Here is a 143,745-nt window from a genome sequence, read left to right as displayed (position 1 = left end):
AGCTCAGGTCATGATCTCACAGTTGATTGGTTGGTTTAAGTCCTGCGTTGGGCTCTGCACTGACAGTGCGGAGCCTGCTTGGGATTCTCTTTCTCTTCCTCCCCTGCTGTCTCTCTCTCTCTCTCTCTCTCTCTCTCTCTCTCTCTCTCCCCACCCCATCAAAATAAATAAATAAAGATTTAAATAATTATTTCAAAAAACCCTTCAGGCTTCCCCTTGCTTTTAGGATACAGACCAACATTCTTCCCATGGCCCACAAGCCCGCACAGCCTGACTCCCAATCTCATCTTGTGCCAGGAATAATAATACCAATAATAATAATAATAATAATAATAATAATGATAGCAAACACATAAACAACAGCACTGAACATGTGCCAGGCTCTTTCAATCCTCAGGACAACCCTGGGCAGGAAGTACTGTTATCCTCGCTTTACAGGGGAGGAAAGGAAGGCACAGAGAAGTCAAGTCACTTGTCCAAGAGCACACAGCAAGAGCTGGGAAGACTAGGACTGGGACTCAAACCCAGGCAGCCAGCCCCTTGGAGCTGCTGTTCTTAACCACAGTACTTCCTCTCTTGCACCCTAGTCTCATGGTTCCCTCCCAGCACAGGCTTTTATGGGCGCTCTTGCCCCCACCTAGCTTGCTTTCCTGCCCTTTCCCCAACCTTCTTCACCACTGGATTTCCCCTCATCCTTCATTTCCAGCTCCGATGCCACTTCCCCAGGCTGGTTCTTTGTGTCTGAGCCCCCGGAGATCAGAGCTTTGGCTCCTTTCCTCTTGAGCAATGCTCTCCGACAGAAGACTCCGTGAATTCAGATGAAAACGCTCCATGTATGTGCGGACCAGTCGGGTAGCCACTGGCCGCATTGGTTGTTGGGCACTTGGCTCGCGTGACTGAAGAACTGAATCGTTCCTTTTGTTCAATTAATTTGTCTTAATTAGGTCAAAGTGGGAGTTCAATACGCCCTCGCTCCTGTTGGTTCGATCGGTTTCTGTCTCAGTCACAGACCCTAAGCTCCACCAGGGTAGACACGATGTCGTTTCCTTCCCATTGCTTCCCTGACCCCGGGGTCGGTGCCCCGCACGTCCCAGATGCTGGCTGCACCGACAGACTGTAGAGCTTTCGTCTGTACCGGAGAATAATGTGGGCAGAGGGGCAGTGGGACGCCCCAGGGTGGGTGGTGACATTGCTAACCATGGACTTGGGGTGGGGGCAGAGCTGCATTTGAACCCAGCCTCCAAAGCTTATGGGCTCCGTGAACCTTGGTTCTCTCACTGGGGACGTGGACATAGTCTCTAAGAGGATTGTTGTGAGGAATAAAGGAGTAATGGTTGATAAAAATAGCTAAGATTTATTGCCAGCTTACCATCCTTCCAAGAGCCTTCCACATATGATTTCATTTTTTCCTCTCAGGGAACTGAGGCACAGATGGGCTAGGTGACACGGGACACGTAGGCGGCACTGTGGTGTGGCTGTTTGAGCTCACCTGTTTCCCTCCCCAGCGCCTGCGCGTTACCATCCTGTAATGAGTCTGTGGCAGAAATCCCTAGCGCATGGAACAGTTGCCCACTCCCGCATGTCCCTCCTCCCCTTGCCAGCTCTTCCCTGGTCCAGATGCAGCAGTGAACCCCCCTGTCGCCGTGAGCCCCTTCTGGGGGTAGCTGTGGGCAGCCAGGTGCTGTGAGGCCCAGGTGGCTGAGCCCACCAGAGCAGGGGGACTCTGCCCTCAGAATAGGCCTGAGGCCCTAAGGCTTGAGGACAGGCAGGGGCCAGGCCTTCATGAATGGGCTGGTGACCCGTTCAATATCTTGGGTGACCCTGCTGCTGCCCCTGACCTTGTGTGGCTCAACTGGTCACCGTGAGCCCAGTCCAGCTGTGGGAGGTTGGCCTCTCTACCCTCAGGCAGGGAATCTTCCATTTAAGACTCCTCAGAAACTCTTCTTGGAGGGATTCAGACTCAGAGTGGGGGGCTGGGGGTGGGGAGTGGGGAGGAATGGAGAGGAGGAACGGGGAGAAAGGGGAGAAGTGAACGGAACTTTTGGGTGAGAGGTAGGCTCTGTCCAGAAACAGGGCATGTGGGGGTTTGTAACCTCTCGGGCAGCACTTTGTAACAAGGCCCATGCTGATAATGACAGCAATTATCACACCTTACACGTGCCAGGCCTTGTTCCCATTGCTATTACTGAACCCCATTTGACAGATGAGGAAACCAAGGAACAGAGGTTAAGTAACTTGTCCAAGGTCACCCAGTAAGTGGTTGAGCCTGAATTCCAATCCAAGCAGTTGGACTTTAGAACCTAAGTCTGCATGAAATAAACTCAGATTATCTCATTGCCTAAGTGCTTGTCGGGAATGCCAAAGCTTACCTATCTAGAATGCCCTGTTTATTTCATAGCTGGCACGTTAGAAGTCTTGAGAAGAGTGTTGAGGATTTGCTCAGAGATGTGCCGTACTCGTGACCGGAAATGAAGCTGTGTAAGAACCTGGTCCCCGACTTCGACTTCACTCACACAGTAAAGAAAAATCAAGACTCCAATTACGCGAAAACAACCAGAATTCCACCTCTTCTCTGGCTTCTGACAGAGACTCCAATGAAGCATTTCCAGAAGCACGTCCTATGAGACACTCTGAAAGAAGCGTCTGGAGGCAGGTGAGGTCTGGACAGTGCCTCGTGAGCTCATGGTGTGTATTTGCTCACCAAAGGAGAACTTTCTACATCATGGAGTTTGGGTAAATGTTTGAGCTGGTGGAACTTAAGGAGAGAGAACTAACTATGGCTCAATTTGGGGAAAAGGGGATAGAAATCAGACAAAATTGGGAGGGCATACAGTTATGGGGAAAGGTCACAGGTTTCAAGTTGGGCAGACTTGGAGCCTTACCTTACTGTCTGCTGATTCTGGGTGAATCCTTAGAGACCGCCACCTCATATGGACAACGGCCCTCATGTACATGTGAGTGGAGACGAAGTCATTGAAATACCTAACCTGGAGGAGTCAACTTGACCAGTGATAGCTATTAATACTTTTAAAATAATGACCACCAGTTCCAAATGTGTGTTAAGAAAACGCAGGTTCTTTGGGAATTAATACGTATTACTTGTCAAAAGTTTCTGTGGCCAAATAAGTTTAAGAAACGCTTAGTTAAGCAAGAGAGATCAATTTCTCTCTGCAGGACTTCTCAGTGCCTTTAACTGGGGTCTTGTCCAACTCCATTTCTGTTCATGTTTCTTAGGTTTACTAATTCTGATTCCTTTTTAAGGGAAAACTTTACTTTTCCATTTATTTTTTGGGAACTATTTCCCCTTTGTGTCCTCTAAATCTTAAAGTACCTGGAATCTTTTGTGGTTAACCAGCAAGGTTTCCTGAGCTAAAGGGTTGATTGATAAGTGTGCCACAGGAAGAGTTGTGTGGGATAAAACTGGAATTTATTGAGTGAGCACTAACAATGTGCTAGTTACTTTACACACATAATCTTATTTCTTTCTCACAAAGGTCATGTATACGCTTATTATCCTCATTTTATAGATTGGGAAACAGAGGCTCGGAGAGCTCAAATATTCAAGGCTACCCAGGTACTTTATGGTCCTGCTGGGCTTAAAATCCAAGTTCAGGCTGACTCCAAAGTTTATGCTCTTGGAGTGGTGGGTAGAAGTTGGATTTTAGGGATGTTGGAAAGTGAAAAGTAATCGAATAGAGGAATGAGTGGCTCCTTGAATATAAACAGAAGAGCCCAGGGGAACAAGTGAGTTGCTGGACCACCTGCTTTCCTCTGGAGTGCTGGAGATGGGGACACACCTGAATAAATGAACGGGGTCAAATTTCTTAAAGGGTGACCAGCCAATAAAATGACAGTCTTCATTTAAATTAGGGGATAGAAGATGTGGGTAATTGAAAGAAACTGGCTATTTCGGCCTCCTTTGGCTCAGCCCTGGACCTTACCTGTGTTTAGTTTGGATCGACTGTGATATTCCTGCCTTGTTCTAACCTTCGTTTTGTTTTGTTTTCTTTCTTTCTTTTTTCCTTCTAATTTCAGAAAAATGACTTGGGAATTGGTTTCTGAGAAGTGACTTTTTCATTTTACATGGGATTGCTTTAATAACTTAATATTATTGTCATTTGCAATAATCCCTTGAAAATTGGAAATAAAATCTTTAGGGCACAAAACAAGCTTGCTTTCTCGCTTATTTGGGACTGCTGATTCTCCTTAGCAGAATGAAATGGCACTGGGGAAAATTGAGCGTAGGGAGGGAAAAATGGAAAGTGGGCTTGAAGCCAAAGCATTTGGGTTCTCGTCCCAGCAGAGCTAAGACAGACTTGGGACTTGGCTGTGTCACCTTGGGCAAGTCCCTTGACTTCCCTGGGTGTCAGTGTCTTCATTTGTCAAAGAGAGGGTTGAACTACATTATCTCTAAGCTGTCTCCTGACTCTAATACTCCACAACCATGAACTTATCGTGTGTGTAGGGATTCACAAACACACAAGAAAACCTCAGGACCACTGGCAAGATCAGGCTTGAGGTGCTGGGTCCGGGGATTACCGGGGGCGGGGGGGGTCTCTTTCACGACAGCAACCCCGGGGAATCAGTGCTTGCTGCGGCTCCTATGTCCTACCCTGCAAAGACCATGTGGCATAGTGGTCACACGAAGGTTCGAGCCTCAGCCTGTCCACTCTGCTAGCTGAGCGGCCGGATGACATCACGTACTTTTAAAAAGTATTATCCCAGAGTTTGTGATACATAGTTAGTTCCGGAAATCCCTGGTGCCGATCAACTCTCAGGTGTTTCCCACCTGTACGGTGATTTCATACCAGTTACCTTTTTAAAAAAATCTTTAAAGTTTATTTATTTTGAGGGAGAGAGAATGCATGAGTAGGGGAGGAGCAGTAAGAGAAAGAGAGGGAGAGAGAATCCCAAGCAGGCTCCGAGCCGCCAGCATGGAGCCGGATGCAGGGCTTGATCCCGTGATCTCACGGGGCCCTGAGATCATGACCTGGGCCAAAACCAGGAGGCTAATACATAATATTAACTATTTTCTTTTTGCTCAATTGAGAGATGTTTGCCGAGGCCCAGGCTGGGCAAGGCACTATATAAACTGTTAGACGCTTAGCTTGTGTCCGTTTTTGTAAGAGTATACATCGTCCTGGGGTGAACACTATTACACATAACAGGCTTTTTTTCTAAATTTGAGATTATCTCTTAGGCTAGGTTCCCGGAAGTTGAAGGCAGCTGACTATGGCTATCTCCCCAAGTGGCCTCCCTTGGTGCCCAGTATCTCCCCTGTGAGGCAGATTCCTCTGGCCTAGAGAAGGGCTCTGGCTGGAGGCCTGGACTTATTATCGGAAAGTGGACTTTGAATTCTGCCTCTGTCCTCACAGATCCTGGAAAGGAGCTTCTCCGAATCAAGTCTCCTCTGCCGGGAGGAGCCAAAGCGCCCTTTCTCTTGACGTTGTGAGAATCCAAAGGCACGTGTGAAGGTGGTCCCTGTGCAGGTGGTGCCAGTGGGGTCTAAAGAGGTTTGGCCACTGAATTCCTTCACCTCCCACTCTCCTCTGCTCAGGCCCACAGCCCTCTGCTCAGGTCTAGCTGATGTTCGCCCTGGGGGGCTCTTCTCCAGTCCTGCCAGATCTTCAGATTTTTGAAGGAGAAGCCAAAACATTTGGATTTTAAAGCGATCTCCCAAGTTTGAAATGTTAGCAAACGCTTACTTTCCCTTTAAGACTTCCTCCAGCTATCCCCCCTCCTGGGGAGTTACCCCTCACCCCCCAAACCTGCTGCTTCTCTCCATCCCTCATCACCTTGCATAACCTCTTAGGAGCTGCTTACCTGTCTGATTCTCACATTCGTCCCTGAGTTATTGGGGGGGGGGATGGATTACCTGGCCTGACCCATTCACCTTCCTGGAACCTAGCACAGGGCCAGGTACATAGAGATGCTCAATAGACATCTAGAATGAACCGATGGATCGGTGACCAACGATGAGCTAAAGCAGGAAGACGATATGTTATGATGTAGAGCTTGCAGATTTAACGTCCAGGCTGATAAAAACGACACCAAAAATCCTTGAGACTGTCTGCACTTGAGACCACAGAGCCCAGAATGCTTGTAATGAGAGCAATCAGATTTCTGCCCTTTCATGTATGTTAAGCAAACTGCCCAATGAACCCCTCCGTCCTCTCCCCTGTCCCCCCACCCCGCCCCGGGGCTGCTACTCTGCCATCCTTGCATACCCCTAAGTGGACACAGATCATACATGACACTCTGTAAAATAGCGATGCCCATGCATAAAGACAAGTAACACACACACACACGATACCAGGATATAAATGACATCACTTGTGAGGGTAGCCAGGATACTGGTGGAGTTATTTTTTTAAAGTATATTTATTTATTTTAAGAGAGAGAGAGTGGGGGGGGGAGTGTAGAGAGAGAAGGAGAGAGAGGATCCCAAGCAGGCTCCGTGCTGCCAGTGTGGAGCCTGATGCGGGGCTTGAACCCACGAACGGGTGAGCTCATGACCTGAGCCGAAACCAAGAGTCTGACACTCAACCGGCTGAACCACCCAGGCACCCCTAGTGAAGTCCTTTACATGCAACATTATTATGGTTATAATAGATAATTCGTGTAGTTAGACGTAATTTTGACAGTGAACCATACAGAAAGGTACAAAGAATATTAGAACAAACGTCCATGTACCTATCACCTTGGATTACTCTTAACATTTTATCTTATTTGCTTTAAATATTTTTATGTGAATAAAAATTTAAAAAATTACAGATAAAGTTGAGATTCTCTTCTCCCTTCTTTCCCAATCCACTTCCCTCTTCCTCCTTCTCCCCACATTTCCCGCCTCGTGCATTGCAGGTGCTGGTATCATGCGTCTAGATGGGGCCTCCTCCCCATCTTTCTTTTATACTTGGCAACGTTGTTTTGAATGATAAAAATGAGAAAAAACTTTACCTTTCTTTACCCAATCCCTATTCTGTTAGATACTAGAACGAGAGACTGAAGGTCTCAGTTTTGAGGTCTAGAATATTCTAGCAAGCGCCTCTAGGAAGTGCATGGTCCCTAGACCCAGGAGGTGCTTTACAGAGCAGTGTTATTTGTTTACTGGGATTATGCACCTTTGGAACAACTAGAGAAACAGTGCAGTGTTCAAAGTTTACAATATGGTGGGTATTTTATTTTTTTAAAAAAATTTAATGTTTATTTATTTTTGAGAAAGGGAGGGAAAGCTCGAATGGGGGAGGGACAGAGAGAGAGAGAGAGAGAGAGAGAGTCCAAAGCAGGCTCCAGTCTCCAATCTGTCAGCACAGAGCCCGGCGCGGGGCTTGAACTCACGAACCATGAGGTCACCACCTGAGCTGAAGTTGGACACTTAACCGACTGAGCCACTCAGGAGCCCCAACATGGTGCGTACTTTAAATACCAACCTCATTTAGTCTTTCCAGGAGCCTGTGAGGAAAGTATTTCATCCCCATTTTACAGCTGAAGACACCAGGGCTTAGAGAGGTGATGATATATCCCAGGCTACTCAGCTAACAACAGGCACAGCTGGATTCGAACCCAGGTCTGTCTGACTTCAACGCTCATGCAGGTGAGAGACAGCTGATTAACAGAGGCGGCAAACAGATTCAGGCCTGCTAAGCAAGGTTCTTGTTCTCATTAAATAGGGCTTCTCTTTGGTGCTGTTTTTTTTTCACTCACTCATAATTTTTTTGAAAACTTCTCTCCTTAGGGCAACATTTTCCATCACAAAAGGTGATTTGCTTTGGAAAAGTTTGAGTAAAAACAGCTCTATATTTCTTGCTTTCCAGAGAATGGAAAAACACATGCTCTTTAGTTGTGTTTTTAATAGCTACTCTAAGAAACAGCACACAGACACTCACATAAATTATTTCTTCTTTGTTAATCACCCCAAATGCCATCCACAGTGTTTCCAAAGAACAGCTGGGAACGTGAGTTAAGAAATTGAGTAATTTCTTAACATTTATTTTCCTTGTGAAATCTGCATCCTCTGCTTTAGAAAAAGAAATGTGTTTGCGATTTCTCAACTTGGAGTTATTTAACATTTTCCAAGGGCCAGCAGACTTCCAAGTGCTTTGGGGGGCATTTAAGTAGACATGGTTCCTATCTCAGATCTAATCCCATGAAGCAGACAAAGATATAGGCAGATCTATGAATGAATAATGGCTAGGATCTGTACAGTGCTTTGCAGGTCAAAAGTATATTCGCATATGGTATTTTATCCAGAAGCCCTGAGGGGAGGGGAGGGGAGGGCACATTGGGAAGAACCAGCATCCCCATAAGCAGAGGGAAGGAGAGGAATCGGCGAGCTGAGGGGAAACCCAAAGGAACGGATGTCTTAGATTGGGCTCACTGAGTCGCTTAGGCAAAAAGGGGATTCAGTGGGAGGATCCTAGGGTGTCTCAGGAATAGCAAATATGTGCTCCTTCTCTCCTCCTTCTTTACTTCTCCCCAACCCCCACTTCTCTGGCAGTGGCTTCTCATCTCTGCTTCCTACTCTGCTCCTCTGTTTTCTTCTTTCCCTCTGTCCACGGGCTCTCTGTGCGTCTCTGGGTACAGGACACAGAATGACCGCCTCAGCTCTTACCCGTCATCTTGACTCAAGCACCAACAGAGAACCAGAATTTCTTGTACCTGTTACAAATTTTAGATGGACAAAACCCAGCTGGCCCAGCTCGGGTCAGGGTTCTTGGAGAGGGGCCGTGGGGGCATGGGTCAAGGGGCCAACAAGCGTTTAACGGGCCTTTAAGTACCAGGCAGTGTGCTTATTGTCGAGACCTGACTGAATTTTTTAAACTGTTGTCCAGTGTTTCTAGAAGTGAGGCACGGTGCCTTGATTCATGATTTCATCTCATCCTTACAGCAATCCTTTCAGGGAGGCATTACTGCCCCCATTTTTTTTTTTTTTAACATAGGAGGAAACTGAGGCTCGGAAGATTACATTATTTGCCCAAGACACATAGGTAATAAGAGCCACAGCCAGTATTCACACTCAGGCCCGTGAGGCATATATTGCTTCTCTGAATGTTAAGGATTGGGTGATGCAACCACCATTATTTGAAAGATGTGTGAGAACAGGGGAAGGTCATGTTTCCTTCCCAAGTTTCCATGGAGGCTGGTACGCTCTTGTTTACACAGAGATCCTCCCTGGGTCCTGGTTTAGAGTATGTTTTGAGCCTGTCTTGGTACTTCGTCCGTTGGCTCTCCGACTCCTTCCTACTTCAATCCCAGCCCTAACGCAAATAACAGCTAGACATCTCCCCCCACTCCCGCCACCAAAGGTACCCTGGCCTCCAGGCTGCACTGATTTCCAACTTGTTTCTTTGCACCCCTCAACACAAGATAACTGGCAAAATAAGGCTGTATCCAAACAAAGCTGTGCCTTTGTCAGACCCTTCTATGCTGTGACGTCTTGGAGGTGGGGAGAGATGTGTGCTTACTGACCACAGGGCGATCGAAGGTGGCCTTGATGTTCATGGTTTCAGCCACCGAACTGTTTCCAGTACTGTTATCTTTGCTTGAGGCAGTGGAGGCAAGTAGTAAAAACCTTGGAGGCAGCCGTGTCTTTACAGCTGATAGGAGAATTCCATTTGGGGAGAGAACTTTATTGGCGAAAACACTGATGAAACTGGTTGGGGTGTGGCCCTTGGAGTGCACCCCGAGAGTATTAGGAGATCCCCCAAATCCAGGGTGATTTCCTTATCTAGACTGGGCACAACTTTTTAATTCTTTAAACTAAGCAACAGAGCAGAAGCTTCTGGACACAAGGAGATGTTGGGACCACTCGAAGACTGTTCTCCTGACCTTTTGTATCAACTTGGAACAACATTTGGCTATTGCCACACCACTCTCAGTCCTCAGCTTGGGACATGACTTTGTTTTCGATCTGTCTGGAGAGATCTCCCAGCTTGGGTTGGGGCAGAAGAGATTCATCCACACACGGATATCTGCTTTGAAGGGGGAGGTGGTATTTTTTTTAAGTATGCTTATTTATTTATTTATTTAATTAATTGATTTATATTTTATTTTAGAAGTGGGGGCAGAGAGGGAGAGGGAGAGAGATAATCCCAAGTAGGCTCCGTGCTCAATGTGGAGCCTGACATGGAGCTCGATCCCACGACCCTGGGATCATGACATGAGGCAAAACCAAGGATGCTCACCTGACTGAGCCACCCAGGCGCCCCTGGGGAGGTGGCATTTTTATGAAGTGCCCTGGGGAAACTACTATTAGAGGGATAACAGTAGCTCAAAACTCCAAAAGTTCAGTTGAGGTGGCTTTAACAGGTCTCTCTTAGCAATTGAAAATTAATGTTAAACAACAAGGATGGCCCAGTAATTGAATGACTATTATTTATAGTAATATTCCAAGTATTCTATGTTCCATTTGTGTTAACAACACAAAATACATATTCCTGAAAAACATGTGCACAGATATCAGTGTGACTCACTAGAGGCATAGAGAGATAGTCAAATATATTTTCATCTTTTTCCTGAAAAGTAGAGGTGAAAAAATCTTAAAATGTTCATTGAGGTTGAAGATGCTCAGTCAGGAAATAAAAAACACACTAGGTATTTCTTTTTCTTTCTTTTTTAAAAAAATGTTTATTTTTGAGAGAGAGAGAGAGAGAGAGAGAGAGCGCATGAGCAGGGGAGGGGGCAGAGAGAGAGGGAGACACAGAATCTGAAGCAGCTTCCAGGCTCTGAACTGTCAGCACAAAGCTTGATGTGGGGCTCGAACTCACGAACCATGAGATCATGACCTGAGCCAAAGTTGGAGGCTCAACCAATTGAGTCACCCAGGTGCCCCTCACACTAGGTATTTCTAACAGAGGGAATTTAACTCAGGGTTTTGTTATAAAGATGTTAAAAGGGCTGGAAAAACAAAAAGGAGAAGGAGGAGGAGGGCAGGAAGAACAATAGGGAAGATGCTCGGGCACCACAGCCTCTGGTGTGCCCGACAGGAGCTGCTGCCCTGCTGGGGGTGTCGTTGCAGTGAGGTCTAGCTCAGTTGAAGAGGTGCCTTCTCAGCCTTGGCTGCTGAAACGAAGCTGCTTCTGTCAGGGTGGCTGGTGTCCAGAGTCACCCAGCTGCTCTCACTGTAGTGAGCCCCAGCCATCCCACCAGTCAGAATGCCAGAGGAGGAAACTTCTCACTTCCTCCCACCCGCCTGCTCATCTCCAACCAACAACATTTTCCATTGGTGGAAAGAACCAGGAAGCCAGTAGGCAAGGGAGCCTGGGAAATGTAGTTCGCACATACGTAGCCCCAGGTGTACAGACCAGAGCACAGAAAGGCAGCTGCAGAGATGAGCATCAGTAAGTAAATTATGAGCCCAGTCTATCAATGGGGGATTTGAACAAAGGTTTCCTGGATCACCAGGGCATCAAAGAGAGTGGTGGAGCTTGAAAGAGAGCTGGGTGTGGAGGCTATTGGGGAGAGCCATGGGGGCTGTGGTTTGGGGTCAGGAAATGGTCATGCAGGAGAGCTGTGACCCTTCCCCCTACCTCTCCTAGTTAAACATTCTACTTACTTATTTAGAAAACTGGTGAAGGGCTTAAATCCAGTTTGATACCAGGAAGGGCCAGACAGCTTATGAAGGCCCAGAACTCTGGAGGCAGAGATAGGAGACCATGGATGAATGAGTCCCTGAGAATGTGCCCACACGTTGGATAGAATTGTTCTTAACTGTGACTCTGTCTCCTAACAGCGTCCTGTGTAGATCTCAGGGGTTGGGGGGTCCAAAATGATATCTGGGTTACAAATAGGACCTTTGTTTGGAATTAGAAGACCTAGTTTGTACCTTTGCTCTGCCCCTTACTAGTCATGGGACCTTTGACAAGAAACCTGTCGAGGTTACTTAATCTCTCTACTTAGCTCAAATTCCTCCTCTGCGAAATCGAGATAGGAGTGGCTGCTTTGCAGGGTTGTTCTGAAGAGGAAATGAGAGAATGGGTGTAGAGCTCCTTGTACACTACCCATAGAACAAACTTTGGGAATGTCTTCTCTGCCCTTCCAGGACCAGCTCCTGTGTCACCTCTTCCTGGAAGCTTCCCCAGCTCTCAGGCAGGATCAGATTGGATTTATTTTCTACTCTCAAAATCCCATATGCTTTCCTTTCTTGGAGACCTCCTAGCAAGTTTCTAGGTGGAGTGTTTGTTGTTATGTCTGCCCCCTTCCCCCCTGACCAAGTTTACTTGACCTCCTTGAAGGGATTCACTTCATTTTACTCACAGTCTTATTCCTCTTTAGTAGCAGAATTTTTACCTGGGCACGTGGCTGTCCAGCATGAAGACTCCATTTCCCAGCGTTCCTTGCAGCTAATGTGGCCATGTGATCAAGTTGTGACCAATGGGATATGACTAGAGGTGAGGGAGGAGGTCTGTCTGCCTTCTCCCTTTTCTTTCTCCTTGGGCTGGAGTGCAGACCATATGGATGAAAGCAACATCTTCATATTAGTTTCCTGAGGGCTTCCATGACAAAGTACTGCAGACTTAGTGGCTTGAACAACAGGATTTATTGTCTCACAGTTCTGGAGGCCAAAGACCCAACGTCAGGGTATTGGCAGAGTTAGTCTCTTCTGAGACTGTGAGGCAGAAGCTGTTCTATGTCTCTCCCCTGGCTGCTGGTGGTTTGCTGGCAATCTTTGTCGTTCCTTGGCTTGTGGAAGGATCACCCCAATCTTTGTTCTTCACTGAGTACTCCCTGTGTGCATTTCCTGTGTCTAAATTTCCCCTTTTTGATTTTTTTTAAGTTTATTTATTTATTTTGAGAAAGAGTGTGAGCTGGAGAGGGACAGAGAGGGAGGGAGAGAGAATCCCAAGCAGGCTCCTCACTGTCAGTGCACAGCCTGACGTGGGACTTGAACCCATGAAACCGTGAGATCATGACCTGAACCACAACCGAGTCAGACGCTTAACCAACTGAGCCATCCAGGAACCCCTAAATTTCCCCTTTTTGTAAAGACAGCTGCCATGTTGGATTGGGGGGGATCCACCCTACTCCAGTATTACCTCATTTAAACTTAACTAATTACATCTGCAACAACTCTATTTCCAAATCAGTTTACATTCTGAGGTACTGGGGGTTAGAACTTCAACATACGGATTTTTTTTTGGGGGGGGGTGGAGCACAATTCAACATGTAACAGTCTCATAGTGGGTGCTGTGATGTGCTGCTCAGATTACCTTTCAGGAGCGAAGGATTCATTCCCACAGCTGCCCACCCTCAGCTATCAGCCAATGCTGAGAATCGCCCTCAGCTGAAGAGAGTCTTCTGGACCAAGGTCATACCCCCTCCCACGGGCAGCCAGTATCCAATGACTAGTCCTTGTGTGTGTGTATAAAGGCTTGGCTCCCTCGTCTCAGTATGAAAAACCTGAAAGGTTATCACAGCCTCAGTGGTCTCCAAGGGGTCGGCTGAAGCCTTGGCCGTGCCCGTATCACAGCCCGACTCCTCCCTCTGCTCAATCCAGCCGGTACCCCTTTCCACAGGTGTGGATCCTACACGCTGACCTCCAGCTTGGAGTCTGCTTCCTGCCGTGCCCAAATGTCAGTAGACCCTACAAATTCAAGCAGAAGAGTCCTGTGTCCCCAAGCCTAAGGAGCTGCCCTATCAGCCCTGGAGTGTTATGTGAGAACGATGCTGCTCCTTCATTCAAGCTGTGACTACTGGTGGTCTCTGTCACTGCGTCACCATCCGTGTCCTCAGCGGTTGTGGACGCCACAGAGAGACAACTTGCGCTGGGCAGGTGAGTGTCCTCCTGGAGCTCTGATGGTCCTTCTAAGCCTGCAGTTTCCAGGATTCCCAGATTCTGTGCAGATGGCATGGTGGGCAGTGGTCCCCAAATCTGTGCATCACTAGGAAAAATGAAAAATACAGGTTTGGGGTAACCTCCAAGACCTCTAGCATCATTGTGGTGCAGCCAGCTGGACAGCCGTCTGCCGGGGGCACGTGGGATGCACTGGCATGGGGGAGCTCATCGAACTTTGCTCAGGAGACTTTGTTAAAGCTCTGAGTATCCCTCTTTCCACCTCTGTTACGTTTTTGGGCTTCAGAGTCCCCATGTCTAACACAGGACTAAGTTACTTGAAAGTCCCTTGCTTCACCTACTTCAGAGAGTCGTACGGGGCCAAACTGAGCCCGGATGAAGGGCTTTACAGGGTCCAGGACCACTGTCTAAAGACACAGGATGTGATGATCGCGATTGGTATTGACACTGAAAGGCTGTTCTGGTCACAGGTTGTGGGAGTGATGCTTGACAGATGGTGTTCCCTGAATGCTCCCAGGGGCCTTGTTACTGGGGGATTTTCCACTGAATGCAGTTCTCTTTCAAAGCTTTGTTTTGAAACTGGAGCGTCAGCGAGGAGCCTTGGTTCATCCTGGACGCGGGCTGAGCAACTCAGCTCGCTGAGCGTGGGACAGTCCTTTTATCTAGGCCTGGACCTTTGGTTGACCTGGGAAGAGAAGCTCTTTCAGTCCCTAAGACAGTTGGCCAAATACAAGCTGTAGGTTCATTGCAGTTCCCAGAAGTCTCTGGACTGAGTTGACCCAAACTCTGCCTTTCTCTTGGATTCGATCTTTGGGACTGGGGTGTGTGTGTCTGTGTGTGAGGGAAAGGGAGTGAGGAAGGGGGTGGAAGAGGGAAGGGCAGGGGACATCACAGCATATTGGAGCTGGAGGAGGCTTTAGATCCACCCAGTCCGAAGCTCTTCACGTTACCAGCCGTGTCACAAGGCTCAGAGAGGTTTAGAATTTTGCCTAACATCACACAGCAGATTAGGAGCCGGCTAGGCGCAGAACATAGGAGTTTTAAACTTCTGGGCTTGGGTCTGTTTACCACCCACAGGGTCTGTCCACTGCAGCTACCTCAGAGGTTCCTCAGGGCTGGGGAGTAGAGCAGAGGGCTGGACTCATTTACTTTAACCCAATTTTACATCTCAATAACCGGTTCCTCCCTCTGGTGCTGCTAGATCCTTGTTAGATTAGCTTCTCCTCTGAGGTAGCCATGGGCAGTGACCTGGCTGACCTGGGTTGGCCCTGCTTTGAAATGCAATAGAAAGTTGGTTCTGTTCTGGCGGAGGGCAGCAAGGGAAGCGTGACACCCTCCGTTTCTCAACAGACTGCCCTGACCACTGCCTGAAATGCTGCCATGAAAGGCCTTCTTTAGGGTTGCCTTTCTAGAACTCCTCTATTTGAAACGTTAATAAATACTTTTCCATCTGACCTGCTATTGTTGCCTGAGAGTGTCTCAGATCTCAGGGCAGGTCCTGAGAGACGATTGAATGGAGCTCTTGTAGGGGTGGGGGTGGGGCAACGGGGAGAATAAGGAAGTCAGGACCTGGTTTGTGGGACACACATTTTTCTCACTGCCTGGAAAGTCCAGGGTCTCCTCCCACAGATGGAAAGCAGGGGGCTGGGGAGGCTTCAACACCTGAGTGGGGAGGCTACTGGGGGACAGGGGTCCAGGCAGAGGACTAGCTGACACTTCTGGTCATTTCAGAGGCATGGAAGGGCTCTTAAGAGCCTTTCCTAATCTCAAGGCCTCAAGGTAGCCTTGGTGAGAAAGCAGAGGTGGGCTCAGAGCAGAGGTGGGCCGTAGGAGGGCTTGCGAAGAAGGTGGGGGTCTTTGCAAAGGCAGGGGAGTCCTCTCCCACCAGTATATTTGCAGGGGAAACAAGAACTCTGCCCCCTCAATATATTTGCAGCTGCCTCCCCCACCATTGGCTCTGCCTTCTCACCCATGGATCAGCATTTCTTTGAAAACAGAGAGAACACACAAAATTTTAGAGTCATGAATATCATAGAAAATCCAGAAACGCATTAATAAAAAACAAAAACAATCACTTATAATCCTGTTGCCCAGAGAAAACCACTGTGAGCATCTGGGCTGTGTTCTCCTGGTATTTGAGGGTGTGTGTGCATGCGTGCATGTGCACATATATGTGTGTGCACGTACACATGCGAGTACATGGGTTTGCACACATGTGTGTATGTGCACACATGTACACGTGTGTACATATGTATACACATGTGCACATGTCCACGTGCATGTGCACTGTGTGTGCATACGTGTGTGTGTATGTGTCTGTATATGCATGTGTTTGTCCATGTGTTTATAGGATCCAGCAGACACAGCCCCCTTCCCCATCCGCTCTCTGAACATTTTGAGAGAGTCTGCAGAGCTGGCAGGGAAGATCTAAATGAAGAGGAGGGAACATCACAGAGGCGTGGGTAGAGTGAAGGAACAAATATGCAGTGGTGTGGCGCTTCGAGGCCAGCAACGGCTGAAGGACGTGCATGCCCTAAGGATGCCAGGAAGGCAGAGGGATTCCATTTGGAGAGGCTGTAGCCTTGAAGCGGGCTACAGAGCAGGGTGCATGGCCACAGGAGGATGTGGAAACTGCCAGCAATCGGGCACCCTTTGGCCCTTGCTGGTCCTTCCATTGGCTGTGTCCTCTGAAAGCCAGAGGTCAAGGCTGCCCTGTGGTGTAGGCCACAGCGGGCAGCACCACTGGGGCTCTTTCCCAGAGAAAGAACACAATGGATTGGTGGTGGTGAGAGGTGCGAAGGAACAGACAACTGAGACTTCCTTGCCAGGGGAGGGGTGGGTGAGAGCTGGAGGAGGCTGATGTTGATGGTCAGCTACTTTACAAGTAAGTAAAAGTCAGGGATGGAGCAAAAGCCTCTCCTTTGCTTTCACCCAACTCCTTATCTGTCCGTCTGTCCGTCCATCCATCCATCCATCCATCCATCCATCCATCCATGTATCTAGCATGTATATCTGTCTCTAAATTCCTGTAGGAGAATACTGTAGGCAGTGCGAGGCAGCAGCTAAGTGCAGGCTTTGGATCCAGTGCCCATGAGCCGGGATCGTGTCTGGACCACTTCACAGTGGTGGGAGTCTGTCTGAGTTGGTGATCTGACTTCTCGGAGGCTCAGTTTCTCCATGTCTCAATGGGCCCAGTGGTGGTTGGGAGGCTTAGGTGAGTGAATCTGTGTAAGATGTTTGGAACAGTGCCTGGCACATAGTAGATGCTCAGTTTGTAGAATTGTATTAAGAACAAGGGAGTAGTTGGGTCATATCACTTTGTGGAAAAAAAATAAAAAGAGCCAGTCACCGGGTTATGGGGTGGGGGCTGCTGTCAGCTTGCCCCCCCCCCCCCCCCCGTTTCTCTGGTTGGCTCACCCCAGGTTAGATTGCACTTTCCCAGTCATATCTCCAGGGGTGACTCTCCAAAGGGTCTTTCTGGGCACTTTTCTTCTAGTTTATGCCTTTGAAAATGAAAATCCTCCTGGGAAGGGAGCCGTTCTCACTGAGGTGCTAAGAATTTATCAGATCTTGGCTGGCAGGCAGGAGACATTTAGTGGCTCAGGATCAGAAAGGAGAGACCGGGGAAAGGAAGGAAGTAAGAGGAAGGGGGGAGTGTGACAGAGGAGCACAGGGAATGTGTGAGACACACAGCCCTCCCAGGGCCAGATGGGCACTGCTCCTTGCCTTCCCATAGGCCTCCACTGCCAGAAATGCAGGGCGGCTCAGTGAGGTCAGCCAGGCCCCCTCTCACATTCCTCCCTGCCACTTTGTAGGTCATGGGTCTTGCAGAGAGCCTGCTTTCTCACCTGGAAAATGGGAACGATATTCCCAAATTCGCTTGTAGTGAGGTTACACACAATAACGCACCTGTGGAGCTTGCGACGGTGCCTGGCACAAAACATACGGTCACGAGAGCAGCACATGGTCACGAAAGACAAAGCCAGGGGCCCCGGGTAGACATTTCTCCAAAGAAGATATACAAATGGCCGATGAGCACATGAGAAGACGCTCAACATCACTGATGGTGAGGAAAATGCACATCAAAACCACGGTGAGCTATCACCTCCTCCCCAGTAGTGGGATGACTTATTTAAAAAATACCTAAAAACTAAGTGTTGGTGAAGACATGGAGAAAACGGAACCCTTATGCACTGCTGATGGGAATGTGGAGCCATGCACTCACGCGGTTCCTCAAAAAGTTAAACATGGAGATTCCATGTGATCCGGCCATCCCATTTCTGGTACGTGCCCCAGAGAAATGAAAGCAGAGCCACAAGGAGGTATTCGCACGCTCAGACGCAGAGTAGCGTTACCTGCAGTAGCCCAAAGTGAAAGCAAGCAGATGTCCCCTGATGGACACACGGATGAACCCCATGAGGTAGACACATACGCTGGAGTCTTATTCAGCCTTGAAAAGGAGGGAAACTCTGCAAGAGCAACAACGTGGCTGAGCCTTGAAGACGTTACGCTAAGTGAAATAAGCCCGTCACAAAGGGACACATATCGGTTGGCTCCCCTTCTGTGAGGTAGCTAGAGGGGTCAAATTCCGACCGACAGAAAGTAGAATGAGGGTTGCCAGGGGCTGAGGGAGGACACAGGAACAGGGAATCCGCGTTTGAGGGGAACACGGTTTAGATCATGATCTCACGGTTTTGTGAGTTCGAGCCCCCACGTTGGACTCTGCACACGGACGATAGGGCCTGCATGGTATTCTCGCTCTCTCCCTCTCTCTCTGCCCCTCCCCTACTCGTGCTCTCTCTGTCTCTCTCAAATAAATAAACTTAAAAACAGTGATTAGAATGGTAAATTTTATGTTATGTATATTTTGTTACAAAAAGTGTACAAAACCAAACTGAGGAAATTATAATGATTATTAACGGCAATCACTATTATCTTTCCGAAAGTATATCCTTTTTTATTTTGTAAACACTCTTGTCTTCCCTAGTCAGCGCAATGCGGGGCTCTCCATACGTGAAAGCTTCCAACAAAACAAACCAAAACCGCTAAGCGAAGAAATAAAAGCCATGGCAGTTATAAGATCTTCTCTCCCCCCGGGGGCGCCTGCGTGGCTCAGTCGGTTAAGCATCTGACTCTTGATTTTGGCTGGGGTCATGATCTCACGGTTCATGAGTTTGAGCCCCGCATTGGACTCTGCACTTACAGTGTGGAGCCTGCTTGGGATTCTCTCTCTCCCATTCTCTCTCTGCCCCACCGCCCCCCCCCCCTCAAAAAATAAATAAACTAAAAAAAAAAAAAAAAAAAGATCTTCTTGTCTGTCTTCCTTCTCCATCTCCTTCTTTCTGGAAGGCAGGTCCTCTGTCTTTGCACTGTTCTATTTCCAGAGCCTACCAAAGTGCCAGCATACTAGAATTTTTTTCAATGAATGAACAACAAAGGCTATTCCTAGGAAAGGCTTGTCTCTGCCCTGCTACTTACACTCCTAGACATGCGTCTTCAGGCAGCTGGCAGGTTACACAAAAGCAGCAGAGCAATTAAGAAGCTAATAAAAAAGACAGCCCCTCCCTCCCAGAGGAGGCAGAGCTATCTGAGTTTATTGAGATAGAGCCCACTAGGTGAAAATTCAAAACCTTTCGGGGCAGAGGAGCCAAGACTTTGCAAGAAAACAGCAAAATTCTCATCCCTTTCTACAAATGCTGAGTCCTTCATCACTAACCAGAAAAACAAGTGTCCTCTCCAAGATCCAAGTCACTTTCAGAGGGACTGGCCTCATTCCCTTTGAATTACATAAGAGGCTTTCCTGGCACTTTATTTTATTCATTGAACATTCCTTTGAGATGCTCTAATTCTGGGATACACAATAATCACTTCTTGGTAGAGCAGGATTTATCGTAGGGTTTGAGAGCTAGTGCATTAAAATCCTTGGAGGCGGGAATGGAAGACCCGTTTGCCTGTTTGGTTTCTCTGCACAGAGCGTTTGGAACCATTGTGGCCCTTTCTCATCTTGCAGACCACGTGACTATATTTGGCGGGAGAGAAGAACGGAAGGGGCAGAAGTGGGTAGGGCTTACAGCTGCTGGCTCATGCATCAGTGGTCGGCTCCAAGATGGCCTGGTGCTGACTAGTCTAAAATGGCACCAACTGGGTTGGCTCATGTCTGCTCCATGTGGCCTCCCATCCTCCAACAGGCTGGTCCGGGCTTGTTCCTGTGGCCCAAGGCCTCAAGAGAATGAAAGCGGACAAGGCCCCTTGAGGTCCAAGCTTAGAACTATCTGGACATCACTTCCACTGCGGTTTATTGGCCAAAGAAAATCTTAAAGTCGGCACAGATTCAAGGAGGAAAATATGATTGCATGATTGCAGGCCTTCCCCCCCCCCCCCAATAATCTACCTTTCTAACTGTACAAGTTTGCTATCATCTGGGATATCATGTGACTGGGAGGAATAATGAGATAGCACTCAGCATAGCGCTTGCCATTAGTCATGCTCAGGAAATGTTGGATAAATACATAAAAGCATCTTGTTAGGCAGAGAATATCATGGTAAAAATAAGGTATCATTCTTGTCCTCAAGAACTTAGAGCCAGGAGGGTAGACAGACTCATAAATGGGTCATTCTAACACAGTGTAGTCAGTGTGGTGATGGTAGTTTGTGGGGGATATTGCAAACATATCCATATTGCAGTAAGATGAGGGCTTCCCTCAGCCAGCCTGGAAGCAGGGTGGGATGTAGAAAAGCTAGAGGCAGTAATGTGGAGTGGTTAAGATCATGGTTTCCAGCCATTTTGTCCAAGTTGAAATCCAGTGCTGATATAGCTGTGTGACCTTGGGTAAGTCGTTTGACATCTCTGAGTCTCAGTTCCCTCATGTTTAACATGCGGATGTTAAAAGTAGTGCCTACCTCATAGCGTTTGCATGAGTTTTAAATGAACTCATGTTTGAAAAGCTCTTCTCACAGTGACCAGCACATAATAAGCGTTATATGAGTGTAAACTAGGATTATTATTTTTCATAATTAGTAGATGTTAGTCAGATGGGGGCCTGGGAGAAGTCACAGCACTCTTGGGGTTGGGGGCTTGGTGAGACCTTACTCACTTCTCCCCTTCATGTTGTGCACTGAGAAATGAACACGGCAGTCAGATAGAGGCCTGATCAGTTTCATACTGAGCTAGAACTAGAGACCTCAGCTTGGGCTTGAGGCTGGTGTGGTGTTCCTGCTCCTTTTGCCCCTCTAATAGACTGGCTTACTCACCCCCTTTCAGGGGCTAAGTCCTGCCCTGGTGAGTTTATCACAGGGCAGGAGGAGAGGAGAAAATTGACTTGGGTAGTATGCAGGCAGACAGGTTCCCTGGGAGAGACCCCACATGGGACGGTCCCCCTCTTCCCGCCTCCCCATTCAGACAGCTAGGGATTATGGAGGGAGGAAGTGAATTTTCAATACTCTTCTTTCCCAAGAGAGGAAGGAAAGAAAGCTCTCTTGATCACATGTAGACATGAGAGGCGGCGCAGTAGACTGTATCCTTATCTAGTGGATATTCACTGTCCCTCACTTCTCCACGGGAAATGTACACACCCCTGCCTCATGGACGTTTGCTCCCTAGCGTGACTTGCACTGGCCAACACAATGGAGCAGAGCGATGTCTGTCACCTCTGGCCCAAGACTTGAAATGTGCTTCTGTTTGGCTTGGCCTCCTGGGCATCTGCCTCTGTCATGGGATCAAATAAATACCCCTCGTACTTGTCTTTCAGCCTGGATCCTGCGATGAAAAGACGGGTGCAGCAGACTTGAACCTGGTCTGCGGCCTGGGGGGGCTGAGCCCAGCTGTGCCCAGCAGAGCCACAGAAGAGAGGGAAGCACAGACACGAGAAACAGACATTTCTTGTTGTTTGTTACCGCAGGAAAAGCTGACAACTAAAAGTGTGTAATTGGCTGATGGTCAGTGACCACTAAGTGGGAGGAAGAGCATGAGCAAGGACAGGAAGCCGCAAGCAGTTCAGGGAGACTAGAGCAACACGATGGGGTTGAAGGCCGGAGAGCAGGCAAGGGACAGTCTGGGGAGGATAGGTGTCAGCGGTCAAGGTCTTTGCAGTTAGACTGAAGGAAATGAGAATTATTGAAGGGCTATTTAGGACAGTGATGTGAATAAAATTTGAACTTTTAACACATCCAGCTGAATAAGCAGGAAAGCAGGGAGAAAGCTGAGACCTAGCTCCTCCCTTAAATAGCAGGCAGAACTTAGTGGGGCCAGGTCCAAACTGGAACTTAGGTCCTGAACCCTGTCCCTACTTGGATGTGCCCGTTGAAAAGGAGAAGGGAGAGGTGAGATCAGGTTTCCGAGGCAAGCTGCAAAATAACAGGTTTGCTGTGGGAAGACCACTGGACCCGGAATTAGAGAAGGTAAGTGTGAGTCCGTTCTGCCATCTGCTTAATGTTACTGGCCTCACAGCATTCTGTAGAGTTCTGCGGGCAAGTAACGAAAACTTATTGGAACTATGGAAGCAAAAGGAGGAATTACTGTAAGGATACAGAGATGCTTTACGGAACTTAAGAAAGAGATACAGCTGGGCCTTAGGAAGAGATCAGCAGTGTAAAATTCATCTGGGATCATACAGCTTGTCTCTGCCCGTCGGCTTCATTCTTTGTAGACTGACTTTCTGTGCTTTGGTTCATGAAACGTGCAGAGGTGGACACCTCATAGCTCATGAGTTTACATCTTCTCTGTTCGAGTAGTCAGCCAAGACTGATCTAGACTCACTTAGATAACTAGAAGAGACACTTTGATTGGCCTGCCTTGGGTTTATTGTCCACTCCTGTCTCCATGAAGTCAGGGTCATTGAGCATAAACATCATTAAGGAACAATCATATGGGCAAGGTATCCTGCTCGAAGCAGGATAGTAATGGCAAGATTCATCTAGGGGAGTATCTCAGAACACAGACTCACTTGCTCAACAGACACCTCAAATGCAGTGGCTCACATAAGATAGAAACAAGATAAATATTTCCCGTGTAACAGTTCAGTTATAAGCAGTACAAGGCAGAGAGACCACAGCTGAAATACTTAGCTGCTGGGCTGCATTTATCTGGTGGCTACGACCTGTAGCTTCACCCACCATGTGGTTCATTATGGCTCATCGTCTGATTCACTTTCAAGATGGTGGAAGGGGTAAGACTCCATCCTCTCTAAAAGCATGACCTCAAAGCTGCCCATGTCTCTTTTGCTCATATCCCATTTTCTAGAACCCATGTGGCCAACTGACCTGCAGAGAAGGCTGGGAAATACAGTCTTTATTCTGGGGTGCCATGTACCCAGTTAAAAACCGTAAGTTCTACTGCCACAAATGAAGAGAAGTAGAATGGTGTGGAAAAACGAAACATCCTCCTACAGCATAATATTTCTTACCTCGACAAGTTGTTCTGGGGATCAAATGACCTGGTAGAAAAGCTTTATAAACTGTGAAGCATAATGTAATGGTATGAACCATGATAGAGAAACCTTCTTATGAGTTATTTGTAGTCCAATGTTGGGATGAAGAGGCTTTACTTTTGAGTCAGGAGTTCCTCATTTATTATTTGTGTGACTTGGGTGAGTAATTCAAACTTTCTGGGTCTCAGTTTCATCAAAGATACAATGGGGCTAACAATGGTGGGCTCAAGGTCACTCAAGGGTGTTCAGAAGATTAATTAGACAATGTATGCCGAGTACTTATTACTAAGCTGGTCTATAGTGTTCAACAGTTATTAGCATTTACAGTTCCTCCTTAAAGTTAACCATTCGATTCCCTGGGTTGAGCTTTAACTGAATTTTGACATCTAATGGAAATCAAGTCTCTGAGAACTTTTCTTGATTGCCTCCCTAGCAGCCTTCCCCAACCTCCTTTCTCCTCCTCTGCCTCTTGCTGTAGAGACTGAATATGCCAGTATTTGCTTCCCTAGGCTGCTTTGTAGCTAAGTGTAACTATGGAACCAATTCTGGTCAATGGGGTGTGCTGGGAAGTATTTTCATCTCTCATCAAGGGAGAGAAAGACATATGAAGGGAACTTCCCCTTTGCCCTGGCAGACCTCTCACCCTGCCACTTCTTCATTTCTTTGCAAGCAGTAGTATGAGAATGTGATGTCTGGAACCATGGCAGCCATTTATGACCATGAGGTAGATAATAACCCTAAGAATTTAAAAAAGTCAATAAGTTAAGAATGGTAGAGAAAAAGAATATTAAAAGCCTGTGTTCTTTTTTTAAATTTTTACATTTTTATTTTAATTCCAGTTAGTTAACATACAGTTATATTAGTTTCAGGTGTTCAATATGGTGACTTAATACTTCCATACATCACCATGTAGGAGTGCTGAGCCAACCCTGGAACGATTTACCTCCAGCCTTCTCATCATGCAAGATAATAACATGTCTGCATTGCTTAAGTCATTTTTTTTTCCCTTGTCACTAAACGCATTCTCATGGAAACCCTCCCATCATCGGAGGAAGGTACACCATCACTAAGGCTGTTCAAAAACACGTGCCACATGCTAAAAAGCCTCTTCCTCCAACAAGTACAGCAAGTGTACCCCCTCTTTTGGTGACCACTCTGACATGGACACCATTAATTTTGGATTTATGCATTTTTAAAACGTCCGTCTCATTCCTCTATAGTTATATTCCTGAGTCAGCTCAGCTCTGTTCGACATTTACTTAGTACCACAACTGTATCATGGCATTAAGTGACACACATTGAAAAAGAGACCCAGATCCTGCCATCGAAGATCTCACAGCCCAGGGAGAAGAACAAATCGATGAACAGATAATTCCACAAAATGGAAAAGGCAATGGTGGTAGGAAGTACAAAGGAGGGTAACCAGCCACATGGCCGGGGGAGAAGGAGGGGAGCAAATCGTACCAGAAAATAGGATACTTATTAAACATCTACTACAAGGTGTGTGGAGTATATACACATATATACTTTTAACAGGAAGTACCAGTTCTGGATCCAACATAGGCACCTGAGGGCTGCTTCCTCCCAGCAAGGACCAGCATCTTTTTAGCATCAGCATATTAATTCATACATCCATACAAGGCAGAGAGTTGGATGGGGAAAGCACAGCCAGCAGGAGTGCCCCTAGTCAATGTGTCTAGGATCAACAAATTAGAGTTTGCTTCTTTGCATATAGCCAATCAGAGTGAGAGTGTGAACAGCAACACCCCCAGGGAAACCAATCAGAAAGGGAGTTCCTCATTGCCAGGAACTGAGCTTTCTTAGATGACATTGGTTGGCACTGCAGGGGCCATCCCGTGGCCTCTGCACCCCTTCCCCACTGCCCTAAGTAACTCTGAAGGTCTTTGGCCAGAGGCCCTAGATCATGCTCTGATGAGAATACTTGTATTGGATCCAACCCACGGTGATGGCGGACACAGCTGCTGAGACGTGCGTGAGAACTTCTGTTTATTCCTACAGGTACCTCCCTGGATGTTAAGGCACTGATCAAGCCTTTTATCCCGAAGGAATATATGCATGTACATTAATAGGTTTAGTCTAGGCAGTTTAGATAATTTTATATTGGAAGATCTTTTATTGTTAAATAGTCCGTGTGTGTGTGTGTGTGTGAGATCTAAAAAGTGGACTCTGATGGGTTTCTACTTATGACAAGGCCAGTAGAGTGAAGGAAATATAGCTCACTGTAGCCTTAGACCCCTGTGGCTCCGACAGGGTGCTTCTAAATGGGGACTATGCCAGATACTTCTGTTAAATGTGCAGATTTTGTGGGCACCACTGTCTCTGTAATAAAATACCATCTGTAGGTTTCACTCAATAGGCCAGAGCCACAGTCAATGTTGGACTCCACAAATCCAGGAAAACACCCTCAGAGGACAAGGTCACCCTTATCCTGGCCATCATTTCCATATGCCATTTACTTGCAAAACTGATGGACAGTTCTCCTTCCCTTATATCGACACTTCTCAAGCTTATCTAATTCTACAATTAGAATGTCATCCTTCTGGCTAGAGTCAAACAGGTAATCTGTGTCTTATTAAAATACATTCCTCAGAGAGTGAGCCTTTACACTTAATAACCATAAAAAGGATGTTTTTACATCGCCTCCTCTCAGTGGATGCCCTTGACAATCCAGTAAGATGGGTTTGACAATTATACCTGTTTAATTGATGAGGAAACATGCCCAAACAGAAGCCAAAATTGAAAACCTTGGCTGGGATTACACATTTCTATGGATGATCTAGGCTCTGGTGCCTCACATTGCTCATCTGTGAATTGGACACAATTATGCAATCGCTTTAACTCTCTTGGATGTTATCGGGAAGCCAGAATGAAGCATACTATGTTTTCCTTGTTTGGTTCATTCATTCATTTAGCAAATGGTTCTTTGTAGACCTGATCTAAGGGACAAAGGGCTACCAAGATGCCTGAGGAGAAATTGCTGTCAAACAGTAAAAAATAACAATATTCCCCAATAAGGCATACCTTAGTATAATCATCTTCAAATTACATTTGTTAGGTATTAGTCCCATTTTGGAGCTACAGAGGAAACTGAGGCCCAGAGAAGTTAAGCAGTTTGCCCAAGGTGACGCAGCTAGTAATAAAGGGAGTTGAGGTATGACCCAGATCTGACTCCAGAGCTTTCCTTCTCCATATACATGGCCTCTCCTACATTGGACTTTCTCTGCATTTTATTCCTTTCAACTGTGGCTGGGCCTATTTTATTTTATTTTTTCAATGTTTATCTTTTTATGCTTATGTGTTTTTGAGAGAGAGAGAGAGAGAGAGAGAGAGAGAGAGAGAGCAGGGAAGGGCAGAGGGAGAGGGAGACACAGAATCCGAGGCAGGCTCCAGGCTCCAGGCTCCGAGCTGTCAGCACAGAGCCCAACGTGGGGCTCAAACTCACAAACGGTGAGATCATGATCTGAGCCAAACTCAAGAGTTGGGTGCTTAACTGACGGAGCCACCCAGGCGCCCCTGGCTGGACCTGTGTTAGATAGATGCAACTGGATGCTAAGGAGTCACATAGTCAAATGGAGATCTGAGCCAGCAGGTGGGTCCATGACCCAAGCAATTTGGTGAGAGCTGCTGGAAGATTTTAGGTAAAGGCCTTGGGGGCCCAAACTCTGGACAATTGCTCTATCTTGCTGTGGCCAGGTGTGGGCTGGGTGGGCTGGTCGCCATCTCCTGCCTCAGCAGCAGACTCTTGTTTCCCTTCCTTAACTACCCAGCTGGCTGCCTTGGTCCGCTCTGTCCGTGTCAGGATCTGGTCCCTGGGCCTCATCCCCTGTGCTATGCCTGCTGTGAGTGGCTGGTACCACAGCTCAAGAGCAAGCCTGCCGCTGGCCCAGGGCCGGAGGTGAGATGCAGAATGTCAGGCTGGAGGGGACTGCTGGATGGAAATACCCCAAGGACACATTAGTTTCCCTAAATGCCCTTCCGGCATAATGAAGGTGCTGAGAATCCAACCAGCTGCCCTTTCAAAAGAACACTGAAGGGGCTGCTCTTTCGGAAAGGGCAGGAGGCCAAGCTGAAGCCAGGCTGGATTTTCTTGTCCTGTCCTTTCCCCAGCTCTTCATTTTGGCTCCCAGGACTCTAATCTGGATGCTGAAAACTCATGGCCTTCCATTTCATTAGAAACAGGAGATGGAGACCTTGAGGCTAACCATACACAAAATATTTTAAGAGTGGCTTTCACAAACATGCTCTTTATTTTTTTTTTCATTTTCACTGTGTCCGTGTGATGAAAGGTATCATTATGCCCAATTAATAGATGAGGAAGCTGAGGCCCAGAGAGACTATGTGATATAGCAGGAAGTGTGCAGGATGAGGAGTTGGAAGATTGGGGTCCTAAGGTGGCTTTAATCTCATAAAACAACAATGGACACGAAGGTGGAGCATTTTGCAGTGCAGAGAGTTTTTGCATCTAGCTTTTTAACTCATGCACACAACAAACCCCATAGGGAATTTTATTATTAACTCCCATTTTGCAGATCACACTGTCAGTGACAGACCTGGTCCTGTAACGTCAGATTCTATTTTTTTTTCCTTGTATCGCTTCTCCCGGAGTTCCTCAAATTCTTTGAGTCTCTATCCCAGGAGCTCGTAATTTTTTGTAAAGTGCCAGGTAGTAAATATTTTTGGCTTTGACAGTCGTATGGTCTGTGTCAAAACACCCAATTCTGTTCTTATAGCTTAAAAGCAGGCCATCGATGGCCATAAATAAATGGGTGTGGCTGTGTTCCAATAGCTCTTTATTTACGGCAGTGAAATCTGAATTTCACTTAATTTTCAGAGATCATAAAATATTGCTCTTATTTGATTTTTCCAATGGCTCAAACATGTAAAAACCATTCTCAGTTTGTGTAAGGCACAAAAAAGAAGGCGAAGACCATAGTGTGCTGGTCCTATTCTATCTTTATCTGTGAAATTGGGGAGCAGTAACGCCTCTCTCTTGGGCTTGTGTGGATTAACTAAGACCATACAGATAATGAGCTTTGCACAGAGTACATCATCACCCTTATGCCACCCTACGAGAGCATGAACTTCCCTGGGCCTCAGTTTTCCCATCTATAAAAAGGGAAAGTTTGGCCACTTGTCACAGTACTAGTCTATAAATTTCTGCCAAATTGCTTCTTGATAAAGAGCTTTGACCACTTGCCTTCCTCCTGTCCTAAGGGCATCCACGCCTCCTGGATCTCCCCTGAATGAATTTTTCCACCCCACCTCGGTTTTGCCAAGTTCTTTTTCCCAGTCCTGGTCGTTGGATATTTTGTGCCTTGGCTCATTGGAGTGAGCCTCTGTTTTATGGAGTTTTTAATGGGCAGAGACTCAGCCACTTGGTGGTGCTGTGGGAAGATGTTTTTTTCTTATAAAGCCACCTGGATGCTTCTCCCCGAAAACTTCAGGAATCAAGATAGGGACGCCAGAAATGGTGCTTCAAGGGAAAAGAGGTGTGGTTCATCCCCGCGCATGTGTTTCCAGCATTTGTCCACACTGTGTTAATTTGAGCCGTCTGGGCTCTGTGTTCAGATTCTAGGAATCCTGAGCCGGGCACCTGCGTTGGAGGAAGAAGGGACAGGCAGATCTGGTGAGGTTCCCGATCCATCTGAATACCTGTAAGTTTCCGAGGCTCCCCCTTCTGCTGCCGTGGGGGAGGGAGCGTCTCTCTCCTCCCCATGTATAACGTGCAATATCTTTCGGAGCCATCAAATGGCCTTTATCTTTCGGTGAGCTGACTTTTTGTGACTTTTACAGAACTGCTGTTTGTGAGATGTGATGTCACATGGATACGCCCTGGGGTATAAGGCAAATACCTGGGTTTGAGTCCTGGCTCCTCATGCGTGCACTGGGAGACCTTGGGTAAGGCATCCCGTCTCTCAGCACAACCAGTGAAATACGGGAGGCGGCGGTGAATAAAAATATCTAATCCCAAGAAAAACAGCATTAGGAGATCTAAGAGAGACCACTCATGTGTGAGTGCTTTGTAAACTGTAAAGCATCACATCAGGGGGAGGCATTAGACACTTCCCGAGGGCAGGGGACCGTCTTATATTACCCTTTATCCCCAGCCCTGACACGGTGACTGCATCGCCGTGGACGCTCAAATAACATGTGCTGGTTGAATGGATGAACAGGTGGATGTAGAGAGTCATGGAGGGAAGGGCAGATTGGAAACTTGCCTGTTAGATTAAGGGTGTCAGAGGATGAGGCTAGAGAGGGAGCAGGAGGAGTAGGTCCTTGAAAGGAGTTTGGGGCTTTTGTCTCATCTGTCAGGAAGGCAGCTAATGCATCCGTCACCAGCTGGCCGCCTGGGCAGCCCGGCTCCCCTTGGGCCCAGCTGCCAGGCCCTGGGCCATCTGAGGCCTGGGCGACTGCTCCAGAGCAGGGGGGCCAACAGCTTCTGCCGTCACAGGCAGGCTGGTGACTTGTGTGGAATGCCCTGTCTCTCGTGCCTGCTTTTGGAGCCTAAGTCCCTGGTGACAGTAAACATAGCAGCCTCAGGGCCTGACACTGAGCTGCCCTGGGTCTTAGCAGGGCAGGGCCAAGGGGACCTGTATCCCATGGTTAGAAATATAAATAAAAACAAGACAGGTAAATATAGGCATGCGTGTAGGAAATCTAGATCCCAAGACTATTTTTTCCTGACCTAGTTATTTTTGTTTGTTTGTTTGTCTGGGACAGAATTACTTGGGAAATTTAATTGCTTTACCTGGTTATTAAAGACCTGATAGAATGGATCTAATATTATTATTTAAATAGAATAAGAATAGCTGTGATTTCGTCAGTGCTTACTACATGCCAGCGTAGGTTTTGTACTTGAGTGCATAGACATAATCTTAGTACTAGAAGGTAAGCATTAACCCTGTAGGATCATATCAGAAAACTCTGTATGGTCAATATTAGCAAATACTCATTTTACAGATGAAGGACCTGAGCTCTAATCTTTAATTGCTTACTGGGGTCATAGAGCCGGCAGATGAAAGAGCTGGAACTGAAGTTATCCATCCACCCATTTGTTCATTCCACGCATAACTACTGAGCACCTATCATATTCCCGGCACTGGGGATTTATGAGAGCATCATATACATAAAAATCCCTGGTTTTCCAGACAAACACAACAAACAAATAGAATGTGTAACAGATGACATGCCAGTAAGTGCAATGGTGAAGAATGAAACAGGTAAAGGGGTAAGTAGGACCAGTGTTGGGATGGAGGAGGAGAGGGTGGGCTGCAATTTTAAACAGGATGGCCAGGAAAGACCCCATGTGGCTTTGACATCTAAGCAAAGAGTTGAATATGCTGGGTTGCCGAGCTGCTGGATTAGAGAGTAGAACTTTGATGACTTTGGACTTTGTCCCACGGGGCAAGTTGAAAAATTGGAGTCCATGGAAAATTTCTATGGATTCACCTTTCCCTTAAGTTCTTTCTCTCTTTCCTGGGCTCTGCATTTCTAGAGTAAGAAATAAGAAGGTAAACTAGGGAGGGGGTAAATTTAGTAAAATCCATCCATCCATCCATCTGTCTGTCCGTCCATCCATCCATCCATTTATACATCTTTCCACCCATCCCTCCATCCGTCTGTCCATCTGTCCGTCCATCCATCCATCCATCCATCCATCCATTCATCCATCCCTCCATTTATCTATCCATCCATCCATCCATCCATCCATCCATTTATACATCTTTCCACCCATCCCTCCATCCGTCTGTCCATCTGTCCGTCCATCCATCCATCCATCCATTCATCCATCCCTCCATTTATCTATCCATCCATCCATCCATCCATCCATCCATCCATCCATTTATACATCTTTCCACCCATCCCTCCATCTGTCCATCCATCTGTCCGTTCGTCCATCCATCCATCCATCCATCCATCCATTTATACATCTTTCCACCCATCCCTCCATCCGTCCGTCCATCTGTCCATCCATCCATCCATCCATCCATCCATCCATTCATCCATCCCTCCATTTATCCATCTACCCATCCATCCATCCATCTATCCATCCATCCATCCATCCATCCATCCATCCATCCATCCATTTATACATCTTTCCACCCATCCCTCCATCCGTCCATCCATCTGTCCGTTTGTCCATCCATCCATCCATCCATCCATCCATCCATCCATTCATTCATCCACCCCTCCATTTATCCATCCATCCATCCATCCATCCATCCATCCATCCATCTATCCATCCATCCATCCATCCATCTGTCTGTCCATCCATCCATTTATACATCTTTCCACCCATCCCTCCATCCGTCCGTCCATCTGTCCGTCCATCCATCCATCCATCCATTCATCCATCCCTCCATTTATCCATCCATCCATCCATCCATCCATCCATCCATCCATTCATTCATCCATCCCTCCATTTATCCATCCATCCATCCATCCATCCATCCATCCATTCATCCATCCCTCCATTTATCCATCCATCCATCCATCCATCCATCCATCCATCTGTCCGTTCGTCCATCCATCCATCCATCCATCCATCCATCCATCCCTCCATTTATCCATCCATCCATCCATCCATCCATCCATCCATCCATTCATCCATCCCTCCATTTATCCATCCATCCATCCATCCATCCATCTGTCCGTTCGTCCGTCCATCCATCCATCCATCCATCCATCCATCCATCCATCCATTCATCCATCCCTCCATTCATCCATTCATCCATCCCTCCATTTATCCATCCATCCATCCATCCATCCATCCATCCATCCATCCATCCCTCCATTTATCCATCCATCCATCCATCCATCCATCCATCCATCTATCCATCCATCCATCCTTTCAGTGCTCATAGATTACAAGTCAGATCTATACTTCTATCCAAATGAAGAATAAGATCTAGATCTATACTGTTGAATACAGTAGCCAGTAATCACGTGTGGCTATTGGGTGCTTGAAATGAGGCTCTGTCACGGGGGAATGAAAAATTTAATTTTATGCAATTAACTAAAATATAAGTTAAAAAACCCTGGAGCAGTGTAAAATAATTTTTTTTATGAAATACAACTTTATTGTTTTGCTGGGGTATATTTCAGTTTGACCATTGCAAACGTAGCTCTGAATTGAGGTTTACTTTAAGTGTAAAATATACTACGGGTTTCAAAGACTTCGTACCAAAAGAAAGATATATAAAATATCTTATCAGTGGGTTTTTGTACTGATTACATATTGAGATGATAATATCTTGGGCATCTGAGGTTAAATAAAATACATTATTAAGATTAATTTCTCTCTCTCTCTCTCTCTCTCTCTCTCTCTCTCTCTCTTTAAACCTTGTTTTTAATGTGGCTGCTAGAAAAGATAAAATTCCATATGTGGCTCACATTATGTTTCTAATTGGGCAGTGCTATTCTATCCCTGACTATCCTGGAGTTCCCAGGCAACGGGGCGGGGCTGGACGCATAACTGAATGATTGTAATGCCATGAGGTAAGTGCTGTAATAGACCCAGGAACTGAGTACTCTGGGGACAGAGAACTGAGACTTTCATTCTGTCTAGCATAGGAGCAGAGGAGAGGTGATGTCTTAAGCTGGGTCTCCAAGGTGAGTAGGAGTTTGTTATCTGGAGGACAGGGAAGGGGGCATCCCAGGCACTGGGCACAGCATGTATAAATGTGGAGTGACATGAAACAGAGGGGCCTCTGGAGCCCATGGTCCTTGGTGGGGGGAGGTGGTGTGGATATGAATCAGGAAGAGTACTGTTAGGGTCAGACCTTGCAGGGAAAGGGAAAGAGCATTAATCAGCCACAAAAAGGTATACTTGTTGGGCACCTGTGTGCCAGCCATTCTGCCAGATGCTCTCTCCTACATTAGCTCGTTTGTTGACTCCACCCATATTTGTTGAGGGCCTACTGTATACTAGGCATTGTTCTGGGTATTGAGTATATAGCAAGGAACAAGGCAAACGTAGTCCCTGCCCTCATGGAGCTGACACGCAGGTGATAACACCCAGGACAAGGAGGAAAGAGGACAAGTTGAGGTCGAAAGAGCTCCAGCGACTTGGGCACATCACACAGCTGGTGAGCGCCAAGGCCAGGGTTCTAACCTGGGTCTTTCTGAGGTCAAAGCCAATGTTCTTCTTATCCTGGGATGCTGTCCTGACAGGCTAAGGAGTTTGGACTTTGTCCCGAAGGCCACAGGAGATCAGCAGAATCTTAGAAGAGGGAGACACAGAATCAGATAGATATGTGTTTTAGGAATGAACCACGGTGAGCACGAGGAGGAAGGCACTGAGGAGACTGACTGAGGTGTTGTGGTTCTTGCGGGAGCCTCCCCTTAGCCTTTTTCATAGTCCCCTGCCCCCATCATTTCCCTCCCTCCTCAGTCTATTTAATATTTTTAATGTTTATTTATTCTTGAGAGAGAGACACACACACACACAGAGTGTGAGCAGGGGACGGTCAGAGAGAAAGGGAGACACAGAATCCAAAGCAGGCTCCAAGCTCCGAGCTGTCAGAACAGAGCCTGATGCGGGGCTCGAACCCACGAAGTGTGAGATCATGACCTGAGTTAAAGTTGGACACTTAACCAACTGAGTCACCCAGGCGCCCCTTAAATCTATTTTTAATACAATGGCTAGAGGGAGACTTTTCAAACCCAAGTCTGATTACGTCACTCTTCTAATCAGAATCCACCAATGGTTTCCTGCCTGACTCAGTATAAAACCCAGAGTTCTTTCATCATTCCACAAAGCCTACAGGATTTTGTCCTTCAGTCACTCTCTGGCCTTAACACCTACTATTCTCCTCTATTTCATTCCACTCATGATGACCCCCTCACTGTTTCATGAACATGCCAAGGATATTCCTGCCTCAGGACATTTGCACTTATAAGGCTTTGTGCCTGGGAGGCTCTTCCCTGAGGTATCCGTATTTATCCCCCATATAGCCAGATCGTACACATGCTTGCTTCCTTAGGGACTCTGCTCAAACCTCACCTTGTCAGAAAGTCTTCTCTTTACCACTGTGATAATTTTCTACCTATTTAACTTGCTTTAGTCTTCTGGCCAGCCCTTACCATCACCTGACTGGTAGTACATTTATTTGTCAGTGGCTCACTATTTATCTGTCAACCTAAGGAAGGCAGGGTTTTTGTTCACTTCTGTCTCCCCAGTACCTAGAATCGTGACAGACCCATGGTAAATACTTAGCTAATATGGTTGAGTGTATTCACCCATCCAGGGAGCAAAACGTGGAAATGAGCTCTTTCTATCCCCCTGCCTGGACAACCCCCCCCCCCCCCCCCGCCCCACGTAACCCCAATGACATCTAAAGGCTGTTCTATGATAGCCAATTAGAGTTATTGTCCACATGACCCCAGTGCATCCCTGCATGTGATATATGCACTCTCCACTTTCCAGGGTGGCAAGGTGTGGTCTCCTGCTTCTGGAGTCCTGCCCGCACTTTCCCTATTGATGGGGAGTTTATCACTCTTCAGTTTCTTTTCTCCCCAAGAGAAACTTCCAACCAATCCCCACTGTTTTATGCCCTCCGAGACAAGCTACCTTCTTTTCCAGTACAATGTTCAGGACAGAGGAAACAAAATTAGTGGAACCACTGGCAGTCATCTGCTTGCTCTGTCTTCTGCACACGTGAGCAGAGAAGGGAGGAAAAGAAGAAACGGGCAAGGGGCTCGAAGCTGCAGCCTCCAGAAGGAATCAAAAATTGTCAGCACAGAGGGGCATCAGAGGTCATCTCGCCTGGTGATGTCATTCCACAGAGAGGTGAAGGCACCTGCCGAGGCAACACCCCCGGGGACAACAGGGACCAGAAACCCTACCTCGTCCTGTTGGCTGTCTCCATACTACGGTGGATGCCTAAACAGATGCTGTCCTTCCCAGTTGGATCCCCTGCCCTCCCCATCACCAAATAGGTGAGAAACATTGCAAGCGTACTTGGTCTGGGTTATTTCAGTTGAACCCCTGTAATAGCAACTGATTCTACTTATAATTCTGTTCCTGGCCTTCCCTTGTAACCTGTCAGGCACAAGACCGAATAAGATATCAATAGCGTATCATAGGGAAGGTGGCAAATCGTATTAGCAGCTGACATTTATTGGGTGCTACCACCATCCCAGGCTGTTTATTGCATTAGCTCAATCAATCCTCAACAAAAACCTTTTGAGCTGGGTATTTTGAATGTCCCCATTCGAAAGGCGAGGCAACCTGAGAAACAGAGATGAAGTCACCCAAGATCGCACACCTCGTAAGTGGTAGAGCCAGGATTTGAACTGAGCTGGTTTTGACACTGGAGACTAGGCTTGTACCTGCCCTTCTTCCTGTTTCTCTAGCTGCTCAGCAGGGGAAGACACATAGCTTTCTGTTTTGACTTGTGAGTAAATTTTACTTTTTATCTTAGTCCTCTGTTTCACCTTCAAGGAGCCAGGAGCCTGGGTTCTCCCAAGAAGTTTGGTGGCCAGCAGTCAGTTAAATGCTGTAAATTGTGTTTATTACCCATAGGTTGGAAGCTTCATGAGGATGAGACAGGGCCTGTGTTAGATGCCTGGCGTAGAGGAGAAAATTAAGAGATTTTGTTGAATGACTAAATTTGTCTTACCGGTTTATGACTGTTGATTACTGTGCTTAGTGGATCCCTGATACGTGTAATCCAGGAAAAATGAAAAGAAAAATTCTGGCCCCAAATGATCTGCTTTCTCCTTGAATAAGTGAGTAGACGGAACATATAAAAGTGGCACTTTCAGTTCTAAGTCTTCAGATGGTTGTTAGGATCTTCCATTTTGCTTTTCACGTGTAGATACAGACTTAGCGTAAGCTGTATGTATTAGTTAGGGCACTAGCTGCTGTAACAAATAAACCCTCTAATTTCAGTGACTTCATAGAAGATTATTTCTCACTCATGTACCAGTCCAATGTTCTGGTGCGAGGTGGGTCTTCATTCCCCTTATTCAAGGTGATTCAGGGACACAGACTTTTCTTTTTTATTTAAAAAACTTTTTTTGTAATGTTCATTTATTATTGACACACACACACACACACACACACACACACACACACACACACACAGCATGAGCAGGGGAGGGGCAGACAGAGGGGGAGACACAGAATCCGAAGCAGGCTCCAGGCCCTGAGCTGTCAGCACAGAGCCGGACCCAGAGCTCAAACTCACAAACCGTGAGATCATGACCTGAGCCAAAGTTGGTCGCTCAACCAACTGAGCCACCCAGGCACCCCTTTTTAAAATTTTTTAACTGTTTATTTATTTTTGCGAAAGAGAGACAGAGCATGAGGTTCAGAGAGAGAGAGGGAGACACAGAATCTGAAGCAGGCTTCAGGCTCTGGCTGTCAGCACAGCTGTTTATTTACTTTTGAGAGAGAGAGAGAAAGAGAGAGAGTGTGAGTGGGGGAGGGGCAGAGGGAGAAAGAGACCCAGAATCTGAAGCAGGCTCCAGGCCTTGAGCTGTCCGCACAGAGCCTGACTTGTGGGGCCTGAACCCATGGACCGTGAGATCATGACCTGAGCCGAAGTCAGACACTTAACCGATAGAGCCACCCAGGTGCCCCTGGTGACACAGGCTTCTTTTATCTTGTGACTCCACCATCCTCTGGTGTCTTGGAGCCCTCTGCTTCCAGCTAGGCTTTTTTTTTTTTTTTTTTTTAAACACCCTGGTCTGGAAGAAATGAACATCACTTTGCTCAAATTCCATTAGAGAGAACTAATCACATGGCCAAGCTTGGAGGCAAGGGAGGCTGGGAAATCTGTCCCCAGCTGAGCAGCTGTCTGTCAGCTCCTCTGTGAAAGGACAAGCATGAATATTTGGTGGTTAGCTAGCAAGCTTCTGCCACAGTGAAGAATATGTAACTTCTCAGGTTGCTCTTTAATGTAAGATGTCTACCAGGCAAAATTCTTAAGTCAGAAACGTCACAATCTTAGGTAATTTTCCAAAACCTCATCTAGAAAAATGGCAGACTAGCGTCAACCAAAGCATAGGCATTCATTGAGATGAACTGAGATGCCAGGTAGCTTGGAATAGGGGTCAGAACAAAACCCGAGTCAGAGACTTGGGTTCAAATTCTGACTAAAGCAGCTACTGCCTGGTCATAAGCAACTTGACCTCTTTGAGCCTCTCGGTTCTTAACAGCCAAACGGGGGATCATAATGTCCACCTTGCGGTTTTACGATGATTGGAGGTAATACACAGAAAGGTCCTGGCAGACAGATCGTGGATACACGATACTGGTATTACTATGTTTTCTGAACAAGTATTTCTCAAGAAAGCAAACGTCCTTTCTTTTAAAGCCTTTGAAAACAGAAAGCGTAATACAGAACAAGTCATTAGCCTTACGTAAATATAAGTTGTAGCACAGTGCGGATGTCATGCTTCCAACTTCAGATGTTATAACCTCTGTCACGTAGCCAGAATGAAGCTAGGAGTCAGAGTCTAATCGAGTAGTATGATTAAACTGATTTTAATTGCCTCAATGCTAGTAGGAGTCATGCAAGATGAAAAATAAGCATAATAAAAACAATGACTGATTGAGTGCGTACTTTATATCCTTTAACCTTCACACCAGCCCTCACACATACTATTGTTACCATCCCTAACACCACCACCACACTTAAAAAAAAAAAAAAAAACTTGTTTATTTTCTTAAAAAAATTTTTTTTAACGTTTATTCATTTTTGAGACAGAGAGAGACAGAGCATGAATGGGGGAAGGTCAGAGAGAGAGGGAGACACAGAATCCGAAACGGGCTCCAGGCTCTGAGCTGTCAGCACAGAGCCTGACGCGGGGCTTGAACTCATGGACTGCGAGATCATGACCTGAGCCGAAGTCGGATGCTTAACCGACTGAGCCACCCAGGCGCCTCTACATTTATTTATTTTTTGATAGAGACAGAGCATGAGTGAGGGGGGAGCAGAGAGAGAGGGAGACACAGAATCCGAAACAGGCTCCAGGCTCTGAGCTGTCAGCACAGAGCCTGACGCGGGGCTTGAACTCACAGACCGTGAGATCATGACCTGAGCCGAAGTCAGACACCCAACCGACCAAGCCACCCGGGTGCCCCTATTTTCTTTTTTTATAAATAAGTAATACAGTTTATTATCGGTTATGGATCAGGTAGCAGGGAGTCCATTCAATGTAACAAAGAAACATTGAACAAATATTCTCATCTCAAGTATAACTGCATAGTTAGGAACTTTCCCTGAAGGTCAAAGATTTGTTTTCTTTTCTTTTTTTTTGAAAACTACTGGAAAACACTCCTCACACAATTTATACAGGAGATAGAAACTAGTGAAAAGAAATCAGAATTTATATCTGAGTAGAAATTGCAAGGTAATTAGGTCACCAACCTTACAGAAACACTTCACACCGCATACTTTGTTATAAATTATAGGCACTTTTGTATGCATTGACCTTTATTTGAAAACTTGCTGTCAATTGCACCAAAACAATATGATATATTATGTCAAGCATTTAGAGACCATGATATAATTAGGTTATATTCAATAGAGAATCAGGGGAGCTCAGATTTTAAAGACCCTAAAATTCATACTGAAAAATCACCTTTGCTCTAGAGGTAACAGCACTTGCTGTCCTGGCAAATGAAAGAAAACTGTGTGGGTGCTTTTAAGCTCCCCACCAACCCCCTGCCCCGTCTCTTTCTCTAAGGGTGGAGAAATGCACTTGCTAAATGAGTACTTTGTGGTATGGGCCGAGTGAAGTATTGAATTGCCTGGGGAAAGGGGAAGATATCTGGAAATGTAGAAGCAATTAAAGTCAATAATTGTACAATGCACCGAATTCCTCAAAGATAATGAGTTTTCTTCAGAGGCCAATCAAATGTGCTGCAAATCACTAGGAATTGCAGTGCCTGCCTATAGAAAGCCTGGTGGTGGCAGCTCCCCATTTATGAGTTTCATAGGGAGTCCCCCCTCCGACTTCCACCTGCCCACCCCGCAAATGTAACATCCAAGTGTCACAAGCCGCTGTGGCCTTCTGCTGACTGTCAGTAGTCTCTCATCCATCCATACACTCAGGCCCGGAGGACAATTGCCTGGGATTTGAACCCAGGCAGTCTGACTCTAGAACTCAAGCTCTTAATCAGGCAGCCTGGGATCTTGCTGGAGGAAACACTTTATCTATGTGAAAACACTTGAGCACAATGTGTGATAACATTGTGCTGAAGTGTGGCTCAGATTATAAATGCTATAGGAATTCAGTCTGGAGAGGAACTCCCAGTGCTCGGGCATGACTGTGTGCCAGGCATGGGACTGGGTGTTTCCACCCTTCCCATTTAAGGAGAGGTAGCATGGCACATGCAGAAGGGGAAGAGCATGAGTTTTGGAACTGCACAGGTAGGGTTTAAATCCTGGCGTTGCTATTTATGACCTGTGCAATCTCAGGCAAAGTCAGTTTTCTGATGTGGTGGCCTTAGTTGAAAATAGGGAGTATGACAACCACCTTACAGAGGACGGTTTACTATCATAAAATAGTATCAGAATACGTTGTGCTATTCATTCAACAAATACTGATTAAGTCGCAAGCATTTGGAAGCAACACTATTAGCCAGAATGCTACATTACACTGTTATAATAAACCCCTGATCTCACTGGTATAACACAGCATAAGTTTAATATTTGCTCACACTACTTTTCTTTTTTTTAAATGTATTTATGTACATATGTATGTATTTATTTAGTGTGTGTGTGTGTGTGTGTGTGTGTGTGTGTGTGTGGGAGAGAGCGAGCGAGTGAGCACGGGCAGTGGAGGAGCAGAGAGAGAGAGAGAGGGAGACACAGAATCTGAAGCGGGCTCCAGGCTCTGAGCTGTCAGTACAGAGCCTGACAGGGGGCTCGAACTTGCAAACGGTGGTGGGGGGAGATCACGACCTGAGCCGAAGTCGCCACCCAGGCGCCCCTCACGCTGCTTTTCTAATGCAGATTAGCTGGGCCTACTCTGCCATCTTTACAGAGACCCACACTGGCTTGGTGAGGCTCTATCTCTGCATTGCCACGGTTGTCAATGTAAGATTGCCAGGGTTGAACTTTTGGGATTCTCAAGACATGCGGATTTGCCCATTGGCCCTTAAAAGTTTCTACCTGAAAGCAATGCGTATCACTTCTGCTCTCATTCCATTGGCCCAAGTGAGTCATATAAGGTAGTAGATTCCTACCACATCCCTTGGGAGTAAGGGGGGCGGGTGGGGGGGGGGGGAGAACCAGGAAATGCTTGATGAACAATTTTCATCACCACTATGCAGTCTGTTTACCTGTAAAACAGATCGGGGAAACCCTATTTTAAGAAGAAGACACAAAAGCTCTGAGAGGTTAAGTCATTTGACCAAGGTCACACAGCCTATCCATGGGGGATAAACCGATACTTTGCTCACTCTGACTCTTTAATTTACATGCACAATGTCTAGAGACTTTATATATAAGCAGAATACAGTTTCAGGATGGGGGTGGGGGGGGCCCTGCAAAGTGTGGTGGATAGAATAGGATTTGCATAGACATGGCCTTCCTGTTTGTATTATGCAATAACCAGTGTGCTCTCGGGGAAGGCAGGAGGGGGCAGAGAGGGGTTTATGTCATCATCAGCAGATTGACAGAAGTTTGGACAGAGAAGGATGCCTAACGCTGGAGTGTGGCAGAGGCACAGGTTTGGGGGACACGATGACTGCAGCACTTTAGGCCATTTCTCTGGCAGCAGGGAGGGGGCTCCCAGGCAGGACAGGCTGTCGCGGGAGCCCAGGGTAAGGTGATAAGGGGTAGACATGAGTGAAGACAGCAGGAATGCAGAAGGGATGAACCTGAGAGCTGCAGAGGAAGGTGGAGAGCGGCTCACTGGTGGAAAAGTAAAGAACCACCAGGCGGTTTGTACAACGCACGGGACATTCTTCATACCTCACGCTCCCTATCCCAGTCTGGTATACTGCACCATTATAAAAAAAATTCCCTAAGGCCTCTTTTTCTCTTGCCTTGCAGCTTCTTAGGAGAAGGTCTGTATGGGGGTGGGGAGCAGCTTCACCGCGGTGGGACGCCCTTCCGCCCGACCCTCGGCCTGCGGGGTACAGTCACCGTTACCACCTCCGAGATCTGGTCCTTTCAGTTAGAGGAAAACTCCCAAGGCCCAAGGGGACCAAGAGGCCTGCCGGTCGCCTCTTGCTCAGAGGGCTCCGGCCCTGCTCCCTCTCGAAGTCCCCGGTTCGCCCACCTCCGAAGGCAGCCTTCGCGGGCAGGGTGGGCGCCCGGCTCGGTCCTGGCGCCCCTGGATCCGCACCTCTTCCACGCCCCCAATTGTCTTCCCTTCCCAGGCGGCCGGAGCCCTGGCTGGTGTCGGAGGGCAGGCAGTCCCGCGGCGGGCCCCAGGTTCAGCCTCCGGGCCTCCCTTCCTCCCCGACTCCGCCTTTCCTCGGCGAGCGCGCGGGGCCGGGGTCGAGGCGCCCCCCCCCCCCTTGGGGTCCTCCGCCGAGCACAGCCGCCCCAGCCGGAGGAGGGGGCCTCGGAGGCGGGGTGCCAGCCCCGGCGGGGCGGGAGGGGTGCGCACTGCGGCGGAGGGGCCGTGACTCACCGCCTGTAACCCAACACCCGCCCTGCTCCCCTCCCCCAGCCTCTCCTCCGTCTCCGGCCTGGCGGCCGCGGCGACACCTAAAAGAAAATGAAGGGGCGCCCGGGCCCGTGGCGCCCCCGGCCGGATCGCGAGCGGGGCCCGGCGGCCTCCGGCTCGGAGCGCTCCCGCTTCCCCCGTCTCGGGGCTCGGCGAGCCGCCGCCGCCGCCGCCGCCCGGGCGCCAGCAGGCAGGGAGGCCGAGCGGCCGGAGCAGGAGGCGGCGGCGGGAGCGGGCCCGCGGTAGCTGCGGCGGGCGAGCCCGGGGAGGGGGCGCTGGGGCTTGGAAGCCCCCGGGCCCCGGCCCGGCCGAGCGAGGACAAAGCCCCCTGGCCGCCGCTGCGGCCTACCCCGCGCGGCACAAAGGGCGAGTCGCGACACGCACCCATCCCCCTCCCAGCTCGGGTGGCCCCGGGCCCCGGGCGGCGGCGGGGAGGTGGGGAAGCCCCGGCCACGCCGCCCCTCGCTCCCCTCCCCCGGGGCCGGCCGAGCGCGCCGCCCCCGCCCCCGCCCCGTCTGCGCGTCCTCCCGGGGAGGGGTCGGGGGGCGCGGCGCCCCACATAACACTCCCCCTCCTGCGCTCGGAGCCACCCCTCTCCCCTCCCTCCTGCAAACACCGCCGCCTCCCCTGCCACCGCCGCCACCTCGCCTGACGCTCCGCAGCTCGCCGCGGCCGGGGGGCGGTGCGCGGACCGTGCGCGCCAGGGGCGCCAGATGTGCAGTCGCCGCTGCCGCCAGTGACCGAGCCGCAGCCCGAGCGGGATCGGGCCGCCTCCCCGATGCTGCGGGGGCGACCTTGAGCGCGCCCCGGCTTCCTCGGCGGGGACCCCGACACCGCGAGCGCCGTGCCCGGTCCTGCCCTCTCCAGCCCGGCTCGCCCCGCGTTCGGACATGGAGGGGGCCGCTGCGCCCGCGGCCGGGGACGGCCCAGACTTGCGGCCGGGGGCGCCGGGCTCTCCCCCGGAGGCGGTGGCGGGGGCAACCGCCGCCCCCGCGGTGGCGGCGGCCCCGGAGCCCAGGAAGCCGCACGGGGTGAAGCGGCATCACCACAAGCACAACTTGAAGCACCGCTACGAACTGCAGGAGACCCTGGGCAAAGGCACCTACGGCAAAGTCAAGAGGGCCACCGAGAGGTTTTCGGGCCGAGTGGTGAGTGCGGGAAGCCCCCGGGGGCGCGGGGTCGGACGCGGCGGCGGACCCAGGGCGCGCGGGGCGGGGGTCTTGGGCACCGAGACTCTCTCGTCGGAGAGCGGCTTCCCAGGAACCCCCAGACAGACTCCTCACTCTCCCCAGCTCGCCGTGGCTCAGGCGTGTCTCTCTCTCTCGAAACACTTGTTACATCCTGTCTGCGCATATTTTGGGGGTTTTTCTCCCAGCAGCAAAGTAGTGTTTATGATTTGCAAACACTTTGCAACGTTGGGACCGTGGAGGTCTCCCTCGCGGGCACGCATTCAGACCAAGCCCTGGAATGCCTCGCTGCTCTAACTCCGAACAGACCCACATCCTCAGCGGGGTGCTGTGGTTCCCCAAGTCCTGTGTCCTGTAGATGAATGCGACCCCCCACTCCCACTCCTATTCCCCATCACCCTGATGCTGCTGTAGCTGCAAGGGAGGGTGGGCTCCTGCCTCTGTTTTTTGTTTGTTTGTTTGTTTTGTTTTGTTTTGTTTGTTGTTTGTTTTTAAAAGAGAAGGTTTGGGAGCAAAAGTTAAAGGCTGCTGCATGCCTGTGGGTTGTGACAGTTTGCCTCCTGCTTCTGGGAGGACTGAAATGCCCAGGGCATGGGTAGCCACACCGATGCCGAGTTGCAGCCGACTCCATTGCATTTCAGGTCCTGGTTTCAGGGCTACTGAATTGCGGGGTCTGGCCCAGCCGCCCCACTCTTCGTGACAGCTGAAACCCTGCCAGGGTTCCAGCCCCATTTGCAGCTCCTTGAGTGCCTTGGGGTCTCTGCGTTGTCCTGAACTTGGTCTGTTGTCGTTTTCCTTTCTGCAGAACAGGCCCTTGAAATCCACACCGCTTGTGGCTAGAGGGTTGGGTTCAAAGTGACTGACTGTTGCAGAAAGATTTCGTGTGGTGTGTGGCAGAAAATTAACATGGTTCTTTGATTTGAAGCGTATCAGATGTATTTTAATCGATTTAGGGCCAAAGTCAGGAACTAATTATGATACTCCTTGCGTGCACTTTTGGGGGGTGTTTCGGGGCCCAGAGTTGCTTATACACTTAACAAATGACCACGGCAAAAAAGCAAAACGAACTGGCGAGGGAAGTGGTAGATTGATGTTGGTATTTTTCTTTTCAATCTCTACAGGAACAGTTCTGGTGGGGGTAGGGGGTACCAGTCAGAAAGTTTAGCCCCTCAATTCTCAAATATTTGGATACCTGGATAACTCCCGCATCCTAAGTTTCCCTGTTTGGGCTGATCCAACTGTATTCTATAGCTTAAAAAAAAAAAAAAAAAAGGGTCTGTGATAGGTTAATTGGAAATTCGAGACGTTGTGCATTGTATTTTGAAAGGGGTCTTCAGTAAACAAATCCTACAGCCAACAAGTGGTTCAGAATTCATTCTGGGCAGGTGCCACTTTTTTGTAGGTTGAAAATTCTGTAGAGACGGTTGTAAAGATGTACTTTGAGGAACGCACTTTCAGGTTGGTGGAAGAAGAGGCTGAGAAACGTGCACTTCATTCATGCTTTTCTTCTGAGGTGATATTCCCCAGGCTGGATGTTGAAGAAGCAAGAAGTAAGCCTCGCTCCTTGCTCGTGTTGTCTTAATAGCTGTTGAAGAATCGCGCTGGGAAGCTGGAAAGCGGAATAATGAAAAACAGACGCCGCTGGAGCTGCAGGTTGAGGATGTGAGCCTGTGAGGGGTTGAGTGGTAAGGGTGTGTCTGGAGGACACAGAAGCCCGAATGCTGGGGAGCGGCCGCCAGCTGTTTGAAAGAATGAGATCTCGTCTTATGGGAGACACCTTTCTGAGTTTCCCTGGGGCTTCCTGTCAAGCATTCGTCTTGCTGTCTGATCCACAGACGAGGCTAGAGTGAAAGGGATTGCATCAGGAGACGGGAGCCTGCCTTTCTCTTTTGGTGGGTGTCTTTCCCTTTATTTGCAGAAACTCTGAACATTCCGTCGGGATTTAGTTGGACGGCCGCTAGGGGGCGCCCTGAGAACGGGAGAAGCTCCTTTCTCAGCAGGGAGACTGAAGTCCTGCTCTCTTATTGTCCAGCCTTGGTTGTTTCCCATTGTGCTCTTAATTTCAGCTAAATCTCTTGTTTTACTAAAAAATTAGGTGAAGATTTTGAGTCTGGTAGCAGATCCCAGCTCAGAAGCTGGAAATCCTCAAACTGCTTTCTATTTGATACATAAACTTACGAATGTTAGCACAATCATGTGGTGAGAAGCTTGCATTAACCAGATGGGAAAACTGAGGTTTGGAGATGGGAAGGCCTCCTTGGCCTTGAGTCCTCCCCCTGCTGAGCACAGTGCTCACAGATGGTGTAAGAACTTAAGTGAGAAACAGGAATTGTCAGGTGGAAAATTCCCTATGCCTGGCTGAACAGAAAATAAAACAAACACACAAAAAAATCGGTCAGCAAGTCGTTCTTGCCTGTCCAGCGCTTGGCGATTCAGAATCTGTCCAGAGCAGCAAGAAATTTTCATCTGAAGTGTGGACTTGGAGTTTGCTTCTGGTTCTAAGGATGCACCTTGCTTTTTGGGGTGCGGTTGAAGAAACCCGAGAGAGCACTGTCTCCGGCCAGCCTTTTCAGTCTTCTGTTTTGTTTTCATTTGTGCCCACGTCCTCTCAAGAGGTGCAGAGGCTTGAAGCTGCTTTGCCTGTGAGAGTAGCTGGCGTCCCAGGTGGGAGATGCTGTGGAATCAGTGGGACACCCCCTCCCCCTGTTGAAAGCAGCTCAGAGGCAGACAAGTGTTTAAAAATGAAAATGTTGTGGCTTTTAATTGCACATCTGGAAGGGCCTTCGGAATCAAACAGAGCACTGCACAACACCGTCTTCTGTGTTCTGTGAAAGCCACTTCCGAAGAGAGTTGCAGGATCCCGAGCTCAGAGTGGCCGACTCGGCCTGGCCTGGTCCAGCCATGCTCCCCTCTGATTCCCAAATGTGGTTTGTGGCCACTGCCTGAGGGTGTCAATGACACAAGGGCTCCGAGTGGCTTGTTCCGGAGATGAACACATCCGACCAGGAAGCACTCTCGCACAGGGGCTGAGAGCCCTGGCCAACATTCAAATCCTGACTTTTCGCCAGCTCTGTGACCTTGTGCAGGCTATGTTACTTTGAAACCTCAGCCTCCTCATCTGTAAAATGGGCTGGCAGTGGTACCATTTTCATGGACCTGTTGTAATAATTGAATAAAATCGTCTATAGAAAGCCTCAAAAAGTGAAATTCACCAATTTAGTTGCTTTCTTTTAGCAGATTCTTTTTTTTCCTCATCTCACGTGGACTTTCATTTAGATTTTAAGACCATCAGAGGGACATGGTGCATGGGACAAATTAGCCTTGTATCACTCAGAGTGGTAGGGGAAACAGTCGGCTTCTCGGCTTGATTAGGGAACACAAGGTGAACAGAAAAGTGCGCCCATGAGGAGCCGAGACAATCAGCCAGATTGTGATAGGATCTGAAAGCATTTCTACAGCCTTGAATTTGGGCTTTGTTTCTTGCACAACTTTTGTTTTGATACAGTTTTGGGCAGGGCTGCTGAGTGGAGCCCTGTGGCATAACACGGCATGCATTTTCTTTGAGCCAAACTGCGCAGACCTTCAGGCTGCTCAAACTATTGCCAAAAAAACCCAAACCCCCAAAACAAACAACATTTTGAGGAGAGGTGTCATGTGATCACCTCACCGTCAAGGATTCGACTTTTCCCCTGCACCAGGTCGTCTCTCCCGAGCCGGGGGGCGAGGTCTCCAGGAGGGGTCTGGCCCGGGAGTGGCGGATCAGCGGGCAAGAGTGTGCCCCTGGTTTGCCGCGGCGTTCCTGGCTGCCGGAGCTCTAGCTTGGGTGATGGGGCATCTTCACTTAGCAAAGGAACTGCTTTCACCAAAAATGGGTGTTTGAAACCCTAGCCCAAAGTTGCTCCTAGCCTGGTGCCGGGAAACTGCAAATGAGGGGCACAATGTAGTAAGCGGGCCTGCTGAGGCAGGTGACGTGTGGCTGTCCCGTGGGGGTGGCTGGGGTGCCTTATTGCAATTATGGCCCCAACCCACTTTCAGGGAGTAAAGGGACATTGGCAAACACGTGGTCCAAACTTCTCCTCTTGGAGACGGGAAAAATAAGGCATAGAATCGTTAAGTGATTTCTCTGCAGTTGCACAGCCAGGAAGTAACCGAGCTGGGTCTAACCAATCTGATTCTCACTTTGGTGTGTTTCCATCACTTGTTTAATAAATCTTTACTAGAGCAAGATGTGATGCTCACTCCTAAATAGCTCGTAGTCCAGTAGCAAAGATAAAATGTACTTACAAATTTTGAGCTAATTCTGTGCAGTTCAACCAAGAGTTATTACCATCTCCCCTGTGTTTCTCTCCGTGTGAAAGGCCGGGACACAGGCATGACTGAGACCCACGGGGCTACCCATCTGGTGGAGGAGGCAGTAAGCAGTCACTAGGTCTGAGTACCTCCTTTGTGTAGGACTGGATCATATCAGGTGATTTTCACGTTGGAATGTAGCTCCCTGAAGCTTAGTACATTTCGCTGAGTTCAGTCCTGGACAGGAACACCCCCTCCCTGATTGCCGCCGCTGCTGTGATTATTACTGGCTGATATTTTTGAAAGCTTGGGGTGTGACGTGCCATGCTAACTGCCTTACAGACATTTCCTCTCATCGAAGCCTTACAACAACCCTGAGAGGTGTGCAGTCTAGCTAGACCCATTTAACAGATGGGAAAAATGATGGTTAGGGAAGTTGGGTAACTTGCCCAGGGTCATACAGCTAAAGAATGTCAAGTAGTCGTTTTCGAAACCCGCTGCTGCTACAGAAACGGAGAACTTTCCTCATGTTGCACAATGGATGGCCTCTGGATTTGGGCGTGGTTCTTTGCTCATGGTGTCAGAAGACCAGCCATGGGGTGATTCTTTTCCCCGGGGGGGGGGGGGTTTCTTTGCGCTGTTTGGGAAGGGGCAGTGGCATAGTGGAGGATTAGCGAGGGCAGTTGATGTTCAAGATGACCCTTGATTTGGGTTTCAGGAGACTGAGATACAGGGAATTTCAGACAAAGGGAGATTTTAGGGTGAGCAGGCCGTGTTGCTTAGGATGCAGGGTTTGTGCTGGGAGGCAAGATTGACAAGATAGGATGGGGCTAGTAATAATAATATTTCATGATGGTAATAGCAGCTAATACTTTATGAGGGCTTATACCATGGGTCAGGTACATCGCCATGTACATATTACATTTTTTTTTAATGTTTATTTGCTTTTGAGAGAGACAGAGTATGAGCAGGGGAGGGGCAGAGAGAGAGGGAGACACAGAATCCGAAGCAGGCTCCAGGCTCCGAGCTGTCAGCGCAGAGCCCGACACAGGGCTCGAACTCACGAACCGTGAGATCGTGACCTGAGCCAGAGTCGGACGCTTAACTGATTGAGCCACCCAGGTGCCCCCATTGCCACGTACATATTAACTGATTTAATTCTCATAATGAGCCCATTTTCTAGACGAGGAAACCGAGTCACCGGCTGTGAAGGTCACACGCAGCTGCAGGGTCAGGGTTTGGACCCAGGCAGTGTGAACGCAGAGACCTTGACCATATCTCTTCCTCTAGGTGGGCTGACCTGGGTTCTGGTCGCAGCGGGGCTCTGAGCCCAACATTCTGGTGTGCTGGCTTGGAGAGGGGAGGCTAGCCTGCAGGTTTTCGCAAGAATTGAGGTATGAGAAGATAAGGATCGGAACCGCGTTGATATGTCTGCTTCTGGCAAACTGCTTGTTGGGCCGTGAGTATGCTTTAATGAGTCAAGTCAGGGAGCTCTCCATCTGGACACACACTGAGTTCTTTGTTCCTTGAGTAGTCTCTGATTGTGGAATCCCTAGTGGGTCTGGAGAGGTCAGCTGGTTCACCTCCCCGCGTACAGGTAGAGATGTGCCCACACCGCACAGGACGTCTCACTTCCTCCTGGGAAGCCGCAGGAAAGGAGGATTGAGGCAAAGTATCTTGTCTGTTGGGAAGCCCTGTCTTATTACCTCCTGTCACTGCCTCACGTAGTGCCAAGTGCATAGTAGGTCCTCAACAAAGTCTTGTAGGATGGAACTGAAGTGAATGCATTGAGCTAGGGAAGATCTTAGGAGATGGAAAGGCCGTAGGTCATCGTCTCTGACCTCAAGGAGCTTTCTGATTTGCTGGGAAGAAAAAACAACGGCTGGAAACGAATGGCCGGTTACACAGCGAAGTCTGCAAAGCCAGGCAGACCATTCTCCGCACGGATTCCCTTTCTGTTACATGTGCTCAGGCACTCGTTAGGGAGAGAGACGTCTGTCCAGGGCTTGTCGGCTTCCTGGCCGTGGCTTCCTGTCCTCAGTGGCTCCGGAGTCAGACAGCCTCAGTCTCATTTGTCTTTCCCACATGAAAGTCCTGGAGCATCTGTAAGTTATGATTTGTGAAGTATCTGTTTTAAAGCAGAATGCATTTATCATCGCGCTGGCCCAGACGACGCTACACAGGGCAGGAATGAGAAGATCCCAGGCCCCAGAGTAGGAGGGGCTCGGCCAGATGACCCACCCGTGAGCAGAGTCTGGCTGTATTGATAACATTCTCTGGAAACGGCCCAAGAGCAGCCAGATGTTGACTTCACGGCGGGGCCCTTCGGTAAACTTTTAACTGCGTTTTAAAACGGGGATGGCCAGTTCCACTCGTCAGCCTACCCAATGATGCAAACACACGTCCACACGGAAACGTGAATGCAAATGTTCCCAGTGGCACGATCCACAAGAGCCCTAAGTAAGAGCAACCCAAACATCCGTCAACTGATGAGTGGGTAAATCAAACGTGGTGTGTTCTTTTTCTTTGTGGAATGTTATATATCTGATCCATTCCACAATTCCATTTATGGAATACTTATGGGTTATTATTCAACAGTGAAAAGGAATGAAATACTGAAACGTGCTGTAACACGGATGAACCCTGAAAACATGCTCAGTGAATGAAGCCAGTCACAACAGATCTTACATGGCTTGATCCCATTTCTGTGAAATGTCCCAAATAGGCCAAACCGTAGAGACAGAAAGTAGATGAGGGGGTGCTTAGGGCTTGAGTAGGTTGGAAGGAAGTGGGGAGCAGCTGCTGACGGGCACGAGGTTTCTTTCTTGAGTAATGAGAATGTTCTAACATTGTGATGGCAGTTGCACAAATATGGGCATATACCGAAGATCCCTGAGTTGTACATTTAAAACGGGTGAATTTGGTGATATGAAAATTATATCTCAATAAAGCTATTACTAAAAAAACAAAACAGGGGCACCTGGGTGGCTTAGTCGGTTAAGCGTCTGACTTCGGCTCAGCTCATGATCTCACGGTCTGTGAGTTCAAGCCCCGCGTCGGGCTCTGTGTTGACAGCTCGGAGCCTGGAGCCTGTTTCGGATTCTTTGTCTCCCTCTCTCTCTGCCCCTCCCCTGCTGTGCTCTTTCTCTCTCTATCTCTCAATAATAAATAATGTTAAAAAAATTGACAAACAAAACAACAACAAGCCGGGGCTCAGGGGGGTGGGGGGAGTAAGGGGCTCGGGGGTGGAGGCCCATGTCTGTCAGGCCGCCAAGATTCCAGTCTGTGGGTCCATAGAAGTCTCGTGCTAATGTTGGACAAGACGAGGAAAGCAGTGACCTGTGTGCCGTGGCCACGAGAGCACCCTGGAACCGGAATGCCCGGACCCACGTTCCGTCCCACCGCTTGACAATTTTGTGACCTGGGGGTGTTACTCATCTCCTTTAAGCCTCTGTTTCCTCAGCTGGGGCTTATGATGGTTCTTCTTCCCCAGACTGTTGAGAAGATGGAAGAAGATGCCGCGATGCGGCTGAGCCTTTAGACCCGTGCCTCACACATAGCGGATGCACAGATGCATAGCGGATGCAGCTGGGGCTTTTGCTGGTCTAAAAGGGCACATTTGTCTGAATTAGAAAATGGCGTCCCTCTAGGCGAGTGAATAGGAAAAGGCTCCCCTCCTGGCCTGCAGCAGCCCCAGACTGATGGCTCTGGGAGAACCGATGCCATTCATTCGTCCCTCCACCGGGCCCCCGGGTGTATATGTTCTGCACACCGCCACCTGGCATACCTGGCGGTGGCTTTCAATATTCTTATTAGCTGCCACTCATCGCTGCTCTGTGGCTGAGTTGTGATATTCAGACACGACATATAAAAACACATAACAAAGACACAACATATGCTGGGGGCTGACGTACCTTCTTTTTCTTTTAATCTAGTGGTAAAGCAGATGTATTGAATGAGTGCGTACTAAGTGCTCAGGACTGTTGGCAATTTCAGAGGAGAGAATATGACAAGTGCTGCCACCGAGATCCTGAGAACCTAGTTGGGGCGTGTGAGTAATACATCTGGAATAATCTGGGAACATGCAAGGCAGGCTATCAGTGGGGTGTAGAGGAAGAAGTTCAGTGTCGTCCCTGCTACTTGGCAGCTGGATGATCCTGAGCGAGCCACACTTTGTCTCCGAGCTTCTGTTTTCTCGTCTAGAAAGTGTGGCTGCCGGCATCCCACCAAGTGGGATTGGTAGGAGAGATAGGATTTGGAAGCTTCTGACGCAGAGCCCGGCGCCTAGCAGGCTCTTGAAAACAAGGGCTGGTGCTACTATTTTGGTGAGAAGTACCACATAGAGTACCCGGTGACCTTCTTATCTTGGATCATGACTCTCCCTGCTAAACACGGAATTTGCCACGTCCTTCAAGGTTCCCACCTGGGTGTCCAGACTCCCACTTCCTTATTACTCTGTCTCGGCCCTTGGTCCGTTCCCTTCAGGACATGTAAACTATGGGGAGCCTGGGTGGCTCAGTTGGTTAAGCGTCCGACTCTTGATCTCTGCTCAGGTTATGATCTCACGGTTCGTGGGTTTGAGTCCTGCGTCGGGCTCTTCACTGACAGTGTGGCGCTTGCTTGGGATTCTCTTTCTCTCCCTCTCTCTCTCTCTCTCTCTCTCCTTCTCGCTGCCCCTCCCATGTGTGCGCACTCTCTCTCAAAGTAAATAAATTAAAAAAAAAAGAACATATGAACTATGTGGGTTTGACGAATTGTCTGTGTATGCCCTCCCCTTCCTCCCCCTTTAGGAGGGAAGCAGGGGTGCCTTCTTACTCCTCACTGCATTCTGGCCTGTGGCCTGGTGCCCTTCCTATAGTAGGTGCTCAGTAAGAATGAATGAATGAATGAATGAATGACTGGGGAGTGCAGCAGCAATCCTGAGAAGGGGGGCTCTGTGACCATGGGAGGCAGCAGGAAAGGTCCCTTGGGTCCCCACCCTCTTCCCTTTCTGGGTCACTCCCCTCCTCACCACTGTGTGGACAGGTGTGGAGAGCCTAGCATTGTCAGGTAAGTGCCTCTCTCTTGCAGCTCTGCACCCCTGCTGGAGAAGAATAGGAGGAGGGAGGAACCTGTTTCCCACCCTGGGCAGCTGCCCCTTCCCCCCCACCCCCGCCCGCCCCCCACCGCCTCCTTGGGCTGCTCCCACAGCCCCCCATCTGAGAAGCCTGGTGGTCAGCTCTGCAGAGGAGGCAAGCTTTAGATGCAAAGTGCATTTGCAAGATTTGCAAACCGTTTTCTCCCTGGGTTGTAAATCAAGTGCTTTAGGAATTGTAAACCGACTGGAGTGCAGAGTTAATGTATGTCTGGAAAAAACACCATCATGATTTGCCTTTTAAACTCAAGAGAAGAATTCCATGTCGCTTACTTTCATTAGAGATACTGAGACAGCATGAAGTTTCCCCGGGGACCGTGCTAGGAGGCATGTGTGGTAGGTTCCCCCTTCCCTGGGAGGGGAGGGGGACAGCCGGGTTCCAGTGTCTCAGAGCCCAAGGGCAATTTCCCAGTGTGAAGGAGGGAGCTGCTTCTTTGTGTTAGAATTTTCTAAGGGCCCCCTCCCCTCCCCCACTCCCTCCTCTGTGTCAAGCTCCTCATATTCAAGTGGCTCCAAAGCCACCAAGACCGCTGATTGCTCCAGGTTTGGAATCCTTGCTGGCCATTGTCTTTCCCTCATGCCCTGGGCTCAGCTCACGTGTGATTTGCCTAAGTGCCAAGGGACATGACTGCCAAGGGACACTCTGTGTCTTCTACAGGATGGTGAAAAGGAAGTGGATGATCCAATCTATGGATCTGAAAGGGAGCAGGGGGGCGGGTTGGGTTTCAGAGCCTGCCTGAACCTCCTGTGTAACCTTGAGATGGTCAGCCTGGCTCAGTTTCGTCATCTGTGACATGGGAGTGGCTGTGAAGATAAATGAGCTGTGTGTCAAGGTCTGAGAAAAGTGTGTGGTCCACAGCAAACGCTCCTTGAGTGTTATTCTTGGAAGGAGCCCTCCTGGGAAAGGCAGGCCAGCGTGCCGGCTGTCCTCGTATCCCCGGCCGCCTGGGTGCTGCGTGTCACTTGAAGTAGGTACCCTAGTGTTGAACCCCCTTTCTTCACCTGTAAATCGAGGGGCTGAGACAGACTGTTCTCCGGGCTCACAGGAAGAGAATCCTGGGATTCACTGAAGGAAATTGGTAGAATGTAGATTTCATTTCCTGTTGCTTGGTTTTTGGCCAAAGGACTCCTTGTTGCAGGGGAAGGGAAGTGTCTTTATTTCTCAAAACTCTTTTCCGATTGTCTTGGTGCAGGCTTTGACAAGTGTAAGGAGACTTTTCCCATGCGGAGGGCCATTACCTTCCCGGTTCTTGGATCCCATTGGATCTGTATACACTCCCCTTCAGCTCAAGGCAGGCACCGCTTTTTCAAGGATGTCTGTGAGGCAGGTTCTGTGCCAGATTCTGTGTGAGACAGAAAATTCTCACTTTTAAAGAACCTATCAGTTTTCTCATGTGGAAAGTGGGACGGTAATAGCAGAACATGCCTCCTAGGTGGATAATTACCTTGTAATGGTTCTTAGTAGAGTTGAAAGTGAACTTTTCCTTCAACTAGCAGAATGAGTGGGGCGGAAGAGGCTAACACTCCATTGAGTAGGTGAGCTCCGAGCCCAGCATGTGAATGTGTTTGGATGGAAAGGCAAGGCAAGGATGTGCTCACTCTAGGGAGAACCCCAGCTTGCATTTTCTTCGTGGTCATGGGATATCTGTTTCCCAGGCAGAATCAAATGGGACGTCCTGGGGACGCCTGGGTGGTTCAGGCAGTTAAGCGCCCAACTCTTGATTTCTGCTCAGGTCATGGTCTCGAGGTTTGTGAGTTCCAGCCCCGTGTTGGGCTCCGTGCTGACAGTGCGGAGCCTTCTTGGGGTTCTTTTTCTCTTCCTCTCTGCCTCTCTCTCTCTCAAAATAAATAAATAAACTTAAAAAAAGCAACATTGAGGGAGGGAAACCTCCCTCATTGCATGAATGGGCATGCAAGCAGCTGACAGCAGAAATCCTGGAGAGGGGAGGAATTAAGTGGAAATCTCCACTGAGACCCATCCACCTTCTCGAATGTGTAGGAAGGTTCAGAGCAGATGGAGGGTATGTTCCCTAACAGTCTTAATAGCAGGAAACATTTACTGGGTGACGAGTGTGTGTGCCGGTGCTGTTCTGAGTATATGCCTTCTGTCCTCTATCATCAGTGTGTTCATTTTGCAGTTGAGGAAGAAGAGTCTTAGGAAGGTCAAACGACTTGCCCAAAGTCTCAGAGCTGGGATTTAGGGCAGGGCTATCTGACATCAGGGTCATGGTCATAATCCCTCGGTTCCCTAGCCTTTCGTGGGATGGGACCTTGGAAGCTTCTGGAGCCCCCTGCTTTGGTTTTTTTCACCCACACACTGGATGGTGAACACCCACTGAACCCAGGCTCAGAGAAGTGGTCTCCAAGCTTGTGAACATGGCAATTGGAGGAACTTTGTTGCATAATCTCAACTAATTCAGTTATCCTTCTCGTTTATGTCCTCCCGGTGCCTAGTTCAGGGCCTCACACACAAGAAGGATGCAACAAGTACTTGTTGAATGGCTGTGGGGCGTTAAGAGTCAGCGAATAGTGTCAGGAGTCTTGGGGTCCGTCCCATTCTTGCCACAAGTTGAACTGTCCCTGCTAGGCTGCAAGATGAGGGCTGTCTGTAAGATGAGGGCTCTGGGGCAGATTTTTTTGTCAGGATTGATTATTCATTCAACAAACATTTGTCGAGGGCCAGCTGTGTGTCAGACACTGCTCTGCTCTGGGTGATAGCGAGAGAGTGATGGTCAGAAGATGGGGTTCCTGCTCTCCCAGAACCCCCTTCCCAGCCTCTTCCAGAGTCCGCATTCGGCGAGTCTGTGTGTCTTGTGCCCACGCTGCTCTGAAGTGGCGGTCACCGAGGCTTCCCTTGTCCCTCCACTAGAATCCCAGCTCTGCCAGGGCAGGGATTTCGTCGGTTTTCTTACCGATGAATCCCAAGCGCCTAGCCCCATGCCTGGTGAATGAATGTCAGTGACGTGCACGCACGCAGGCCCAAATGAATGATTCAGGTATCTCTCTTGCTAATAAAATCACTGCCTGTGAAACTTCTGGGGCTCAAGCCCAAGAAGAAAATTAAGGCACAGAAGTACCATGTTCCAGGAAAAACTCCGTCTCTATAAAAGCAAGATGCAGCCAAGGTTGGGAAGGCAGGTTTATTATCTCTGCTAGCTGTGGGATTAGGGAGTCAGGCAGGATTCCTCCATTTGTCATCTGGTGATGCTTTTTGCAAACCACAGAGAAAACAAAACAAAAACAAAAACTCTGCCCCTCCGCCCCTCTCCCCTCCAGCCCCCCTCCCCCCCGCATGCCTTCTTTATTTCAAGCAGAAAACGCACTTGCTTCTTAAAACAGCTCATGAAGGAAAAAATTATAACAAATATCTTGCATTTCTCTGGTGGCGGCACAGTCTGAATTCCTTTCAGCCCCACAATGAGTTCTAATTTTATGAAATGTTTGGATTAGCCACCAATTTTCCGGTGGAATTTAGGAGGCTTGTCCTTGTCCTTATGCTTGAAGCGGAGAAATCTCATAAAATCCATGCAGTGTCTTAGGCCCAGTGGGACGTTCCAGCCAGGGACAGAATGACCGACCAACAACAGAGTGGCGGGGCCAGGAGAGATGTCTCTGGCAGCTGTGGGCAGGCTTTGCGGGTGGTGCTGTGTTCCTGAACTGCAGTCTCTGGGGCTTGGCTGGGCTGCATACCTCTTCCAACTGATCATGGGCTATAAAAATTCCAGCCCGAGTACAATGCCTTGTACCTGACCTTGTAGTTTCAATTCTTGGAGCCAGAGAACATTAGGGCATCTGGTAATTGGGTGAGAGGCATTTGATAACACATGGTGCTCTAAGCGCCCACCCCGCCTCCCCGCCCCCGTAGTACATATTGCCTGTGTTATCATTTCCCGTTTCCATTTCTTGTTCTGCCTTTAGACCTGTGCTGTCTAATAAGGACACATGTGGCTGTTAAAATTAATCACAGTTAAAACGAAAACTTTAGTTCCTTGCTCACACTAGCCCCCTTTTAAGTGTCTGATAACCCTGTGCGGCCAGTGCCTACCACTGGACGGTGCTGAAAATGTTTTTTCCGTCGCCATAGAAATTCCAAAGGGCAGCACTGTTCTAGATGCGGAGTTTAATGGGAGAAGTGTGCCACCCCCTTACTTGGTGTTATTGGCTCCATACGCAGTGTTTGTCACTCTCTGTGATTATCTCTGAGCGACCTCATTCATCATCTCTTCTGTATCTTGGGTCTAGAACACTGCCTGGTATGTTGTAAGCACCCAGTAAAGATTTTTAGGATGAATGAAGTCTGATTCAGCATTGGTCTGCATGTGCCTTACGCATAGGGGGCCTTCAGATAATCGAACCAACACTTAAGAGGATTGTAATCATTGAATGGATTCACCTGGTATTTGTTGAGCACGTACTGTGTATCCGGCGATGTGGGAGGCTCCGGGGGTGATACAGACACGGATCCTCTAGCTTAGCCGATCCAGCGGTTCTTAAATTTGTGGGGACACGTGAATCTCCTCTGCTTGTCAAAATGCACCATCCATGGCATGTACCCCAGAGAATCTGATCCAGCACGGCTGGGGTAGGACTTAGGGGGACCTGGGAGTCTTTAGCATTGTAACCGAGCAACTCAAGTAAGCATGGTGGAATTGGTTCGTGGTCTCTGCTTTGAAAAACACAGCTCTGGACAGTGGGAAGCTAGTTGCTGCATTCATCTGGATACACCACCCCACTTTCTTCAGTGCACAGCTTTTCTTGTGGTAACCGGAGCACCCTATGACCTTGGGGTTCTTATATCGGGCCTGAAGCTTGAGGTCTCTTTGCCTGATACCCTCCCATGGGGTAATAATAATGGCAAACAGTTACGTAGCAGTGATCGTGCCTGGCTGTAGCCTAAGCGTGTTAAATCACTGACCTAAGTTCATCCCCGTGCTAACCCTAAGAGGTGCACACCATGGCTCTTCCCATTTTACAGTGGATAGACTGAGGCACAGAAAACGAAGTCACTTGCCCACGTTTGCGGTACCTGTAGATGGAATTCAGACCCTGAAATGCTGTGACGCCGCTGCTCACAGTCACTGGGCTTTGAGCAGCTGTCTCCTGAATGTTGGACGGGGCTTTATATCCTTTTCTGCCAGTTGCTTGCAAGCGAAGTTCAGGTGTGTTGATGAAATGCCTGTTTAGGGGATTAACATCTGTGGCCATTATGAGCTCTGTTGATCTACAAATGCCCATCCCTGGCCTCAAGGAGCGGAATTAACTCACGCCATTTGTCAGATACTCCCTTGAGCCCACCACGTGCCAGCCCTGCGCAGTACCGCCAGGTGTAAGGGACTCGCACTTGACCTAACGGGGGACACGAGGGATAGGCAGGGGCTTCCTGAGAAAGTGTCACACCCAGGATAGGCTTTCTTCTGGACAGGGAAAGCAACGTACATCTTAAAAACTAGGTGTTCCCTCATTTTGCTGCGTGTGACTCTTGCTGTGTTACATAGTTCTGCTGTATGCCTGTCACTCAGTAGGGCCTCTGTGTGTGTGTGTGTGTGTGTGTGTGTGTGTGACAGGGGTCTTTCCCCCACCATTTTTTAACCACTTAGAAATTCAGGAAACCCCTTAGAGTGGGGAGTGGCCCAGAATTTTCGACTCATTTGTGAGAGCCTTGAAAGATAGACACTTAGAGAGAAAGATAGACACCGACAGGTACTCCCTATGTGCCTCCTACAAGACACACTGAAGGAGGGCAGCTGACACGTGACTTCTCATTTCAAGCAGCTTTGTCATGGGGTGATGGTAACTACCAATTTGCAGTGAAAGAAGAGTAGCTGATCTGCCCACGGGGTCAAGGCGGCACCTGGGTTAGCTCTGGTCCGTCCGACCCCGCTGAGGGCAATTCCCACTACACCACTTGTTCTCAGTCCTGGCTGAGCAGTGGAATAAATAACCTTTTGAAAGCTCTCTGGAGATGGGGCCTGGGCATCGGCATTTTTTAACAGTCCCCCAGTGTCACTGTCATGCAGTGAGTTGAGAGCCCCTGGCCGGCGCACGCTGACTGCAGAGGTCCGAGGGTCTGTACTCCTGAAGATGCCCCCGTTGGTGCCTGGCCAAGTGGGGACCTTCCCCACAAGAAGGCAGGTCCCCTCCCCGAGCCTTTCCACCGGTTTGCTTTCTCCAGGGAGGAGTGGTGTGTCCGAAGCCATCCCACTGGACCTGGGCCGGGACCTTTTGCTCTGTTGCATCAGAGACTGCCCGTAAATCGGCAGCTGGCTTGTTTTCTTTCTAGGCCCCAGTTGTAGCGACCTTTGTGTGTCTGTTTATTTCAGGGAAATAATTCCATCCTGCAAAATCAATTCCCTGGGGGCTACAGAAGTACATTTGGAGGGATTTCTTTTAGTGGGGGTGACCTGAAATGTCCTCTTGAAAGAGGACACAGCTGGTCCCCTTCTCCTACCCCCTTCTCACTCTACCCTCTGACATTGTCCTCTCGACCTCTTGAGATTTTGAAGGTCTCATTGTAGTTTTCTTACTTAACGCATATCTCTGCATAAGACCCATTTGTTAACAATAATAATAAAAGTAATTTGGAGCACTTAGCAGCATTGGGCACACTGCTCGGCATTTTCTGTGCATTATCTTATTGTATTTTACCTTTTCCTGGCAGTGAGAGAGTAAAGTTTGCTATCTAGGGCTTTTGATCCCTAGCATGGAAGGGCTTACAATCATGTCATGGTTTGCTGGCCTTGTCAGAGGATGAAGGGTTCCATGGACTGTAGAGGCCACCATATTGGGGCAGTCGACTCGGCGGGGATGACAATGGGTAGTTGGCTGATTGCACAGAGGGTGTAGGGAAAGCAGAGGGTGGTGCTACAGCCTCTAGTGTTCAACCTACCTTGAGCCTCAGTCAAAGAAATGGAGAATACGGGTTAATCTGATGCATCGGGTAAGTGGACATACTGAGTTACCATAGAGAACTCTAAGTGTATTTTTGCAGGTAATTGAAGCTCACCCACTGAAGAGCCAGTCTTTTAAAAAATTATAGCCATTTATGATGGAAATCTCTTATGCTTTCTTTCCTTCTTAAAACAAAGTACCTTGAAAATAAGACCTTTTTTTTTTGATGTCTTTGGGGAACTTCTCCTGAATGGTCCTCAGAACTTTGTTTTGGAGTTCTTGTGTCTGCTATTTATAGTTTGTCTGCTTTCTCCCTCATCAGCTGTCATTGCTTTTTGTGACCTTTTTAAATGATAAAATTCTTCTTCCCCTATAGCAAAAATAATGCGTGCCCAATACTGAAAGCTCACACAACACAGAAAAGTTAAAGATTAAAGTTGTCCTGTCTTGATTCTGTCGGTGAGGCTGCCTCTGGCGGCCTTCTACTTCCATTTTTCCACTTCCCCAAAGATTTGCTGTGACCACGCTTGTTATAAATATTAGTAGGAGAATTGTGGGTTACCATCTGTGGGGGCTCAGTGCATGGATTCGATGACATTTCTTGGGTGGCTTTCCTAAGGGTTTATTTCCCTTCCTTGTATAATCTTCACAGCTGAACAGGCCCCAACGGTGACTTTAGTGAACTTCCGTTTTCTCCTGTAACAGGATGAACCATTGTGGGGGGCGTAGGGCTGGCCAGGGTCACTCAGGGAGCCCGCGTCCAAGCTGGGTCCAGTACATTTTCCATTTCACCGTCTCCCTGTGTTTGCGGGTTAAGGGATATGTGGCATTGGAATGAAGGAGATGCTGCTGTATTTGAATAACTAAGACCAGGAAAAGACCTACCTTGGAGGGGGCTCCAATGACAGATTTTTAAACTTCTTTTCTGCGGGAGTAAGTAGCAGAATGTGGCCTCCTGTTCGGCACACCAGACCCACTCTCTGTTTGAACATCAGTCTTAGATTAATACCGAGATGGACTCAGAAACACACTTGAAAGCAACTTGCATTATTATCCGTACATAGCTTACATTTTATGACCTGCTTAAAGATGCAGGGAGCATAAATCTTGGGGAGGACTGTCTTATTTACTTGTTCGTCTTTTCTGCAGATGGGATGCTTGCATCAGAGCCGGGCTGGCCTCAGATGTCTGATCCAGGACATTTTAGCTGAACTGTATGAGTCCATTAAACAAATGTAAGGGTTTTTGGGAAAAAGGGCTGTGTCTCAAACCAAATGTTTTACATAGAGAACATCTGGGGAATATTGGTATTTGTGTGTACAGTACATCAGAAAGCAGCTTGGTGGGGCTCAGCTGGGATGTTTCTGGCCTGTGGTTGCTGGATTTGACAGTTTTGTTGTAAGGGAAAAGTTCTTATGAAGTGTTGCCATAAAGGCAAGGCTCGCTCCAGGAAGGGCTGTGCTTGCTTAGCCGCGCACTCAAATTGTTCTGATTAGCTCCCTGGCCGGCTCGTCCACGAAGTCTCAACAGTCTGATATCTGAGCTCGTTTTCCCCAAGGCCGAACTCCTGGAGAAGGGAGGGTCGCAATGCCAGGACTCAGGGTGTTTCTTCTTTGCCCCATGGTTCCGGAGGTTTGATGAAACGTAGGAACAGGTGTGACCCAGCACCAGCCACAAAATCCAAGTACCTGGGCTGACAGTTGCATGTTGCCTTTATGACCCTGTGGGGGCCTGGGGAGTCCTTTTCTCTTAGTGTCAATTTTCCTGTCCTGAAAAATGAGTCGCCTGTCTCATGGGGTGGTGGGGAGAGTACAGTCAAGTAGGGCAGCATTTCTAACATAGTGTGTGGGGGTTGTTTGCACACCCGGGTATTCCATCCATGGGTTTGTGGTCTTACCTACAAGTACAGAGGCGATGTAGACTGGAGTGGAATCCGGGATATTATCTGGGTGGGTTGTCTGACTTTAGCAGCTTGCAGATCTTGGGCCAGCTTGGCGGTAGTGAGTGGATGGATGTTCTCATCCTTACAGAAGTTAAGACAATATTATGTTCATCATGTCTGATTAAATTCAACACCACTAATGTTCTTGGAATGTCTGCTGTGTGCCAGACTCTTTCCTAGATATTGGGGACACGAGGGTGAACAAGGCAGTTAGGGTTCCTGTCCTGTAGGCTCTGTTTGCTGTGTGTGTGGTATTGACCATGAATGATCCTCCCTTTTGTTGGGTTATATGTTGACTGTGATTTAGGTGGCACAGATGAGGACTAGTATATTCATGTGCTCAGGTGGCCATAACAGAATTCCATACATCAAGTGGCTTAAATAACAGAAATTAATTTTCTTATGGTTCTGGAGGCTGGACGTCCAAGACTGGAGTGCTGGCAGGGTTTGGTGTCTGGTGAGGCCTCCCTTCTGTGCCTGCAGACGGCCACCTTCTCACTGTGTCCTCGCAGCTCCTTTGTGGGTGTTTGCATGCTCGCGGGGGTCTCTTCCTTTTCTTATAAGGACACTTGCCCTGTTGGATCAGGGTTCCACCCTTATGGCCTCATTTACCCGTACTTACTTCCTTAAAGGCACTTCCTTCAAATATAGTCACATTGGGGTTTAGAGCTTCAAGGTCTGAATTTGGGGGGACACAATTCAGTCTACAATAACTGGTAAATATTTTATACACGTGAACATTCTTTGGCAGAGAATAATGGCGAGACTTTTTCCACCAACATAGGTCAAAATGATCCTTATGGAACCCCCAACCAGCCAGAAAAAAAAAGGCAAAACTGCACGGCAATAGGATACAGCTTTATTGTGGTGTGAGAGGAAATTATTGTAAAAATTACATCTGGATGGTTCCTGAGGATGGCATCTTGACTCATACCAGTCAAGTGAGACATGGCCCATTTTATGGAGGAGGTGACTGAGTATAAGGCATGCACTATGTGTGAGCAAAAGGGACAGTGGAGAGGTGTCCTTTTTAGGGATGGAAAAATGAGTGGGTAAAGTAAGACTCAATTCTGGTCTTATTTAGGAGTGTGAGTGAGACACGGAAGTAGAAGTGTGTGTGTGTGTGTGGGGGGGGGGGGTGATGCATGGAAGGACTTCTCAGGAGGCCCCACCTCTGCGCACATATATCAGTTCACCTGTGATCTCACAAAAAGACACTTTTCTGGGAAGGGTCTTGGGAGTCCTAGAAAAAGCATCTTCTTGGCCAAACTCTAGGGTCATGTGTTTACCTATGGGCATCAGGAGGGACTGGTAGTTTCCTTGTCCATGCTAAACCCTCTGTATTTTCTGGTCCCATCCCCCACCCCACCTGCTCCCAGGCACCTGCCTTGACTTCTCTAGCCCACGACACCAAGGGTGCTTGCCTCCCTAGTAACCTTGTTCTCTTTTCTCACGCCAATGCATTGACATCTCCCAGTAGAAGTTAGGGGTCTTGGTTGCTAATGACAGAAATGACATTGCTAATGACTCTGTGACTCATTTAAGGAGAAAATTAATTTATAAGGTCTGGTGCATCCCACAGGACCAGGCTGGGGGAAGGAAAAAACCCAATGCCCCAGCCATCTTCAAACCACTCAAAATTCAATTCTGGGGAAAGAGCGTCTTCTTAGCCAAATTCTAGGATCATGGGTCCACCCACTGGTATTGGGAGGGTGCTTTATCTTGACTGACAGTCTCTTTAAAACTGCGTCTAATGGCATTCCCAGAGCAAAGTCAGGGCATTTCTGCCAGTAGAAGGATGAATGGGTGCAGGACAGGGAGGAGCTCCCATGTCCCCCTCCTTTTCCAGTTGGATTACAAGCAACTTGAAGGGAATGCCTGGGTCATGTTTTGCAGGACCTGGATCAGTGCCTTATCCAGAGCAGATCTCCCAAAATTGCTTGCAGGAGAATTGACTCATGATTGCTTCATTTTTGGGGCCACACCTCCCAGACCCTCCTCTCCAATTCTGCCTCTTGCCCAAGTGCATTGGCTGGGCTCACAGAGAAAACCAAGGAAGACCAATGGATGTGCTTTTGAAGATGGAAGCATTTAAATATTAGCTTAAAACAAGACGTGGGGTGGGGATAAGGCGGTGTCTTCAGAGACTGATACAGCTCATATTTATCAGATACCCACTATGTGCCAGGCACTGTGGCACTCACTTTGTGGGTGAGATACAGAGCTTAAGAATACAGTTATTAGGTTTAGTGAGACCCAGATGTCCTATGTATTAGTTGAGTGCCCTAGGGTGAGTTACTTCACCTCCCTCAGTCTCAGTTTATATTCATTGAGAAAGCAGAAATAATAACATTTTTGCAAGAATTTAATGAGTGAAAGGTTGAGAAACAGGGTGGTGCCCAGTGCCTGGCCCATAGTCAGGGCTTATAACCAGTAATTATTAGGCTTACTCTCAGCTATTGTGAATTATCTCCCAGTGCTTCTGGGTACTATTATTATCTCCATTTTATTGATGTATTTATTTGCTTGTAAATAATGGAAATCTATTTTTCACAGTTCTGGAGGCTGAAGTCCAAGGTCAGGTGCCCGGGAATTCTGTGTCTGGGGACGGCTCCCTGCGTGGTTTGTGGACGACCATCTTCTCACATTGTCCTCATTTGTCGTAAGGGACCAGGGAGCTCTCTGGGGTCTCTTTTCTAAAGGCACTAATCCGTTCTTGAGGGTTCCACCCTCATGACCTAATCACTCCCCGAAGGCCCCATTTCTAAGTACCATCATGTTATCTCCATTTTAGAGACAAGGTCAGGCTCAGTGATTCCAGGACAAGTAGGGATTCAACACTTGAGAGGCAGATAAATAAAAGAAGACTCAGTGGCAGGTGGCTGTGTTTTGACATTTTTTTAAGGGTCCTTTTCACCCCCCCCCAGCTATATTGAGATATTATTGACATATAACATATGTAAGTTTAAGGTGTAGAACGTGACGACTTTATACACATATATATTGCAAAATGTTAACCCTTAGTTAACCATTCCATCCCCTCACATAATTATCATTGTGTGTGTGTGTGTGTGTGTGTGTGTTTGCGTGTGCGTGCATGTGCACAAGTTCATGCATGGTGATAACACTTAAGATCTCCTCTCTTTAACAACTTTCAAGTACGTAAGGCAGTGTTGTTAACTGTGGTCATTACACTGCACATCAGATCCCCAGAACTTATTCATCTTATAGTTGGAAGTTTGTGCCCTTTGACCAACATCTCCCATTTCCGCACCCCTCGGCCCCTGGCAACCACCAACGTATTCTCTATTTCTATGAGGTTTGCTTTATTGGATTCCACATATAAGTGAGATCGTACAGTATTTGCCTTTCTGTGTATGATTTATTTCACTTAACAAAATGTTCAGGCTCCTTTTTAATATCTTGGAGTCCATTTGAGCCCCAGCTTTTTGCCCGCAAGGCACTGGAGGTAAGGTGAGTAAAACAGAAATGGTCTCTGTGTGAATGGCAACCGAGGTCAGCAAAGCAGACCTATATCTGCATTCTGGGGGCTCATGGTAGGGGACAGATCTGGAGGAGTTGGCCAGCTGAAGAAGCTAGTTGCAGATGATAGGGAGTGGAGGGATCCCGGCAGATAAAATGACAAGCACAGGAGAGCCTGGGTGGCTCAGTGGTTAAGTGGCTGACTTCGGCCCAGGTCATGATCTCACAGTTCGTGAGTTCAAGCCCTGCATCGGGCTCTGTGCTGACAGCTCAGAGCCTGGAGCCTGCTTCAGATTCTGCGTCTCCCTCTGTCTCTGCCCCTCTCCTGCTCTCACTCTGTGTGTGTATCTCTCTCTCTCTCCAAAATAAATAAACATTAAAAAAACTATATTTAATAAAAAAAAAAAAACGAAAAGCACAGATGTCCAGAAGCATCACACTCTCCACTCGGGCTGTTCTTTGGGTCCCGGTAAGAACCACAGTCCCCTGCCCCAACCTCCCTGGGGGTAGGCACTGAGTGATGGGTGCTGGATGAAGCTCATGGAGGTCACCTGCCTAAGGGGGTGGCAGAAGATGCCCCGCTGGGGACTGAGCGTGCTCCTTGGGGGTCAGGCTGCATTGCCTGGGGCTGGGCATGTATAGCTGGAGGTGCTGCTGTGACAGGCATGCCCGGCAGGTTTGTAGGGAGTTGATTAGCAGGCTGGGAAGCATCGGGGTAGATTGTGCAGTGGGGCTCTGGAGCAGGGCCCAGCCTGCTCACTCTCTGGGCAGTGGACAATGAGAGCTTCCTTTGGACGGAAAAGAAACTCTGGTTTGTGAAAAGATGCTGAATGAGGCCCCCAGAAGGACGGATTGTAGCCCATCCACTGTTCCTTACCTGTCCGGTATGTCTTTGCACACTCTGATTGCCACGATTCAGCTTTCCGAATAGGAGCTCTGTCAGGATGAAAATAACGTCTGAAGCATCTTTCCTTTCACTTATTTATAAAATCATCTGTGGTTAAAACATGCAATATAAAGCTACGCCCCCCCCCCCTTTTTTTTTGCACATTCTATATATTTCACCATCTTAAGAAATTAAAAAAAACACTTTTTTTCTTTGTTCTGCTCACCCGGATCAGCTAAATTCAAGTGACTAATTCTTTTTGCCCCCCTTTGGAAAACTAATTATGTTTCTCAGGTCTTTTATGGCCCTTGTGCATTGTTCGCAAGGCCAGGGCTACAGCAGCAGCCTGAAGTTAATATTTAAAAGCACTGTTTTCAGTGAATTAAGAAATAATGGGATAAAACCCTCCCAAGTATGCCTATTCATGTGTGATATCAAATCAGGCTTCAGAAATTGGAACGAGGTTTGGACTGAATTAGACTAAAGACCGCGTCCCCTGCATGTCTGTGGGCAGAGAGCCCCCTGACATTAGATGGAGGTGAGATACTGTGCCGTGCTGTGAGACAGGTCCTACTTTGCCAGCACGCTTGGGAGTATCTCCCCATGTTGGCTTATTACTAACGCAGCAGGTCTGGGGCTTGGCTGCTCTGGGGCCTGCCTCGTGTGTGCATGGCTAATCTTTGGGTGGCCGTTTTAGTCCTGCTGCCAGCTGTGGCTTGGAATTTGATTAGCACTCCTTGCCCAGAGTATTAATCTCAGACTGAAGTGAGATTCAGGAATCTTCCTGCAGCTCCAGTGCTGTTATTAACTCTGTGAACTTGGGCCTGTGCTTTAACCTCCCTGGGACTCAGTTTCCTCACCTATAAAATGAGGGGGTTGGCATAGAACATTCTGAGGTCCTCGCAGCTCTGACATCTGATGTAACGGTGATCAGTAATCATTACACCTCGTGCCTGTGACTGTTTGCCTTCTCAGCCTTCCACCCTGTACACAATCTGTCAACCTGGTGGGGCTGGACCGCTTGTCATCCTCATCTGCAGATGAGGAAACTGAGTCTATGGTAGGCTTGCCTGAGTACCACTGTTCAGGGGCCCCTGGCCAAGTTGTCGTGACTGACGGCAAGGCCAAGGTGCTGATGTGGTTTCTTGGCAATTCTGGCCGTGGTTCTGCTGGGCTTGGAGATTGATAAATACAAGTTACACAACCCTAAGCATATCCAAGCCGGGTTACGAACGGCATCAGAGTTATTGGATGCTACCGGTCGAGGCTGTCCAACCTCTGCCCTCCGGCCAGGCCCTTCCTCTCCCTCCCCAGGACAGTTGGAATCTGGAAGAAAAGCAGCTGCACTTTAGAATTCTGAGTTGGTGTTGCATTTGGCTTTTAGAAACGTGAAAGCCCAAAAATAAACAGCTGCCTGGCCACTCGAGTTCCAGCTAAACAGGCCTGCGTTTTCTGTCTCTCTGTGACTCTGCTGTGGTCTGTGTAGCATCTCTTGTGCTAGCAGAGGCCTTTTTTACACAGGGGGGCTTAGGATTGTTCATTAGAGCCTGGAGAGACTTCTGGAGGCTTCTGCTAAGAGAAGGCTCCCCACAGCCCCAGCCACATCCTCTGTCACAGAGCGGTCAGAACGCGAGGCTCCGGGGCTCGCTTCCTCTCTCCTCCTTTGGAGACATTTACTTTTTCAGGTGTGGGAGCCCCAGGTTGTGTGCAGAGCATGAAGTAACCCGTTAGCAGCCAGCTTCTGGGGCCTCGCAGCATGGGAGCAAACCTTCCATTTGCCGGGGGTTAAATTAATGCGGGTCGCAGCGTCCCCTCAGGGAAGCAGCTTGTGTTCAGTCCCCCTCTATATAGATGGGCAGTTCATTAATTCTCATTAATCATCCAGTGTTGAATATGACCGCGTAGTGTTTGGGTTATGGCGTAAGAAGTGCCATCATGGCGACATTAACTCTGGTTTAAGTAACATAATGGCAGTGCTCATGCTTCAAAGTGCGGCAGAATCACCTGGGAAGCTTGTAGCAACTGCTGATGCTGGAATTCAGTACATCTGGGGTGGGGCCCGGAAGCTGCATTTTGACACTCAGCACCCACAGCCCCCACTGGGCTGCCGGGGCCTGGTGCAGGTGGTGTTCTCGCTCCCCACTCTTTGAGGGAGGAACTGTGCTCCCAGACAATCAGATTATGTGTTGTGAACTGGCTTGTTGCTTGCTTTTGCCATGGCCACTGTTGTTAACTTTCCATTGGCCTTTCTCCGCACCCCTGCCCCCCATCCTTTGATTCCTGCCTGGTCAGCCATGGCCGCTATCTGGTGTTTACAAACCCCAGCGCAGTACAAGGAGTGTAAATGTGCCTGTAATTTCTGAGCTGTGAATTCCACTTCCTTTGTGGCATCACCCCATGCAACAATGACACGCTTAGGCCAGTCCTTGAAGAGGGGGTGTGGAGAGCAAGGGAAGCCTTGTGCACGTCGATAAAAAACATCCCAGGCCTCTCTGGGGGTCCCGTGAGCAGGCCCTAGCCCCGTCGCATAAAAATCTGATTTGCTGTTCAAATTCTGGAAATAGAACACATTTTTCATGGCAGGAGAAAAATGAGCATCATCGGAGGACACATCATGTCTGATGGGGAGTTTTTGGAAATCAAGGATGGAGAACCGACTTAGAGAGGATTATATTTTCAGAACCTTTTACAAGATTAAAGGGCTGGTGGTGGTACAAGGGGGTTGCCGTTCTTTGAAGAAGAAGCTTTTCCTTACACACACCATGCTCCCTGGCGTCTGGGCGCATCTCCTCAGCGCGTGTTGATACAGCTCTTGGCTTCCAACCTGCTTCTGTCTGAAAAAACATCCATGTAATGACATGAATCAACAAGCCGGAGAGGAAGAGGCCCATGGGCCCCGTGGAGGACTTGGCTCGGGTCCCTGTAGGGTCGGTTGCATCATGGCAACTTGCTCGAGTGTTGTCTCGAGTTGGCCAGGCTCCTCACAAAGAGCTGGGGGTCATTTAATTAATTAGGGGCTTTGGCTGCAGGATGGCCTCCTGGGTGGCATCACCGTGGTGATGGCCACGCATAGCCTTTCTGAATGGAAGCCATTTGGTGATCCTGGGGTCTTTGGATCTGTGTGGCCGGTGTGGAACTGTGCCTTGCCATGAACTGTGACCATCAACCAGATAAGAGCAGGAACCCCTACACCGGCCTCCGCCCTGATTTGGCTGCTTACCTCCACTGCAAGTGGCCTCCGGGCCCCTTGGTGAGAAAAGATCCCCGAGCTGCTCTGACTCAGTGCCCTGGAGCTCCCGTGGAACGTGGCCGGGTATGAGATCACACCTTGTGAATGGCCGGGAAGCTGCCAGCTCCTATTGCCGGGATTAGAATGCAAGCTTGTTCCTACTAAGTGATTCTAATGCCGTGTTTATGGTCATGTTTCTTCCCCGCTACTCAGACCCCCAATTCTGCCTCCTGAGACCTCACATATGACCCTATAAAACTTCATGTGCTTGGAGGGTCCCTTCACACTGACCTTTGAGAGCTTCTGTCACTTGCCGTGTTTGCTGTCTACCCCAGCTTCATCCACAGCTTCTAGAATCAGCAGGTGGTGGACTCGGGCTGCCGCGGGTGAGGTCTTAGCACTATCTTTTACAAACTGTGTGAGTTTGGGCAGTATTTGTCTTTTCTGTGCCTCAGTTTCCTCCTGTAACAAATGAGGTTTTAGTTAGGATGAAATGAGATAAGGTCCCCTGACACACAGCTAACACTTGATAAATGCTAGTTACTGCTGTTATTAAGAATATTGCCACTGATCTTAAACTGTTGCTGTGTCCTGGCCAAAGAGCATTAAGACCTCACTACTCAAAGTGTGGTCCCTGGACGTGCATCGCTATCATCACCTGGGGGTGCACTTGCCAGAAGTGCAGAATCCCAGGCCCCACGCTAGACCTTTGCATTCGGAATCTGCATTTCAACAAGCTGTCTGTGGCCCCTGTCTGAGAAACACTGTTCTAGGACAGTGTCTGCAGGCTGACGTGGCAGTGAATGAGCATCTGTGGGAGGTGGCTGTGGAGGGAAAAGGGCAGTGATTCTCCTGGTCAGAGCCTGGCAAATGTAGAACCTGCCCAGAAATACCTCCACTCCCCAAAGCAGGACAGGAAGACGGCTGGCTGCCCCCCTCCCTGCAGGCGCACAGGCTGGATGTGAATTTTAACCTGCTCTTGCTTACTTATTACAAATCTGGGGAAGGGGAGGAGGTATGTACCGAAAGGGGAGGGGAGAGGCCTATAAGATGATTTGCTGTGGGTTCGTCCCCCCGAAAACATGGTCCAGGACCCTGTGTCTGCCAGGCCTCGTTTATAGTCATCACCATCAGTAAAAGCACCTACTGTGCTCCAGGCACTTTACTTAGGTTATTCCCACTCCTTACGACAGCCCCAAGAGGTGGGCCTTGCTAGCCCCATTTTACCGATGAGGACACCGAGATCTGTGATGGTCAGGCTCCCGGAACGAGGTCAGCTAGTCAGTAAAAGCCTGGCTTTCGCAGCCACCGTCTGCTTCCCAGAACCCTGCCCAGTGACCAAGCTCTTAACATTCACAGCAGCCGCTGTGGCAAAGGACACCCAGCAGGCTGCAGAACAGGTGGCTGATGGTGATTATTCCAAAAAGGAAAAACTGCCTCCATGGAAGAGGAGACTGGGCCTGTTACATTTAACAAGGGTTGGGGACTGGCTGGGCTCAGTGTGCCTCTTAAACAGGCAGGCACCGCAGGGCAGAATTCACAGGTCCGCAGCCAGCCCCGCTGCTGCCTACGGTTTAAACATTAAACTATAGGGTGGCCTTATTTAAAGGCAGACCGTTTTATAAGGCACACGGTGCTGTCTAGACTTGGGAACATTTATGAAAGTGGTTGTACTGCGCGTGAGTTCCCGTCACTCTGAAGGCGGAGTGACATCTCTCTGGCTCGTGCAGGAATGAATTGGATGTTTTGGGGGGAGGGTGTATGGTTTCAGACATTTGGTAATCTCTTCCTGCTGGGCCCTTTCCCCACCTCTATCTTTCTTTGTCGATGTGGGCGAGGACTGAGGGAAACTGGAGAGAAGGTTTTCTCCAGAATTCTGGCACCCGTGTGTGTTTCTTTGGTAGCCTTCGGTCACGAGGAAAATTGCGTGATCACTTGTGTAATTTTTGCTTGTGGCTCTTGTCCTTCCCCTCCTCTGCTCCCCACCCCCCACCCCAACCTTGAGGGCTGGGGCAGAATCTTGCTGGTTTTCCCTTTTGTGTAGTTCCAGCACTGTGCTTGGTGCCTGGTAGGTACCCAAAAGGAGTAAGTGAATGAACAGTCCAAATGCAGAGAGGCTGAAGTGGATGTCTTGAGGCCATCTTTTGGCCTCATTCTAGGCCATTCTATTCCCCTGGTCACCTGCACAGGTGACCATAAGAAGGAGATGGGGGCGGGGGGGGGATAGTCCTGGGGTTGCTTTATCCTTCTGTCTGGTCTCAGGCTCAGATGCCATGGTGATCATGGTGGGTGAGCCCCAGCTGCTCTGGGCTTCCTGACATGTCAGGTGAGGGTACAGTTTAAAGACCTGGAGAGAGATTCTCCTGACTTTTACGTACTTGGGGAACATATGTTCCCTAGGCCTTTACTTGCTGGCCCATGAGGAACCAGGAGGAATTCAAGTGTGCTCCAAGAATGAAAGGAAGGAAAGCAGGAAGGCCCTATATAGGGGGCAGTGTCTTCAGGTTAAACATGCTGCCGTTTATTGAACACTTATCCTGGGCCAGGCATGTTCCAAGCACCTGACGTTTCATCCTCACAGGGTACCTGTGAGGCAGGTCCCCTTCTTTCCCTACTTGATGGATGAGGAAACTGGAGCACAGAAAGCTTATGTCACCTCTCCAAGGTCACACAGCTAATGAGTGGTTTTAGCCCGGACTCAAAGCCATGTTCCTGACCATTACACAACACGGCTTTGCCTTGTGCTGGCTCAGGTTATCCTTCGACTTCATGAAGCAGGCACCACCTTAAGTTACAGGAACTACACTTATAGATCTCTTTCTCCTTTTATAAACAACTCTTTAAAATTGTGACAACCATTCTTAGCTTTCTGGGTACCTACAGAAACAGGCCATGAGCTGGATTTGGTCACAGGCTGACTATGCAGCAAACCAAGAAGCATTTCAGATGGTGCAGAATGTCCCCACGAAGATGAAGTAGGGAAAGGTGTGGAGAGAGGGAGGTGGCCAGGAGCTGCCTCATCCCCTAAAGGGGTCAGGGAGGGTTTCCGAAACCTAAGGGATCCTGGAGCTGAAGCCTGAATAAGGATGTAAAGATCCGTGACGTGTAGAACACTTGGCATAACGTCTGCACCGTATAGGAAGTGCTCCACGACCACCTGCTGTTATTACAGTGGTTGTTACTGTGTCCGTGGTTTGCCATTAACTGGCTCTGCGACCTTGGGTGGGTCATCTCACTGCCCTTGGGAGTTGAAACGAGAGTCTCCCCCTGGCCTTGACAATTGCATGGTTCTAAGTGATTTCTAGCCCGCCTTGTTCGATGGACTTCCCACCGACCCTTTGAAAGGGGGGGGGGGCAGAATGAGCCCTCTTTTACATTTTCAATAGAAGATTCATTGTAGGAAGAGGGAAACTTTTGTGGAGGGACAACCACCATGGTTATTAACATTTATGGAGCCCTTTTAGTTTCCTCAGTGCTGAGTGGGGTTTTGTTAGAATGTGAGCACTTTCCTTTTCACACTGGGCTGGAAACATCCCCCTGGCAAACGGCGCTGTGAGACAGTCGGCCTCCTGCCCCACTGTTGGGGGGAACTGACCAGTGGGCTTATTTTCTTACCCCCCAGAATGTCTTTACCCTCCCCTGACCCTGGATGGGGAAAGAATTTCTTCCTATTGTCCTTTGACAGTAGAGCCTCCTTGAGGCCAAGTTCAGCCTGCTGCATAATCAAAGGGGTGGTTTCTCCCCTGGTCCATCTTTAGTCCATGGAGGAATGCAGGAGGTGGTCCAAACAGCCACCCACATCCTCCATGGCCTGTGTGTGCTCACTGTCTGCTTCCTCCCAGAACAAGCTCCCAGGATCGCAGGCCCTGCTCAGACAAAATAAAGCCTTCCAGTCATATCTTTACATTTGACGTCAGCGCAGGGAGGCTTTTCTCGCTGCATACTGAATGGGGCTTTCGGAGGGCCTTGAGCCCGGCACCCTGGTGAAAAGGGGCCTTGAAGCTGGAGGCTCATTCATCTCTGGGCAGCCTCCTTTTATCCGGCCTCCGCCTCGGGGTCTGCTCCCAGTCTAGGGGAGGACGGTGCTTCTCCCTGGGTTTACAGCAGGGCGTCCAGCGTTTCCAGTCTGCTTTGTCCATTCCTCGATTGCCCTTGCAGTAGGGTGCCAGAGAAAAACGAAGCATCTTCCCAGTGTGCCTGTCTTGATGGTGGTGTTTGACTAGAGGGGTCCTTCTTTTTATGCTCCGGTTTCACTGTCGCCTCTCTGGTCTGGGCTCTCATCACCTAACCGCAGACATCACCCCTGCCTCCCCCTCCCATCCCTCCTTTCTCCTCCCTCCTCCTTCCCCTTCTGTCTACCTAGCACCTGCCTGCCTGCCCACACTAAGGGTTTTTCAGGCCTGCCACGTGCCAACGAGGAGTTAAGCACGGGAGATAAAGCAGTGAATAAGATCCCCGATAGTTCAGAGCCAAGTAATGACACAAATACTGATTTCATTACAGCTGGGGAGATTTTTGCAAAGGAGGGATATGTGGGCCTGCTAGTCCATTTACATTTGTTGGGAGGGCAGCAAATGGCAAAAACAGCAATAATAATAGTAGCTGCCCAATTCTCATTGAATTATAGATGGGTTGATTGTAGTTTCCATGTATAGTGCCTGGTGGGGACCCGGTGTTAACCAGAAGATGCAAACGTTCCCAGATGTGAGTAGCTTCCTGCTGAGGCTGACAGGGCTTCCCCCTGTCATAATCGAGGTGTGGTCGTGGGCTGTTGGTAATGAGGATGCTGTCTCTCCAGAGTACTTCATGTCTTTGTGATCCAGAGGGATGAGTTAAATGCCTTTCATCTAGGAGAGGGTGGCCCAGGTGAGAGCTGACGTCATAGGAGGACCACTTTGGAAGGGACTAAGCTGGCTGTTGGTAACAAGCTTCCTTGTTACCCACGGACACCTTCCTCCCCCCCCACCCCCCCACCCCCAGAGTACTTTTTGCCTCCCTTAGAGCCAGGGTGAACTAAATTACCAAGCAACTTGTTTAGGAGCAAAGATGAATCCACTGGCCAACATATTTTTCCTCATTAGATTCCCGTTGTCATTTAATGCCTTTCTATTTATGTGTTTCTTTTGAGCGATTGCTCTGCTCGTTGGCCCTGGCAGCCCTCTACAGTTTGGATTTGCAGATCCAAATCTGCAAATTGGGGATCATCTGGGGCCAGGCAGGGAGTCTGGCTGTCCCTCCCTTTGTTTCATCCTGATTTTTCTATAGCAGAGCCTTTTTGTCTCGTCACGTCACGTCACGTCACGTGCGATGGAAGGTGCCCGGGGCCAGAGGAAGGATGAAGGAAGGATTTGGCCTCTGAGTAGTTGCACAACCGCAGCATAGGCTGGAGTCTTAAAACCCTGCATTTGAGCAGAACTGGCCTGGAGAAGCACCGTGCAAGGAAGCTTTTACCAGCCATTGCTGCGGCAGCTGCCCGCTGGGGCTGAGTGATACTGATTTCACCCATCCATGTTTAATCATCTATATACCCTGTAAACTGAGCTCTTCGGTTTCCTTTTTTCAAAGCATCAGGATTCCTAGAGTAAACGAATTTGGCCACGTGAAGCAGCCTCTGCTTTATGGAAAAACAACAACAACAACAAAACAAGGGAAACAAGACCAAAATAAAACCCCCTAACCCAGCGTCCCAAACCCCAGGCTCTTGGACTCTGATGTTTTCTGTTGTCAGGAGAAGGGTGTTTTTGCTATAAATGAAAGACGTGACAGGGGGTATTTTGAAGCTTTGTTTTGGTTATTGTCGGTTCTGCCAACAAGTAACATCTGTATTTATTTTCCAAACTCCCCCAATGGCTGATTTGCATCTGTTTAGTCCTCTGAGTAACATTTCATTTCCTGACTTTATAGGTTGCTATAAAATCCATTCGTAAGGACAAAATTAAGGATGAACAAGACATGGTTCACATCAGACGAGAGATTGAGATCATGTCATCCCTCAACCATCCTCATATCATCAGTATTTATGAAGGTCAGTGATTTTTTTTTTTTTTTTTCACCCGCGTATCAGTTACCATTTCTCATACCATGGGGCCTGCCAAGATTTTTAGGTAATTGCCCTTCTGGGCAAGAGCCAAGTAGTTTTTTTCTTCATGATGCAAAAATAGCTGGGTGTTATCTCCTATTTGGTTACCTCGAACGCAACCAGACACACGGAGCACGGCTCCCTTTGGTCATAAATAGCTCCGGCTGGTGCCTTCTTCCGCCTCCCGGCCAGTTCCTTGGCGGTTGCTAGGCAACCCGCCTTATTAAAAGCCAGTATGCGAGACAGCCATGGTTTCTGAAAAATGGCAGTTTGCTGGGTGACCAGGGTCATGGTGGATCCATTGTAAAGGTCATTGCCTAACGCAAATGCCCCGGTGGTGGAGTAATGAGTTACTCCAAGTTAGGCTCTTTGAGTTGGGAATTAGCTTTGAGCAGGTCCGGGAAGTACCAAGAAAGAAGAGGGATCTCTTGGCGGAGCAGATGCTTCACAAATGGAGTCCAAGTCATAAGTGCTGTTTGTGGAAGAGTGGGGCTGGGAAAAAAGTCACAAAAGTGCTTGAACTTCAACTCGTTGGTCCTTCCTGGGAAGAAATGGAGAGTATAAACTTCCTATAGCCTATCTTTTCTTTTTTTTAATATCTTGTAAAAAAATTACTTGGGCAATATGTATTTATTGCAGGAATTATTGAAATACAAAAGTTAAAATTTAAAAATATTTTCAGGGGCACCTGGTTGGCTTGCCAGTTAAGCATCTGACTTTCGCTCAGGTCATGATCTTGCGGTTCGTGGGTTCCAGCCCTGCATCCGGCTCTGGGCTGACAGCTCAGAGCCCGGAGCCTGCTTCGGATTCTGTGTCTCCCTCTCTGTCTGCCCCTCCCCCGCTTGCACTCTGTCTCTCTTTCTCAAAAGTAAATAAAAATTAAAAAATAATTAAAAAATAATTCAGTTCTAACCCCCCAGTTCTAATATCACTCTGGCTATATTTATTTATATTTTATCTACTTCTCTATATCTGTACATGATTTTTATCCAAAGTTAGATCTTACTGTTTATACCATTTTTTAACTTAAAATTTTTTCATGTTTTATACCATGCATCTCTTTCTATGTCAATAAATATTCCCTGTAGGGACAGTTTGAAAGACTTTATAGTATTCCATTTATGGATGTATCATAATTTACTGAATCTAATTCCTTTTCTTAAATATTTAAGTTGTTTCAGATTTCTAGTTATTATAAACAGAGCTTTAGTGATCCTCCTTGTAATCATTTTTATATTCATTTCTGTAATTTTTTTTTTTCTTATGAGAAATTTTCTAGGCTTGGACTTCCTGAGTCAAAGTGTTTCTCCAGAATATTTTTAAATATACAGTTGAATCAGAAAAATGGACCTATTTTTAATTTGGTATAATCATAATATTTTTAATTATGGTCTGAGCATAATAAGTTACACAGTAGTGGCTAAGAGGAAGCCAGATGGTAACCTGAAAGTTTTTCTGGTATCTATTCTAAGTGCTCCTTCTTCTGGTTCTCTGCTGTTTTTTGCCATTTTTCCCCCTGTTGTTTCTATTTTTTCTCCTCATCCAGAAGTAAATGTTGGTAACAGGTTTTATCTTGATTTTTCTGAAGCTCATTTTTGGAGCCCTTGAGGATAGAATGCTTGAGGGAAATCTTCGTTCATTCATTTATTCTTTCCACAAACATCCCTTGCAGTCATTCTCCAAGTGCAGACTCTGAACCAGTAACATTAGTATAAATTAGGATTGTTAGAAATGCAGATTCAAGGGCCTCACTGAGGATCTGATGCATGGGCAACTCTGGGGTGGGGCCCAGAAGTCTGTGTTTTAACGAGGATGGGAACCAGTGGCCTACCGAGTGTCTGGTTAAGCACTGTGTTAAATGTGGTTAAAAATCTCATTTTCAAGGCACAATACAAGGCATGATAGAAAAATACTATGTAGATATACAAGCAACATATCTAGCACTGTGGAGTCCTAGAGCTTAGATGTTTTCATGACATACAGGCTGGGCCATGAAGGAGGTGTGTTTTTGTTTTTGTTTTGTTTTGGTTTTTTTTGAGGAAGAATTGGCAAAAGTAGAATTCTACGTTGATAAAATGAATCTGAATATGCCTGTCAATGAGGGGAATTTCTAGAGTTTAGAAGTGAGTGGAGATACAAAATGCAGGATGAGAGTGAGTTTTATACAATTCTGAGTGTTTTTCCTCCATGTGACCTGATTACCATGAAAACCTGAAGGCAGCTGTAAAGGATGACCAGTACAATGTGGACCCGTGTGGGTGCCATGCTCTGTGTGCGGTGTTGTGCTTGGGATTTCTTGGCTCAGGGGAGGAGCCTTCTTTATCAGGAAGTTGGAGAGAGTGCAAGCCCAGTATGAAGTTTGCAGATTATTTGGGAGATGGTCTGTGATAACTGAAGTCTGGCACAGAGAAGCCTGACTTCTTCACTGGCATCGTGCTCACTTTGGCCTTGGGAATCCTGAAGGTGGAATGGAGAACAGGAATCTGTACTCTCAAGGGAAGGACAGAGATGAAACTTAATGGAAAAACATTCTCTTATCAAGGTCAGGTTGGTCTCGGTTCAGCTCCTGCTGGAGGCTTCAAGAAGAAGAGAAGCCCTTGCTTATAATTTTAAAGATGGGTACCACATAATTCAAAGTTCTTTGGGTGACTAGAAATAATTTCCATCAAGGTCTCAGGCGGGAGTTTGGGCCTCAATTCATAAAACCCTATCAATAGGTTTTCGGGAGTCAGGAAAGAGCCTGAGTTCTGACATGAGACTCTTGTGTTTTAGTCCCAAATCCTTCACCGTGGCCTCAACATGAGACTTTGAGCAAGTTGAGGGGTTTCTCAGGGCATCAATAACCACACCTATAAGACGGGGGTAACAGTTCTACCTCTAAGGGTTGTTGACAGGAGTAAATTAGATGATACATGTTCTGGTAAGCTCAAAAAAGGTAATTATCGTGAAGACAGTGTACTCATTACAAGTGGTTCCTTTGGCCTGGTCCATTGGCAAGGGCCAGTGGGTGAACTGCAGAGTGCTTATAAATCCCCTGAAATAGTGTATAACTGCACTGTCCAATACAGAAGCCACTAGCCATAGGTGGATATTTAACTTAGAATTACTAAAATAAAATGATTAAAAATTCAACTTGTCAGCCCCACTACTCACATTTCAAGTCCTCGATAGCCACATGAGTCTTGGCTGCCATATTGGACAGCGTAGATTCAGATCTTGTTCATCCTTGCAGGATAGGACCATGCTGGTATGTAATGTTTTAGATGTTGGGCAGTGCCTACATCAGTTTTTTCTGAGGAGAGGGTGGGTAGGTTTTGTTAGATTGTCAGAGGGATTCTTGACCTCAAATAGGTTAAAAAAAAACCTCTACTGCCACCAAACATTTTATGGCCTGCAGAATACCATACAAATGAAATGAATTGTTTTTATCCAGAAAACTCCCAGGGACTTAAATGTGGATTTTTTTTTTTTTTTTTGGCTTTTAATTTCTTAGAAATCTCTGGTTTCTGTTCTGTTCTCTTTCCCTTCTCCCACGCAAGTTCTGTTTCTCCCACATCCACTAAATAACTGTGGAGGAGGGCAGCTCCCCTCCCTTCCCCGGAGGTTTGGAGCCAGGGATCGCCAAGGCGCTCTTCCAGCCCCTACACCTCCACCTGTGACCCCACAGTCTCCAGGGTCTTCTGACTTTATCTGCTTTGCTGCCCAGGACCCTGGGACCCGGCTTTGAGAGCTAAGTTGGATCTCTTGATCTCATCTGTAGAACTCTGTATAATTTGCAAAGCACCCCCACGTCTCACCTTATTTGCTCCCTGTGGCAAACCTGTGAGGTGGGCAGGCCGGGTGTCCCATTTTCCAGTTGTACAGACTGAGACTCTGGAAGGTTAGGACTTGCTGGGTGTATCAGTTTGGTGTGGCAGCCACAACAGGACACCACAGACTCGGTGGCTTGCACAACAGAAACGTGTTGTTCCTCTGCTCTGGAGACTAGAAGTCCCAGTTCTGGGTGTCAGAGTCAGAGGGTAGCTTTCCTCCAAGCCTTTCTCCTTGGCTTATAGATGGCCATCTTCTCCCTGTGTCTTCATGTGGTCTCCCCTCTGTATGCATCTGTGTCCAAATTTCCCTTTCTTATAAGGACACCAGTCACGCTGGACTAAGGCCCATTCTGATGTTCTCATTTAATCTTAATGATCTTTTTAGAGGCCCTGTCTCCAAGTAGGGTCACATTCTGAGGTCCTGGGCATTGGAATTTCAACCTATGAATTTGGGGGACCCAATTCAGTTCATAACACAGGGTATCATGGCTAGCTGGTGGCCCTGGCACACAGGCCTAGCGACCCCATTTGTCTTTTCCTCCGCCGGGCCTCAACCCTGTATTTCTGATCTTGTGTCTTAATTTGCAGGCTCCGCAGCCTACCTCTGTGCCCTAGGCATCCTCCTTAGGTTGGCCTTTTCAATCCTTTGCATCCCTGGGGTGTGGTAGGGGCAGCGTGGTGGCAACAATGGTGGGGGGACCTGAGTGTGTGGTTTCTCAGCCAATCACAGTGTGAAGGGGAACCTTTTCCCTGGAAGCTGATTGGTTGCCTGACAGGCCAATCAAGAGCCTTAGCTGAGTACGGAAATGTAGAAATTTGCCAAATGAAAAATCAGTGCTTCGCATCTAACCGGCTGTTTGGACATTAGCCAAGTGAATAGGACTTTTTTTTTTTTTTTTTTTTTAATAATATTTATTATTTTTATTTTTATTTATTTATTTATTTATTTATTTATTATTATTTTTTTTAATATATGAAATTTACTGTCAAATTGGTTTCCATACAACACCCAGTGCTCATCCCAAAAGGTGCCCTCCTCAATACCCATCACCCACCCTGCCCTCCCTCCCACCCCCCATCAACCCTCAGTTTGTTCTCAGTTTTTAACAGTCTCTAATGCTTTGGCTCTCTCCCACTCTAACCTCTTTTTTTTTTTTTTTTTTTTTTTTTCCTTCCCCTCCCCCATGGGTTTCTGTTATGTTTCTCAGGATCCACATAAGAGTGAAACCATATGGTATCTGTCTTTCTCTGTATGGCTTATTTCACTTAGCATCACACTCTCCAGTTCCATCCATGTTGCTACAAAAGGCCATATTTCATTTTTTCTCATTGCCACGTAGTATTCCATTGTGTATATAAACCACAATTTCTTTATCCATTCATCAGTTGATGGACATTTAGGCTCTTTCCATAATTTGGCTATTGTTGAGAGTGCCGCTATAAACATTGGGGTACAGGTGCCCCTATGCATCAGTACTCCTGTATCCCTTGGATAAATTCCTAGCAGTGCTATTGCTGGGTCATAGGGTAGGTCTATTTTTAATTTTCTGAGGAACCTCCACACTGCTTTCCAGAGCGGCTGCACCAATTTGCAGCCAAGTGAATAGGACTATTGAAGATCCTTACAATTTCTTCTTTAGCCAGGACTTTTATGATTTAAAGCGTGCGCGCGCACACACACACACACACACACACACACACACACACACACCAGTAGCAGCAGCAGCCGTCCCAGCAGTAGCAATGTGGCAGAGCAATGATGTATCTAACTCCGTATGTTTAGGAACTTTGGGCTTTCACAAGGGGAAGGCACTATCTTGGACTGTACTATCCATGATATTGACATACTAGTGCCAGAGAAAAAGCAATTCATTCATTAACAAAATAAAAATACAAATTGGATGCTTATTACATGCCAGGGCCTGTTCTAGACACTAAGAATATTGGGGTGAACAGGACAAGCTCTGGTCTCATGGGGCTGACATTCAGTGAGTGAACAGATAACGTGGCTACTGAGCTGAAGCCTCAGTGGGACAGATAGTGAGCCCGCCGAAGTTGCGGGCATGCCAGGCAAGGGGAACAGCATGTGCAAACGAACCAATGCTCAGAGGAGGGAAGGACCTCGTGTTGACAGAAGTGACAGAGGGTCTATGAGGCTGAGGGAGCCAGTGAGCAGGAGGGGGTGGAGGAGGCTGAGGAGGGCCAGATTTTGACCACATTGACTAAAGGAGGGCTGTGGCTTTCATTCCAGGAATAGGGCAAAGCCACCGGTTTTGAGGAAGAGAATAGTTTTTATTTGCACTTTAAAATAATACTAATAATAGCTATGAGTTATTGAGTTTTACCCTGTGCTAGGATGTGTGCTTGCATCATCTCAGTTAATTCCTTATGTCCACAAAATGCATACTGTTAACAGCTCTAGTTTATGGTAAGGAAGTTTTGTCTTAGCGGCCAAATAACTTCCCAAGGTCACACCAGCTAACCAGTGGTGGACCCGAGAGCTGAACCTAGTCCCTGGCACTCTGAGGCTGGTGCTCCTGATCCAAGCCAGATCATCTAGTGGTCTGCAGATGCCCCTAATTGGGGACAAGCGTTATTCTGGAACCCATGATCGAGAGAATTCCCTGGCGTTCATAGGGGTTGCTGCCCTAAATATGTGAGAGCATTAAATCCCAGCTTTGTGGGTATTTTAGAAAATATTTCTGCAGACATCTCAGGAAGAAGTGTGGGGCCCAGATCTGGTAAACTTGAAGATGAAGTGTTTCCTTTCAAATGTTTCTTTCTCAAACCAGACCCTGGGGTTACTTTCCTATTGACCTGTGGGTGAAGGTGATTAACCCTCAAATTTGTCAACTCTGTGTCAACACAAGCCGTAACTGGTTTCTAATGCTAAGTAAATAAAAGAGGATAGACCTACACCTTCTAGTATGTGGTACTAAGGATAATCACTTAATGGAGAGAGAAGAGGAAAAAAGAAATCTCCGGCACCATCTCTGAGATGGACCCTGTTTCCAGTCAAAGGAATTCCATTCTCTCAGCAGGGTGGGAATTGACAGTATGGAAATAACAGCTGAAAAGGAAGTGCCCGCCAGAGCTTTCAACTCGGCTGCCTAGGGTGGAAGAGATAAAAACAGTTTTTGCCTGAGGTTCTGATTTCAGGACCCAGAGCGCAAACATCAAAGGCACTTTGTCTCGCCCTGGCTTCCCCTTTGAAAGCCTAGGAGACCGATCCGCAAAACCACCAGAAAGGAACTTCTTGCCGCACAGCACTTTAGGGAAACTTAGCACCCTGTCTGGTAACAGCACCCCTCAGGGTAGGGGTGGGGGGGAGGGGGGGGGAGGGAGGGAGGGGGATGGGTGTGTGTGGAGTGAGTGGGGGAGATTCCCCTGGTGCCTTCACGTGTCTGCCCTTGGTTTTTGTTCCTGGAAATCTCTCTTCCTGGCCCTGCAAGATTATATCGCCTCACTGGCCCTTTGCATTGCCATATGCTAGACCGGGCCAACTCTTTCATCACGTCTCCTATCTTAGGTAAGGGTGGTCCTGGCATTCTGGAACCAAGTGGGAAGCCTATTGGGCATTGGTCAGCTGTGATCTCCCACCTTTGGAAGAGTTTCTGAAGCTTAAAAAAGCAAAACCAAACAAACAAACGTGCCTTCCTCGATAAGCATGTGGGTCTTGTGAGCCTTAGACCTGCCGCCCTGGAGAAGATGTAAAGGAGTCTGCATTCTAGAAAATTCTCTGAATTCCTACCATAAAGACACTTTGGGTGGGTTTTCTATCAGTTAAAAGCTCCTTCCACCTTCCTAGATGTGTACATTACAGTATGCTTTTTCAAGCTACCTTTGCCTCCTGAGGATGTGATAGACCTTTCCGGAAGGGCATATTATTGTTCTTGCCTCCTGGCGAAAATCACTGCCGTAAAACTCCAGCCAGAGATGCAGAGGAGAAACCAAGAGACAGGGTCTTTGCAAGAGCGCAAAGGCTGTACTGTGCACTGCAGGCTTGGAGGACAGCATTCTACCTCCACCTCTCAACTTACAGCCAGGGGCGGTGGGGCTGGTGCAAGACGTGCGTCCCTGGGATACAGCAGAGGTCCTGGAGTCCCAGAGTATGGCTGCCTCTGGAAAGTAACCCCTTGAGAATGGCAGAACCCTGATAAACTCCAGTAATGTACGTGAGCCACAGTTCTCAGAGGGAGCCCAGACCACAGTGACAACATGGCTTGTCCCCCCCCCCCCCCCCCCCAGATGGAGGTGGAGTCCCCTGTTCTGTGTCATAACCAGCCCTCTGGGTGACTGTGATGCACTCTCAAGTTTGAGAACCACTCTATTAGAGAAACAGCAGCTCAGCAGGTCACAAACCAAGGCAGGGCTCATTTCTAGCATCAATTGTTTGGAAATGCCTACAGTCGAAGCAGTTCACATTTTTCTTCTCAGGTTCGAGTGCCTTAATCCAGCTTTCTCAGGCAGCAAGCAGATCCTGACTGAGGCCTTTTTGAAGGCAGGGGATGGCAGAATTGATCTAACAAGGGCTGTTGGTCATTAATTCTACCCAGTGTTCTCATTCATTCATTCGCTCGTCTAGTCATGCATTCATTTGATCACTTATTACCTTCACAAAAATTTATTGAGGACTTATGTCCCAGGTACTTTGCCAGTAGGGTGAATATATATTTTATTGATCCAAGTGGGCTTCGATTTGAATGAGCCAGGTGCTCTTCTAGTTGGTATTATGTGACCTTGGGCTAGTGACCTAACCTCTCTGAGGCTCAGTTCTGTTACCTGTAATATTGGGCCAGTAGCTCCATACTTTCTAGATAAGGGTGTGAGGATTAAACCAGATCATGAATAAAATTGCTAAGTACAGTGGCAGGTACATGCTTAATAAATATGCTTAATAAAGCATATTGACTATTCCTGATGTGATCTTTAGGACTCTGAGAGGTCTTTTCATGGCTAGAGTATCACCTTCTTTTGGGAGGTGCTAGAAGAGAAGGTTGAGGCCAGATCGCCTACATCAGGGATTCTGGATGCTGGATGCACACTGAAGTTTCATGGGGCGTCTGTAAAAAATGCTGATGCCTGGGCCTCACCCCTGGGGATTCAGATTTAATTGGCCAGCCTGAGAAATATGGACTTAATCCCGCAACCAAGAGGAAATGAGCCCTGCTCTAGAAACTTGTCTTGGTCCGATCATTTGTCATCGGTGAATTCCAGAGAAGAACGTGTGTCTGGCAGTGATCCCCAGTGAGCAGTGAGCGATACCTTTGGGCTTGGGTTTACTTACTTAGCCATTTGGTTGCTGCCCTCATCAGGGACTCAGAGCCCCATGAAACAGTTTGTTGAACTTGGCAAAGTAGTGTATTATGCTTGTGTTTACTCTTTTGAACCCATGGCGAATCGCTGAGCATTTTAACACACTGCCTTTGCTGCCAGATTCGCAAGTTCCACGCGACGTCTCTGCAGACCGGATCCAAAAGTAAGGACTTTCCCTGGTTAATAACACAGCACCGGAGTTTTCTTCACTGTTAGTCAGACGAACGAGCTCTTCGGCCCTGAATCTGTCCAGCCACGTTTCTAATGAGTTTCCTATTAAGTTAGCTATTTGACCTTCAAGTGTATTATTTTCATTGTTTTCATTTGATTACACCCAAGTCATTTTTCTAGAGGCTGGAGATTAGAAATAAAACAACTAAAAACTAATGCTACTCCGTGGTTGTCCTGCCTCGCCCTCTTGGGTTTCCTGGAATTCAATATTTTCTAATGCCTCAAATAATACCACTTGTACTTGAAGTTAATTTTTAAAGAGAAAAAAAATGGAACCGTGTTGTCGTTTAATATAGGATCTTTTGAACTTAAGTGGGATGGCTCTGCTACTTTGCCTCAGAGGTCAGCGGCATGCATTGAGGAAGACGTCCCTGAGTCTTAGTCTTCTATTTCTCTGTTCTCCCACCTCCCTTTCATCCCTCAAGAGCACACTTATGACCTCAGGTGCAGATTTTGCCCATACATATCCTTAATAGTCCTGGATTTGATTCAGGCATGACTAAGACTCGCTCCTTACTAATAACAGGCTAACACATGTACACGTGCTGTGATAATCTGCACAATGAGGATAGGTGATCTTCACCTTACCAGATGAGGAAACCGAGGCTCAGAAAGGTAAGGTAACTTGCCAAGGTCCTTCAGCCGGTAAGTGGCAGAGCCTGGATTTGAACCCAGGTAGCCTGGCTCAGGGAGTCAGGTTCTTAACTATGGTACTGTGTTGCATGATGAGGCAGATCAGAATTCAGAGTTGACAAGATAGTCCTGAACCATACATGGTGGAGCAAACAATGGCTAGAAGCAGAGGTGTGATAACAGCAGGGCTGACTTTTCCACCCTGACTGCTGGTAAGGGTGGGATGAGCCCCTGTAGCAAAGCCCTCTGTGGGGAGGGGAACAGTAAGGTGGTCTTCACCGTGGGGAGAGGTTCTACTATACTCGTTGCCCAAACTGCATGCTTTTTTTGGAACTTCACTGTGTCAAGTACAAGAGCCTTAGTATCAGCCTGGGGTGGTTCTGAGATGTTCTGATCAATTGTCAGGGCTCTCTCAGATTCAGGACTGGGTGTGTGTGTGTGTGTGTGTGTGTGTAACAAACAGGCCCGGACAGAGCAATAGAGAAAACGATCAGGGAGACTGTGGGGCATGGCTGATGAGTGTGTGGTGATGGTTGATGGAATGCATCACCTTATAGCCCTGCTTGTTTCCATGGAAATACCTCCAGGGGGTGGTTGTGGAAGGAAGATGGAGTCCAATGGCTGGGCCAACATGGTGCCGTTGATTCTCTCTCCCATGAAGCTCCTTCCTTTTTCCTGGCCACATCCCCTGCCCTCCTAGGATTTGTTATTGGGCTCCCAAGTAGCACTGATGGTCCTACCAGGAATGGATGGTTCTTGACAAGCCTTCTGCATCCTTTCTTCTGCAGGTAGCTCATACACTTTCTTACTATTTCTTCTGCCTTCTGTGGGGTCCACTGCTGGTAGTGGGTGGCCTGGTTGGCTATGGTTCTCCTTGCACATGCCAACCGACATCCAGAGAGAGTTTTGGTTTAAGAAAAGACAATTAGTGAACTAAAGAGCCTTTCATTGTCTAAGCCAGGAAACACATTGATTCAACTCTGACCAACTCATTGACAGTGGAGAGCTGCCAGCCCAGTTTAATTTTCTCGCTCTCACTGCCATGGGCTTTTGGACTTAAGGGATCAGAGGACCATTTTATGAAGCCATGAGCCATGAGGTGCTTGAAATTTAGTTCTGAGGAGGAAACTTTTGAAGAATGGATCTTGTATTGACTAAAGGGCCTATAATTAGGTTGCAGACAGTTCTTGCAAAGGAAAGATAACTCCATTTCTGAAATGAAAAATAAGCTACTTTCCATGAGGATCCTATGACCTTTAATAAGAGCACATCTCTGAGGAGTGGAACGGTGTGTCTGTTTGAGGTTTCAGGAAAGCAGTAAAATGCTGTCATGCAGGGAGGCAATCCCATGGAAAGAATGAACTAATTTCAGATATGGAGTTAATTGAAGGCAAAGGCATGAGGAGAATCCTGACTGGTCCACTCTAGGCCCTTGGCTTTGTCTTTGTCTTTTTTTTTTTTATGTTTGTTTTGAGAGATAGAGAGAGAGAGGAAGAGAGAGAACATGAGTGGGGGAGGGGCAGAGAGAGAGGGGGACAGAGGATCTGAAGTGGGCTCTGTGCTGATAGCAGAGGTCCACTGCAGGGCTCGAACTCACAAACTGCGAGATCACTACCTGAGCCGAAGTCAGACGCTTAACCGACTGAGCCACCCAGGTGCTAAGGCCGTTGGCCATTTTGCTTCACATCGACAGAAACTAATGTTCCTCTTCTGACGTTACATGTAAACCAGAAAGACATCCTCCATTTTTTGTAACCTGCTCTCCACGGAGCATCCTGTAAAACGATTCCCACCCTCTCCCTTCCCAAGCCCGTCTTCTTCCCAAATGGCCTTGTGTATTTGGTTCTAAAATGGCTGGCGGATGGTTAAAATCCCAAGATCTCCTCACTCATCAGTGTTTCTCCCAGGCCAGAGCATTGTTTTGTAATACGCATTTTCTCGAGTTATACAAGTTGTGTTATTCCCCCCGGGGGCAGCAGGAGGGAGTCGTTAGGAGCTGGGTAATTAGCTTGGTTGTGAAAGCCAGACAATCAGAAGGCAGAGCTGGACTGTCAAACTGAACATCTGATGAAATTCAGAATTAATTTGGAGAAGTAGCTGTTGCTATAGTAACCAATCCCCACTCTCCCTTGAAATGGAAAATAAACAGAAAACAAGAGAAATCATTCAAGTTGGTGTCTGGGAAGAAGGCCTTTCTGCGGGACAGTAGAAGAAAATGGACAGAGTTTGCATATCAGTCTGTGCAGAAACAATGGTAAAACCATCTCATGCAAGCAAAACTCTCAAGGCATTTTGGGTGGTCCAGTTCCATGCCTGTTTCTTTAGCAATCTTTTCAAGCCATTGGAGTTATCTCACAGATTTTTCTCTCTGATCGTTTAGGTACTTAAAGTCTGTATCACACAGGTTAGCACTTGATTTATTTTATAAACACTGCTAGTTGTATCCAGCTAGGTTGCAGCTCCTCAGGGCAAAAACAGTGCCTTATGTTGCCTTTGTATCCCCTTTAACTAAACAAAGCAAAAAGTGCTCCAGATTGGTAAAAAAGCATTTTCAGAAAAGCAGTGATGCTGGTCTCTTCAGTGAAGGAGGCTCTTTATTGAGTATTATGCAAGGAAAGTAAATGGATGATGGTGGAAAGTGGTGGAGAGTCGTGGGAAGAACAGAAACTTGTAAGTCATATAAATTTGGGGTCAAATCCATATTGGTTACCCGCCCAACGCAAATGCGTACAGATGAGCATCGAAAGACATGCACAAGAATGTTTACGGCAACACTATTCACAATGACCCGCACCTGGAAACAGCCCCAATACCCATCAACAGTAGAGTGGACACAGCCTTGACATACACAACGGAGTACTGGTCAGCAAGGAGAGTGAACGATCTTCCATTACCTGGAACAGTCATGGATTATTACAGTGTTGAGCTAAATGCAGCCAGCCGGACACAAAGAAGATATACTGCATGATTCCATTTTTAGAAAATTGGCAAAATTTATCCCTGATGTTGACCGATATTCATCACGGAGGATGTAGTCTTGCAGGGGGTCAGCCCTGTTGTTTCACCATCAGAGTGCCGGCTCCCTATTTATGAAGTGGGGATAATGTTAATACCTATCTCGTAGGATTGTTGGGATTAAAGGTGACAATCCATGGCATGCAGTAATTGTCCACTAAATGTTAACTATTGTTATCACAAATAAGCCTTCTGAGGAAGGAGAGATTACCATCTGACAGGGAAGGCTCTTGAGGGGAAGGGAGCTCTGGTCTATTTCTTAGGCCCAGGATCCTGGGTGCTGCCCTGTCCCTTGCTCCGTCTATTTATGATGGTTCTTCGCAATGTTTGGGCATATCTGACTCCTCCCCCCCCCCCCCCCCCCCCACCTCAGAACTCCTTGTGGGCATTCAAGGCCTCTGCGGCTCATTCATAGCCCTCCTCTCCTTTCTTGTCCCTTAGTTCCTAGCACCTGCCAACTGCCGCTGGTTCTGCTCCTGTCTCTGCCCTGGCTCATGCAGCTCCTTCTGCCTGGCCTGCCTTCCCCAGTCTTAACCTGGTCAAGTCTTCTCTCAAGTGACTCCCCCCCCCCCCACCCCCCACCCCGTGCCATTCCCATCGTGGGTACTTTACAGAAGTGTATCGTTACACTTAAATCCTGGATCTGCAGCAAATGGACATGGCCCGGTGCTGTGGGCTGACTCAAGTTGAGCTAAGTTTCTATTCAGGGTTTTGATTTTCCTGGTAGGCCTGGCATGTCAAGGGCCATAGTTTTCCTTACCATTCTGGAGCCACTGGGCTTCTGGGTAAGACTGGCCAAGAGACACAGGCTTTCATTTTTCAGAAAGGAAACCCTTCCCAACTGGTGGAAAATAAGCTTTTGCTTAGTGACTAATAACATAAACACAGACAAGATTTCTGGGCTTATAAATAACCAGTTGTAAAAGTGCCCAAGGGAAGCGGCCCTTTTTGCCAGAAGAATGGCCAAGAGTTCCTATCACCTCGCTGATAGTGACCTTAACGTGGGCAAGGAGTCTGGGGCCAAGGGCGCGGAAGCTGGTTATTCTTCAGGACAGACCCCCAAGGCCTTGCGCTTTCTTATATGTTAGAAACCCTGGGCTCTTCTGGAAAACATAGTACTTGATCTCTAAGGTCCTTCCTCCTTGAAAATTTTGTGATTCTGCGGCAGCCACAACACGTTTTAAAGAGCGATGGAAGCGGGGAGAGCAAAGTCGTAGGGTTTTATTTTGCAGGAGCTGGCTAAGAGGCAGATGAAGTAATTCTGAGGAGAGCTCCCGTTTATGGAGCACTGGCCGAGGCAGCACGCTGGAGGAGTAAGACCCGTGAGCTCACGGAGTGCCCTGTGTTTGACTGATGAGACCAAGGGTCAGGGCGTTCACATATAGGTGTATTAGTGTAGTGGCTAAGAGCGTGGTGGGTGTGGTCAGACTGCGGGCCTCGGCCTGGCTCCGCCTCAGACTCTGTGGCCCTGGCAGTTATTAACCCGGGTGAACCCAGAATTTCTCACGTGTGCAATGAGGATACTCATAGGACCAAAGCCATATGACACAATTCCTGCAAAACACTGATCAGCTCAGTGCCTGAACACAGTAGCCTTCAGTAAGCGCGCTATTACCAGGAGGGACTGGAAGCTTCATACATATCACCGTGCGGCCTCCTTGGTGAGTCATTGAGGTACCAAGTCTGGAACTGTTGTTTGCATTTAGCTAATCTAGGGTTACAATCAGGGCCTTGACCCTGAGGCTTGGCTGTGCTGCTTCCTGTGGGAGGGGTGGGGGTGGGGTCGCAGAGCCCAGCGTGGCCACTTGGACAGTTCTGTCACCCGCTGCCCGCAAGCCCGGCCTGCAACAGTTGAGGGGCCGATTTTATCACTTGGATATTACCTCGTTCACCCATTGTTCCCCAGCCTGGCTCCTGGTTAGTTCCTCTGGATGTCAGTAGGGGTGTTGAAATGGCCAAATCAACCCGCCAAACTCAGAGTCAAAGAAACCAGACTCTCCTAGGGCGATCGAGCATTAATTAGCATTTTCCAAACATTTTGCCTACGTTTGATCGCGGAACCCTATTTTTCCTCCAGAGTCTCTTGCAGGACTGTGCTCCACAGCACATGCATCTGGAACCGTTCCCCGGCCCCCCTCTAAATACAGAAAGCCAGCTGAGGGGCAAGAGAGAAAGGCAGGAGACCAGTGAGGACGGGGCCTGCAGAGCAAGGGGTGGCTGGGGACGTCAGACAGGACAGAATCGAGATGTATTTTAGAGGGAGGCCTAGCAGGACTTACTGATGGAAGCCATGTAGGAAAACGTCCGGTGCAGTGAACTGTTGAAACGAGTGTGTTTATGTCTGCATGATACCAAGTCAGCCGATTGGAAAGAGACCGAAACGGTCCTGTGTCTGTACCAGGCAAGTGACCCACACCTTCTGATAGTCACTGAGGGGACCAGTGGTTTGGCCTCCCCTGGGGACGCATCAGACTTTTGTGTGTAGGGGGGTGAGGCTCCTTCTTTATTCCCCTGTCAGGGAACCTTCCCTCTTTCTTCCTTCCCCACCTTTTAAAATTAGAAAGCCCGCCGTCCTGTCCAGGACATATCGCTCCATCATTTTTGGAGCCTGAGCCGTGTCTCCCGAGGCAGCTTTTCCAGTTTCCATAGTTTATTGTTAATGAAAAGGGCACAACAGGCTGAAATCCCTGGCAGGAGCCAAGGCTGCAGGGTACCCCGAGGCCAGCAGACGCAGAAGCAGCCAATTTTGCCTGGCTGTTCTCCTTCCTCCTCCTCCTTCCCCCTTCATTTTATCAGAGATGTTTGGCTGGACTTGAAGGAGCCAAGAAGGAACTGGAGGGGCTTGAGCTTCTAACAGCCAGTGACAAGGTGTGGGAGGACAGAGGACCCAGGCCTGGGGCATGTTCCAGTTCCATTCCGTTCTCATTGAGTGTATCTGGGAGTCTGGCTCAGTGCTAAGGCCCTGGGGTCCGATAATATCAATCGTCACAATACTAGCTAATGTCACTGAGCACCTGCCATAAGTGCAGGCCTTGTTCTCAGCATTTAACAAACCCAGTGTCAATAAACACTCCCAACAGTTCTAAGAAGTGCTTACTAATGTTATTTACATTTTACAGTTGACCAAACTGAGGCACAGAGAGGGCGGGCAACTCCCCCAGAGTCACACAGCAATTAAGAGGCAGACCCAGGAATCCTACTTAGGCATGTCTGATTCTAAAACCAAATGTTTTATGTCTAAAAGTCCAGACTCACAGTCCAGGCAGAGGAAATGGGTATGTAGATCAGCACATAAATGTATGCGGTTTGAAAGTGATACACGTATTAAGTAGCCACCGTGAGGGGCAGAGGGAAGCAAAATAGAAGCCATATTTGAGTTCAATCTTGACAGATGGGCCGGAGTTTCCCAGACAGGTAAGACAGGGAGGAGTAAAGGCAGGGGGAAGGAGGTGGGAAATAGCAGTCATTGGGGGGGGGGGGGGGGAGGGAGAGAGAGAGAGAGAGAGAGAGAGAGAGAGAGAGAGAGAGAGAGAGAGATTGTGAGAAACGACAAATGGTCCAGCACTGGTGGACATCAGGGGCCTGATGGGGGAATGGTAGAGACTGATGAGATGGAGGGATGTAGGCAGGGGTCCTTCAGGGACGGTCTTGGGTACCCTACAAAGGTTTTTATACCATGTCCCTTGGGAGTGATGGCTTTCAAAACAATTATTCTTTATTTTGTCTTTGCTCAAAGGATGTCCATCTTTGTGAAAGCCCAGTGGAGCCCAATAGCAGCAAAGTGGCTTTGGTGCAGGTGGTGTCGAGGACCTAGTGCCTGTGCTTTGTGGCCTCCCCTGACCAGCACCCATGGGCATCTGCTTGATGCTCCCTCCCAAGGACTTAGTCTGGCAGAGTGTGAACATCACTGCTAGAGAGAGTATCAGGGTTGGGGAGAGAGAAGCGGTTACAAGTGTTTTGGAAAACAAGTTCCCTGGTTGTGTGGGGGTTGAGTAGGAAGGGGCTGAGTCAGGGAACCCAGCCTGGCGGGGGGGATTGCAGTGGTCCTGACATGCCACCACATTAGGCTATGTCATCACGGGTCCTCACCAAGGCCAGAAGCCAGAGGTGAGCCGTGTCCCAGTCTGGCAGCTCAGCCAAACTGTGCAAGTCTCCGAACTTCTCTCGCTCGCAGTGTCCTCATTTTTCAATTACTGGTATTTCCCTGAAAGTTTGCTGTAAGATCTAAATGAGTCAGTACATGTGGGGCACTCAAAACTGTACAGGCGCCTGGCACAGAGTAAAGGCTATGTAATTATTTACTGTAACTGTCCAGAATGCATTTAGGAAGTTTTGAGCTCGCTCATTCGATAATTGTTCATTGAGCTCCCATGTCAGCGCTCTGGGTGCTGGGGATACAGCCGTGAATGAAATAGACCAACCCTCATTTACATTCTAGTGGGGGTGACTAAATCAATAAATATGCAGAATACACGGAATAGGGCTGGGAAGGGTCCACAGGACCACACAGGACCTGGTGGGCCACATTTGGAACTTTGGGTTTTATTTTGAGTGAGATGGAAAAGTCTAGAAGGTTTTGAGCAAAGAGGTGACAAGTCCAGCCACCCATTTTGGGTTCAGAGTAGCTCGTGAGGTCCAGGTCGCTGGTCCATATCGAATGGTTAATGGATGGTAGTTGTTTGTCGTACAGGGGGCTGTTCTGGTGGGCGGGGCTTAGGAAAATGATCCTGATCAAGGGCAGGGGGCCATCGGAGGAGAGAGACACCTTTCCCTTAGGGTTACAGAGGTGTGTCCAGTAACAATAGCGTGATGTCATCATCTACCTGGCCGGAACACTCGCCCAGCCCCTCGTGACGTGGAATGGCCTGACTGCTGTCTCTTGGCCCCTGCTCAGTGACATCTCCGTCGTCCTCCCTCGCACCCTCTGCGGTCATAAGTGAGCTTGTTGGATAAACAGGGTGTTTGTGTGTTGCCGTTCCCCCCACAGTGTTTGAGAACAAAGACAAGATTGTGATCATCATGGAGTACGCGAGCAAGGGGGAGCTGTACGATTACATCAGTGAGAGGAGACGCCTCAGCGAGAGGGAGACCAGACACTTCTTCCGCCAGATCGTCTCCGCCGTGCACTATTGTCACAAGGTACGGCTGCGCCCCGCCGGGGCTTTGCTCACAGATGGTTTTGATGGTGCCACGTGATCCTTTTCATAGAATTCAGGTGATATCTGTTCATTGTCATATGCATGGAGAGCTTATAAAATAGAAGAAAATCACGATCCCCCGTGATTCCAGAATCCAGGCATAGCCCACAAGTGACACTTCTGTGCATTGCTTTCCAGTCTTTTTCCTCCTACTCCTAACATCTATTTTTTAATTCGAACTTCTTATTTTGAATGATTTCAGAGGTACAGCAAAGTTTCCAAGATAATACAGAGAGCTCCCATTTGCCCCTCATTCACTTTTATCCTAATGGGAACATTTGACATTACGGCAGTACATTTGTTGAAACCGAGATACTAACATTCAGGCATTGGTGTTAACAAAACTACAGATTTTATTTCGAATTCACCAGTTCACCGCCCCCCCCGCCCGTGGCCTTTCTCCATTCCAGGATCCAGAGCACCACAGTATGTGTATTTTTTATATTGGTGTCTTGCCTTTTCACTTAGTATTTTAATGTAAACCATTTTCCCACATTACTAAAAATTCTCTGTAATTATTGTGATTGTTGGCCATTTAGGCTGGTTCCAATTTCTGGTTAATATATTGTAGTGATCGCTATCTTTATATATTAACCTCTTCCACTCATCTGAATGATTTACCTGAGGGATATTCCAGAAGTGGAGTTACTGAGCCGCTGGTTGTGAACTTCCTGTGCTCTCAGTATCTTTCCTCACATAGGTTACACCCACAAAGGTTACGTACCTACACGTACGTTTTATTGCAACACGCCTAATGGGATGTGCTCATGATACAGCCAAAGGTTGGATACCCTTTGTCTCTGGAGAAGGAAATGAAGGGCACAAATGATTCCAAGACGTATTTCAGCCATCATTGTTACTAATTATGTTAATCATGATCCCATCCTATTCATGCTGTTTATTTCAGGAACATTCTTTCACTTTGAGGACAATAGTGACTTGAATCCAACATGGTGTCCAAAATAGAGTCAGCTTCTTCATTCAAATGATTGCCACATGGGGCCTTCTGGCTTGTTAAATATTCTGGTTAATTGAGAGTGGCTCTGTAAGTAATTAGAAGATGATTATTCAGGGGCGCCTGGGTGGCTCAGTCAGTTAAGAGGCCGACTTCCACTCAGGCCATGATCTCATGGCTCAGGAGTTTGAGCCCTGCATCAGGCTCTCTGCTGTCAGCACAGAGCCTGCCTCAGATCCCCTGTTTCCTTATCTCTCTGGCCCTCTGCTGCTGGTACTCTCTCTTTCTTTTTCTCAAATTAAACATTAAAAAAATTGAAAAAAATTTGATAATTCAAATCTAAAACCTTTAATCCACATGAACACTGTTGTACTTCACTTTGCTGACTCCAAAGGCACCGATCAGATCAAACAGTATTTTATGCTTTATCATCAGGCATCATCTTAAAGCACTACAGATCATATTTTCATTATTTGAAGTGGGTGAAGACTTAGGCTTTTGTATGAATGGGGCTTTATCAGACTCATTCCATCTTAGTATGAAAACTAAGAATGCAATAATATAAACCAAACTGCTCCCAATATTTAAAACTAGAGAAAAATGGGGTAACTTGTATTCTGTGTCTTTCCTCCAGGAGCCTTGGTTTGTATATTTCTGAATTCAAAACACATCCTTGAAGTTTTGTGTTAGAAAAAGCGTAGCAGAAATACAACTTTTGTGTCTTCAGCCAGTGCTTTTGGGGATATTAGGAACTGTCAGATGGAAAGGAAAATAAACAATAAAGCACCAACTATAAACATGCAGATTCTGAACTAAAGAAATCTTTTTTTTTTTTTAAGTTTATTTATTTACTTTGAGAGAGAGAGAGCGAGAGTGCATACGGGGGGGGGGGGGCAGAATGAGAGGGAGAGAGAGAGAATCCCAAGCTTCCAGCAGTACGGAGCCTGATGTGGGGGCTCAAATTCGCAAACCGTGAGATCATGACCTGAGCTGAAATCAAGAGTCTGAAGCTTAACCGACTGAGCCCCCCAGGCTCCCCTAAAGAAATCTTGAATGAAACACTAAGAGCTTCTAGCCAGTTGGTTTGCTTACAACAGCAGGTTCGATTGCAAATGCCCTTTATGCCGAATGATATTAAAAACTTCCTCCCTGCTGTTTGTGCACCCAGCCCAATGTAGCTGGTTGTCTCCGTTCCACCTCTCTGCCCACGCCCACCCACCTCTTTAAAAGATCATTGGGTTTTACAAAGGATCATGAGTACTAGTTGTTACTGCTGTATAGACCAGCAGTCTGTTGGTTAATGACTGCTTTTCACCCTCTGTAGGCTAGCAGCCTGTCACTGCACTTCAGCGTCCAGCCTTGCCAGAGTTGGCTTGAATGGAAAGGTCACATAGGATGGCAGGAACCCGCTTTGGTCAGTCCAGTGGCTAGGGTCTCATTGGCCCCTCCCACCACCTCCCATCACCTGAGTCCTGCCAGCAGAGAGGGACTTATTGAACCTTCCCTCCCAGCTGCTTAGGAAATTTCCATGGGGGTGTTACTGTTCTGCTCTGAACAGATCTGGATTAGTTTCATGGGTCAGAATAGATTGAGCAAGTCCCCTTTCCAGCCTTGGGCAGGCAGGCAGGCAGACAGACAGACAAGCCAGGTCTGTGAGCCCCACTTTCTGAGTCTCCAGCAGAGATATCTGCTTCTTCCCTGGGAAGCACACTACAGACAGACATTGTTTGTCCCTGCCTGTGACTATATTGCTTTCACACAGTGGAATTACATTCCGACAAAGAATCCCCCTGCTGTTTTACAGGCTCTGAGGGAGAATGGATTCCAGTCATTTTTCCCTTAACCACACAGCAAGTGACTAATGCTCTCCTGTCCCTGGTCATTGGCTGGCGGAGAGCTTCATGACAGTGAGAAAGGCCCTGAAGGATGGAGGCGAAGACCACCAGGCTGGCGCAGTTCTTTAATCTGTCAAATCGTTCCCTTTGCTCCCCGGCTCCTGCTCCCTCTTTCTTGATCTCATCCCAGCCATCCCATTCAGTCCCATGCCTGTGTTCTCGTTTCAGAACGGTGTGGTCCACCGGGACTTGAAGCTGGAAAACATACTGCTTGATGACAACTGCAATATTAAGGTAAAGCTCGTGTCTCGTTGATTGATAATACGGAGCCTGGGGATTGTGGCTGGTGGGGCTCAAGCAGCCCCAGGCTGCAGCCCAGAAGTCAGGCATCAGGAGGCTGCTGGGTCCTGCCCTGGCAGGCAGGTGCAGGCAGTCATGGGGCTTAAGCCATCAGTTCAGTTCCAACACTGAAATTCAACAAGCATTTCTCCAGCTCCAACTGGATGCCACACATTGATTTTCACGCTGGGATGACTACAATACAGTCCCCGTCCCCAGGAAGCTCATGGTCTATAATCATCTCCATAAAAACACTTAGGACAGTAACAGGTTGCACATGTTACTGATATGCAACTTGCCTGATATCACTTTGATTTAATCTTCCCAACCCTGTGACACGGGCACTGTCATTTACGTCATTTCACAGATTGGGACGTGAGGCACAGAGAAGTTAAGTAACCAACCCATGGTGACACAGCCGTAAGTAGTGGAGTTGGGGTGTGAGCCCATGTCTGCGTGACTCCTGAATGCTTGAGTTGCCAGCAGGGTCCCAGGTTATGGAAGAGTTGGAACTCCTTCCCTGCCACCCTCCTGTCACTGCCGTGCCGCCTCCGTCGCCCTCCCAACCCTCCCACCCCCGGAGCCAGCCTTGGGACTGGGCAGCTGCCGGACAGGACGATGGCCTGTGCTGCCGGGAAGGAGCATACCATCAAGGGATGGGTGTACTTTTACGGAGAGTGTTATTGCTGGCTGCCGCTGGAGCTGAAGCAAGCTCTCCCGGCCAACGGGGTTCAAGTGCCTCCTGCGGAGCTCTCTGAATGTCCTTTTGATCACGTCTGCAAAATAAGCAAATACGGTTTCAAAATAAACGGAGCCCGCCGCATGGGTTTCATTATGAAATGGCCTCAGTACTCCCGCCACCAGGGGATCCCTCTAATTGGCCGCTGGTGACGTTAGTGCCTCATCCCTGGTCCCGGGACAAAGCATGGGAATGACCTCGCATCGTCCCCTCTTTTTGTTGCTGTTGCTTTCATTTGAGGGGGTGCATCACAGGGAGACTGTTTCCTCTCTTGGAGTTTGGATTCTGTTTGCAGATCATGGTGCCAACCATGGGTTAGCATCATCCTTTGAGAGGCTCCCAGAAGCCATGTTAAGGTGACGTCTTGTTTTTGCGAGTAGTGGACTGTGGTCACACATTTCTGTGTTAGTCCACAGAATAAGGAGGGAACAATTGGTCAAACAATTTCTTCCTAGGATCAGGCGGTGCAGTCTCAAGGTCTCTCCCTTTCTGGCAAAGTGGCTGGATTATTCTCGTTGGAGCACTGACTGTGTGGTTGGAAAATTCTGTCCTGCATGGCTTACTAGCTGTTTGCCATCGGGAAAGCCACTTCATCCTGCTTCTATGACTATAAAACGGGGTAACCGTGATGCTCACAGGCTTGTTTTGAGGACTAAGCAAGATACCCCGTGTGTAGCTTCATACATTGCTGAGCACCATGCAGTGAGTCAGGGTTCAGAGCGGCGGCTTCGGAGTTGGGTAGCCTGGAATTTGAATTTGAACTGCAACTCTGCCCCTTACTAATGGCAGTATTTTGGATAAAGTACTTGCCTAAGCCTCAGTTTCCTTGTCTGTCCAGTAGGGATGCTGGTCCTGTCTTTGGGGGTTGTTGTCTACTTGTCCAAGTTTACAGTGAGTACTTCCTGAGCAATTACCATGTGCCATGACTTGTGCCCAGTCCTGGGGAGTCCATGGCAAATGTGAGGATTTTAGACCATATATACTCAGAGCACTTGGCACTCAGGTCTTCGTGTCCGAAGCACCTGTGCAAATGGTTGGCCACCAGAGAGGACGTTGAACAGGGAGTCAGCTGCTGGGAAGGTGCCTGGGTCCTGGGGAGTGGTGGCCAGGCCACGGCTAGATAATTGGGTTCTTGTCCAAGGGACACATTTCTAAGGGTTTGTGCCTTCCACCCTGGTAACTTTCTCAGCGATTCGTCCTGCCACCTGCCCTGGGAGCTCTCGAAATGAAATGTAGTCTTTACAAGGCCTGGAATGTGAGCCTCTGGCTTGGGGATTGGCTTCTGTGGGACAATGTGACCTCTTGGTCCCATGATGTAGTCCCAGAAGTGATAAGGCACATAGCTTCCTATGGAGTCATAGAATTTCCCAATGGAGGAGAAGAATAGTTAGAATTCTGAAGGCAATTGTTCTGGGAACAATGGTGCAGGAGCCCAGGGGAATGGCTCATGCAAATGAGCCATAGGGCGATGGTGTTGGGCCTCAAGGCTCCCAGGACTGAGCCCTTCAGTCTGCGCTCCCTGTCCTTTGTGTAGGTGCATAGCAGACGCACAGAACGTTAATAAAATTGAACTGTCGGTCATGTTTTTTTTCCTTGTCTTTTCGTTAAGAATCTCTACTCCTGGCATTGCCCAAGGTGAAACACACAAGCATGGGCCCACGCGCGCCCCTCCCCCCCACCTCCGCACAGAAACCAAACCTCCCCATTCCCCAACACGAATTTTTCCTTCTGCTTGTTCAAGGGATGCTGCTAGGATCTGAGAATCCTAGAGCTTGAAGAACGTTGAGGGTCATTTTCTGACCCCCTTGTTTGCATGATGAAGGCCCAGGAGGTCTAGGTGACATGCCCATGATCATGTGCAGTGAATCCACGTGGGCTTTCTGTGTCTCTGTTTCTGCAGAGTGTGGCCCAGCACTTGCCACACAGCGGGTACCCTTAAGCTGTTTGGGTTTGGGGTGAAAGGATGACAGCCAGGATTACAACTCCCATGTTTGACTTCTGGGCAAATTCTCTTTCATCATTTCACACGCACTCCCAAGGTTTTTTTTTTTTTTTTAAATACGTTTCAGCTGGTGTTGATTTGTCTTCCGGCTGTATCTGCCTGGCTCTTCTCTTCCTGACTCAGCACTTTGCTGGAAACATACTTAGAAAGGGCATTGGTGGCAGAGGCAGCAGACACATGACCACACACCGGCCTCCGTGTTCTGGAGAGCCCGTGGCATCAGCGTCTGGACCGGAGGGAGAAAGCCAGCGGGATAAGAGCAGCCAGGTCCCTCTCACAGCCCCCGCTGGTGCCTCCCTAGCCTCGATTCCGATTCCTTCTCCGGGATTCCAAGGCTGGGGGTGGGGGGAGGGGGGCTTTGGCCCAGGAAGCCTCTGAGCATGCTACTGGTTTAAATGTGACCCATGCCGCTGCACTTTGGTGCGAGCCAGGTAACTCGTTGTCCCCTCTTCTCTGCCTGGTGTTGATTTGCAAAGGGCACATCTGGCACTGGAAATTATTTATCGGGCCACTGTGAGAGGGCGTGGCTTCTAAAAATATTCACATAGTCTGTTGGCAGAAAGAATGAGAGCAATGTGCCTCTTTGGGTTGCATTCCGTACTGCGGAGAGGCCTGTTAAAGCCTCTGTGGAGTAAGCCTATGTCTACTAAAATAGACGCCCGGCATAGCAGTAATTTGCAATTAATAAAAATGGGCCAGATTCACATCCCACTCTCTGGGAGAATGGAATGCTGACAATTCCCATAGAAGGGTCCTGTAAAAATGCCTTGAAGTAAGAGGTCCAAGCACTGGGGTCAGCTCGCCTCCTCAAAGAGGGCTGGGAATTTGGTGAGCTCCCAGGGCTCAGAGTAGAGGGGCATAGGGGAGATGGCCTGTTGCCCCTGATGACAATGGACTCAAAGCGGCTGCGGACAAGAAAAGAAATTTGAATGGCTAGGGCTAAGATGAGATAGAAATCTCTGAGGCTTCACAAGGCCAAATGGGGCAGCTCAGGATATGGCCTCTGGGCTTTGATTACATGCGCGTGAGAACTCTGCATTTGTGCATTAATTAATCTGTTCATTTGTTCACTCACCCATTTACGTGTGTGTTTGTGTATATGCGTGTCTCCGTGCGTGGCTGCATTCACTCATCTATTTCCGCACTTACTTGTTGAGCAAATTGAGTTATGTCCTATGGGCAGTACATATTCGACCACAGACATGTACTAAGTTCCTACTGTGTACCTGGCCGCGTGCTGGATGCTGGGATTTAAGCGTGAACCAGAGGGCCAGGTCCTTATCTTCTCGGAGCTCGGAATCTCACAGTTGTTAAACCAGCATAATGAGCCATGAGAAGGATATAGAGGTAAGTGAGGAAGATAAGGTACCTGAATTTGACCTAGAATTCCAGCTGGGGACACAAGCAACAGACGAACAGATACAGAATGTAATTGTCCGGTGGTGAGGACAATCTGGCTTTTGCACACGTGGTTCCCTGTGTTTGGAATGCTCTTCCCACTGCTCTTTGCCTACCCCTCCTTTCAGTCTCAGCTTGAATGCCTCTTCTTTCAGGAAGCCTTCCCTGATCCTCTCTTGGCAGGACCAGATGGCCTTGCTATGTGCCTCATAGTGCCCGTATAATGTGCTCTGGAAGTGCTGAGCAGGAGGTAGTGATTCTGTTAATTATAAAAGGACCAAAAAGCCTTTGCTGAGGCAGTGGTGATTGAACTGGGTTTTGAAGGATGGGTAGGAGTTTGATAGAAATGTGCTGACAGCCTTCTACAGGGAAGGAGCAGCAAGCACAAGAATAGTGCACGGAGGCTGGGAAAGGAAAGTGACCTTCATTGAGCCTCTGCTAGAAGCCGGAGTCCTGTGCCGGACCTGCCACATGCCTTACATCATTTGGATCTCAGAATGTCTCCACTGGGGTGGGTCTGATTATCCCCATTTTACAGATGAGGAGGTTCCTGCAGCTGATATCGGAAATGGGGCTGGCTGCAAACCTAAGGCCGCCGGACTCTAAACACCCAGGCACCTGATAAATTCTGCCTTCTACCACTACTACCCAATTTTGCCCCAAATCTAGGCGAGCATCACACACGGGCACTTTCTTGGCCTTTGCTTCAGTCTGCCTTGCCTTGTCTGGAGGCAGCTTGTAGATAGTTGTTCCTAGGAGGGACTCTCCAAAAGCTGTTGGTAGCCACCGGCCAGGCTGCCGGAGTCATGATGGCCAGGGCAGCTGTGTCGGGACGCCCCAGTCGAGTGCGTGGTGAGCCGTGATGGGTTGCTCATTAGCATCCCCTGAGAAGCTGCTTCTCGGAGGTGCTCTCAGTTAAGAGCTTTCCCAGGTCACTTGGGATTGGTCATCTCCCAGCTGGTGCGGAAGCTGCTGACCCGCGGACCTCAGTGGAGCAGGGAAGGATTAACGAACCGCCTAAACTCAGTGCTGGTAATCAGTAGGGCTGGGATTTGAACCCAAACCCTCAAACCCTTCATCTCTTACTTCTCCCGTCGTGCAGAACAGCCTCCCACCCTGGGCATGCCTATTCCAGAAGCGGGTGATGGTAATTTCCCTTTGGCTCTTTGGTGGGCACTGTTTCTTAGCAAACAATTGTTAAGCAGACCAAACCACCAGCAACATCATGACGGCTGTAATCTAGAGTCTGTCGTCCCAGGACTATTCCAAGGGCGTCTCGTGCCTGTTCTTCTCTCTCACGCAGCTTTCCGAGGTGGGTTCTATTATTAGTGCCATTTTGCAGGTGAGGAAACTGAGTTACGTGGCAGGTCCCACCAGTGCCACGTCCACGGTCAGCCCCAGATTCTTCTGATCTGTCCAGTCTGCTGCACTTCCTCTTAGACACTGCAAATGACCGTCAGACCATTGCTTCCAACACCCTCCTCGTCAGCATTTTCCCCCATCATTTACCCACCGGCAAGCAGATACTTCCTTTTTCATCCTGTGAGCTCACAGCAATTATTCACAGAGACCCAGGGTTAACCGCCGCCCCTCCCCTTTTGGTACCGCGTATAAGTGGACCCATATAATATTTACCCTTTCGTGTCTGGCTTGTTTCACTTAGCTGGGAGTCTTCAAAGTGCATCTGTGTTGTCGCGAGGCTATTTGGAAATGTGAATAATCACTTCCTACCGTATCTTTCTACCTTTGATTTTTATCCAGCAGGACATCCTTCTAGAATGGCTTGATAATAACAAAAACTCCAAAAATTAAGGACCTGCGTGTTGTCTTCTCAGATTCTTTTCTGGGGCCCAGGCTGAACGGGTATTGGCCCAGTGTGGGGACGTGATTTTGAGCCGATACGGGGCAGAACAAGCCCATCACCAGAAAAAATTCAAAGTAGTTACCTTCTCCAAAGGTTACTGATGTGTCGGCAAAATACGACTTTAATTCGGTTATTTTTGTTTTATTATGTTTAAAATCACTATTTCCAAAATTTCAGGTTTTTCAAATTTCCCAGATTTTTTGTATTACACTGTCTTCATGGTTTCTGCCTTTCCCTCGTATCTTCTGTGCTATTTTACTTCATATTTTTATTTTGTTCCGTTCACTTGTAAAAAGTGTATTAATTTGAAAAAGGGGCCTTAAATAATTTCCTCAACTGGAAAGCCAGTGTTGTTTTGAATATCGTGAGGTTGATAAAGCTATGGATACAGATTTAATGGTGGGGAGCAAATATTTATGGAGGCCCAACTCTGTGCCAATGTCTGTCCTAAGCATTTTACATACTTTTTGTCATGTAATTTTCACCATGACACTGTGGAGGTGGGTACTGTTCCTAACTCTATCTTATTTTATTTTATTTTATTTTATTTTATTTGAGAGAGAGAGAGAGAGAGCATGAGCTGGGCAGAGGAAGAGAGAGAAAGAGAGAGAGAGAGAGAGAGAGAGAGAGAGAGAGAGAATCCCAAGTAGGCTTCTTGCTGTTGGTGCCGAGCCTGGCACAGGGCTCGATCTCATGAACCTTGAGATCATGACCTGAGCCAAAACCAAAAGCGGGTCGCTCAACCGACTGAGCCACCCAGGCGCTTCCCTACCTCCATTTTACAGATAAGAAATTGAGGCTTTGAGAAGTTTTAACCAGTGGCCATTTCTGCTCTTATGGTCGATAGACACTCCCAATGGTATGAAATCTTAGAGCTGGAGCCTAAGTTTAGGTGGTTCAAGGTTTAAGAACTCTGTGTGTGTGTGTGTGTGTTGATTAATATTTCTTTTCCGTTGAAGTGCCAAGAACACGGGGCTAATCTACATTTTTATAAATCTGTCAGTGGCAATGACAGTTTTACTGGGCAAGGCTGATAAGCATCAGTCTGAGAGGACGGGAGGGGTCCCTAACATAAACATGCTTCTCAGGACAGCTGCACAGAAAGCAAGGGTGCCCAGACTTAGAGAAGTCTGGCGCGAGTGTGTGCGTGCAGGGATTTGCACGCCATGGTGGTGGGTGCCTCTCACGCATGTATTTGGCAACCGTGGACATCGCGGGGTAGGAAGGGGATACGTTTTCCTCGGGACGCCCACTGCGCTGTGTCTGCACCTTGCCTTGGCTGCAGTTGCAGAGGCCGAAGCCCTGGGACTTCGGGGCAGGCCCCAGGGCATCCAGCCATTCCCTTCCTTTCCTAATCCACAGGGCACACTTCATAAGCTTCCAACCAACTTCCTGCAAGCAAATCGGAGGCCTTGATAAGAAAGTGGAATTCAGGGCAATTAAGTGCAATGTGAGCCCAGAGAATGCGTTTTCTGAGCGTGGTTATACACCAGCTGCTTTCAATGACATTCCATTCATTCATTCAGGGACAACTTTTAGAAAATAGCTTTATTCTGGGGGCTGCATTCAAGACAGAGCCTCAGCGTCACTGGGGCCAGGCTGAGCTCTGGGCATGTGAATCACTCAGCCTATTTATAAGCCCCAAATGGAAATCGGCTTGGAGAATGGCAGAAGCTCAGCTCGGAAGGCTGGGGTGAAGCTTGCAGATTATCGGGGGGTGGTCTTGTGCACGCAGTGGACTGAAGCTTTAGAGGCACGGGGTTTCCATGGCCGCCTACTAGTCCGCTCTCCTGAGATGCATCACCTCGTCTCCTTAAACCCGTTTCCTCATCTGTTTAAAGAATTGTGTTTAAATATCCATAACATGAAATTTGCCACTTTAACCATCTTTTTAGCTGCACAGTTCAGTGGCATGAAGTACATTTGCATTGTTGTGTAAATGGGGTTTTGGATGAGATTAGAGAAGGGGAAAGTGCTCAGAACAGTGCTTGATACTTGGAGGTTGTTCAGTAAGTGGTGCAAATTTCTTCCCCTCCTTCCCCTTCCCCTTCTTTTTCTCCTTCCTCTTTCCTTCCTTCCTTTTCCCCTTCTCTTCCTCCTTCTCCATCTCCTCCTCCACCTTCTTCATTTTTCTATTAATTACCTTGTGCTTTTCAAAATATTTTGCCTATTGGCGTGACAAGTATTCGTTGGGTGGGGAGGGAAGACGTGGAACATGCAACCTGCCTCGGGGACTGGAGTCTAACAGGCAAGGGAAAGTTATATATACGGCATGTGTGTATACATACGTACATAAATGTACATTATGTGTATATATGGGTGTGTATTTATGTGATGTATATATTTATGCACGATGCACACACGCATACACACACAGAGAAGAGTACTACCATAGAGGGTAATGAAACCAGGACAGAAGACAGTGATTCTAAGGGATGTGCCGTACCAGAGAAACAGGGTTGGGTAAAACATTTGCGTGGAGCTTGAAGACTTAAAGGTTTACATTCATGTTCTCATTTGGATTGATTTTTTTTTTTTTAAATTCTCACAATAATCCTGTGATCCAGAACAGGAAAGGATCCTGGGTTCCCATTTTCTGGTGGTTCAACTCAGAGTAGCTAAGGGACCTGTTCCATGTCGCACAGAGGGCTGGCGGCAGAGCTTGGCCTGATTGTACAATGACTCAAAATCCAGGGCTCCGGGTCCATTTCATCTAGGGTCACAAGGTTTGGCAAAATACGGTTCTGGTCAGAGTGCGGGCAGATGAAAATGCCGGGGTATCAGCGGCACTGGTCGGGGTTTTCCAAAGTGTGATACGCTCTGTGGGTGCAGAGTGAGTTTAGCTGGGCCACAGATGGGCGGTTTCCAGATTAATAGTTGTGTACTTCGTTGTGCATCAGCAACATCAAGCCAGTGATTTCCTGGGTGTTTCTCAGGGCAGGCCTAAACTGCAGCGAAGGTAAAGGCCACGCGGGGAGTAATTTTGAGTAAGTAAGAGAGCATGTAGTGGGCGGATGTGACAGAGTTGTGGTGGGTGGCAGGGACTGCAGCTGGGAGTCCCTGGCCCGGTCCTGTGGACTCTTTCCTTTATGAAGACTAAGGACCGGAGAGAGAATGGTGACCCAGCCGCAGACCCACGCAAGCGCCCTCGTGCTCAGATGATCTAATGTAGACATTCACTGGAACACTAACAGGCCCCCCTTGGCCTTGCTTCTCTTTGTAGATTGCTGACTTTGGGCTTTCCAACCTGTACCAGAAGGACAAGTTCTTGCAAACATTTTGTGGGAGCCCGCTCTATGCTTCTCCTGAGATTGTCAATGGGAGACCTTACCGGGGGCCAGAGGTGAGCAAGCTGCTGGTGCGTGGGGGGTGGAGGTGGGGGAGGAAAGGGAGGAGGGAGGGCGAGAATTGGATCTAAGCAATACTTAAGAACAAACAAACAAAAAAGCATGCCATGCAAGAAGACTTTTCCTTATATGATTATAAAAGCCATAATGTAGACACCTGGGAGAAAATTTGAGAAATCCAGAAGATAAAGTTACCTTAACATTTTTGTGACTTCTCTTTTAGACTTTTTTCCAATGTAGATCTCTGCATTTCAAAAAATAATTGCAGTCATTATGTATATGTGTATACATATGTGTGTCTGGCTTTTTATTAGCTTAAAATCATATTGTGACATTTTCTAAATTTGTTATTACTTAAAAGCGCGGTTTCTGATAAAGACATGTTTTATTGTATGAATATACCATAACTTAATCACTTCCCTAGATTTAGACAGATTGTTTTTAGTTTTTCCCTGTTGGAACAAATCAAAAAACAAACCACCAAACCCCTAACTCTGCAGTGACTGTCTTTTAGCATGTATTTTTGACAGCATGTATTTTTGATTAAGGAATTACAGTTTTAATTGTACCTTCTAATTCAAGAGAAATGTGTTTATTTCTTTATATGCCTAAAGGCTCTCAGGACCACTGTGAGAGATGCGTATGTGTAAATGCTATTTTGAAAATGCGTGAGTTGTGAGTGATTATTCTCTTTAAAAGGAAGGTTCTCTTTATGGAGAGATCCACCCGCTGGTTATCCCTTAAATAGCAGCTGCTCAGTGGGTTGAAATGTTTCCTTCCAAATATTTATCTGTTTGAGAGTGTTTGAAGGCAGGGCTGAAGGGTGAAAGAAGGATGCCAAGGCCCCCTACCAATTGTAGTGAAGAGAAAGTCTTTCTAAAATAAGAGTGTAAGGAAGGAGCATCAGACTCAATTTACGAAACTCTAAAAACCTGACACACTACATTTATCAGAGGTAATAAATGCTTCTTTGATCTTCGATGATCTCTTCCCAAGGTTCTAAGCTGGCAGCCTGCGATCTGGCCAGCAAGTAGGCTTTATTTGGCCACATTAGTCTTTCTAAAAGAAAATTGACCAAACCTTTAATAATTGGGAGATTTCACATCAAAGTCCAGTTTTTGACTTCTCCTGAAAAACCAGAGGATCTGGCAGTACTGGGCTCGCCTGGCTATGTGGAAGCAGTTTGCCAAGGGGAGGCTGCCTCTGTAAGGTGGATCAATGCACTCTACAGTTTGTCTCCGTCCCCAGTGCTCCACGTCGTACCCCAGATTCTCTCTTGCTTTGTTCATGTTTGTTGCGTGCCTGGCTCTCATAAGCATTTGAGTCTTTAGCCCCTGACCCATCTGAAGAAGGTGCAGGAAGGAATTGATTCCTGGATTCAGAATGAAGGGTCCTATGGCCCAGTCTTGTACCCATCACGTTGGCAGAGAGGGGCTCTGGGGAAATATCATTTGGCTTTCTTATGCCTCAGTAGTCTCATCTGTCAGATGGGGTTGAATATAATCCAGGCCCTACCTATTTCACATTACACTGAGGATCCAAGAAGATAATCTTTTTAAGAAAATTCTCACGTAGATTGGTACTGTCGGTCTCTGTTGGAAATGGAAAGGTCAGGCTCTGAAGCAGCCCACAGCTGCCTTGCCTATAGTTGTCAGGCTGCGGGCGGGAACCTGTCTGCCAGGGGCTACGTTCAGTTCCTGGGGTCGTTGTGGGTGGTTGCTCACAGGCAGTGAGGCCGATGGATTGGAAGGCATCCTGGAACCTGCTTCTGAGCTCCTGTATACCCTGTCTCTCTGCTCCAGGTGGACAGCTGGGCCCTGGGCGTGTTGCTTTACACCCTCGTTTATGGAACGATGCCCTTCGATGGTTTCGATCACAAAAACCTCATTCGGCAGATCAGCAGTGGAGAGTATCGGGAGCCCACGCAGCCCTCAGGTGCGGTGCCCTTGGAGGGTCAGAGGTCGAGCGGGAGTGGTTGGCTGTCCTGCCTTTGCTCACACTTGCTGCTTCTGTTTGAATGTCTATAAGGAGTCTCCTGTTTTTCCTCTTCAGATTTTTGCCTTTTGGCAAAGCTGGCTTGATAACGCTGCTCTGCCCAAACCTTCCCAAATGGAATTTCTAGAGCAAATGCTCTATACAGTAGGCAGGCTGGGAGTCCTGCTTATGCGAACCTGGGCAAGTCCCTTACCATTTGGATTTAGTCTCTCCACTGTTAATTAAAATTTTGGAAGAGGGGCACCTGGGTGTCTCAGTCGGTTAAACGTCTGACTTCGGCTCAGGTCATGATCTCATGGCTCATGAGGTCGAGCCCTGCATCGGACTCTGTGCTCACAGCCCGGAGCCTGGAGCCTGCTTTGGATTCTGTGTCTGTCTCTCTCTGCCCCTCCCCAACTCATGCTCACTGTCTCTCTCTCGCTCTCAAAAATGAGTAAACATTAAATTTTTTTTTTTAATTTTGGAAGAGATATCCTATGAAGTCCTTTCTAGCCCATGCAGTCATATAAACCACCTTCAGCTAGACTCAGTGCCAGGAGGGTGGCAACCGCTCTTTTTCACTGCTGTGCCCCGGGGGCATGTGGTATGGCGCTTGGCATCATTTATTGCATCATTTATTGCTATAGCAACTCTACCCCTCCCCCCACCACTCCAAGTAAATTGGTGGTTTATTTTCTTTCTTTCTCTCTTTCTTTCTTTCTTTCTTTCTTTCTTTCTTTCTTTCTTTCTTTCTTTTTTATACTGGAAATTTGCTAAGATAATAGATTTCAGATGCTCTCATCACACACACACACACACACACACACACACACACACACACACAGTTTAACTATGTCAGGAGATGAATTAATTGGTTTGACTGTAGTAATCATTTAATTATGTGTATGTATACCAATCATGTTATACACCTTAAATATATCCAATTTTTAAATTTTTCCCTAACCAGTTGTCCTGTAAGAGACAGCATTAACAAATTCAGCTGAGCTGAATATACAAAAGCAGGGGACATTTACTCTTACAGAATAAGGTGTTCTCTCATGAATTATAGTTACCGATCAGAAGTGAGAGAAGAACTATACACACCTCGAGAAATAGTAGCTACGTAAGGGTTTAGAAGGAGCTGGGTCTCTAATATTCTTACTCACGAACAATTATCAAAACACATCCAGCTAGTGGTTTCTGAATTAGCTCTTTTCTTTGTATGTTTAGGATGAAAATAGACGAGCTGGGTCATGAAGGATTCTGAATGGTTCTTCTTTCATGAAGTTTTTCTGATCTGTTTTACTACTTTGGATAACAAATCTAATTCAATTCCTGATTTTTCTTCTCATATCAAAATAAAATTGAATCACAAAATAAAATATTCAGTAATCAATAAAAAAAAAATTCGGTGGCTTAAACAACAACTAGGTACCGTATCTCTCGATTCCCTGGGTTGGCTAGAGCTCTCCTGGCCGTGCTTGGGTTTCTCCTACAGTTGCATTCAGATGGCCACCTGGCTGGGTCTGGTTGTATGACCCCTGCTCACTGCCCTTCCACGTGGGCTCCCCTCCACGAAGTCCCTCCCCAGGCCTCTCTCTCCAGGAGGAAGCCTAGACTTCTAACATGACAGCTCAGGGCTCTTAAGACAGAGAAAGAAGAAGCTTCCAGGCCTTTTTTATGTCAGCACCGGGAAGCCAGATAATGTCACTTCTGCCATGTTCTGTGGGTCAAAGCAGCCAAGGTCATAAGCTTCATCCCTTGATAGGAGAAGGTCATGTGTGGATGGAAAGTCTGTGCACATCTTTGAAATGTAGTTAACACAGACCTTCATAGATAGACATGCTACACACACACACACACACACACACACACACACAATGGATTCTCATTCTTCCCAGTAGTTACATTCTACAAAGTCGCTCTGAGCACTGAGGTAGTGAATACTGAAGCACGACTCTGAGAGGAAATACAGGGTTCAATCTCTGGTCACAATATTTTTGTCAACTGATCAGCATAGATCTTGTTTTATGTATATTTCTGTTTAAAGACACCTCATTTGAAATATCTTATTGGCTCATTAACATCAAACTCATAGCCAACAGCGCTATGACTCCTATCTGAATGAAGCCTATCTAACACACGTATTTTCTCCATAAAGTGTGTCACAGCCTTCTCGAACTTAAGAACCATAGACAGTGCTTTAGCACTATGGTGGGGGGGGGAGCATTTTACACGGTGAAATCACCAAAAAACAAGGACAAAAATATGGAAAAAAATGGACTATTACAGGCTGTAAAAAGTACACATTTTTACAGTATGAGGGTAAGAAGAAGGCAGGGCATCATCACCTCCTTTGAACTCAGCTTGGAACACACATACAGGCTGGGGGTGACTCAAATTTTTGCCACTTTGCAAATGTATACAAATGACAGGGAGAGTGGCCGGGTATTGGTTTTGGGGTTACAAATCCATTTTAGTGAGCAGGAGAATTGAGAATATAGGATCGGTGAAGAATGAGGGTTGACTCTTGACTACTGTGTTATACATATATGTATATATGTAGATGCTTATTTATTTATTTATTTATTTATTTATTTATTTATTTAAATAGGCCAGCCTGGTGTTTTTTGTTTTGTTTTGTTTTGTTTTTTTTAAGAAATTTCCAGGTGACCCTCACGGTGGTCTTATTTGCCTCATCGGCTAACCAACACACAAACACAGTTCCTGGCACATTGCAGGAATTTAGAAGATATTTCCTGAATGTCTGAAGGCAACGATCATCCTGTTACTTTTCAGGGGTGTAGCTCACCCCTGGTCTCATTGCCTGGCCCCCACCAGCTACTCATTAGCCTACACAAGCTGCTGAGGGGGAGGTGGGGCCTGGGAAGTTTAGATCCTTCCCAGGATCTAATTCAACTCCCATTGGGGGAAGCACAGTTTGATCTGAAAAGTCAATTTATAAGCTGTGAGAGTCAGTTGGTTCCTGTGGCCTCCTCAACATCCCTTTGGGCCTTTCCCCTAATCCTCTGGCAGCAGAGATTTGCACGTGGTATGTCTCAGCCAGGCTATAAGCAGATAGCAGATCTAGATGAGCTCTCGGATCTGACAGCTCGGTAGGCGTCAGCTTATGTCAGAGAGGGAGAAGAGGTGAGCTCACCGGGTGTGGGTCTCAGAACCTGGCCAAGGCCCGGGGTCAGGCCAGCCTTGGGGATGGCCCCTCTCCCTGCCCAGGTATGCCAGATGTGAGCCCCTCTCCACCCTTCTCTGTCTTTCCTTCTCTGATGAGGAGCCTTTTTCTCACCATCTCAGCCCTCAGTTTCCTTTTCATGCTGACACACTTTCCCCATGACCTTGAGCATGGTGTGTTTCCACGAGCCTACCTTGGAGGTCGAAAGAAAAGCCTCGGTAACCTCCACCTGTTTTCCCTTTTGGTAAAACGATAGCCACCGAAGGAATGATGGGGCCTGCTTGGGGTCGGGTGTGGAATCTGTTCTGGTTACCTGGACTTCCCCATTTAATGAAGATCTGAGCTGATGGAGAGCTTGGTAGTTCTAGGACATTCCTTTATTTCTATGGAAAAACGTGCCAAGATGTGACAATGCACTGGCCTGTGGTTCTGCGTCCTGATGATGCTTTTGATGTACTGTCTGGAAGACATTGGCTCCCATTCCCTGGTAGGGTCTCCTTACCCCTACAGTGGTGGCCCCGTCAAGGCCAAAGGCTTCCGTGCGATGTATCATTCTTCTTCTCTTGTCCCACAGACGCTCGAGGACTCATTCGGTGGATGCTGATGGTGAACCCCGATCGCCGGGCCACCATTGAGGACATTGCCAACCACTGGTGGGTGAACTGGGGCTACAAGAGCAGCGTCTGTGACTGTGACGCACTGCACAACTCCGAGTCACCGCTCTTGGCTCGCATTATCGACTGGCATCACCGTTCCACGGGGCTGCAGGCCGAGGCTGAAGCCAAAATGAAGGGCCTGGCCAAACCCGGGGCCTCAGAAGTCATGCTGGAGCGGCAGCGGTCACTGAAAAAGTCCAAGAAAGAGAATGACTTTGCCCAGTCTGGCCAGGACTCGGTGCCCGAAAGCCCATCCAAGCTGAGCTCCAAGAGGCCCAAAGGGATCCTGAAGAAGCGGAGCAACAGCGAACATCGCTCCCACAGCACGGGCTTCATCGAAGGCGTGGTCAGCCCTGCCTTGCCCTCTGCTTTCAAGATGGAGCAGGACTTGTGTCGGACTGGTGTGCCCCTCCCAAGCTCCCCCGAGGCAGAGGTGCCGGGTAAACTCAGCCCCAAGCAGTCGGCCACGATGCCCAAGAAGGGCATCTTGAAGAAGACCCAGCAGAGAGAATCGGGGTACTATTCTTCCCCAGAGCGCAGCGAATCTTCCGAGCTGTTGGACAGTAACGATGGGCTGGGCAGCAGCATCCCATCTCCCAGCCCCCCAGACCCAGCCAGGGGCACTTCCCACAGCCTCTCCTGCCGCAGGAAGGGCATCTTGAAACACAGCAGCAAGTACTCAGCAGGGACCATGGACCCGGCCCTCGTCAGCCCCGAAATGCCCACACTGGAATCCTTGCTGGAGCCCGGCGTCCCCGCCGAAGGCCTCTCCCGGAGCTACAGCCGGCCCTCCAGCGTCATCAGTGACGACAGCGTCCTGTCCAGCGACTCCTTCGACTTGCTGGACTTGCAGGAGAATCGCCCTGCCCGCCAGCGCATCCGCAGCTGCGTCTCTGCTGAAAACTTCCTCCAGATCCAGGACTTTGAGGGGCTCCAGAACCGGCCGCGGCCCCAGTACCTGAAGCGGTACCGGAACCGGCTGGGAGACAGCAGCTTCTCCCTCCTCGTGGACATGGACGATGTGACTCAGGTCTACAAGAAAGCGCTGGAGATCTGCAACAAGCTTAACTAGCTCCCCAGGGTGCAGGGGGTGGGTTGTGGGTGGGTTTTGGGGGAGGAGTGGGAGCAATGACTTGTGCTTGTGAGCTGGTTACCTCTTTGCTGGCCACGATGATAGACTGAAAAAGGATTGGTACCATCTTGCTTGGCCAAGTCCGCAGCCTTGCGCCAGCACCTGAAAGGGAGAAGTGGGTTCTCTGCCAGTCCTGCCAGCTGCCAGTCAGAATTTGGGTCCGAATTGGCATTTACTTTGAGGCCCCTCTCGGAGGACCGGCTGTCCGGGGGAGGTGGTGGTGGCCAGCGCTAAGAGGGTGGGGAGGAAGCATATGGGAGCGGGGGCATCTCCCTAAACATCATCCAAATGCTTCTGGAGGAGGGGCAAGAGAGCCTGGGGCCGTCTGCTTGGGGTGAGCTCAGAGCTTGCTTCTCTCCTCCTCACATTGGCAGGCTTGGTCTGACTGCATGGGGTCGGCAAGTAGATTTCAGCAACCTGAACTTGAGTCAGTGATCTGTTGATAGTGGCTGCCGGGGGTGCTGGTTCGAGTCGCCTAGGCACAATGGGAAGGAGTGTCGTGATTGAACCGCAGTGGTGCCACGGGATTGGAAAGAGAGGGTGGTAGTGCCCACGCCACGTAGTCGCCATCCTGGACCCAGCTCAGCCCTGGGAGTGTTGGGTCAAGGCATCCTGTGGGCTCTGTGTTTGTCCTTCATGCCGCTAGTGTGACCTTTGTTAATTTGCTAGTCTACCTGGAATGGAAGACAGGGCTTCGGTCAGAGGAGAATGCTCTGAACACTGCTAAGGACTTAGAAGAAAGAGTCAGCCCGTGGTGATTTGGGGGCTTTTTTTGCCGTCTGCTACTTCTTTCCTGATGTCTGCCTTGCTCTTCAGCACAGCCTTCCGAGGATGGACAGGGAAAAAGTTGGTGGCATCAGAGGTCAAACCATGGTGTGTAACTGAGCTCGGGACCCTCTGTGGTCTTTGGGCAGATGAATGGAAATTGATCCTCACCAGCAAGGGGGCAACTTGTCGCTTTCTTTAACATCTCACTGTTAACTGGAATGCTGCCTCTGGGGTTCTCACCTGCACGAATTGGATGTGATGTTGCCATAGGAGTCACGGGCTCAACCATTTACCCTGTTTGCTAATAGCAGATGGGTTCCCATCCACCGAGTGTGGAATCCACAGAGGCAGGTGAGTTTGCTTCCAGGGAGTTTGTGTTTGGTATGGGATATTTGGATGAGAAAAGGAAAGTTAGGCAGAAGGTACTCCCTCACCAACCCCCCCCCCCCCCCCCCGCCCATATCTAAGTATTCTGTCATGGGTTTGAACTCTTAGGCTTTGGGGGAAAAGAAAGCTGAATCCATTCAAATGAATAAGGTGTTGAAAGAGCAGAGTGGGTTGGGAGAAAGCGTACAGGAGAGGGAACATTTCCCAAGGAGCCATCCAGATGGTTCTGGAGGAGGTAGGAAAGAGGTGTAGCAGGACTCTTCGGTTAAAAAGTAATATAACTAAGTATTTAACTTCTTGACCCCCAGACTGCCGGTGGTAAGATGTCAGTCTCACAGTGGGACATCTTCAGATACTGGGTATGGAATTAGTGGTTTCTTTGGGGAATTTGGGATGACTTCAGATCCTACTGGCCTGGGAAAATTGAACCCTTTGATTCAAGATGGCCAACCTCTGGTAGCCACATAGATATATAAGGAGGACTAGTCTTGGGGGTATTTTTGGGAAAACCAATAGACAGTAGTTCATAAAGAGATGAGAAAGAAGTCACCTTAAGGCACTGAGAACAGTCATTGGAATGAAAGTGCCCTTTTCTTGAGGAGATGGCTCCAGTTGCCCCCTGTCGCTAGCTCTGGGGTTGTGGCTTGTGCGTGCCTTCAGGTTGAACTGAGTGGTGCATTACGGGAAGCTTCTCGATTTTCTTTCCTTCAATGCCGCCTCCTTCCTGAACTCCAGTATAGGTTCAAAGGGAAAAAAATCTGTAGATAGCTAATTGTGTGTGGGGGATGTGTGGGTGCATGGAGGGCATCCTGCAGCCTGTGAGCTCCCCACTCCATGTCTCGTTTCATGCAACCTTTTCTGAACAGCCTATACTGCCACACTGCTGGTCCGTCACGCGTGGCAGCTCGGCCAGCCTAGTTGGTGGCTGTCAGTATGACTTAAGGTATAACACCTACGAAGGTATAGCGCCTACCTACTGGTTGATGTGTTTTTTCCTTTTGCCAAGTGATTGCATTTGTTTAATATTTTCCATCCTTCTAAAATGACACTATTAAGGAAAATCACTCTGCTTCTCCCCCTCCCCCCAAAGCCCCACACCTGCATGTTCTCTTTTGTCAATAAACACCAACAGTGGGTTGTGGCAAAGACAGCCTCCACCCAGAGGCGGAGGTTCCGAGCTGAGTCCTGGTGTGCTGCTAACCAATTGATGGCCTTAGGCACCTGCAGTGTTTTGAGGGCTAAATTCTCCCTTCAGCGAGGGCTGGAGGGGTGGATTAGCCAGTCTCTCACGCCCTGCCTGGTTCCGACATTCTGCTAACATCCTGTGATTCTAGATGCCATGTTGACTGTGTCCTTTCAAGGAAAACCTTGGAATAGAGAGAAGAGCTCTTGACAAGCAGCTCCCCTGCTTCCTGATTAAGTCCTATCATCCCTACCAGTCAATCCCCAACCAAGGAAGTCATGCTCGATTCATTTCCATGGAATTTACAGGTGAGAGACACTTTCATGACCTGGTGGACCAAGCAGGAGAATCCATGTCAGCTGTCCTGGTCCTTTCCCTGCCTCTGTGGGCCTCTCGGTGTCTTAGTTTACACATCTGCCAAAGGAGTAGAATTCTACTTCTTTTTACAGGTAAATTTTAAGGCATGATCAGTTTTCAGGAAGTGCTTCAAGACCCTAGGCGAGATGAAAATGCTAAGTGCTCTCTGACTTTCCATCCCTGTTATAAGGTGCTGCTTCTTCAGATGATGGGGAGCCCTTTGCGGGGGGTGGGGAATTCAGGTGAGTGTTGCTCTGGCCTGCTGTCTTGAGTACAAATGTGAATGATCGACTGACTGCTTATTGCCAAACTGGAAATGTTTTGTAGGGATTTACTGGCATGGTATCATTCCTAGAAGAAGAAGAAAAAAAAAAAAAAAGAGAGAGAAACTTGACTGCACATTTTTTTTTTTAAATCCGTGTTGTGACTTTTATTTAATTTCTATTTTTTTTGGTAATAAAAAGTTGACTTTTTTATTTGAATTTGTCTTTTTTTATTTATTGGTCTGAAAGGCATTTCAAAGGTATTATAATAATATATTGGTGTAATTTAATTGGTGCAACATGCTTTATGGCTCCAGTCAAAATTGGTTTTCATTCATTTGATTGGTTTGAGCCCAGAACAGCCTACAGGGGGGAAAAAGCTGGATAACCACCCAAAGTGTGTGTATTTTCATTGGAAACTGATTTTTGTTTTGTTTTTCATTTTTCGTTTTGTTTTGTTTCCGTTTTTATTTTTTAAATTAAATAAATTGCAATGAACTGAACTGAACTGGGACCTTGCTTCTTTATTTGCTTGTTTTCCTCTGAGTTAATTAAGTGACAGACTGGGTGTAAGTAGCGGAAACCCACCCAAGCTAGCTGAAACACAAAAGGGGAATTTATTTGAAGTTTTTGGAGAAGGAAATGCAGCTGGAACCAGCACTGGAGCAGTAGGAGCCAAGAGAACTCCAGGCCCTTTTATTCTGCCCTTCTTTGCACACCAGCTTTCTTCTTCTCCTCCTTTTGTAACCTTGCTTTCTCCCTGATTTTATGACTTACCCCATACCTTGCAGGTAGTCTCAGTTCTGGGTTCCAGAAGAGACTACTGGCCCGGTTCCTTCAAACTGGACTGGAGTGAGAAAATGAATAATAAACAAGTAAACAAATAACCCACCCAAATTATAGATTGTAATAATTACTATGAAGGATATGGATAGGGTACAGAGATAGAGAATTAAGGGAGGGGGTACCTTTTATAGAAAGAATAGTCAGGGAAGTTATCTCTGAAGAGGTGACATTTGGTAAGAGATTGGAAGAAGAACTAGTTCTATGAAGAGGGAGCATTCTAGACAAAGGGAATAGTATATGCAAAGGCCCTGGGGTCTTCAAATCAGAGCTTTACAGGGTTAATTTCTGGCCCATTGGCATAGGACAATCCTGGTCCCGGGAGTCTGGGGTTTTGCTAAACATATGTGGTCAGGTTCTAACATGGACTGGCTATGATCATTTAGGACTCTGTGTGCCCTTAATTACAAATGGCTGCCTCCTTTGACAGGTGGTCCCCAGATGAGATACATGCCATGACGTGCAATTTTAAATAAGAATATGTTTCCACTGCAGAAAAATCACTGCCAATTTATTGAAATTTATGGAGAAGATGTTTTTAATCCGCAGACTCATGCAAAGCTTGGGGCATGGAAGCAGAGCAACAGTAGTGCTCTATGAAGACCAGAAAGTTCAGACGAAGGGTTTCATGTCACAAAACCTGCCCTGTGCTGTCACAACCGTCTAGTTCCAGTGGGAAATTGGCGGGGGGGGGGGGGGGGGGATTGGCAGTCAATGTTTTTAAATTATGACAATTATTTTCCTAGTGAAGGAAAATTTATGGTGCTCGTCTCCACCTGACTGGGAATGTGCATTGCGTCACGACCCGCTAGTTTTTCCCCATCCAGCCCCTGTGCTGGTTTCCATTTGTGAATCAGTCGGGATAGGCTGTGTTATGCTAAAGTAACAAGTCCCGAAATGTCAGTGGCTCAATATGATCAACGATTATTTCTTACTGTCTCCAAGTCCAAAACATGTGGGGCAGCTCTCTTTGTCATGTCTTCTCCACACAGGCGCTCAGGGATCTGAGCTTCCTCCATCCTGTGGGTCCGCCATCTTGGGGTCCTCCATTTCTAGATATGCAAATGAGGGATAGAGAGACCACAAGTGAGGACCTTGTAAGGGTCAGGCCTGAATGTGTATACGTCACGTGTACCCTCCTCCTGTTGGCCACAACTCAGTCACCTGACTCCAACCTAATTTCTCGGGTAGTCTTTGAGCCTATAATACTTAAAAAATGGAAAATAAAATGGAGTCAGATGGGCACATAACAACGGCTCTTCCACAGCTTATGTCTGCTCTCCACAGGGAGGTCCAGCACAAAGAAAAGTCATTTCTGTTGATATTAACTGAGTGCTTACTGTGCTGCAGGCAGTGTGCTTACCCTTTACATACATCATCCCTTTTAATGCTCCTTTAATGTTTCAATGTTTCCTGATCTCCATTTCTAAAGATGAGGAAACAGTGTTGGAGACGTGCAGCATCTTGCCTGAGTCACCCAACTATTAAATGTGGAGCTGGATTCAAGCCTGGCTGACTAGCTTCTGAGCCCAAGCTCTTAACTGCTGTGTTGTGCCCCTGGGATGATCCTTCCTTAAGTCAAACTCCTTGATCATAAGGCCCTTCTTGTCACTATCCTTGTCCATGTAAATGGCATTTTCCTGCAGGAGCTAAATGGACACAATCGGGAATGAAGACACGGGCCCAAATCAATGCACTCTCCGAACAAATATGGTGTCACGGTCTAGAAGATTTCATCTCAGTAGATAAAATTAATAGAGTGGGTTCAGGCGTCTTAACTCCTCTTGAGTGGAACGGGATGGAGAATGAGTCCTTCTCTATTCTGAGCACATGCTGTGGCTCCAAACTCAGTAGTAGGCCTTCAGTGGCTAGATTTCTTCTGTCCAAAGATGTGTATTCACACACACCCAACAGTGCTGTATAAACTCTCTCCTGTGCTGATGTGTCATCTCAGGGGAGCCCACTATCGGAGGGCTGAAAGCTCAAAGCAACTGCTTTGGAGTCACATGGAAACACAGGATGCCAGGCTGGCTGCATGGACCTGCTTGGCATCAGGCATTGCGAAAACTTCCATCACAAAAAACAGAACATCACCGTGTTTTCAAAACCTAGAGCAAGGTGACAATACAGGCATGGCCTCAAATCAGACTTCCAGAGGAACACCTCCCTGTCAGGAGAAACTGAGGGTGGGGAACAGCTCATTTTGGAGGCAGCTGGAGAAAAGGGGCTCCAATAATATAGCTATCCTGAGAAAGTGCTTCAAATAGAAATTTGTGAATCGCTGAAGCTGAAAAACATCTGATGCGGCAGTGCCTGGGGCATTCCAGAAGCTTCAACCATTAGGCTTTGGAGCCCAGACAAAAGGATGTGTGCAGAGCAGAAAGCCAGATGCAGACCTCTGAACCAGGCCTGCTGGTCAGCTCCTAAGAGGCCATGGTTGTGGGTTCAGTCCCTGTGGGTTACAGATGGTTCCTGGCAGGGGAAGCTGCTTAGACTGGCTTCTCATAAACATGTAAATCTGGGCACCATGGTGATAAAGTAAAGACTCGTGGAGGCTTGGGAAACATCAGCTCCCCTTTTCAGAGATACAACTCATAATCACATGCTCAGATCCTTTTGGGATCCAGAATCGTGGGATGCTGCTGCCCTTGAGGCTGTTGGAGCTGATGAGAGAGCATCTTGACATGTGCTTCTTCTGTGTCCAGTGCCCCACTGGAAAGGGAGGGTGGGGAAATGCGTCCTGGCTCCTTACGTTTCCACTGGAAGTGACACATGGCACAGTGCTCACATCTCATCTCTCCTCATCACTACAACCTAGAATGCTAGAGGCTGCTATTATTCCATTATCTGTACCATTATAAAGGGGGTGTCTTTTTAAAAATAAGCTTTATCGAGGTACAATTCACATACAATAAAACATACGTGAGTTTAGTTTTGAGGAGGTTTTGAAAAATGAGTATGTGCACGTGGTCACCTCCAGAGTGAGGATAGAGAACATTTTCACCACCCGCAAGTCTTTCTAATGCTTCTTCCCAGTTTGTCTACGCTCCACACCTTTGGTCTTAGGCAAACTCCCAATCTGCCTTCTGACAGCATCTCATATACATGAAAGTTTTCAGCATGTACTCATTTGTGTCCAGCTTCTTTCATTCAGCCCAACGCTTTTGAGATCCATCCATGTGGTTGCAAGTAGCCGTAGTTCATTCCTTTAAAAATTTTTTTTTATTTATTATTTTTGAGAGAGTGAACAGGGAAGGAGCAGAGAGAGAGAGAGAAAGAGAGAGGATCCGAAGTGGGCTCTGTGCTGACAGCAGGAAGCCCGATCCGGGGCATGAACTCATGAACCATAAAATCATGACCTGAGCCACAGCCAGATGCCTAACGAATGAGCCACCCAGGCGCCCCGTGTAGTTCATTCCTGTTTATCGCCATGTGGTATTCCATTGTATGAACATACCACCACTTGTTATTACGAACAAAGCTTCTCTCGACATTTGCGTAAAAATCCTTATTGGGACATATGTTAGCATTTTCTTGGGTAAATACCTAGGAGTGGAATTGCTGGATTTTATGGTACATGTATGCTTAACTTTAAAAGAACCGCAGAGTTTTCTATAGTGGTTGTACCGTGTGACAGTATTTCCGAAAACATAGGCGAGTTCCAGCTGCTCCATATCTATTCCAACGCTTGACGTCGTCAGTCTTTTTAATTTTAGTTACTTTAGTGGGTATGTAGTATCTCATTATAGTTTTAAGGTGAATTTTCCTGATGATTAATGATATTGAGCACCTTTTCATGTGCTTTTGGGCTGAGTATCTTCCTTTGTAAAGTATCTCTCCAAAATTTTGCCAGTTTTAGAAATTTGGTTGGTAATATTCATATTATTGAGTTGTAGGAGTTCTTTATATATCTAGACACAGGCTTTTATGAGATATATGTTTGCAGATATTTTTCCCATTCTGTTTTTTTTGCCTTTGTATTTCTTAACAGAGTGATTTGAAAAGCAGATGTTTTGAATCTTGCCAGAATCCTTTTCATAAAATACTCAATGGTTTGTGCTTTTCGTGTCCAAAGAAATTTTTGCCTACACCAGTGTTGCAGATGTTTTCTCTGTTTTCTTCTAGTAGCTTTACATTGAATTTTTTACACTTAGGTGTATGCTCCATTTTGAGGTAAACTTTTGTTTACCAAGTGTGGGAAAGGGTCGAGTTTCATTTTTTTTACATACAGATCTTCAGTTGTTGGAGAGCAATTTGTTGAGACGGCTGTGCATTATTACTGGTTTTCTTTTAAATGACCTTAAAATGACCTTTTAAATGAAGAAACAAATAAATAGAATTACCTTAAAAATTAAAAATCAGACAATATCTTTCATATTTACACATAACTTTATGTTTGCTGTGTTTTCTATCCTCTGTGTTCCAAGCTGCCCGTTGGTATCATACTTCTTCATGGAGAAATTTCATCAACATTTCTTCTAGTAAAGGTCAGCTGGAGACTACTTCTCTCAGGTTTTCTTTCTTTGAAATAAAAATCTTTGTTTCAACTTTATTTTGCAAAGATATTTTTTCTGGTTATAATATTTTAGGTGATCATTTTTGTCTCTTGTTCCTCAAAGTTATCACTCCATTATCTTCTAGTTTGCATACCTTCTGATTAGAAGTCTGTGATCATTTTTCTCTCTCTTCTCTGTGACATTTTTCTTTTCTGTGCAACACCTAATATTTTTTATTTATTATTTTTTCCTTTGGCAATTTGATTATGATTTCTCTTGATACTTTGTGTATGTGTGTGTGTGTGTGTGTGTTTAGCCTTCTTTGGGTTCATTGATCTTATGTCTATAAGTTTATAGATTTCATCAAAACTTGTATTTAAAACTTTTTTTAATGTTCCATTTTTACTTCTGAGAGAGACAGAGACAGAGTGAGAGTAGGGGAGGGGCAGAGAGAGAGAGAGGAGACACAGAATCCAAAACAGGCTCCAGGGTCTGAGCCATCAGCCCAGAGCCCCATGTGAGGCTCAAACCCACAAACCACGAGATCATGACCTGAGCTGAAGTTGGATGCTTAACCAACTAAGCCACCCAGGTGTCCCCAAAAGTTGGATTTTTAAAATTTCCATTATGTATTCAAGTACTTTTAATATTTATTCCTCTTCTTCCTCTCCTTCTAGAACTCCAGTTACATACATGTTATGCCACTTGATATTGTCGACATTTCTGACAATGAGGCTGTTGACATTTTTCAATCTTTTTTTCTCTCTGTGCTTTGTTTTGGATTTTTTTGGTGTGTCTTCAAATTCACTGATCTTTTCTTTGATAGTGTTTAATTTGCTCTTAATTCCACCCAGTGAAATTGTATTTCAGATTTTGTGTTTTTCATCCCTATAAGTTCCATTTGGTATACATATGCATTCAGCAATGTCTCTGTACTCTGGCTGGTGGAAACATGAATATTTCCAGCCCTGGGTGAACTCTGAGAACTGTTTAGCTTGTAGCTTCCCAGTGATGATTCTTCTTCTTCTTCTTCTTCTTCTTCTTCCTGTTATTTTCCTTTGCCCAGCTTCATGGGCTTTCTCCCTACACATGCACAGATCAGTATTTATCTAAAGTCTCAGTATCCCCATGCAGATTTCTGGAGCTCTTTGATTGTATAGTGCCCTCCTTTCCAGTACTCTGTGCCCTACAATCTAGCTGCCCATGGCCTTCATGATCTCTGTTTGGGTTCCTCCTTCTGGGGAAGAGATTTATCATAGAAATTTCCCCCAGGTTAAGCTGGTATAATTGGAGGGTTTACCTTGTGTTTTCTTTTCTACTGGGGATCATAGTTCTACATTGCTTGTTGCCTGATGTCTGAGCACAATTGTTTAATATAATCTGTTCTGTCTTGTATTTTGTTTTTACAATGGGGTTAGGAGGTATTTCATAGGAGTTTCTCCTTCATAGATAGAAGAAAAGTTGAAATTAAGCCATTTGCCCAATCACAGAGATAGGCGATGGCAGAACTGGGTCTTAAACTCATATATGACAAACGTCAAAGCCTATGTTTTTCACTCTTTTTTTTTTTCTTTAATATTTATTTATTTTTGAGAGAGACAGACTGTGAGTGAGGGAGGGGCAAAGAGAGAAGGAGACACAGAATCCGAAGCAGTCTCCAGGCTCTGAGCTGTCAGCACAGGGCCCCATGGCTCGAACTCATGAACTGTGAGATTGTGACCTGAGTTGAAGCTGAACACTTAATCAACTGAGCCACCCAGGGGCCCCCTATGTTTTTCACTCTTATCAAGATCCTGTTCTCCCCCCAACCTCTCTCTCTCTCTCTCTCTCTCTCTCTCTTTTTAAAATATCACATTCCAGAAAGAAGTCAAGTAAAAATTCTATCAGTGAAAAGCAAATTGGTTATTTTGCTTGCTGGTAATTTCAGTAAAAAGGGTTAGCCAGGGAGTTTGCTATTATAGTTGGGCTGCTTCTCAGAGGTGCCATTGCCAAAGAGAGCTTTCATTTATTTTCTTCCCCGGTGAGTGAGTGGAGAAAGCGTGGGACAGCTCTTCATTTATTTGTTGACTCGTTTACCAATTCTATCATTGATTCATCCATTCAAGATTATTTATGGAACACCTACTGTGTTCCGGGCACTAGGCTTCTCTTTGAGAGGGGAAGGGAGAGGGAACTCCTAAAGATCTTCTTTCACTGTCTTTCCCCCTCTCCTTGCTCACTCCCCCAAACCTTTAACGTGAGCATGTGGAAAGGGCCCAGATGGTGACATTGTAGGTTTGTCTCTCCCTGGATTCTGGTGGAGCTTCTGAGTGGCTAGGAGGGAAGTTAAGGCCTCTTCCCATATTAAAATAAGCACCAGGATCCCTGGGAGGATATCACACATTAAGCTATTGTCAGCTGAACCTTAGCCAGCCATTAATGTTTCAGGAAAGATTTATTAAGTGCTAACTGGGAGTAAGAATGGAGAACAGCACAGACCCCTTGGGAATCCTTGGGACAGAAGGCGAAGGCAAGGGAATTCTCACAAGAAAGGTGGCAAGAGAGACTGAAATTTTGCCTCAAGCTGAGCCGTCTAAGGATCTGGCTCTTGCCCTCTTCGGTCTGGGTGTCATAATGACAACCAAGGTGAGTGACATCTTGTAGGTTACGGGTCCCCCCCAAGCTCATTTTGTCCTGTCTCTCGATAGTCCCTGGAAGTAAACATCAACACCGCAGAAGAGATGGAAGCTTGGAGAAGGGAAGTCACGGGCTCAAGTCATGCAGCTGGTAAGTGCATGGTCTGAACCTGAACTCAGTCAATCTGACTACGGGGATTCCCGTCCCAAGTCTGCTCTGTCATCTGAAAATGCAAAGTTGCTTGCTTTGACCAAAAAATCTCTGCCTTCATTACCCCTGCCATCTATTAAGCATTTTGCATGTGCAACCCCTCTACACAGCACTACATTTTGTGCCAAAGGTCATCTGGGCTCATGCGTGTCCTCCAGATGTTTGTGGCCCATCTTGGGAACCAGTTCTTCCCCTTTGTGGCTGGTCGGTTGGAATGGATGTGAAAAGCAAGTCTGGCCAACGAGCGCCTGGGAGACCAAGAAATGACAAACAAAAGGACACAGAGATGTTCTCATCTTAAAGCTCTGCGCTCCATCTGGGCAACTAAATTGGGCAGAAAACGCTTCTGAGGAGAGCAGGAACAAAGCGATAGCCTATCATTGGTTTGCTGCCGTTGGAAAACAAAATGCAATGTATTTGCAGGGTGAGGTTGCAAGGCTGTTTACAACAGAGGCACCGGCAGGCCTCAGATGAAGGCTAGATGGGTTAATGAAATAAACGCACTTCCTGCTTGCCCTTGATTTATATTTCTAAGCTTGCACTCCATAGTAATTCAATAAAGCTGAAATGGCAGGAATGTCTGGCAGATTTTTTGAGAATATGATACTTGGCTCATTGTGGTGCTTCAATTTCAGTGTCTGGATAAGAGAGCGACACCAAGGGACATCAGAAACAACTTTTGTTTTTCTCTTTCAGCCTTTACTGTCACAGCACAGGTCACTTCTTCTCAACTTTATTCATGTCAAAGTAGCAGGTTATTTATTGAAAGCTTCCTGAAGATTATGGTCTAGTTGAGAATGATGAGGTTTTCGCTGCCCAGCAATCATGGTCCTTACAATTTGGAAGTTTATGCTTCAGCTCATGATTTTTCTTTTCCTCTTGATGTAACAAGAGACTTTAGCTCTGTCCTCTGAGCAATTCTGGGATTGATCCTCACGGTCCTTTTCCTCTGTTAGTGGCACAGGGACTGTTTGAAATCGCTGCCTTGTATGCGTATGTGAGATGTGCATGGGGGGAGGGGACAATGAAAGGGAGGGAGGGAGAGAGACAGAGAGAGGGACACAGAGAAATGTATCAGTCTTAGACGAGCCCGTTTAGTTTCCATTCTAGTAGCTTTTGTTGAATAATATTCTGTCACTGAAAGCTCTATAATACAAATCTGCTCTTTTTGTTGGTCCTGCACCACTTTCTGTGGGGATCAACCACTCCCAATGCAAGGTGGCTCCAGGCGGGCGTCACCTTCTACCCTGAAGGAGGAATGAGCTCTTCACCCACCCTAACTGGTTGGATTTCTTTTTCTCCTGGACCCAATGATTGGTCCTGGGTTCACTCCAAAACAGAGCCCAGCAGTACCATGTGGGTGGTTAAGTGTGCATGTTGGGGTAGAGTGACTTGTATTCTTTTCCTTCTTTCTTTTCTTTTTGGAATGACCATGGGACTGATGGAAACCTAGAGATACTAATGGCAGCCAGTTTTATCACCAGGTGGTAAGAAAGATGACCTGAGAATGAAGCCAAGAGAGAACAAAACAGAACTAAGAAGGTAAATTAAATGTGTATTGTAGCTTTATTTGAACTCTTGGGTCCAGCTGTCCCTGAAGCAAACACTAACCCAGGACTTTACAATTATGAGACTTAGTCCCTGTTTTTTGCTTTGGGTTTTGGTTTTTGGCTTAATTAGTTTGATTTGGATTTCTGTCCCTTGCAACTGAAGGATTCTTGACTGATACAGTCTCTGAGCATAACATGGACTCAAAAGCCAAAAGAAACTCTTAGTAGAATAGTGGTGATGAAGACAAACTTGGCTTCTGCCCTCACATTGTTCATGGTCCAAAGGGCTGTCATTTCAATGGCTGTATTAGTCAGAGTTTTTAGCTTCAGACACTTCAGACCAAGTTCTGGTTCTTTTATGCAGAAATGGAAATTATTGAAGGTTATTCAGTAAACACAGAACCTTCAGGAAGGCCAGACTTTGAGACTATAGGTGCAGAAACAGAATTCTGTTGTAGAACTTGTCAGGAGGGGACCCCCCCCCCCCCCCCCCAGCCAGCCCCAGTGGTCATAGACATTGCCCCCTGCACTGCCAACATCTGACAGGGTAATGCTGGGGACAGGCCACTATTAACACAGTATCTGTCACGGTGACTACTTCTGAAAATTGGAGGTAGCTTTCACCACCTTTCCTAGAATAGACCCTCTGTGGGGTCTGTACCTGGGTCAAAGCTAAGCATGGATTTGGTGGGGACGAGGTTGCATGCCTGCACTCTGATGGCAGTGGAAGTGATTACCCGGTCTCTCTAGTAACCTCTACGTTGCATCATGCCTCACAAGATGGGGACGTCTTTGGACATAGCACATGCCTTAAATATGTTAGGTAGCCAGATAGGATGACAAATCCCCACAGTGTTGACCATATTAGGGAAGGTTAAGTTTGAGCACATACCATCTTCAGCCCCAACTCCAAGAACTATGAAGTGTGCTGCATGGAAGGCCCAGGTCGGACGAGCTTTGCAAAGTAGGTGCATGTGGCCTTTTTCCCCACGAAGCCACACAACGAACGCTGATTCTTTCCTGCTTGCAAATTACCTTCTAGTAGAATCATAATAATAAACATGAGACAAAATTAACTTCCAGTTTGAGATTGATGAGGCAGCGAATAATCTCACTTTTTCTACTCTCAGCTCTGAGTCTATGGAGAAACCCACCTAGGTAGTTAGCTTGATTACTAGCTTTATTGCTGATAAAGAAAAATTAGAGGCTATGGCTTGGGCCCTCGGCCATATTGGGGCTTTTGCTCTTTCTGTCTTTAAGGGAGGCAGGGAGAGGTGGAGAAACTGGATGGACACAGCCTCCCCCATGCAGGATGTATCACCTGGGACCAGGGGAAGAAACTGAAATTCCTGTGGGCAGATGGTAAGAAAAGAGTGACCCCAAATGGCCCCAGGGGAGCTTGCCCTATGCCCCTTTTCCCGTCTGACCAGGCAGATAATTGCTGCGCACCATGGGAGAGAGGAGAAGAGGTAAGGACAGCGTGTGCCCCTCTTACCAATATTCCCTTCTGTCAAGAGGGAGGGACATCCGCCCTCCTCTGTCCAAACAGGAGCAGTAAATGCTCTCCTGGTACCATCATTACTTGAGGTCTTCCTCTGTGTCAGACAGGCTACTGAGCACTTTATAAAAATGATCTCATTGAATTCTCATGAAAACCTGATGAAATGACCCAATAAGAGCTAACACATATTTAGTGTTTATGCCAGGAAATGTTCTAAGCCCTTGGCATCTATTCACTCGTTTCTCACCAGCAGGGTTCTGGCACGAAATAGGATAACTTGAGGAGATTTTCATAAAAGGACAGTTTCTGGGGGTATGGTTAGGGAGTAGGGCAGACGCCAGGGAACTTCAGTACCCAGGGGTAATGAAGAAGGAGTGAGGATGGGGCGGGTCCTGGGCTCTAGAAGGACACAGCTATGTCAGGAAGGCCTCCGTGACAGGAGCTGTCATCAGGCAAAGCGGCTGGCCAGAGGTGACCACTGGAAAAGGCTGTCTCCTGTGCAGTTTTTCCAGCCCCACTTGGCCATGCAAGAACAGGCCTTCTCAGGCCTTCCCGGGAGATAAGGACCCTCTATGGCCCGTGCCAGGCTTATCCCCTTGTGTGGGAATATCTTCCCCTGTTTCAGGCAGGACGGATACTCTTTTGTCCAAAGCATGCATGTCATATGGTGCTTGGCCAACCCCACTGTTAATGATCTGTCCTCCATGGGGAGAGGAGAGTTGTCTTCTGCCGTGGCACAGAAGGGTGCCCAGAGGCCGACTTCCTTGCATTGGCCACTGGGAGAGACCTACCAGCCCTGGGGACCCATGCCCACTATTGAAGCTGACCTTGTTCTGTCTCTTCTCTGTGTATGGAAAGCATTGTTCTGTTCGGTACTTGGTTGTGTCATGTTCTTCTTGCAACTCCGGTACCAAGATGCAGGGGGCAGAAGCGTTTAGAGTCCTTGCTGGGATTGGAGCTGGTGTGCGGAATTCTGCTCGACCGTGACCCTGTGGGGAGGAAGCTCAGAAATGACCACGCTGGCGGGGATCTCGGTTGGCATAGTTGCCACTGGTCACCTTGAGCAAAGTGGGGCAAGACGGAGGGTGTCTCTGGAGGGGCGGGTGGGAGGTGCCCAGCAGAGGCACATGCTGCCATTGTCCCTGTTTTCTAGACAAGGAAACCAAGGCTCAGAGCGGTCGGCCAGATAACAAGCCCAAGGATCTAGCAATAAGATGTGGCAAAGACAGATGACGGCTCGTTCCCCTCACTATACAGCTCGCGCTCACCAGTCCCCGTGGCGCCTCTGGCTGTGCCTTCTTGCCTCTGCCAAGAGACCCGCAGGCCCGCGTGCCAGGCTGGAGGAGGGGGACTGACATCGACTGGGTTTCATCTTTGTGTCAGACAAGGGACTAGGCAGTTAATGTGACAGGCCCGTTGAGACAGGTGTTACGGGTTCCGTTCCATGTGTGAAGAACCTCGGTCTCAGAGAGGCTAAGTAACTTGCTCAAAGCCACACAGCTGGGTTATTAAGTAAGGTAGTAACCTAGGTCTGTCGGATACCAGAGCCCATGATCCTTCCATCGTGTCGTGGGGCAGCGGCACGAGGCAAGAGAGGAAGGGCGAAGGAGAGCGAGGCAAAGAAGCGCGGGACATTTGGAGAAGGTGGGCGGCAGTGGAGGGGCATTCAGGTGGCGACGACCCTCTTGGGGCTGGGAAGCATAAGGCGTGTGGGCAGGAATCCCGGAGTGCCATCTGGAGCTCCACGGAGCCCCAAAGCAGCATTTATTCCCGCAAAATCGGGACAGCAGGTGCATGCTGGGCTGTAGCTTCGCACGGAAGCACACGAGCCTTGTGCTCTGGGAAGAGGCGGCCGCGCAAGGTGCTGCCGCAGATGGGAGCCTAAATCGCGCGGCGGAGCGGCGCGGCCACAGCCAGCAGCATCTGACTCCCCGGCAGAGTGGTCATATGTTCGCCATGTGTCTCATCCTTCCTCCTTCGACTGCACTTTCTCCGGCTTCCTCTCCTCCCCTCTCACTTGCTTTCGCTCTTTTTTTTTTTTTTTTTTTTTTCTTTTTGCTTCAGCTGCGGTGTTCTCAGGTTTCGCCTGCATCCTCGCAGAGCTTGGGGATGCATGTTCACTTTGATACACTTCAGGCCTCTCCAGTTCATTGCGTTCAAATCAGAATCCCTTCCTCCCGCGCAGGAAACCTGCTTCCCGTCCTCGCTGGTTTCCCATTTTGCTTAATGGCACCGGATGTACAGGATGGAAACCTGGGAGGAGCCAGCCCTGCTTCCCTTCCCCTCCCCTCCCCCCTCCTCCTCCCCCTCTCTGTCTCCAGGCTGCCTCTCCTTCCACCACCACCACCATCACCTTGGCTTTCACCCTCACCTTCTCTCTCAGGAGCAGAACTCCCCAACTGCTTTGCCCCTTCTCACGCCTGCACGCAGGCACGCAGACTCTGGAGTTGTCGTTCTAAAACATACATCCGACCCCACTTCAAGACATTTTCTAGGTGACATCGACCTGCTTAGCAAGGAGGGGCATTTCACGCATCGCAGAGTGGCTTTGGGAAGAAGGGTATGGTGCGCACGCTTGGGCCCCCCCCCCCCCCGAGATTCCAGCCCTAATGGGCTACCTACCCATTCGGGTGAGAATCAGTTGACCTTAAGATAGGGAGAAGAACCAGGTGGGCCAGGTGCGATCACAGGAACTCTTCACGGCAGCCGAGGGAGGCTAAGTAAGGGACAGCCACAGAGGTTCCAAGTACGAGAAGGATTCAGTGGCCAGCCATGGCTGGCTTGAAGATGGAGGGGCCGCAGGTCAAGGAAACGGGAATCCCAGTCCTGTTGCTGCAAGGAACTGAGTTCTGTCAACACTGCGAATGAGTTCGGAAGTGGGTTCTTCCCTAGAGCTTCCAGAAAGGAATGCGGCTCTGTCAGCACCTTGATTACGGCCTTGTGAGCCCCTGAGCAGAGAGGTCAGCCACGTCAAGCCAGATGTCTGAACTGCAGAGCTATGCGATAACATGTGGCTGCTGTGTTAAGCCCCTAAATTTGCGGTACTTTGCCGTGGCCGCCCTAGCAAACTCGTACAAACAGGACGCCAGTTCCGAGGGAGCTGAGCACACCCTGTGCACCTGCTCCTGGCCAGGCACTGTGGTGGGTCTTTCCCACTGCTGGGCCGGACCACGCCCTGAGCGGCAAACACCAGAGAGGAGCCCCAGTTGATCTCAGCAGAAGAGGACGGGAGATGACTCCCAGAATCTCCAGAAGGTCTGGGAAACAAGGCTTGGGAAACTAAAGGCTTGGGAATATAAAGGAAGCAAGTGGGCAGACCTCAGCCAGAATCGGGCCACGGAGCCAGTTTGCTGAGGAGACCTCCACCACCTTCCTGGCTGCTTTGCTACCTCAGCCGGGTCTGACCTCTGGCCACAGGGCTCGGCTGCCCTAGAAAATGAGATGGTCCGGGTCAGAATGGCCAAAATGGACCCTCCTCCTTCCCTGATTCTGTGGATACTCACTCTGAGATTTGAAATCCTGGGCAGGTGTGCCTGCTTTCTCTGGACTGGGTTGTAGACCTAGAAGTTTCAGATGTAGGGAAGCCAAAAAAATGACCCACAACAAATGACAAATCATCCTATGTTATTTCATTTAATCCACAGGAGGCTCTTATTATCCCCACTTAGATGAAGTAACTGGGGCCCCTTGGGGAGGTAAAGTGACTTGAACCCGGGTCACCTAAGCCTTGAGAACATCACATGGGATGTCGCTGCTGGGTGAAAGTCAAGGTTCAGATCTCTTCCGAGGAAAGAAGAGCCAGGTGGATCCTGTTTAGTCCTTGGCTCAGAGGACTCTGGATAGATGGATTGAATGGGAGCAGGAGCCCGCCAGACACAGTCCTGTCCCGTTTGCTTGCGAGGCCTGAGCATGGCAGAACTTTATCTTCCCTATTTGGTAAAATACGCTTTCTAATATCTACACTGAGGTGGTCCCCTTTTGTACCATTTATTTTGTGACACGGCCTGCCCTCTGTCAACCTCAAATGTAGACAAGGGATATCTGAGGCCCTTCTGGAGACCACCATCGGGAGAGCTCACCTGTCTCTGTCTTGCCCACCCACACCAGACATCAACGCTCTCCCTGCCTCGCTGTCCTTCCCCACTCGACATTGCAAAGGAAGTGAGATGGAGTCCTGAGAATCCCACTCACCCAGGACTGTGCCTGGGCACGACGGCACAAATCTCAGCATTCGTGGGGCATGGGATCCCCCTGGTGCGTCCAGCACTCTGGGCACCGTCTGGCACCTTTGTGCAGTTCTTTCCTTCTGCCCCCTATCCCCTTCGCTCTGAATCCAGGCCAATACCAGAAAGAACTAAAAAGCCCTCATTTGGAGCCTATTTCCTGACGCGGGGTTTCTGGAGCACATCCAGACACAGGCCATTGATCGAAAGACGTTTGAGTTACTGGTGCGAGGGCCAGGCTACAGGCAAACAAGCCATACTCAGATCTCGCAGTAGGGGACACCAGGAAAAGTCATCTGCGAGGGTGACTAGTAGCTCTGGCAAGAATCGCTTCGTTTTAGACATTTATTTCTGGTACATATTTAATACATACATATATACTCGAGACACATATAAATATACATTTAATGCTCAAATCTACAAAGTGGTCAATACATAAATCTTTGATATTTGTTGCACACCTAGGGCTATGCGGTCGAGTATAGGAATTAAGCGCAAGGATTGCTGAATACCTACTATGCGCCAGGCACTCAACACACAGGATCTCATTCACTAGCCGTATCAGCCACTGGTGGGTGTCGTCATTGGTGTTTTATAGATGATACGGTGAAGATCTAATGTGCGGGGGATGGGTCTCCTATCCTGCCAAGTGCAGTGGATGGATGATTACAATTGCTGCTATTATGATTAATCATCATGATTGGTCATAGTCATGATTACAAAACGTATAGGGTCAGTGGTAACGGGTGTTATCTGGACCACAGCCTATTGGGTGTCCGAGAGGTGGGACTACAAGATGATGGCTGGGGTCCATTGTCCAAACCCCACTTCCTGTATCTATTTAGACATACTCTGCCCTAGGTTCTTTGCTCACGTAGCTCATCTTAATCCTGACAAGCGCATCCTAAGAGAGACTTTTTGATCAAAAGAATCTGAAGCGTAGGAAGAGGCTAAGAAATTATTCAAGTTCATATCCTCAATGCGGATTTGAACTCAGACTCTGGAGTCTGCCTTCTTTTACCACTAAGCCGTATGCCTCCCAATCAACTGCTAACCTTTACTAAGTCCTAAGGGTATAGGATTACTCGGTTTTGCTAACCAAAATCGTTTCCTTCTCCAGTGGCAGAGACTATTGGCTGTCTACCCAACACCTGTTAACTATCACTATCTTTCCTCAGTAACAAACCCCAATTTCCAGCTGGGCACATCATCCAAAATAAGGGACAATATTTTCCAGCTTCCCTTACTGGGCCCTTATATCTGGGTGCGACCAAGCGACTAAGTTATATAAAATGAAATGTAATGGCGAGTACTCTTTAGAACTTCCAGAAAGTTTCCTTAAAAGGGAGGGGACAAGCTATTCTTCTTTCTCTTTGGTCTTCCACGTCTCCCCCCTCGTCTGGCCTGGGATGTAGATGAAATGACCGGCACTCTGGCATTTGTATTGGACCATGAAGTGACCTTGAGGACAAAAGCTGTAAGATGGGGGTCAGTGGAGCAGAAAGATAAATGTCTGTGACCCTAACCACCAGGGATCCACCATCCCTGTCCTGGACTGCCTGCTTCTAATTCTCTTTCGTGTGGCAGTCAAGCGCACTTCATATTGTATGTGCATCGACTCCATGTACATTTAATGAGCACCTGTCATAAGCCAGATGTTCTGGGTTCTGGAAGCAAAAGAATGACATCAGGTAGCTCATTTCCTTCTCAAATTTTCTTTCTTTAAAATTTAGATAAGAGCAAGGAGAAATTATTCCAGACATTTACTCAAGTCCGACCATTCATTTCATTTGTTTTATGTCCCTACTACCTTTTCCCTCAGCTCCGAGAACCTTGTAAGTCACTCCTGTCAGCTCACAGCACGTTGTCACCATTAGTCCCACAAAGACTCTCGCCCTCTATCTCCCGCTTTCTCCCAACACCCGTGACCTTCCCTCTCCCCAAGAAGGCACTCCCTCTAATTCCATCTTCAAATAGGGGTGCGTCCTTGTCAGGTGGCATCAGTGTATGTGTTTCTAATGTTCACAGATGGCACTGTGCTAGAAATCTTACTCTTTCCTTAGTTTCTCACCCAAGACTATGGTTTTTTTAAAAGCACAAATGTTACGACTGACGATAAAGATACTGAGTGAAGCTTAAGACTTCTTTGCAAAATTCCTGGGTTGTTGTGCGGTTCTTTGAATAAAGTCCACTCCAGGAGGAACAGTTAGGACGTTGTGTTCAAAAGCTTGCTTTCAGTTTTGAGGTTTGTCTCCCACCCACCCCTTCTCTCTTTGGTTTACTTTTTGACTACGTAAACTGCATAGTTGAACAGGCAAAAGTAAATTACAAATTCCGCTCGAAGGTATCTCCCTTGCATCCCTCCCCCTCGAGCCTGTTTCCGGCCCCCATACCCATTAAGAGTAACCATTATTAACATTGGTTTCTGGTCTTTCTTTGCGGTGGTGATTTTTCAGTTGCCTGCTGTTCCACCGGTTTCCTGTTGCTGGAAATTTAGGTTGCTTCCATTCTATTTATTATTATTAGTTTGCGTAGGTCTTTCTATGTGTTTCTGGCTGCTTGCCTGTTTTGCATATTAACACTGCATTGAAATCTGTCCACGCTGCTCTAGGGATGTCTAGTTTCTTGCTTCTTTCTGCGGCCTTGCTTCCCACAGACCGTATTCATCACAGTTTCACTTTGTTCCCCCCCCCCCCATACCGCCCCTCGACAGTGTCACCCATTACCACAGGCCAGGGTTTCTCTGGGATACATGCACGCAGTGGGATATATACACATTTCATTTCACTTAGGGCTGGCCGATTGCTTTCTGAAATGTCCGTAATGACTTACTTTTCCACCAACACGACATAGAGTTTTTACTTTTCAAATTTACTCATTTTACAGATAAGTCAAGGAGGCCTAGACGGGGTCACAAAGTTTTCCAGTGAGAGTCAGGATTTGAATTGTGGGTCCGTAAGTCCTCTGTAAGTCTGTGTTAATCATTGTTGAGTAACACCTTAGTCTGTTCAAATGAATTAATTCAACCAACATTTATGGAGTGCTTACTGTATGGCTCAACCAGCATTCATAGAGTGTATGGCAAGAAATGTGCTGGGCACTAGAGATGCAAAGAGGAGGTTATAGTCTCCCTGTAAGGGAGATCAGTAAATGGGCAAACTGTTGGGGTTTATAGTTTCCATCTGCAAATGTGTGTGTGTTGCATCGATGTCTGTGTGAACTGGACAAGCCAGCCTTTCTTCCGACTCCCGCTTAGTCCGGGCAGGATACAGGAGGCTGGTGATTCTGTTCTTTTGTCTTCTCCAGAGCCACCTGCTGGTCACATGATCATCTTATGAGGCTCTATGGGAATGTTTCCCTTTCTAGAAAGGTTGGCCAACTAGCTGGCCATAATAAGAAGTCCTTTGGAAAGTTCAGTCCACGCATAACTGGAAAAAAAAATACACTTGTATGTGTACATCTTCCTCTGATAGTGTCCTCAGGACTATGACAGGACTATGAATTTAGGAAAATTGAATTTTTCTTTTTATGGTTTTGTCTACGTTGGCTCACATAATTTCCCACCTTCATTAGAAGCAACAAGATCAGACTGAAGCAGGGTCTCACACTTTTCAGTGCCTGGGACTTTTTTCTGATTCCTTTCCTCCCTGTGTTTTGAAATATACTATCTTCGGGGCAGACTATTTGTTAAATAGTAACTAATTTTCTTTTCTGCTATCTATGATTCAGATATGGAAGTATTTCTGATTGTATAAGGAAATCACATTTTAGGAATTTTTATGATGGCCCTGGTAGCCAAATAGGGCTTCTAATCAGTGTAAGCAGTGTTGGAATACCAGGTCTCCAGATGGGACTCACAGATCTTAATGATATCGAACACCTTTTCTGGCTCCATAGTTCTGATTCTATCATCTGTCTTTCTGTCCATCTATCTATCTATCATCTATCAATAATCTATCTATCTATCTATCTATCTAGGCTATGTCTCAGGAATTCTTTAGATGCCACCTATGATTATTATCAAATAAATTTAGCACTCAGTTGATGGATCTCAGACAAAATCTAAATATGGCATCATGGTTAAAAATTTGGGCTGGGAAGTCAGACTACCTATGTTTGAATCCCAGACAAGCCCTTTGCCCCTTGCTGTCTGTGTGACTCCCGCCAGGTTACTTAACTTCCCTATGCCTCTGTTTACCCATCTGTGCTTTATGTCTTAATATTTGTGCCTCTTATGGGGCTGTTCAATGAGGATTATAAAAGATAATAAGTGAAAAGTGCTTGCTAGCACACAATACATGCTGGTTTGTGACGATATGATGGTGATGGTGATGGTGATGATGATGGTGATGATGCTGGTGGTAGTGATGGTGGTGATGATGATGATGATGGTGATGATGCTGGTGGTAGTAATGATGGTGATGATGATGATGGTGATGATGATGGTGGTGATGCTGATGGTGGTGATGATGATGATGGTGATGATGATGCTGATGGTGATGGTGATGGTGATGATGATGGTGATGCTGATGGTGATGATGATGGTGATGATGATACTGATGGTGATGGTGATGGTGATGATGATGGTGATGATGCTGATGGTGATGATGATGGTGATGATGATGGTGATGCTGATGGTGATGATGATGGTGATGATGATGCTGATGGTGATGGTGATGGTGATGATGATGGTGATGATGCTGATGGTGATGATGATGGTGATGATGATAATGATGCTGATGCTGATGGTGATGGTGATGGTGATGATGGTGATGGTGATGGTGATGATGATGGTGATGCTGATGGTGATGATGATGGTGATGATGCTGCTGATGGTGATGCTGATGGTGATGGTGATGGTGGTGATGATGGTGATGGTCATGGTCATGGTGATGATGGTGATGATGATGGTGATGATGATGATGGAGATGATGATGACAATGACAATGCTTCACAAGCTTTGTTGTATTTTTTGCCCACGGAGTGGTTCTCGCCACTATCATGTAATTTGCTGTCCAAGCTGTCCACTAAATTCTCCTAACCTCACACTGCTTGTGCTTTGAAAATTGTGGAGTTTTTGGGTTGTACATTTCAATACCAAGGTTACTCAATGAAATGAACATTCATGGCTTTGGTCTAGGTCAGTGATTTTCAGATGGATGACTCCCCCCGGCCCCCCCCCCCCACCAGGGGACATTTGTCAAGGTCTGGGGACATTTTGGTTGTTGCAATCCTAGGGGCACTACTGATATCCAGGAGGTGGAGGCCAGGGATGTTCTACAAGCACAGGAAGTCCTCTATAATAAAGAGTTATGTGGCCCAGAGTGTTAATTGTGCCAAGGTTAAGGAACTCTGACTTAGATGTAACTGAGGAAGGAAGTCACTGGATCTGCTTTGAGGCATAAGAAGGGATCAGACCTTTCCTTCAGTGTCCCGAGGATGGCAGAACTTTAGTGTGTCAGACAGTGCTTGGCTGGCAGCCAGAGGCTCCAATGTCAGAGATGCCTCACAGGCTCCTTGTAGGAGGCAAGAAGCTGTAGAAGAGGGCTAAAGTGCCCTTTGCTTTCTCTGATATAGACTTAACTTAAGCCTCCTTAAGACCTTCAGTTCAGGCCTTATTACCGAGGTGGATTCATACGAGCTTGAGAATAATGGCCTTGAGATATTGAGTAGCTACGGTGTGCCAGGCATGGCTTGAAGCACTTGGACTACATTATTAAATTAAATGCTCAATTAGTTGAAACTTTCAGTAACAGGTTATCTCTCCAACTGGCTTCAGCAAAATAAAGATAATTTATTTGCATTGGAAAAGTTTTGTGCTTCAGGTATGGCTAGATCCAGGAGTTCAGAAAATGTCATCAGGCCCTCGTCTTATTTTCTCTACCCCTTGGATCTGCTTCTCAGTCAGGCTGCCTTTTGGGACAATTTTTTCTTCCAGTAGCTCCAGTTTGATAATCTACCCACTTCAAAATCGGATGATATCCCCTCTTCTTGAGAGTTTCCATTAAAGTCTCAGAATGAGAAGAGATTCATGTGTCTGTTTCTCAACAAGCCACCTTGGCTATGAGTGCAATTTCATGCTCCAATTATCCAGGTCTCTGAATATGGACCACCTTGTTGTTCACTATGTTGTTCCAGCTGGTTCCCACAGCAACTCAGGGAGGTAAGCAGAGCTCAGATTATTAACTCAACTGTTCCTGCTGTGCCAACCACGCTCAGGGGACCTAAGTGGAGGCCTGTGGATGATGGTGGCATGCACTGGCTGTTTAATAAAGGCATTACACCCTTGAACACTAATGGCTCCCCTATGCCATTTGCTCCTCAGAACGCACGAGGTGAGCTAGCTGTGGGTCAGATGGCGGACTCGTGGGTGTTCTGATGCTAACCCTGCAATGGACGAATTTGCCCACTAGCCACAGGCAGCCAGCCCTGGCCCACCTACCCCAGTGAGGTCAGAGCCTGCCATGATGTGGGAGGGCACAGCGGATGTGCCGTGGGGGGGCAACATGGTCTTAAGAGGAAGGGGAAGGAAGAAGTGAGAGAGGAGGAGAGGGAAGGGAAAGGGGCTTCCTTTCAACCTCTCCAATCACGTTGTCAGCCCTTCTGCCCTGGGGGGAGGGGAGAGAGGGGCCCCGAGAAGCAGAGAGAGTTACCCCAGGGGAGCTCCTGCACTGCATGGGAGGAAGCACGAGGACTGGTCGTTGGTGCAGGGTCCTGGGCTCTGAGAGTCGTGTCAGGCTTGGGGGAGGCTGTGTTGCCCCGGCCCTCCAGTTATTCCTATACTACAGGAGTCTGAGGGGGAAGAGCAGGGGAAGTGAGGGGGGGGACAGGAAGTTGGGGGGTGTGAAGAGGAGAGAGGAGAGGGGATCCCGTGGAGGGACTGTCACCGCTAAAGTCCTATCTTTTTACCAAGCATGGTGTAGTGGTTAGCTGTGCGGGCTTTGGAGTCCGACAAATGTGGATATCAGTTCTAACTCTGCCAAGATAAAACACATCTTGTAATCTCTCTGTGTCATACCATCGTCGTCTATCATGTGGTGGTCATTACGTCCACTATGGGAGGACTTCAAGAGATGGTGTCCGTAAAACGCCCGGCATACAATAGGTGCTCAATAAAGCTATGAGCAAAATCCAATCTCCTGGTCATGGTTTACAAGCCCCACCTCATCCGGCCCTTTGTGTGTCTCCCACTCCATCTCCTACCCTCTCCCAGCAGTTTATCGTCTGCTGTGCAAGCTCACCAATCTTTCGGCTCCTCAAACAGGCCACGCCCATTCCTACCTCAGAGCCTTTGCACATGCGGCTCCCTCTGTGCTGAGAACTCTCCTCACCGGTTCTTGGCCTCATGGCTTTTTCTTATCACCAGGCTCTAACCTCCAATGATACACCCTTTAATCACCTTAGTAAGCTTTCTTCTCACCCAAGCTCCTCGCTAGCACATCACCTAGTTGTAGCTCTTTTCTTTTCTTTTTTAAAAATGTTTATTTATTTTGAGGGAGAGAGAGAATCCCACCAACTGTGAGATCATGACCTGAGCCAAAACCAAGAGTCAGACCTTAACTGACGGAGCCACCCAGGTGCCCCTGTTTTATCTCTGTCCTAACATTCATCATCATCTGGAAATTTCTGAGAACTTTTTATTGTCTCTCTTCCAGGAGCATGGGAGTTCCACGTGAGTTCCTCTGTGCTGCTCATGCCACAGGCCCAGTAATGCTGAGCACAGAGTTGGTGCTCAATAAAACCTCCTCAAGGGCAGGCTGATGATGGTGATGGTGGCAGTGGCATCGGTGGCGACGAGAAGGACTCGTTCATCTCCTCCTTCCTTCCCAGGTTCAGATTTGTTTTTCCTTTTCCGACCTACCTCCGCCTCAGAGCCTCGCCCTGGGTCTTTCTGGCATCCTGAGGATAACAGGCAGCACCTGTTGCAAAGAACAGCCCACAGAGCGAGCTTTTAAAAGGAGACGGCTCAGCGTTGAGGAGGAAGGCAAGGCCCCGGAGACCATAATGGGAAACAGTGGTGGTTTCTTGGCCCGAGGCCTGAGATTCAGGAGTGAGTTTATCGAATGCTATCCAGTTATGATTGCTTGTTACTGGAACATTGACGTATCTCTCAACACCGGCCGGGATCTTTTACGATGCCTGTTATTAAGCCAACAGGGATATACCTGTGTCCGAAAGTGGAATGCTTGCATTTGGTGGGACTGGAATGTTTTTTATTCTCAGGTGTCCGGGTTCATCTCCGCAGCTGGTTGTATAAATATCAAAGAACAAAATGTCAAGGGCAGTGTTTGACCCTGCCCCTGGGTTAGGGGTGCAGGGGATTCTGGTATGGGGCGTAACAACTCCGAATCAACCAGACAGGCTCTGCGGGAGTCCTTGAGACGAGATGCTGGCCACAGCTCCTGTGGCTCAATCGGCCTTCTTGAGGGCCTTTGCATTCCCGCGTGGATCGTTGCTGCGGCTGTTGGTGTGTATTGTCACCGTTCATGGTGTGGCATCTGTCGTCTGTCTTCGGCATTGGACTGTGAGCTTTTTGAGGGCACGGACTACATCTGAATTGTCTTTTTTATCCTTAACATAGGACCTGGCGTGCGGTAGACGCTTCATAAATGTTTCTTGAACGTGTAAGTAGAACGAACATACGTGAGTAGATACGTGAGTCACGCGTCATATAATGTAGGCACACATCGTATACAGAGGAAGCAATCATCAAAACGCCACCTGTTGGCAGAGGTTAGCTCTTCCCTCTGTTCCTGGGCTGCGGTCCGTGACCCCTTCCCCTTTTCGCCCACAGTCCTCCTCCTCAGGCTGACCGTCCCAAAACAAGAACTGCCAAGCTCTGCCAATGGCAAACTTGCTGGTCTCTCTCTCTGCCACCAAAAGCCCAAGCTCAGGCCACAGGGATGAAATGCTCTTTTGTTAACTGGCTGTTGATCAACTCCTTCTGTATCACTGTGATGCAGTATAATTTTAGGAATGTCAAAAGACACAACATTTCTAAAATAACGAAAATATTCACTAAAATGTGCTATGTAAGTAACACATGCTTCTTGTAGCAGCTAAAAAATATAAAGAAAAAAAAAGAAAATAGAAATCACCTGTCATCCCACCTCCAGAATTAATAGCTGTTATTTACCTAGGACATTTATCTCTCTATCATCTCTATTTCTCTTCTGTCATCTCTCTCTCTCACTCTATCATCTCCATATCTCACTCTCTATCATCTCTATCTCTATCCCTGACACCGTTTATATCATTTAAATAAGTGATTTTTACAAATATGGAATCAAACTGTACTAATTCTAATAGCTGATATTTATAGAGGACCTTCTATGTGCAGGCATTATTCTAATCTTTTTTTTGTTCTGGCTTACTTAATCCTCAAAATAATACTAAGAGGTAAGTATTAATACAATCATCCCCAAATGAGGGATGAGGAAACGGAATCACAGAGAGGTTAAATATGGTGGCACAGCGATAAGTGATGGAGCCAGTATTTGAATCTTGGCAGCTTGACCTCCAATGTTTTTCATTTAACAATAGATGGGAATATCTTGCCATAGTAATACTTTGTGCATAACTATGGCTGCCGTGTTTTCTATTGTACCACGATTCATTTAACCCAAAAGGTAGATGGGTTTCAAATCGTGTGCCAAATTAAAAAAAAAAAAAAAAAACAGGAAAAAGAAACTCATGATTAGTTTCATACCCCAATTTGAAAATGAGCTAAGATGTTCCTGTGTGAGTTTGCTACGGCCGTCGTAACAAGATACCACGAAGTGAATGGCTTAAACAGAAGTCCAAAATCAGAATATCAGCAAGGTTGGGTCCTTCCGGGGGCTGTGAGGGAATGACCTGTCCCCTCTCTCTTTGGCTTATAGTTGGCCACCTTCTTCCTGTGCCTCTTTCTATCATTTTCCCTCTTGTGTGTCTGTCTCTGTGTCCCAACCTTCCCTTTTTATAAGGACTCCAGTCATATTGAATAACAGTCCACCCTAATGATTTCATTTTACCTCGTTTGCCTCTGCAAAGACTCTATGTCCAAGTACTATCACATTCTGAGGTCCTGGGGGTTAGGTCTCCAGCAGAATTTTTGGGGGGGAGGACACACTTCAATCGATAACAGTTCCCAATTACTACCGTAAGGATATTAGTCCTGATCATTCTTTTTTATTTTTCTTGATGAAACAACAGATGTTTTGCAAGTGTAACCTGCTTTGCCAAAAAAAATTGTGAAATATATTAAGGACTTAGAAAATCAGCTAATATGTCAGAAATTCATATGCGGTGGAGTTTCTAGGTTAAGGAATAAGAATATATATTTTTTAAGTTTATTTATTTATTTTGAGAAAGAGAGAGAGAGAGCATGAGTAGGGGACGGGCAGAGAGAAAGGGAGAGAGAGAATCCAAAGTGCGGAGCCTGACGCGGGGCTCAAACTCACAAACTGTGAGATTGTAACGGAGAGTCAGATGCTTAACCGACTGAGCAACCCAAGTGCCCCAGGAATGAGAATGTCTTTAAGACCCTCGATAGTCATTGCCAAATTTCCCCCCAAAAGACTGATCCAGAATGCTCGCAGCTGGGACAACATTATTCTTCAAGGGACGGGGATTCGGTTTTACTACCTTTGTTTACTAGGCCATGCCTGACATCTATTATGCAATACAGATTTCAACGTAAAACTCAGTTGTACCATTGTGTTTCAATTTTTTAAAGCATAGGTATGTCTCCTATATTGCATGGAACACATTTATGCTGAAAAATCATTCATTTGTCTGAAAATCAAATTAAACTAAGTATCCTATGTTTTTATTTGGCAACCCTATTCATTTGCACAGTAGGAATAGGAGGAGTCCCTCTCTTATGATCATGATATGATCACCACGATCGCTCATCCCAGTCATCAGCCCAGTGGCTGGCATGGAGTGGAATCTCTTCAAAAGTTAGTTAAAATAGCCGTTTATTTCTCTCAACACTTACCACCTATCTGAGCACCTATAACGTCTCAGGCATCTAAGAGACATTACTGCTAATCTTCACAAAAACTGAAGTCGGTATAATTACGATTTACGGCTAAGAGGCTTGTCAATTTATTGTCCCAGACCATGTGGAAATGAGATTTGATTCCAGGCTGCGTGGTTGCAAAACTCACACTTTAAGCCCTGCTCCAGGCTGCCTTGAAAGTGCCGAGGGGATCCCTGATAGAGATGCAATCCTGGTGATATTGATCCTTTTGTTCAACACATACTTATTGAGCCCCTATGTGTGCTGGAGAGTGCAGCGGAGAACAACACAAAGTTCCTGGACTCTTGATGTTTCCATTTTAATAGAGGAAGACACAATAAATAAGCAAATAAATAATATAGTTTTCGATGCTGCAAATGTAATTAAGACAATCAAAGTCCCAATCAAGGACTGGGACTTGACTGGAGGCTGGAATCTTGTGGCATCTGGCAGGTAATTTCTGAATGAAAGTGAGCATGATGGGAAGAATCGGCCAGTGAGAGGTAGATGAACAGCCAGTACAAAGGTCCTGAGGCAGGAAAAGGCTTGGAAGGCTTGGGTTTGGGTATTCAAGAAACAGAAAGAAGGCTGAGGCATAGTAGGTGAGGGGAGAATTGTGGCAGATGAGGTTGGAGATGTAGACAAGAGCCAGATTGTGAGGGACTCTGGAAGCGTGGAGGGCAGAGCCCATTAGATGTTGTCCTCCTAACCCCCCTGGCCACACAACTAGACTACATTTCCCAGCCTTCTTTGCAGGCAGGTGTGGTCATGTGACTGAGCTCTAGCCAATGGCACCTCCAATGGTGCAGTGCTTCCTGTTCTTTCTCCAATATGGTGACATTAGAAGCCACATGTTTGGGATGGTGGAGGCATAGATGACAGGGACCTGAATTCTTGAGTCACTACTTGGAGGCCTGCTGACCATTCACCAGGATCACCTGTTTGGACTGTGCTGATTGTCTTAGTCTGCTTGGGCTGCTATCATGGAATACCATACTGGGTGGCTTTAGCCAAGGCATCTATTTCTCACTGTTCTGGAGGCTGGGAAGTCCAAGGTCAGGTGCTAGCCCTCTTGCAGAAGGCTGTCTTCTTGCTGTATCCTCTTGTGGCAGAGGAAGGAGAAAGCAAGCGAGAGAGAGAGCTCTAGTCTCTTCTTCTTAGAAGGAGACTAATCCCATCACAGGGGCGCCACCCTCACCCCTCATCTGAACCTAATTACCTCCTAAAGGCCCCACTTCCTTGCACCATCACACTGGGGCTTATGTCTTCCACATATGTCTTTGCAGGGCACACACTCAGTCTAAAGCATATAAGCCAGAAGTAAACTTCTATTGGGTTTGGCCACTGAGATTCGGGGATGTGCCTGAGAGGCAGCTAGTGCTGCCTCAACACCTGGAAAGGGGGCATGATTTTTTTTTTTCTCCTTTAATTGTAATGGGAGCTCAGCAGAAGGTTTTCAGCGGGAGCACAAAACCACCTGATTTAAATCATGGCTGCTTTAATATTTCGGACAGAGTAGTTTGTTAGCTGACTTAGCGAGGGTGGGGCTAATGGAGTGGGAATGCCATCTGTCAGTGTGTCTATGAGTTTCGTTCTGATTTTGCAGCCACAAGAGAGACTGGGCCACCCTGCTCAAATCACCTTTCTCGCTGGGACAACGGTCCCAAGCGTCAAGCTCGCGGCAGTCAGTCCTACTGGCTCCATTGGATGGGAAG

At 47.6% G+C, this 143,745-nt stretch overlaps 1 protein-coding gene across 2 annotated transcripts; it reads left to right on the top strand.

Annotated features, from left to right (window-relative positions):
* Window positions 1-42,139: 42,139 nt before the first annotated feature.
* NUAK1 (NUAK family kinase 1) lies at window positions 42,140-116,089 on the top strand. 2 transcript variants are annotated; one of them, XM_060656549.3, is made up of 7 exons: window positions 42,140-43,022; window positions 74,818-74,938; window positions 92,987-93,138; window positions 96,216-96,281; window positions 105,553-105,672; window positions 107,479-107,611; window positions 111,415-116,089. In XM_060656549.3, the coding sequence occupies exons 1-7, from the start codon at window positions 42,765-42,767 to the stop codon at window positions 112,566-112,568; spliced, it is 2,004 nt and encodes a 667-aa protein (XP_060512532.1). In that variant the 5' UTR covers window positions 42,140-42,764; the 3' UTR covers window positions 112,569-116,089. The 2 variants fall into 2 exon arrangements, with proteins under 2 accessions (XP_060512532.1, XP_078305648.1); XM_078449522.2 differs by lacking the exon at window positions 42,140-43,022 and adding an exon at window positions 68,638-69,299.
* The last annotated feature ends 27,656 nt before the right edge of the window (window positions 116,090-143,745 follow it).

Source organism: Panthera onca, chromosome B4 (genome assembly GCF_046562875.1).
Source record: "Panthera onca isolate mPanOnc1 chromosome B4, mPanOnc1 haplotype 2, whole genome shotgun sequence".
Classification (NCBI taxonomy): domain Eukaryota; kingdom Metazoa; phylum Chordata; class Mammalia; order Carnivora; family Felidae; genus Panthera; species Panthera onca.
This window is presented reverse-complemented; position numbering and strand designations above follow the sequence as displayed.

What these genes read in the sequence shown, in the direction of transcription:
- NUAK1 (XM_060656549.3), top strand. Translation starts at nt 42,765, where the DNA reads ATGGAGGGGGCCGCTGCGCCCGCGGCCGGGGACGGCCCAGACTTGCGG. An exon ending in AGAGGTTTTCGGGCCGAGTG is followed by an intron (nt 43,023 to 74,817) that starts GTGAGTGCGGGA and finishes CTGACTTTATAG; the next exon opens with GTTGCTATAAAATCCATTCG. An exon ending in GGAGCCCACGCAGCCCTCAG is followed by an intron (nt 107,612 to 111,414) that starts GTGCGGTGCCCT and finishes CTTGTCCCACAG; the next exon opens with ACGCTCGAGGACTCATTCGG.